Source organism: Tetrao urogallus (genome assembly GCF_951394365.1).
Source record: "Tetrao urogallus genome assembly, chromosome: 12".
NCBI lineage: Eukaryota > Metazoa > Chordata > Aves > Galliformes > Phasianidae > Tetrao > Tetrao urogallus.
The window spans coordinates 1,998,268-2,139,096 of NC_136825.1; the positions used below are offsets into that span (position 1 = coordinate 1,998,268).

Sequence of the window (140,829 nt, forward strand, 5' to 3'; positions counted from 1 at the left end):
CCACCACGTGCACCAGCTCCTGAGGCAGAACAAACCTAAGTGGGTGAAACAAATCTGCTTGGACTCACTCTCAGGGCAAGCAAAAGCCTTGCACTCAGCTCCTGCTGGAATTTGCTCCCTTTGCCATCTAATTTGTGACAACTGAAGAACAGTTTGGTGCTCTTCACCAAGCCTGAATCAGCAAGAACGGCAGCGACCCAAAGACAGATTTCCTGAGTGCACTGTGCTGCTTTCCTCCTTGCATCCTCAAGCCTGGCCCTGGGCTGCGTTGCCCATTTCCCAGCGGTGGGAGCCCTGCGCTTCCACAGATGATGCAACGCCGCCGCTGCTCTTGCAGCACTGCGTGGGGCGAGTGGCCCTTCGCTGCAGAGCTGACACCCGGCGGCACGCAGCAGCCATTGCAATCCAGTCTTAGCACATTCCACCCTGAGTTGCATCAGACTCAGAATTTGAATAACGGGAAAAAAAACGGGTTGCGTACGTAAGGGCCGGAGATTTGATGGTGGTTTTGGCTGCTTTGTTCTTACTGAGAGATAAGACCATCGCTGCCTGGAATTCACTGCTCAGCCCGAGCTCTGGGGTTTCCCTTCACTCGCTCCTTTCCCACTCATTTCACTAAATTATTTATCCTCCTCTTCAGAAATACAAGGGGGAATTGAAAAGTGCTGGGGTGCCACAGATGGAACTGAGCTCTGTACCAGGGTCTCCCTACCTACACTTGACCCTCAGGTGAAGTGAGCCAATGCACAGTGACACAGGCATTTCAGATGAACGTTCTGCATCATCTTTGTACGTAACAGAGCAGAGCAGTACCTGACCATGTTCATCAATACAGCAGGAATAAAGCAAAACAAGCCTGATGACAGGTGAGGAGAAAGGGGTCCAGCTGTTACCAGCCACACTCCATCCCTCATATTGTGAACCATATAGCCTTCCCCAGGGATGATTAAGCATCTCTAAAGAAGCTTAGGGAGCCTAATGAACAGCTTGCTAGCCTAATTAATTAAGATTCAGGTCAGACATATAGGCAGCCTAAGATTTCTGCCCTCTCAACCCCATTCCGGGAACCAGCACAGTGGCTTGAGCAGACTGATGGGGGGCAATGGCACAGAGAGATGTGATAACAGCCAGACAGACATCGCCTGTGCAGCTGCTGGAGCATTTTCATCAGAAGCAGCCTCCAGGCTGGGCTGCTAAATGCTGCCAGGCTCAGTGACGCTGCAGACACCTTGCACACTTGAAATGTCTGCTCTGATGAAATAGCAGAGGCAAAGATGTTGCAGTCTGCATGACAGGATGCTTGACAAAGGACGAGCAGAACAAAGCAGTGACACATGAGGAAGAGTTTTGCTTCTCTAGGAGGAAGCCTGAAGATTTGAGTGTACTGAAACATCACCTCCTACAAAAGTCCCGACGCCCTGTGCTTTCATACCTACAGCATGCACATGTGCTTAATGTTAAATAAGCAAAGTCTGGTGCTTATCAGCTTGGTGATAATTTTGAAAGTCACACTCAGCAAACAACACAAGAGGGCACTTCTCAGGTGGCAGCTGGTCAGGGTAAGCAGCTGACATAATTTAGCAGCCTTGAGCTGCTCACCAGGAGCAGAGGTGTGTACCTCAGGAACAGGATCCCTGGGCACTGCCAGGCAACCAGCACTCTCTTCTCATCCTTGCAGGAAGTCTCAGCTGCTCTACATACATCAGTATATAATCCTCATAGTACACAGCCACCCTTAAAGGCTCCTCTGTTCCATCCATCTTCATCTTCAAGTGCACAACGACCTCATTTGCAGCCCCAGAACTCTTTCCAAGCAAGCATGCCATGATGTTGAAGAGCAAAAGAACTGCAGCAAGAAATACATCTTAATGCTTCCTGCTCACTATCTACCACGCCTTTCATCCTGGCACTTTCACTGCAAGAACATTCTCTCATTAAAAACAGAGTGCAGCTGGGCTGGGCCAGCTTCACACACACAGGAATACAGTGTGAAGGGGCTCCTGTTGATCCTAAAAACAACCTTTTCGGTTTCAGGTGTTAGATATTCATTTTAGTGCTCAAATGGACACATCTGCATTTAAAAATTGGGCTCAGAGGTGGGACAGGCATATTCATTTGCCCTCACTGAGTCTGTGGGTTTGTCCCTTCAGTTTTTTCCTATACATCAGCTGGAGCTGCAGCCTTCAGTATTGCTGCTACTGCTGCTAATCGTTAGTGCTACAGAAATCATTCTCACCCTGAACTTGCAAGATTGCTGCATTGCTATTAATGATCAGAAATGTGAATTTCTGAACAACCCTCCGGCTCTGTCTCGCTTCAATTCTTTTTCTGCAGTTTTCTTTCCAAAACTGGGTTTTAACCCAGCCACGTCCCATTGGCACGGTGAGAGAAAGAGCCTTTTCAGATGCGCTGGGAAACCAGCTTCACGTGTGACAATCTGCTGATGGATTTAGATCGATATCCCTTGGGATCTGCACCTGAATAAAGCCATGCTTTGTACTCCACTCCAGGGAAAGCTCTGCTTTCCTCTGCTTCCTCTGTTTGCAAGATATGAAAGCACCGATTTCAAAAAAGAAAATACAGGAAGCCAATTGAATGGCTGTGAGATATTATCAGCCCCTGAATGGAGCAAAGCACCGTTGCTGACTCCGCAGCAGCTGCCTGCTTGGTTTGCATCCAGACTCAGGTGCTGCATGCATCTGCAGGGACCGAGGGGCCTCTGCTGGACTGTGAGCACAGCCAACATGAAACCCAGGCTGTGCAATAGCAGAGATTTGTAGCAAAGCAAGCATGGCACGGTTACATGTTCCCTTGCAGCTCACTCCTTTTGCTGTGCAGAGCTTATACTAAAATGCCCGTGTTGGATGCTGCCAGAGTGTTTGAAGTGGTGACCTCTCAACAGCCCCACGGTTCTCTGCAGCTGGGCTTAGCTTCATCCTCACCTTTCTATAAGGGCACTGTGGGAATACCAGCTTTTGCTAGCACTGCAACACATTTTGGTTGACTTAGTTACTGTGCTGTCAGCATGTCCTCCTATTTAATCTGTGCCATTAATTCTTGCCTTGCTACTGGCTTCCGAAAGCATTAACAAGGGAAAGATAAATCAAGTGTTACAGCACAAAGAAGACTTGTGGGAAAAAGCTTTTGAGTCTTTTCTGAGGCTTTCATGCCTGTTATTCCGAACTTTGCTGATACAGCTGGATTTGCCATCCTGTTGAATGAGCATATTGCAGACCATAAAAAAAATAACAAAGTAAAACCACGTGCTCTTTGTGTAGGTGGGAGTTGGAGACAGGCTGCCGGCTATAACAGCATGGGACACTTGGTAGCAGCAGAATTAAAAGTGCAAACGCTGGCATGGCATGGCTTATGCCATGTCCTTATCAGCACACAGTTCAAAACACCAAAACAAAGCGAAAACAAAACCTGAGGCTGGGATTAGAGTGCACAGACATCTGAATGCAGCAGCATGCGTGAGCCTGAGCTTGTCCATGTTCGGGAGCACACATCTGTCCTCCAGCTGCAAGAGGATGTTTGTGTGAAAGCGTAGGCAGACATCCGTGCAGGTCGTGTGGGAACATGCAATGGCCCTGGGTTTGTTCGGGGTGATGGAAGCTTGTGTAAAGAGCCCACCTAAGCCAGTTTTGGGGACATACTTTCAGGTTGCAGTCTTTCATCCCTGCTACTCAGCCGAGGTGTCCATCAGATCCATTCAAGACCTCTTAGCAGTTACCATCATTGCTACAGCAGGACTTCCACATCACGGTGGAGCAGGAGAATATTTATCCCTGAGAAGTTCGTGCCCCGATTCATGCGTATGTTGTGCTTTGAGTTTTCAAATAGCAGTACAAGGTTTTCTTTGTCCTTTTTTTCTTTGTCCTTTCATCCTCTTTTTTCCACATAGACCATGAGAAACCAGACTGCATAGTTCAAGAGTTCAGAGAACTCACACTGAGAATGTTCTGCCCCACGCAGTTCCCCACACAGTGGCTAGTTCCAAGTGACCCTGAGCATCTGAAACTACATTCAGATATAGAAAATATTCAAATGTAGAAAATAATGACTTGTGAGTGTAATTTGAGCTCACAGAGCTGAGGAGCACTGAGTTATGGAAACACTATGAGTGGTGAGGCACCAAAAAGGCTGATGCAAATGGAGACGGGAGACAGGACGCGAAAGGCTCGTTGTTTCTCCATTAACCTCATGCCTGATGAACACCTCAGGAGGATGTTTTGTGAAAAGGCAGACTTTTTCATGTCAAAGTCTCCCCCCCCAAAAAAAATTTGAAGATTTGGCCCCATGGGGACTCGGTGACCAAATTCCTGTAGACATCAGGAAGGGACATTTTTCACACGCTGGTTTCTTCTTGAGGTTCAACACCAAGAAGCAGCAGGGGAACTTCCTAGCCTATGTGTAGAGCCAGGGAACTCAGCAGAGCGCCTGTAACTTGTTGGCTGAGAAACTGCCCCGTTCACTTGACCCGGTCCCTTTGCAGCTTTCTGTTCTCTTCCTGGGCATAAACACTTTGCAGGTGGCAGCTTTAGTTGTAACCACAATGTTGTCAGAATGACCAGACAATCAAAATCCTGGTCAGGATGTACACTGTCCACAACCGTGAAGTATTTTCCCAGCGCTCCCCTTCTCCATGCTTTGGGGTCATGTTTCCAACATGCGAGGTTGGTGCGTAGGCAGGTTTTGAAAGGGTAGGAATTCCCCTGCAGTTTCCAAAGCACGTATTTGATGTTTGGGGCTAACCTGAGGGCACTGAGCTGCGCCTTCTGTGATATCCTCACTAATCTGAGGTAGGCATTGGGTTGGACAGGAATGAAAACCACCCTACCTCTAGGCAAGGCAGGCTTTGAGGGAATTCAGTGAAAAATACAATTGAATTCCCTCTAAAAGCAAGAAACAATCACAAAAGCAATTGTAAAGTGGGATGAAGGAAGCTTGCAGCTCAAAGATGCATTTGAACACAGGTGATGTTAACACTGTGCTCTGGTTATGTGTTCAAAGATGGTGTTTTCTCAGGAATTCTACCTGGGCTCAGCATCCACATGCAATACCTAAAAAGCCGAATTGTGGTTACTTTTCCCCCAGCGGAGGATTGCTGCCTGCCACCATCTTGCAGTACCCATCATCTCCTTCAGCTCTCCACGTTCAGCTACAACCTCAATTTCCAAAACCGCTGCTGCAAAGGTAAGCACTCACACAGCCCCCAGATTCCCAGCACTTCCACCCCACAGCTGGCTTTTATGTTTACTAGGGGAGAAGCCCAACTCGCGCTGTAGGGCAAACCGTAGGGCCTTTGCTTTGCTTCCATTTTGTGTGAGGGAAGGGGCCATTTTGTGGGCTCCTCAGGGGAGAAATAAACGGGAACACGAGGGCTCCAAATTCTGAGTGCGACGGCACGTGGCCGGTTAAAGGCACAGCGAGGCTCTCAGGGCTTCACAGGCACGCACGCCCTCAGCCTTAGCTAGGAGCTCAGCGAGGCGGAGCTGCGGGCCGGACTCGGGCGAGCTGAGCCCGCCGGGCCTGCAGAGGGCTCCCGCGGCCGCGCTGCTGGAGCAGGAGGCGGGCAGCGGCCTGCGGCACCGGGCTGGGGAACGGCCTCCATCCGGCCCGCGGTGCGCCCCGGGCGGGCAGGGCGGCGCGGACAGCGCGGTGCGTCCCGCGGCCTAGAGCGGCCTGCAGCCATGGGGAAGAAGGGGAAGAGGGAGAAGAAAGGGAAAGGGGCCGAGAAGACGGCAGCGAAGATGGAGAGGAAGGTGTCCCGCAGGGCCAGGAAGGAGGAGGTGAGGGGAGGCGACGGAGGGCTCCAGGAGAGCACGTGTTCTTCCGTATCCCCCGTGCTTTTCTTCTGGCCTTAATTAACAGCAAACGAAGGCCGGTCCCGCAGAGTTGGGGCATGCGTTTGGGACCTTTCCCTGGTTGCAGCGTGCTGCTGCCAGCCGTGTGTGCGGCTCCAGGAAGGGGAAGCGTGAGCAGGGAGAGCTGCTGCCACCGTGCATCTGCTGGGAGGGAGGATATAAACGGGGTGTTTGTGAGGGTGAATCGTGACAGGACAAGGGAATGGTTTTAAACTGAGACACGGGAGGTTTAGGTTGGGTATTAGGAGGAAGTTTTTCACCCAGAGGGTGGTGAGGCACTGGCACAGGTTGCCCAAGGAGGCTGTGGATGCCCCATCCCTGCAGGCATTCAAGGCCAGGCTGGATGTGGCTCTGGGCAGCCTGGGCTGCTGGTTGGAGACCTGCACACAGCAGGGGGTTGGAACTGGATGAGCACTGTGCTCCTTTTCGACCCAGGCCATTCTGCGATCCTATGAAGTGTTGGCTGATGGAGGAACGTGGTGAGCGTGGGGCTGCAGGAGGCACTGTGCAGCCTGGTATGTGTGCTCTGTGGAGGCAGACAGTAATTGACAGAACTTTGAGGGGGATAAAATTAGGTGCAGGTTTCCCTCCCGTTCAGTTTAGGTAGGACTCCATTGCAGGCAAAGGTCTGGTTGGGGCACAGCGTGTACCTGGTTATAATTGGGGCTTACGTGATCTCTGTTTCCTTGTTGGTTTGATCACTCTTTCTCCTGCAGGGGTTGCAGGTGTGCACGGAACAACACACTGTGTGTGCCATACTGTTAGGCCTTTTGTGAGCAAACTTGTCATGGTTTTAGTGGGGGGAACAAGTTTTAGAACATGTGGAAGTGCTCAGCATCCATCTCTTGTAGGTGGTATCTAAGCAGATTTTCTTTAACGTTTCTTTTAAAATGGGGAAATTCTGATTCTGAATGCTGGTTTCATGTGGTGTGCAGGTGGTTCTGTGCAGATCGAGGAACTCAGGTCTGTGTTTCTATTTTCAGGAGGACCTTGAAGCACTGATAGCTGAGTTTCAGACTTTAGATGCTAAAAAGACCCAAGTAATTGAGACGTCCTGCCCACCTCCCTCACCCAGGTAAGAGATTGTGCAAGGCTTTGGCTGTCACTTATACAGCTGTTGATGAGATTTATTTATACCAAGTTATTTCCTGAGAGTGGAAGGCATAATAATTGGCTTGACTGATATCTGGAGTTAGAAAATACCTGATACATTGAATCCCTGGGTTAAAAAAAAAGAACCAAAACCATTATTTTTTTTCCCCTTAAAATACCCCTTTTTATCATCCCACCAGCACAACTGTGAAGGGAGAGATTGGTTAAGTTAAAGAGCTTATTAAAAAAAAAAAAAAAGAAGTTAAGAGGAACCTTTGAACTTGGATGAGGAATCTGAAACAATCTGAAAGGTCTTGAGTCAAAAGGATGTGTCATGAGTCCAAGACATTTGGGGTCTACCTGCTGCTATGTTCTGTGCATCTCTTGACTGTGGCTTCTTAAAATCCTTTCTGTGTGATATGTTCTTCCTCTGTTTGGAGGGACAGGTCAGTGTACTACTGTTAATGTCACCAGGGTGCTGCAATGGTCAGTTTGTGCCCCTCCAGCAGCGCTAGGAATCTGTCTCCACATGATGCAGAGCACCTTGGTGGTACGTAGCTGAGTTGTGAATGTTGATGAGTGCAGAAGAATGACACAGATAAGTTGATATGAGGCAGCCTAGTTCTACCAATAGCTATGTGCTCTCATAAAACTAATTTCTGTTCTTGACACATCAGCATTAAAATTCAAGAGCTCACGTCAGAAGGCATGTTAAATGACAGTGTAACGTGTGTTCCTAAAATAGGAGAAGGTTTCAGACGGTGTCACATTAATCTTGCTGGAAGTTTTTCAGAAGTTAATTTCTTTGGGGAGCTTTTCACCCTGGGGTGAATATCAGAGCCTGGTAATTTGGCAGCTGATGGAGAGACCTTTGTGGCTAGAGGTCAAAATGCTAGTACTGGCTTAGTTAAAGGCTACCAGCCTCAGTGTCTGAAGTCTTTTAACATCTGCTGTTTTGGTCATCCCTCTCTTGTTTGCAGGCTGAATGGCTCCCTGTCTGCCCACCCTGAGAAAGATGAATTGATCCTTTTTGGAGGTGAATATTTCAATGGCCAAAAAGTAATGTATACTTCCATTTTTTTTCTTCTTTATTCTGCCCTTCCCCTGCCTTATGCTGTAATTTGCACGAGTCTCATTTGAAGTGAAGATTCAAAGCAGCAGTCATAAAATATGCATTTGTCCCCGAATGAGAGCAAAATAGCCTTTTAATTCTGCCACGATACTGTCTTATGCCTGATCGGTTGGCAGGAAGGAGACATGCTAGAACCCATTAAGAAGTCAGAGTGATTGTCTCAGCATCAATATTTCAGGGCTTCATAATTTCTCCAGACTTAACAGTAGCCATCTCTGCCCCTCATTTTTGATAGCTATTGAAGAATCTCTATTTTCCAACTTTCAAAACAAGATGTTTCTGCAGTTTTGCAGCTGGCAAGTCATTGCCTGCCTTGGAGATGCGTACAGTAGCAAATAAGTGGGCACTCTTTACTGAATTTCTGCAAGTTGCAAGTGTTTACAGTGCTGCTGGAGACAAATTGGGCATTCCAGCCTTGAGAAGTTGTGTGTACCGTAGCTTGAATGCTCAAGCCCAACGATGATATTTAATCTGAGGATCATCCTGTGTGATGTGCTAAACTAATTCTGCTTGTTTCACTACCTGATGTTATTCCTGTCTCCGCAGTTGAGCAGCATTTTGGGCAGCATTAATCTGTACATCTGTGTTAAGCTCCACTTAAGTGCTGAAATCTCAAGCTGTCACAGGGTTAAATGAGAGTTTGGGAGAGAACAGCTGAGTTGAGAGGCTCACACTGAAATAACTGTTGACTACCAGTCTAGTGGGAGAGGTTCTTTTTCTCCTTCCCTGTGTGATGGAGGCTGGTGAGCTGTTGCTTTGCAAGGCTGTCGCTTTTCAAGGCCAGGTTGGCTGTGGCTTTGAGTAACCTGATTTAGTGGAAGGCGTCCCTGCCCAGGAGGTGAGGGGTTGGTCTTTAAGTTCCCTTCAACCCCAACCATTCTGTGACTCCAAATGGAAAGCTGGTACCGTGCACCTTTAACACCAAACTCACAGCTAACCCTGAGTGGTGCTTGTGCTTGGGTAGACTAATCCTGTCCTGTGGAGAGCTGTGTTGATGTGTATCTTTCTTTTCCTCTATAACAGACGTACCTGTACAACGACCTGTATCTTTACAACATCCGGAAAAACAGCTGGACTAAAGTAGAGATTCCCAACCCACCCCCAAGGCGCTGTGCTCACCAGGTGAGGTGCAGGGTGCCAAAGAAGCAGCTGGAATTTTTCTGATGCTGTGCTAAAAATGAATGGGAGTTGACTTTTTTTTTTTTTTCTTTTTTTTTTTTTTTTTCCCTAAGAGTTTCTGGCTTCTCTGCATTTTCATTGTAATGGGCTGCCAATGGTGTCACCTTTCTTCTTGTGCTAATGGGGGTCTGCAGAAGCCTGTAAAAGGTGGTGGTGCTCTTTGATCCCTGAGTGATGTCTGGAAATGCTACAAGGGAAGTGAAATATTGGAGGTGCATCTGTTATGTCAGCAGGACTCATGGGGAAGCTGTTTTTGTCTAGATGGACTAGTCATCCTGAGGCATTATATGGGAACCAGCTCAACCATTCCAGGCTTGTTCTGGATTTTCATTAGAATGTGACCAGATAGCTCTGGGTGCCTGGGTTGCTGTGTGTGATCAGTGGCCGCAGGCCTTCCTCTATGGGTGTTACAGATCTCACTGCTCCAGCAACAACTCATCCCTGTAAGATACCCTTGCTAGCATGTAGGATTGTCCCAACTGTGCAGCCAGATGCACTTTGTGTGCCCTGCCTTTGGCCTGGGATTTCATTTATTTAATTTTCCTTGGTAGATGGACTGTTTTTCTTCAGCATTAGCAAAGACAGCAAAGTTGTGTGAACTTTCTCTGGGATATTTTGAAACTCCCTGTAGTGGCAGTGCTAAGTCACAGCTTGAAGCAGTGATTGAGCACCTGGTGGGAAGGCAGGGCCAACTGAGGGGAGCTCAGGTGTGTGCAGTGTACCTGAGTGACTGGAAGGGGTGGAGACATGATTTACCCCTTCCCAGCCCTCATGTAAGGGTTGGCAGTGGAGACAGGGGTATCTCTTGTTGGAGATCTTTGCTTAACTGAGGCCTTCTGAAGGTAAGCAGCTCTTTTCCTTCATTTCTGCACCTATGGCTGCTGCGTTTGGGCTCGTTCCCTTTTGCTGCAGCCAAAGACTTTGCCACCCTGCTATTATTATGATACTTTCCATCCCATCATAGCATTACACTTCCCTAGGCTTTGTATCTGTTGTTAACATCACTGACTGGTCATGATATTGAAGGGTTTGTTTCTGGTTACTTTGTGTGAATGCCTGAACGCAGAAACTGGGCCAGAGACTTGTATTTTTTTGCAGGTCTTTTGCCCTCACCAGCTGTCTGATAGATTATCTTACCTATTGCAGCAAATGGCTGGGTGACTGATGCATTTCAAAAGCTGCCATACAGGATGCGAATGTTATTTTCCTCCCTGTGGCCAAAGCCCTTTAGAGCTTCCTGGTAAGATCCAATGCTCTGGTTAGGTTCCTGTACCCTTGTTATGCTATTGCCTAAATGCCAGCCTTGCTCTGAGCTGTGTGTGTGCTATCTTGAATTGAAAAGCTTTGACTTGTAGTGCTTAAAATTGATTGTTGTTTCAGAGGCCAAATTCCATAAGGAGGCCAGCAATTCAAATACTCCTTCCATTGAGGTGATAAGGAGGTTGCTTTCTGGCTGTGGAGTTGAGAGGTGCTTGTTTGTGTGTTGGCAGCCAGCAGGTGGCTGTCTAACAGCTCAGTCTGAACTGAGCAAGCAGGCTGGATTATAGAGAAATAAAATGAGGAACATGCCAGGGGAACCGTGCCTTAACAACAAGTTTTCTGTCTTACAATTAATCACAGTCACACAGGAGGCAGTTCAGCCTCGTTAGCTGAATGGCTTGTTGTCTTCCCTGTGACTTTATTTTTAACACATTTTCCATGTTAGCTTAGAGGTGAATAGAAGTTTGTCTGTGGGTTCGTATGGGCGTGCTTTCCTTCTTGTCATCTGTAGTCTCTGATGTACGGCCCTCTGACTTATGCTGGCTTCACCACATCAGTTCAGTAGAACTGGAGTGAGAAAAGCCATGGATGGCTGTTGTCAGCTTTATTTGAGGAAAGATTTTGTCTGTGAGATGAGCTTGAAGCTTGAGCTTGAGCTCTTCACGAAGTTGCATGCAAGCATGGGCAGGCTGTTGTCTGTCCCTTCACTTAAACTTTTAATCACTTGATGCCCATGGAGAAATGGGGTGATTTTTTTTTTTATTTTATTTTTGTTCCTTTTGTTTGGGTAACCTGATGTTCCCACACTTCCTGCTTGTAAACACACCCAATATTTTCTGATGTATGTAATCACTGCGTGCATGGGCTGGTTTGGGTCAGAGTGCTGTCGTGTTTGGTGCTGGAAGTCTTTGCTGTTTGCTGGGAAAAACAGGCAGGTAGTGAAGCCCTTTTGAAGAGACTGTTAACTCAGTGTTTATCTGTGACAGGTATCTTAGGGGGGAAGAAGATGTGAAAGATTTTTTGTTTTGTAGTGTAACCACCCCAATAGCCAAGGAATAAAGTTGTATGTTCACTTGTTTTCATTTTTGGGATTCCTGTCTTTTGCTGCTTGGTCCTGGTGTTCTTCATTCCTTGCCTCTTAACAGTCTCTTGTGTTACAGCAGGGCGTTTCAATGCTGCTCCATGCAGAAACAGTAAAACAAATTCTTTAATGCTCTCTTTTCTGCTACTTGCTTTAAGACAGTAACAATTCTCTCTTGTTCAAATACTGCACACTTCCTTCTGTTGGTGATTGTTTCTTTTCTTTGTTTTTGTTTCCTTTTTTTTCTCATCACATAGAGCAGTAATGCTTTTCAGGTCGTGGAAATCTTCAGGTTTGGACTTGCACTCAGCTCATTGGTTTACTTTGCTGTAGGGAAGGTGTGCTACACAGCGACCAGCTTAGGTTTAAAATTCCCCTTCATTCAGCCCCACAGAGCTTCTTTTCCAAGCAGTGCAGCAGCAGCTGCTGCAATTTGTCTGCTTTGTGGTATTTGGAGGCAGCTGCACATCTGACTGATAAAGTTCTCCTTTTTCTGGCTTTTGCACTCTTGTTTGATCCTGTTCTTTCCTCTGGCAGGCAGCAGTGGTTCCCACAGCCGGTGGGCAGCTCTGGGTGTTTGGTGGAGAGTTTGCATCTCCCAGTGGGGAACAGTTTTACCATTACAAGGATCTCTGGGTCCTGCATTTGGCCACCAAGACCTGGGAGCAGATCAAGTAAGTGGTGCGTTCTCAAGTCAGTAACAATAACCTCATGAGGAACTGTGTCAGCATGGTCTGAACTCTGTTCCTGATGTGGTGCTGTGATTTCCCAGCTGTCTGCCCATCTCTCCCTTGGGTATGAAGATGCCCATGTAGAAATAGTGGAGAGGACAGCCTTCAGAAAAAAGAGGAAGCAAGAGATGTGTCCAAGACCATCGAGGCCAAAGCTATTTTGTATAATGCATGGCTATTAGAGCAGGGGTATTGGGTCTTAGTAACTGAAGAAACGAGCATGCTGAACACTACTGTGTCCTCCCAGCCAAGGCAGATGTAGGTATCCAACTTCAAAACACTTCTTGTTGCTCCATTTGTGTTCCATCTGAGCCTGGTATCATGGCTGTGCTGTACAAAAGATCTCATTCAGTTTTACCATTGCTTGAGAAGGCAATTGGTATCTATCCACAGAGATGACTTCTCTCCTGATAACTGGCATTTGCTGCTGCCTTAAGATTCCTTGGAATAAACAGGCCAGGAATTCTGATCTATCAAGGTAAGTAGGTGCCAAAAACCATGGAAGCTTTTGACTGGAGTAAAGGCACCTAAAAATATTCTGTGGGTCTGGCCTGAAGTCTTCTACTAATGTTTGGCTTCTGAGTTTTTTCTGCTCATCTTCATATTTGCATTAGGGAAGGAAAAAGTCTGGTGGGTCAGCTGGTAAACTGAGAGGTAGGAGATGTGGCTTCGGTTCTGACCGTGGCACAGGCTTTCTTTTGTACTTCAGGATTGTCTTGACCACAGCATTTAGCCAGAATACAGCCTTGGCTGTGCTGAAACTCCTCCACAGCTGACTCCTGAGGTGCTACTGGGAAAAGCATCAGCTTTTGAACGCTTGCTCATCTACTTTTTATCTGTCAAGCTCCTGAGCAGGAACTCTGTGTCCTTTCTTCAGGTGGGAAAGCCCTAAGTGTGCCCAGGCTAATCAATTTTTTGCCCTGCTTACAAAGTGCAGGTGCCTGTTGTTGCTGTCTGTCCTTTCTTGTGCGGTGATTGAGAGGCTGGTTTAGGGCTGAGCTGTGCAGAGATGGATACCTTGGCACATGCCTCAGGCCACACAGTGACTCACTGTGCCTGTCTGCCTTTTTTTCCCCCTTTTGCAAAATGGGAGCACTGATGTTGCCTGGTGAGAGGGAATTTGGAGGTTTAGTTTTGTTAATATAGCACTGAAAGGACTCTGGCATGGGTGTAGTGGGTCATACTGAGCCAAAGAGCAAATAGTCCCGATGAGTCCAGAGTGCACTGGGTAAAAAGGATGCTTCAAGGCACAGGATCCTGGCAGTCATCAGCCCTGCAAGAGTCCAGAGATGGTCCTTTTGAGTACTTCTGGGAGGCTGGGGGGAGAGCTGCTCAGTTCCTCAGTGACTGGTTCCCATCTGTCAGTGTGATCCTTGGCTCCAGACCTGGCAGCATTAGTCTAATAGCAGCTGCAACTGTTACAAGGAACTGAGTTTACTCTAGTAAGCCCTGCTTGTCTTTCAGCAGTGGGGGGGGGGGGGTGAGGGAATCTCTGCAAAATGATAGAGGGCTCTTTAAGAGGTGCAAGGATTAAAAAGACCTGTCACTGTGCAGGCAGATCTGCCTATTGTTGTTAGGCAGAAGCTGACGTAATGGCTGTGACTGTACCCCTCCCAGCTCCCCCAAAATAACTTCTGAATCCCTTGTTCCATCTCAGCCACGTAAAGGGGGTTAGAACTCAAATGCATTACATCCCTTCTAGTTCCGTGAGAGCAGGCGGGGGAGAGGAAGTGATGATACCCATGGAGGCTCTGCTGAGAGAAAGGGTTGACATTTCAACCAAACTCTTGGTTGGAAAAAATCCTCACCAGAGTGCAATGTTAATACCCAGCTGCAGGGAGAGCGAGGGCGGGAGATGGCTTTTTGTGAGCCATCAGAGAACCCAGATGAGGCTTCGTTAGTTCCACCAGTGATGGTGCAGATTGTTCTCTTGTGGGTTTGCAGATGTGTTGCTGCGAGCTGATTTAGGGTTTTCCACTCCCAAAACAAATGCTGCAATGTCGAACCTGCTTGGGAAGAGGAAATCTGGTCGTTAGAAGGCTTTACTCATCCTGCATCTTATCCCTCATGGTATGGGGATGCTGAGTCTTACTGGTACTGCAAGATCACCTGCTCCCACTCTGCAGCTGAGCATGGTGTTTGCATGTGCTGCAGTGTGCAGGGCAGCATCAGCAGTCCCAGGCCCCAGGTGGATTAAGCCATGGCGAGGGAACTTGTTGGAAGCCTGTGATGGGTTAATGTGGTTAGTGAGGAGGGAGAAATTGATCAGATGAGCTCCTGCTCTCAGGATAAGCAGAAGCACATTCCCGGTGCTTTGCTTTTCCAGCTGTCTGAAGCTGCTCACCACCCCTGGGTTATCCCGTGTCACTTCAGCAGCCATGACACAGTAGAAGGATGCATGGGGAGGCTGTGATGCTCTGTTGTTCTCTTCATAGCTAAATGGGTAAACGTTTCCAAAGTTTGCTCTGGGGAGGCTGTCGTTCCTCTTTCTCTATGCCATGCAGGATCAACTCCGTTTGAGTTTTGTGAGGTATTTGGGTGGACATCTGTCTTTTTGCCTTGCTGTATTTTGTAAACACCTGTGCCCTGGTCCCAGTGTTCAAATAAAACAAAGTGCATCTTCTCCTCATCCTTGGGCAGAGCTCCAAGAGCTACATTAATTAGGCGTCTGGAGTAGGAGGCTGTGAGGAGATGTCTTGGTTTTAATGCTAACTTGGCTGAGTGTGAAAATCAGGTTTCTGCTGCCTCTTTGTGTTTCCATATGGCATCACGATGACAGCCTGCTTGGAAGGGGAAGAAGAAAAGAAAGGACAGTGATGATTGTTGAGTTTTATGAGGAATGTTTTTGTACTTCTTTATGATTGTCACACATGCTGCATTGTGCTTCCTTCAGCAATTTGTTTTTATCAGCAAGGACTCCACTGCTGCCTCATACAGTTCCATACAAGCTTCTCGTGTCTGTCTGGAGCCAAATGCTACGTTTGGACTGGGGATGAGTGATGATAGTGGGTAGCTTGAAGGGTTACTGGTGTTGGGAAGGTAAATGTTTGGGAAGATGGAATGGGTGAGGCAACTTGTGTAGCCTTGTTGGCATAGAACAGGCTACCAAGTAGCAGGCAAAGCACTAATTACATGTGTCCAGTGTGGTAACAGCTACCTGAGTAAACCCTGTTGATAAACATTTGGGAGACAGAGTGTTATTGAGTAGACTTGGTTGGGTGTGGGAGATGTCACTTTAGTGCAGAAAAAGCAGTAATTTTGTTACTCTAATAAGAAATGCTTGGATGAGAGAGACAAGGTTTCCATCTCCATTCCACCTGGGATGGATCACCCAGCTTCAGTTGAGTTGGAATGAGTTTGTAGAATGGAATTAGTAGATTAAATGGCTAAAATGACCCTACTCTGACCTGAACTTGCAGTTCTAAGAAGTCTGGCTATTCCAGCCTCACAGCTTAGATTTCAGACAGCTGTGTTGTCCTTTCTGGCCTGCAGATTCTGTGAGAGACCATCTTGGTGCCATAAGAAGCTTGACTGTAAAATGCTTTGAAGAGAATCCCTTGAATAACTTAGCCTGTGCTGTGTCTGCAAAGGCTCCTGGGGAAATTGATCTCCATTACTGCTTAATGCAGAGCCACAGCGATGTCAGTCAGCTTGGCAGAGTTAAAAATTGACAGCAGCTCTATTTGGTTGCGTTTTGCCTGCACGGAGGTGGCTCAAATGCAACAAATCTCAGCTCGTTGGATGACGTGCCAGGAAGTGACTTTGACTTAGTGGGGCCACCTTATTATGTGTGAGATGTGTGAGGTTTCCCCAGTGTGTGAAGCGTTTGTTACTCTGCCTTGGAGCAAAGCAATATTTTAACCTAATTGCCTTGTTCCTTCCTAGAGAGAGCATTCCTCCTGTTCACCTCCGTGTGGCCCAGAATGCTCCCTCAAAGAGAAATGGGGGGTGTCACACATCAGGGCTGTACTTGGGAGCTGGCAGATCCCTCCGTGCAGTTCTCCGTCTTGCTTCTGAACCTATGTAACTCCCTTCCCTTTAATACTGGGATGCTAATGATGCTTCACAGTTTTGTGAGACGTGGGGCTATAAATACTTCAGGGCAATGCTTCACAAGTATACGTTGAGTGCTGTTTACGGGGAGAACTGGAGCAGTGGCTGCAGAGCAGGATGCCTTTCAGTGTAGGTTTGTTTCTGACCGATGGCTCTTGTTCATGTGCTCTCTGTCACCAGAAAGATCAGGTCCTGCAGCACAGGGTAAAAAGGTGTTTTGGTGCTTAAGGAAGGGAGTTTTGGTGTGCTGTTGAGCAGACTTCCTTTGACAGACCAAAAGGGATCCTTCTGAGCTTGTTCTCTCCTAGAGGAAGATCCAGACGTGTGACTGTTGATTGACTTTGCAAAGGATTTGATCTGGGGGTTTTGTCCCTCGTAGCAATTTTGTATTCACTTGTGTACCTCTGAATTAATTACACAAACACATGGGTGCTATATCTCTGTGTGCTGATGAACAGAACACTTGTCATTTGCATTTACAAGCGTAAGATACAAAACCAAACACCCAAGTCCTGGATTTCAGCTGCTTTGTGTACTGCAGAACAGTGTGTGTTATCCTGGAGTGCCCCTTTGGTGGGATGTTGCATGCATCATCACTTTTTTTCATAATGAGAGGTTGCAGAGATTCTTCTGAGCTTTCTCTGGGTGAAGGAAGGAATGAATGAAAGAGTAACTCACTCGTGCAGTCTGTAGATACTGCAGCATGGAAGTCATTAATTCTCAAAACTGGGGCTGAATTCAGATCTGCTGTATTACTCTAAGTCCCAGAGTAACTCCACAAGCAACAGCAAATTCCTTATGGAGCAGTTGAGATCAGACTCATGCTTCCATGTGTAGAGCCAGTTCTTATCCAGACTTATCTGTTAATCTATTTTTAAAAAAAGAGTCTGGAGAATTTACAGCTCCCTCCCACATGTCTGCTTTCTGGTGTCAACCCCACAAAGTAGTGTATTAATCATAACGTCTGTGAAACCATTTCCAGAATGTTTATTTTGGACCACGAGCAGCGATGCAGGTAAAGGGAGACAGTCTGCATCTGGGAAGCAAGGCTCTGGGCTAGCAGCAAATGCTTTCTGGAGCTGCTGCTACTTCTGCTTGTCTCTGCTGTGCATTCTTATGGGCTGGGGAGCAAGCCTTGGGCTGTATGAATTGCTCCCTGCAAAAATACCTTCTAAGGGCACTTACTGCATGCTTAAGAGGGCATCTCTTTCCATCAAAGGCTATGAAGTGCCCATTGCAGCTGATTCCTGGATGGTGAGTAATGCTTAAGTTGATAAAGCTGAGATGACACAACAGGGCACAGCATGAAGCCTCCTGCAGCTGTCTTTTAGCATCATCTCTTGTAGCTTGCATTCATATTCTAGAGAAAAGGGGAGAACAGCCTTGTAATTGGGAGCAATTGATGGTGGTGTGGTGGGACTCCTCTGAACTCAGATCAGGCCCTGTTTGGGATGGTGGTGGTTGTGACTTGGAGTTAATTGTACACTTGTGGGAGCGTGTTTATTAAAGCACACGCATCAGTGAATGAATGTCTTACCACTCAGAATTGGTTTTTGACTTGGAGATTGTTTGAGAAGCAAGGCAGAAAGTGTTCCCTGAGAACAAGATCTTATTGTTAACGTTGACATCTAATTCCTTCTTTTTTATTTTTTATTAAAAAAAGAAAAAAACCCAAGATTTTTAAAAGATGACATCCCCTGGAATAATGACATAAAAGTTTTGTTATAAAAGATTTCATCCACATCTGAAATCATTGTTAATATGAAAAGTGATGTTCTGCTGGGTGGTACTTAAAAATCCAGTAAGTGCCTAGAAAATTCTACTGTCTGTCCTCATGAGAAATCCAAGAAATCAATATTCATTCAGGCTTACCCAAACACTGCTGTTCTGCTTGGGGTTCTTCATTATGGCTGGTGTGATTGTTATTTCTGATGGTGAGGCCCCTCATTTTCTCTCTCTGCAGAAATCTATCGCTGCTCTTTGCAGCTACCCACTGCCACGTATAGCACAGAAGTGGGGTTGTGGGTTTAGATTTTGCTGTTTTTTCTCAGTGGTGAGCAAGTTTCTCATTTATTTAAGCCCTGATTCTGCAGCCTGCACCTCCTTGAGAAGCCTTACTGAGTTCAGTGCACTGTGGGAGACTCCTTAGCAAGACTGAAAACGTGAAAGATTAGTCCAAGGGGCAGAGAACGTGCAAAGCTCTTGTTTTCTCTGTGGTTTGCCCTGAACTAGCCTTTGTTTTGGGAGTTCTTCACGTTTTCTTTGTTCTCTCTCACATGAAGGCGTGACTGCAGGTGATGAAGAAGGAAAGTGCATCTTCATTGCCTCTCAGGAACGTTGTTGCCAGCGGCCTGGCTTTGCCCAAAGCTTTAGGATGTGACAGATGGGGCGTTGTTGCTTGTTCTTGGAGATGGAAGTGGCACATCTCACTGAAAGGCCATGCGGGCTTGAAAAGAGCAGAGCAGTGATGTGTAGCTGCTCCTTTAATAAGTCAGATAATAATGATAACTTGTTTTGCCACTGTGCCTTCTGTTCTTGAGGAAACCTGAGTAATTTGTCAAGTTTGGTGGTGTAGCCTAGCTGCAGGTTGTTGGGTGGGGATAGAGTGGATAGGGGTGATTTCCTATGACAGTGAAGGAGGGTAGATATCAGAGCCAGTTCCTGGCTTCTATCTGCTACTTAGGGTAAACATCTCTGTCTGGAGTGCTTTTCTTGAAATTGTGGGAGTTAACTGCTATTCATTAAACTCTCCTGAAGAATTACCTCCTGAGTCATAGCAGAAAAGACTTCAAGACTCGGGTGCTGTTAGACTGTATGGTTTATCACTAGGAATAAAACTGTTATTGCAAAATGCCTGTGGTGCAAATATCAAGCATTACAATACCAAGCGTTACAGGAAGAACACATGTACTGTTCTGGAAGAAAACATACATCTATGTTAAGGTGACAAAGTTCCCTATGATTTCCCATGCCTGTACCAGAAGCTAAGCTCAGCCAGTCCAGCTGCCTTATGACTTCAGTAAAAATGGGCTGACCCACTGGTAGGATGGGAAGCTTGCTGATGAGTGAAATTTCTTTGTCTTTCAGAGCATCAGGAGGTCCCTCAGGAAGAAGTGGGCATCGAATGGTTGCTTGCAAAAGACAACTGATGGTCTTTGGAGGTTTCCATGAGAGCACGAGGTGGGTTACTGCAGGATAGCTGGTGGTGTTGGATCCTGTGTAACTGAGACAACGTGATTTCACCAGCAACTGCAAGCTGGGCTATAAGGCAAGGATTTTATGTAGTGGTACTGTGAACAAATTATAGAATTCTATGTTAGAAAGATAAGTGATCTTGATTATTTTTTTTTCCAAGTCTTAACTGTTTGAGAAATAGTTTTGCCACTTACAGAATCACTGAAGTAGCTCCTCATCCTCATAGCTAAAGCTCAGTACATCAGTTTTGGATTCTGCCTCTCATCAAAGAGGCTTCTCTTCCTAGAAACATCTTCCCCAGTAGGCTCTCCTATGCCACATGAGGTCACAGCTTCTCTGTGATGAGGGCTGAAGAGAGCTGAGCTACATAATTTCTCAGAGGTGCTAAGCTGCGTAACTGCAGTCCCCAGGAGCACAGCACAGTTTGCAAAGCCTACCCTACACTTGGCTAACTGTTTGGCAGTTTCACTGGTGCAGAGCACTTTCTATAGCAGTGAGTTGGCTACCAGGAGGAGAGTGTGTGTATATATATGTGTATATATGCATTTTTCATTCCCACCCTCTAGACAGACGTTGCACTAATATGTTTTGATCGTTTGTGTTTTGGTTGAAGTCACCTTGGATTGTGTTTCTTGGAAGGAGTTGGTGAAAGCTCTGTTATAATAGGAAATGAGGTGGGAATAAAACAAAAAGAACCAGAGAGGTCATGCATATAGGAGCTTCATTAAATGCATAATTGTTGCTCTGAAGTAGTAACCTTCAACTGAACAAATCTCTACATTGCCAAGGCTACAGAGGGAGGAAAAATCAGAGATATGGGGAGTTGAATAAGGTACTGCACCTCTTCAGAGGTTCATGGTGCTCCTGCTGAAGTGGTGTTTTGTTCTGTCCTAAATGATGACCGTGACCAAAACCTGTCATGTTCCAATTTGCTCTCCTTAGAGATTACATCTATTACAACGATGTGTATGCATTCAATTTGGACTCCTTCACGTGGAGCAAGCTGGCTCCATCAGGAATTGGGCCTGCTCCAAGGTCAGGATGTCAAATGGCTACCACACCTGAGGGCAGCATAGTCATCTATGGAGGCTACTCGAAACAGGTAGGAGAGACTGTGATAAACCACTGCAACATTTCCCAAATGCCAAACAAAATAGTCGAGGGAAAAACTAAAGGGCTAAAATGGAAGTTAAATTTAATATTCAAATTACGTAAATAGCACCTTAGTGATTACCTTGACCTGTGTTGGTTGCAGGGTCCTGTGTCTTGTCTGCTTGGAGGAGGCAGTAGGAGAGCAGAATTCAAATGTGTAATCTGCCACTTCCCTTTGCTCAGTTTCACAAGTGCAGATCTCCAGTGCAGATCTGGTGATCTCATCGTGTAACTGCCCGCTGCTCTGATATTGCTGCATGCCAGGCAGCTGTCAGATGTCCAAAAAAGCACTAGCAATGGGAGTGCATGTCAGCCTGTGGTTGTGCTTGGAGTGACTGTGCAGTTGGTTCAGGCTGCTGGGAACCAGTATTGTTACCAAATCTATCTTCTTGTCTTCTGACTTTTTCCCTTTCTTCATGCGGTTGTGTCCTGATCAAGGGTCTGATTTCTGGTAAAACTAATGCTCTATTTTCCCTGCTAATCTAATCCAGCATAGGGAGGTGATGTTACGAAGGAAGGAATAAGCAACTGGGAGAAGTGACATTTCTGATAACAGCTGTCATTGCTGCCAACTTCAGGCATTCTTAGCACTCAGCCATGTTCCAGCACTTGTGGCTTAAAAGCAGCAGTTACCAGGGGCCTTGTATTTACTTGCATCAGGGAAAGGGTTAAGGCAGCTGTGCTTGGTAGCAGACTCAATAAGCCAAAGAAGACTTTTGATGAGTACCAGGCTTCATCTGCTTTGCTTCTTGCTATGTTAATCGTGGTAATTTATACTGGATAGGCCTTTAGACCGTATGTCCTTATTGACCAAGTATCCCTGTCTCCATGCTGGGTGGAAGTAAATATTTCATTGAGCAAAAGGCTCCTGCAAAAAAAGCTTTTAATGTTGTGAATGTAGACTGAAGACCCGGATCCTGCTGCTGCTGTCTCAGTGGAAAGGCATTGCTTCCAGGGGGAGGAGGGCGCATTGTTCTTGTGATGTGAATAAACGAACAAAGAAGAAAAGCATGGAAAGAGGAGAGAAAGTAGTCTGTATATTTAGAAGCATTTGTGCCTCCTCACGGCCTGCGCTGAGGGCTCTAACTCCTCAGATGTGCACTTGATTAAATAGCAGTAACAGTACAGAGGCATTTTCTGCCCAAAAGGGCTTTGTCTGCTTCCTGTTCCACCACTCCTGAGTGGGAGAAGCCTGCACGCTTTACTAGGTTTGGCTCTCTTAGGGCTACTGAAAGTAACTGGGTTTCAAGTGCGTGTGGAGTCCCTTGGAAATATAAAAGTTGACACGTTTTTGCAGTTAGGTCTATTCTGCTTTATGAGGATAGGCTTTGTTGCACTGCTCTGGGTTGTTTTGAGCTAATAAAAATGAAGTAGAAGGGATAGAGGAATGCAAAGCTGCCGTCAGCCTTCTGCTGTGATAAATGAGCGCTCAGCCTTTATGCAGAGTACTGAGCAAGAATAAGAGCTGGATGCAGTTCCTCTTTGGCTTGGCGAACAGCTCTTAGATTAAAACAAGCACTCTTGTTATTAATCTACTTCCTTTGTAGCACAGAGAGCTGAGTCTGCTGCTCTGACGTGCTGTTCCTGTCATAGGCCTTGCTTGCCTTCTGCAGCACAGGTGAACTTTTGGGCAGGGAGAATGAAGCCGAGCTACAAACTGAGCAAAGCACCAGGCAGTTTTCTTCTTCTTGGGATGCAAAGGCAACAGACTTCAGCATCATGCTGAAAATTAAGTTCAAGATTTAACACTTCTGGAATAAACACAGTTGATGTTTGGCTATCTAATTCTCTGTATGTCTTTGCTTATAACTGACTATGGAGCTGAATCTCTCTGGGTTTTCTTTGATGTGAAGAAAATGTTTGGCTTGTGTCCTCCCCACGGAGTCACTGGCAGGGATACTCTGGGGAGGAGTAAGAGGTGGAAGATGGAAGAAACAACCCTTAATTGGAAGTAGGCAGGTAGAGAAGACCTGTCCTTTGTCTCTGGTTAGAAGCAGATACTACATTCAGGAATATTCTGAATATGTTTTTGGGCTTCACGTGTGGATATGAAATCAGACAGGTGTCCAAATAAAGCGCCGTTTGCTAACTCCTGTAGACTCTTCTGATTTCCTTTCTAACAAAAAGCAGGATTGATTTCATGCGTGCTGTAGAAAAGTGCAGTTTTGCTTCCTACAGCTGCTGCTAAGCTTGTGTGTGCTTTGGAGAGAAGGGAAGAAGTCAGGACTGCTCCTGTGTTGGAGTACCAGAGCAGGATAGGCTGCCAGGTTGCTGGAGAAGAGTTACAGTGTGGTAGGGCTGCTTCCCTGCAGTGGGCAGTTCTGATGCGTTGGATCCTGTACAGCCCTGAGCCCTTGTAAATCTGCTTTGAGGCGTTATGTGGTGTGAAATACGCACGTTGTCAAAACAAAAAGGCTTGTAAGCCCAGGAGATTCATAGTAATGGGTGGAATTGTAGGCATTTGTGTACCAAGCTGGCTGTCAGGGCATTATGAAGCATGAGCAATGTTGTCAGCTTGCAGCCATGGGTGTTTCCATGCTCAGTCTGCCCATCCTCAGCCTCCAGCAGAGAGGTTTGCTTGGTACTTCGGTTTGCTTGATATGCATGCCGAGCTGAGCACCGAGGGTCAGTTTTCAGTGATGTTTGTCAGTCCAGGCTGTGTTGCTGAATTCCCTTGGTGTCACTTGGCTAAGAGTCTCTTTCATGGCTGGGGAAAAAAGCAGGAAAGATGAATGGCTTGTCTGAGGCATTCCAGTACTTGTGGATAGAGCCAGGGCTGTTACCTTGGGACCCAGGCATGCATTTGCCACTAGATTTTGCTGTTCTAGGATGTTAAGTTCAGGCAGTGAGCATCCAGGATGCAAACAGAGAAGATGGAAAACTTGAGCTTTACAACCCCAAGTGTGCAAATTGAACAAGAGCACGCTTGAAAATAGTGATCCTTAGCACGTTGGTGTCCTTATGTTCTTCTGCTTTATCTTCAACCCAGAAATGATAAAAGGCAACTTCTGTGGTTCCTTACAGGAGAGGTTGTTGTAGATTTTTGTCATCGCTCCCTAAATATGCCTCAGAAGCCTGTGAGACACTCAGACTTGCTTTCCTGCTGATCTTAAAGATGTCTTCACCCATTTTGCTTGCTTGGAATGGGGCTTACTGCAGCAAGCTGCATTTTTGGCTGTATGAAGCAATGAGACCTCTCTATTGCTAGGCAACGTGAGCACACTGTGCCTGGCTGGCACAGCGGATGCAGCCAGGATGTGTTGGAGGCTAACACTGCTCTACCTTGAGGGTGGAAGCAGTCCAGAGCCACGGGAGCTCTGGCACTATCTGTGTGCAGGGCTTTTGGATGCCAAAGTAAGCTAAGGTGTATTTTTTTTTTTTTTCTTTTTAATATTTTTTTTCTCATTTTAGCAGTGAGCTCTGCTTGTAGTGGATTCTGCTGGGAGATTGCTTGTGGGAGGGCTGAAGGCTGGTCTTGTGGGAAAGCTTCCCTCTGCAGTTCTGCTTGCTAAGGGCCTTCTGTCAGTTGGCTGTATTTTGCCACTGTTGGTCTCTTTTATTAGCTGTGTTTAGCAGGTTATATGCACTCTCTGTGCTTCAGTTGCCTTGCTCTTTGTAGGGCTATAACCATGCTTCTTGCTGCCTGTTGCTGGAGGTAGAGGATATCCAAGGCAGTTTTGTGCTTGAAAGCAGCCACCTGGGACTCGAGAGCAAGAGGGACGGTGAGGGGACAGGAGGCTCCTGTGGCTGATGGAGCAATTTCCTCAGGGCAGATGAGTGTCCTGGGCTGGGGGAGTTGGCCTCTCTAGTATCAGTGTGCTGCTTGCTACTGAAGTGCCTGCTTTTGAGCCAGTGCGAGTGGGGAAAACAAGCATCTCTGACAACAAATAACTAACTCTCACTCCAGCTCATTGGGCTTTCTTAGCCTGAGAAGCTTTGTCATGTTGTACACGTAATGTTTACTACAGGGAGCCTGTGTAGTTTTCAGGAGGAAAAATAAAGCAGTTATTCTGCCCAGCCTGCACGATGGTGAAGCCAACTGCTCTCTCAGTATATGATGTTTCCCTTCTTTCCATGCAGACAGTGCTCATCTCACTGTGCTTGACAGCTGTGCTTCTGCACCTTTCAGCCTGTGTGTCCCCTATGCATAAGAATGTGGTGTGCCTAACACTTAAGTACAAACTGCAGCCTACCTGGGATTGGAAACAAAATAAACCCCCTTTCCATTCTCATTATCAGATGTTCACTTTGCAGCCACTGCTCTGTGTTCAAGCCCTGTGCCCATCTCTCTCCCCATTCCTCTCCTCTGTCCATCCATCCCTGACAGCTCTTTGCTTAGTTGCAGCTTGGAGGGTGTTTGAAGCAAGGGAGAGACTAAAAAGGCTGCTGTAGCTCAGCCATCCATAGCTTGCAGCTTGCTGGAGAGTTCTGCTGCTCTAGACTTCTGTGACAGAGACAGCAAAGTGTGACATGGCTGCAGAATGTTATTTGCTCTGTGCAGTGACTCATAGCCCTTTAAACTTGAGAGCTGCTGCTGTATGTCCCACAATATGTGCTCTTCCAGTACCATGGAACTGCTGTACTCAGTACTTAGAGCTCTGTTCCTAGAAGGCATTTTTTGCCCTGGCAATCTGTTCTGCTCAAAGTGGGCAGCTCCCAGCCCCTCCAGCTGTGAGCTCCTCTAGCTATGTGTCAGAACTACTGACCAATGCAAAAACTTGACTTGCTTTTTTTTCCGTGCTAGAGAACTGGCAGTGGCAGAAGAAGCTGTTTCTGTGCCTGTTCTTCTTCAGAAGATAGGCCTATCACTGCTGCTTGTTCCTGCAGGCTTTCTGTCCCAGTGTGCCTGACGTTCTGCTGCTCAAGAACAGGGGGTAGAATAGTGGGGTTGCTGACTTCATTAAGGTTGTGCATTACAACACAAAAAGGATACTTCCAGCTTCAACAGCCTGCCTGGGAGAGAGTGTCTTCCAGTGTGCTGCTTGGAATGCCTAGATACAAGTGAAGAGCAAGAACACACAAGATCTACAGCCCCAGACTAACATTTCCTAGGGCAGACCCTGGTCTCTGAGTTGACTGAAGCTTCCCTTTCCTTTTTGCTGCTCTTTGAACAGCATTCTCCTGTTTCTTCTAGCACTTTATTGTCAGCTTTCCCTGGAGCTTCTCAACATCATCCAAGTTCAAGTCTTGTTGTGCAATGCCTCAAACATGCTTTATTCCCCTTCTCTGCCTTTCTAAGAATCGAGTACCATTCCTGAGAACTGAGTGCTGAGCCATGCAATAGCAAAACCTACTAAGCTCAAGGCACAGGGTTGAGTATGGATATGGAGCAAGAAGATGACACTGTGGCATGCACCCAAGCCCTGCTCCTTCCCAAGCACTGGGCTCAACCCTGCCAGCTCTTGCTCGGATCTGCTGCCTGGAGCAATGCCATTGCCCCCAGGAGGAAGGGAATTACAAGGAAGCCAGAGCATCTTCTTGGAGGATGGGTGGATTGTGGACATTACTAAAAGACCTCCTGTGGTGGTGTTGTATAGTGCTCCTTTCAAATACTGCGTGTTGCTGTGAGTACAGGGGCTTACAGCAAAAGGAGAAAGGGAAACTTGCATTTAAAAATAATGCATTTAATTCCTTCAGCTGAGACCTGCTGCTGCTTTTGCTGCTGTCTCGCAGTTGCCTGTAGCAGGGGGTTAAAGTGAGGCTTCTGTTTCTATCCGGGAGGGAAAACTGATTCTTAAGACTCTGTGGTGCCTCAAATGCTACTGATGACACCTGCAGCCAGGCTGTGGGGCAGAGAGGACTCTGCTTCTGTTGCGTTGGGGTGGATATTGGGGGTGGCAAGGATTGAGAGTCTGTGCTAGATGCAGATCTGTACTTAAACTTGTGCTGTGCAGATGATACAGCATAGTTGGAGTGCTCAACATTTAAGGACAGCATCCCAGAGGGCCTTGCCAGCACTGTTGGAAGTTACTGTGTGCCACTTTGAGTGGGTATCTGCTCTCTTTTACAGCTAGAGGAGCAGAGGCACAGATGTTAAATTGCTCCCTCGAGAGAACCTGATGCTGTCTGTGGCACAGTAAAAGGCAGAATCTTGGCTCTCCTGTTTCCTTGGTGCTGCCCATCCTTCCTTTCTTGTCAAATGATCAGTTTTAATCCCTTGTGCCAATTTATTTCTCCTCTGTAGTGCCCGGATCTCTGCCCTTGCATTGATTGCGTCCTGCAGTCTTCAGGAGCCCACCAGTCCCACGATCTGTGCTGCAGCCTGGAGAGCAGAGGGAGGCTCTGGTTGTTGCAGGCAGAAGTTGCTTGTGGTTTATTACGCGTCTCCCACTGCTCACTTGTAGGATGGGACTGAGTGAGGCGTGCTTGAGAATCACAAGACACCAGCCTCCATTTGTCCCTTCTGGCTGCCTCCATTCCCTCTGGATTTGCTGTTTGCTGTAGAAAATGGCCCTGGTTTCAGCACTGCAGTTGTGAAGTGCCTGGTGGTTTCTCCTTGCCCCTATCACAGTGTTTGCTTTTTCAGCATGGTGATGTACAGATTTAGGCTGTGATTAGGCTTATCTGTGGTGTTGAGAGTTCAGAATGGCATGTTTTGGTGTGAGTGACTTCCTAGGCCTTGAAGAGTTGGGCCTCCTGCGTTTTGGCCATTGAAAGTGTTTCACCAAGCATCCCTGTCTTTCCTTTCTTTGCAGAGAGTTAAGAAAGATGTTGACAAAGGCACCCTGCATACAGATATGTTCCTGCTGAAGACTGGAGGCTCAGGCAAAGAGGAAGGTAAGCCACTGCTGCAGCTAGGGGGCTGTGCTGGAAGCAGTGCTGCAAGGCTGTGAATCCTCTCTCTTCCTTTGAATAAGAAACCAAGAAAAAAATCCAAGCTCAGAACGAAATTTCCCTTTTAATGATGAGCACTGTGCCCCAGCTTTTGCTCTGGGGCTAAACACAGCAGATAAGTCAATTTAAATATTTCTTCTTTCCCAGGAGTAGTTAAGTGCATTTGTATACTGTGACTCTAGCTTGAAAAGAAAGGAGCTAGAGTGAAGGAATGGCAGCTGCTGAGAGATAGGAGAGAAGTTGTGTCCTCCTTTTTCACTTGGGAATTGGAGAAAGAAGGTGTTCTATCATGTATGCAAGCAACATTCCTGCTGCTGTGTTGTGTAGGAGAAAATGGGAACACAGTCTATAGGGCACTCACCTTTTCTTTTTCTCCCTGTCTATTTAAGGCCTGGAAAGATGAGGCCACATCATCTCTGCTAACCAAAGCTTAGTGGTTGGCTGAAGGGTGTTGGGAGTCATGGTTCCCATCTCAGGTGACTTGATTACAGAGCTGATGTCAGTAGCTCTGTGAACAGGCAAAGAACTGGAGCTATGTGAGGAGCTTCATGGAGAACTGACAGAGCTAATGGAGGAGGGCTGGGAGGAGCTTTCTGCTGGAGAATCAGCATTATTTACATTGATGTTTTCCAGTTGGCCTTGGAATGGTCTGAGTTGGACTGGAGGGTCTCCAGGCACCTTGCATAACTGTGAGAAGTTCTGACCTGCGCAAGCAGTTCCATAAGAATTACCAGAAAAGATGTTAGGGATTTTTTGGGGGTTTGTATGTAGGAGGGAATTAAAACAACATTTTGAAATTGCTGTTCCCTGGAACATTCTGATCATTGCTCTTCTGTTTCACAACAGAAAATTGTTGGGATTTCAGAACTTCCCACACTGGAAATTCCTGTTTTCAAGAAGCTGTTTTTAGTAGTGGTGGGTCATCTATAAACTATTAGGAGAGAAGGTGGGGGTGTGATCTCATGAGATTATTCAGTGCAGGGATATTACCAGGAATGGGTTTTGGTTGACTGGTTTTTGTTGGTTTTTTTTCCCCATCTATCTGTGAATACCCTCAGAAATAGGGATTCCATCACTTTCCTTAGGAGAGAGAATTTTGTCCTTGGCTTAAGGAGCAGGATAATCTTCCTTGAGCAGATTTTCCAAGATGTTGAAGTAGTGACAGATTTCTTTAAACCCAGCCGTCTTAAAATGGGATTTGGGGAGGAAGGTTGGCCAGGTATTGTCTGGATTGCAGACCCTGCTTGCATGATGTCCTATTTATAGCTTATCTTTTTGAATTTGTGGTTCCTTCAGAAACACAGTGCCTAGCCAGTGCACATGCTTCTGCCAGCCTGCATGTTAGGGATTTGCTCTAAATCCATAGTAAAGGAAAGGAAGGGAGTGAAAGCAGAGGGCTTGGAGCACAAGCTGTCTCCCTCTCCTGGGTATTTTATTATTATAATATATATATTTTTTTTAACATTTGGGGCTCCTTAAAATAAACTGTGGCTGTTCTTGGGGTTAAGGCAGCAGTGCAAAATGACAGAGAAGATACTGAAATAGGAAATTCACGTGGAGAGAATTGACACCGTATGAAACTGTGGGGTAACCAGACCACCTTCCCTTGGTGTCCTGGGCTATAATCAATCCTGGTTTGAACTCCAGCTTCCTGTAAAGGTTGTGTACCTTTCATGAGGCCCCTTGCTCCAGAAAGCACACCCTGCAGACAGCTTTCTTCATTTGCTTTTGTTGGAAACACAGCTGCTTTCTAAGGGTAGAAGGAAGTGTGTGGATTGCTTGGGTGATTGAAGTGGAAATGCGAGTGGTTCTGATTTACATGATTGCTGAACACGAGCAGTGCAGTTTTGAGTACGTCTAAAATGGGTTGTTGTGATGCTTGAAAAGATTGCTGGAGAACTGAAGGGTCTTGGAAGATGTAAAAATCATCATGATTCTCTTTTGCTGATAATTCTGTCTGTTTTTATCCATTACCAGATAAGTGGGTATGGACTCGACTCAACCCATCTGGTGTGAAACCCACTCCCAGGTCTGGCTTCTCCGTGGCAATTGGTCCCAATAACCGTTCCCTTCTGTTTGGAGGTGTGCACGATGAAGAAGAGGAAGAGAGCATTGAAGGGGACTTCTTCAATGATATTTATTTCTATGATATTGGGAAAAACCGTTGGTTTCCTGGACAGCTAAAGGTCTTGTTTAAGAACTACACAATTATCTTCACTTCATTCTCCTTGATCTCCTTTGTCTCAACCTTTTCTGGCCTCCTTTTGACAGTGTGGGCAAAGCCTCTATGTCAAGGCTGAGCCACCAGGTCTGTTTGCTGCTTTCATCTGTGTCTGATTGGCTGTGGAGATGGGAAAAGCTGTCAGGATGATGTTGGGGATGTGCAGCTCAGCAGGTTTTTGTTTCCACATTGAATTCTCTGACGTTATGCTGCCCTTCTCCTTCCTCTCCACATAGCCCCTTGTATTTTCCATACCCTGCTTTCACTGTGTGATGCAGACTGTCACCTGGGGAGAGAGGAAACCTCTGAGCCCCAATGGCTGCATATGCACTAAGGAAGAGCGGGTCAGGAAGCGGTCCTCTTCCTTTGAGAGTCAGTCTGCATGTGCCCTCTTGTTGTGTAATGCAAAATGAAGCAAAGCAGCATGAAAACAATTCTGGTGTTTTACTGGAGGTTGGCTCCAGTCTAAGTCTGATGTGAGCTAGTTCAGTAAAAGCCTATTGTGAAAAGGTCTTGTGTTGCATTGGGATAAAATAGCCTCCCTCTTTTCTCTGTTGTCAATGACCTGGCAGAAGGGATGAAGTATTGACCCTTGGCTCATGAGAAATTCAGAAATGCGGCCCTCAGATCTCTGGCTTTGTTTGAACCACTCTCAAGGAGGAAGCAAGGTGCAAATGACCTTCTTTCTTTTCATCCCTACTGTTTCTTGCTGCGTCCTCAAAAAAGAGATGTCAGTCACATAATAAGAGGCAAACATCCTCTCAGGTGTTTGCTTCTACCTTCCTAGCTGTCTGTTTCCTATCCTTTTTACACAATGCTTTGAAGACCTGGAGTGCTTCCTGATAATGCACTGTAATTTAGCACCCAGCAATTGTTTTGATTTCACAAGATGATGGGTTATTTACTTTTGCTCCTGTCAGAGACCAGTGGACTCTGTGTGTGTGTGTGTGTGTGTGTGTGTGTGTGTGTGTGTGTGTGTGTGTGTACACCTGCAAGATACAGAGCAAGAGAGCTGTCTTCCCTCTCCCCAGCAGTTCTGCCATGAATAGATGTGGCCACTCCATGCTGTAGGTTCTCCAGAGGTTTCACTGCTGCCTCTTTTATGGCTGGTAGAAGTTCATGCTTGGTAGGAGGTTGTAGCTATCATCCAAGACTTACAATTCTAGTGAAAAATAATTGAATTCTCCCCATTCCCTCACAGCAGCATCTGTAGTATTGTATTAACTGCTCTGTGCTATTAGCTACACATAGTCTGCCTCTGCTCCTTGTTCTTATTAACAGGGATCGAAGTCAGAGAAGAGGAAGCGAAGACGTGGCAGACGAGCTGAGACAGACGGTGGAGATGATGAGGTAGAGAAGCAAACCCAAACCCTGCAAGGCCCGGTGGAAATAGTCAAAGAGGTGGTGGCAGAAGATGGAACTGTCATGACGATCAAGCAGGTGATCTGTGGGCCTGCAGATGAGAAGGAGAGGTCTGAATCGGAGGAGGAGGAGGAAGGTGCAGCCTTGGGCCCGCAAGTGGAACCATGCCCACGTTCCAACGCCATGCTGGCAGTGAAGCATGGGGTTCTGTATGTGTATGGAGGGATGTTTGAGGTGGGCGATCGCCAGTTCACCCTCAGTGACCTCTACAGCATCGACCTGCACAAGATGGAAGAGTGGAAAGTGCTGGTGGAGATAGACCCGAGTAAGCTCTGGCGGCAGGGGGGCTGTGTGACTCTATTGCAATAAAGGCTGGGATGTTGTTTCCAGCAGTGCTTTATTTTATTCCTGGAAGGAAATAGCTTGAAAGTATGTGATATGCAGTGTCTTGTAGTCTATACCACCACAAAAGCCTGTCTTGTCCCGAGCTTTGTAATGGCTGTAGAGTATGAACTCTGGTCTGTCTGCTTCAAAAATCAAGGCACGTAAACCAGGCATCTTTGTTCACTGATGGCTGGTTCTAACCTTAGCTCTGCTGTGTAATCTCATGGGCTGCATGTGTGCAATGGATAAAGGGCAGAAAGGAAGGAGTTTTACTGGTAATTTTGGAGCTGGGAGGAGATTTGACTCTTACCAGCTTGTCTTCCATAGCTGTTCTGTGTTGTTCACTTCTTCCTGTCTGTGTTAGATCTCTCCCTGCTGTCCCCAACTTATTTCTTCTTTCTCACCTAAGAAACACAAGAATGGCTGGAGGAGTCAGAGTCAGATGAAGAGGAGGAGGATATGGAAGGTGCAGAAGGAGGAGAAGAAGAAGAAGAAGAGAGCTCTGAAGAGGATAGTGAGGATGAAGAAGGTAACAAGAAGAATGTTTCCTTCATACTAACATAAAATACAGCACTCATTGGTGTCACTGACCTCACTGGCATTCAGGTCAGTTTTTCAGCAAAAGCAAGGTTTGCATCGTGCGTGCTTCTTAAGGAGTAAAGGAGAAATTGCTTTGGCTCCTTATAGGTTTTTAGGCTATTCCATTTAAACACAAGCTGAAGCACAGCCATGGCTGAGTTGACACATGGGAGAGCAGATTGCCTTCATTAGCTGCATGTGACCTCTCTTTCTCTCTTCCTCCCGTTGTGTACCAGGAGAGGAGCAACACCCATCTGTTCAGCCTGATGAGAAGCATGCAGACTATCTGTCCAGGACGGAGCAGTACTGGATCAAAGTAGCCCGCAGCAACATGGGCCCGGATGCCAAGGAGAAGAAGGTGGTGAAAGTGGCTCACGCCATGGCAAAGACATTCTATGAAGATTCAACCTAGGGCTGTTCTGCGAGTGCAGAAACATGCTGGGAGCAGTGGTTAGCCCTGCTGAAATCAGCCTAATGTGCCAGGCGGTCAGTGTGTGCCCAGAAGGCTTCCTGGCACTCCAACCCTTGCATACTCCATATGAGTGCCTCTGGACTGACTAATCTCAATGTGCCTGCTGGGTTAATGCTCGGAATATACTGTTATTCCCCTGGCTGGTTGTGGGAGGGACTTGGAGAACAGGATTACTGCCCAAGCTCTGGTTCTTCTGAGAATGGAGCATACAAGACCATCATCATTTTGTTCAGAAGTTATTTTGAGTCTGTGAAGGCAAACTGCGTATCTCACAATGGTTCTCTAGTCCCAAATTCCTTATCCTAACTGGGGCCAGAACTTGTCTCCAAGGATTTCTGCAATAAACTTACTTGGTTACATGATGTCGGTTCTCTTAATTAATCCCATCCTTGCTTTACTTTTCATTTTAGCTCGTGCCTGTGGGGAAAAATGATTGCTGTCTCCTCTTTGAAATATGCAGGTAGTGGTCATAAGGTGCACCAGCAGCCCTGAGGTGCGGCTGCATTGGATGGGAGAAACTTGGTGATCTTTTGTATGAGAACCACTGTAACTCCTGATGCGTGCAGCAAGTCTTTCCCTTTTCAGTATTGGCCGTAGCAGATTTGCTTTTTGCATGTGGAATCCCCCACTTCATTTTCTCACAGTTTGGTCAAGAAAGCAGTAGTGCTGCAAAGGAACTCTTTACGACCAGTGAGAAGTCCTACCTTGAGACTTGACAGCCTGTTGAAGTCCACAACCAGCAGGCTCACACTCTCAAAAGGATGTTTTTTATCCCTTTTTTTTTTTTCTTGATTCAGCCCTTCTCAAAGCATTTCTTTCTTTGCAGCAGAGCAGTACTGTAGTCCATAGGGACAACAGATGGGATACAAGCGTGTCTGTTGCAGCAAACAATTGATGACTTGAGTTGACACCAGAAGGCACTGGCTGTTCTTGTGCAGAAGGATGCAGAGTGCTGTGGGTGTTGTCTTGGTGGGGGGCATTGCCAGGGAGCCAGCTTTCAGGTGAGCAGTGCTAGGCTCTCCAACACTAGGATGTAACAAAGATTAAGTAGAGCTGGCTTCCCACATGCTTTAATTGTCAAGATGGAAACCCATTTGACAGGGAGGAGCCCTGTGTGCAAAACAACAGGTGAGTGCTGCCTTCCCAATGCTCTTCTTGCTGTGCTGTGAGGTTGGGATGAGCCTGCATAGGCTGAGGTTGGTTGTGTGATCTGGTGCAGGTGGTGCTGATGGCCATTCTTAGGCTGTGTGATGAGGGGATGCTGCCATGAGCTCAAAACTGAGGCCTGGCTGTCAGCTCTGATGAAATGAGGCTGTAGTGCTGAATGGGGGCAGCCTGCCTGGGGACTGGAACGCACACAGTGTGCTCTCTGGAGCATTTGTAGCCGTTGGACTTGAGAGTGAAATCAATTCTAGTGCATCTACAGCTGCTGCTCAGCAGAACAAATGAGATGAGCGCAGTCAGCAACAGCCTCAAGGTCTGTCTGGGCCCATCTCGTGCTGGGCAAGGCTCAGGAGCTCTCACTTTTTGATTGAAAATTAAAACCTCTGAAAAATGTACTTTTTTGGTGTGTGATGGACACCAAAGCAGGGGTGCCTGATTATTACCATTATGCTAAGTGCTTGCAGAGGAGGCCAGAATGTGTGTTGGTATCTCAGTCTTCTGAACGTTGGCTGAAAGTCTACAGAAGCCTGCTGTTGGATCAGATAGCTGGTGTTTTTCCACGCTGTAGATCCAGAAGGACCTTAAAGAAGGAGGTGAGTGTTTCACAGGCACACATCAGTGCAGTGACTTACCTAAAATGGTACCCAGGGGAAGGGCTGGGGCTGGAGCTCGATGGAAAACTCGGAGCTGGGAAACTCCCACAATGTCTGTCATAACAAGAGTTGTTCCTGTCTGACGTGCACAAAGAACAGCTTGTGCTTTTTCAGTGTATGAGCAGAACACTCTGATAAAATCCAATTATTCCTTTGGCATCTATCAGATCGTTATGTTTGCCCATCTTATTGTAAAGGAGTGAACGTGTCAACATTTACATAGCAGAAAGCGACCTCAGTTTATTCTTATATCTGGAAATAGTCAAGCTGTTGTGTTGGGATTTTCCTTGAGTTTGTTTTGCTTGTTTTTCAGCTAAAAGGCAAATCTGAAAGCTAAGGACATCACCTGCTGTTTTTTCAGGAAACTCTTCAGGAATTCCTTTTCCTTTGGGCCACACACACATTGTAACCCCATTGCAAGCAGCATAGTGAAATGGGATTTTCTGTTGTGTTTACATGCAGAGCTGGGAGGAAAGAAAGGGCATGGGGGACTGCCAGCTGGAATGCCATCCACTTCAAAGGCTGCACAGAAAAGGCTGCAGGAGAAGGTATGTGGTATTGTCTGAGTGCAGCTTAGCTTGCAACACGTGGGATTACTTCTCCCATCAGTGTGATTGTTTCAGCATAACGGGAGCGTGGAAGCAAATGAGCTGTGGGTTATCAGAGAGCAGCCAGGGAAACTGGGCTGACCTCAACTAAGCTCAACGCTGTTTGAAGGTAGAAGGCCAGTTCTTCACGTCCCTGTTTTCATGGGGCTGTGCTAACAGCAAAAACAAAGTTTGGTCGTGCTGAGCTCCGTGGTTCTGTGCTCCTCATCTTCCCGCAAGCTGCTGCTCGTAGGTGTGCTGTACCTGCAACTGCCAGAGCAGCAGAGCCAGCTGGGGGGCTCAAGGAACTGACTTCTACTGCAGGATCACTAAAACACCCCTGACAGCCTCAAAACCTTCAGCTATTCGTGTGCACCTGATGGCGTGGACGTAAAACAGCAGGGATGGACAATTTATGTAGATTTATGAGCCTTGATGACGGATGTTTTCATGTGCCTTGGGTAGGTATGCATGAATCCATGGCTCGTAAGGCAGAGAAATGCTCTGAATTACCTCTCTCTGGGCTACTTCTCAAGAATATTTCTGGCCTTGGTCTAATGTGGAAAGCTCAGAACTAAGACAAATTGCTCAGCTCCCTATGATTAATAAAGGGATCGTTATTTTTAAGCACGTGGTGTGGGAGCCAATTAATATCAGTCTGTGGCTGTCTCTTGTGCTGAACCTCAGCTTGACCAAGGATTTGTACCCAGGAACAAAAGGATGGAAAATCAGAGTTGTGTTTGCTGTGCTGGGTTGGAAAATAAGGCGAAAGCAGGAACAAGTGGGTCTGCAGCCTGGAAAAGCTACTTGTGAAATGAGTGCTACCTCTGTGTGATGGGTAACGAGGCATTTTTGCACTGTTTCATGGCTATCTAAATATCAGGCTGTTTGCGGGGAAGCATTTGACCCACTTCAATGGGATCTTTGTGTCATGCACTCAACAGACATCCATAAAAAAAAACTTCTCCAGAGTCCTTAAGAAGAGCTGCATCCAGCATTACAAAACACAGCGCAGCACGGATGAGTGCCTGAGGCTGCATCCCAATACGTTGCTGTTGGGTTCATCTCGGGTAGGCAGCATCCAACCACAATATATCACTGTTGGGTTCATTTCAGGTAGGTGGTGACCACTGAAGGGTAAAAAGGATGACTGAGGAGCAAAGAGGAACCGCCAAAAAGTGACCAGGTGCCAAGAGGATGGAGAGTTATTGTGGAACACGCCTTGGGAGATGTGCTGGTGTCACCTGCCCTCTGCCTGAAAGGGAGCTGTGGAGGAAGGGAAGCTGCGACAGGGAGCGAGAAAGACCATGTAAGGAAAAGAACTGAATTTAACTGGCACATGCTCTAATCCTTAGTTTATTTCTGGTTAAAAATATAGCAATCCAGTGCAGTGTAATAAGAAATCTGCTGAAAAGGTAGCAGAGAAACAGCTAAAACAGAAGCGAAGCAAAGCGGAGTCCGCTGCTCCCCACAGCATTGCATGTGGCACGCAGAGCAGGGCCCCTGTGGGTCACATCCTGCCTCGGGGGCACAGGGTGATGTCCTTGGCCATGGCCAACCCAAATCGTGTCTGTGGGGGCTGGGAGGAGACCTGGTGGCGGGGCAGGACGGCGCGGGGAACCGGGCGTGGGGTCATCAGCCTTTACCAAGCCAGGACCACGCTCCTGTGATGGGGACCATAACAGCTCAGAACAGGGATACGGCATCTTTAATGAGTATGCATATTATCGGTGGGCAGAGGGGAGGGGAGAAAATCAAGGCAGGCATATTACAAAGATGGTATAAACAAACGAATCGAGTGACATAGAAAAGAAAGAAAAGAATACATCCTTAGAGGCTGCCATTGCCAATGATGTTGGTTTTTTCTTTTTTTTTTTTTCTTTTTCTTTTTTTTTTTTTTTTTTTTTACAGGGACATGTTGGAAGCTGGAATATACATCCTGCATTACAAAGTGCAAAATACTACATGCTCAGAGCCCAAGCATGATGTCTGAAACAGTCCACAGCAAGATGTAAGGGACAAACCCACCACCCTCTCCCTCCTTTCTGGCACATGCTCCAGTGCTCCTCCCCAGATGCCATGTGAAAAAAAAAACAAAACAAAACAAAACAAACAAAAAAAATACAACTTTTTATCTTATTTTGCTTAATTTTACTATATTACTTTTTTTTTATATATATTAGGTGGATCAGAATCGAGCCTCTCTTGCTGCCGATCTGCTCCCTGGCATCTCTGTGGTTGTGTTGGAATGCTCAGCTCCACTCGGGTCACTGGAGATGCCTGCACGTGTTTGGGGGCCCTGGGCACGACGCCGAGCCAGAAGGAAGAGCTGTGAGCAGCACTCAGCCTTGGGAGGTGCGCCAGCCCTGCTGCGTGGGGACGGGGCTGAGGGCAGGAGTGTTTTCCCCCCGATTTCCCCCAAAGGAATTCTGCAAGACACAGTTTGCAGCTTGGTTTTGACAACAAAGAACAGAATGGGGCTGGGTGCTGCTTCCCATCCTTCACATCCCGGCAGGGCTTGTGCCTTCCTGTGCTCCTCTCCTCCATTCACAACCGGCCACCTGCTTTGGTTTTTCTCTCCCATTTCCTCTCTCGTGAAAGCTGTTGGATCCCCCCAGGAAGCTCAGCCCGGAGCATCCCAGGATCCACACACCCTCACACCCATCCCCTCCTCTATCTCCACTTGGGGTTGCTCACCGTTGTTACAAAATACGTTTTCAGGGGTGAGGGGAAGAGGAAGGGAAATGAGGTTTTCTTTTCTCTTTTTTTTTTTTCTTTTTTTTTTTTTGTTGGGATTCCTTCTCATCCTTTCCAGTGTTGGGGGGGCAGAGTGTTGATAGCATTTTGCCATGCCACACAGCATAGTGTTATACAAGCAAAGAATTTTTGGCTAAAATCCAAAAAACATCACCCAGGAAAAAAAGGCAAACTGTGAGTGAGACTCGATCGTTTGTTGTTCTTCTGTGAAAAGACTTGGAAATTGTCGTAGGACAGTTCAAGTTATGATTTTCCCTTTTTGTTGTTTGTTTGTTTGTTTGTTTGTTTTTAACCCCCCATTCATACATGTAACTGTTATTTTTGCAAACAAGACAGTCTTGAATTAGATGAAAAAGTTAATAAACAAAATGGCGACTCCAATATTTAGTAAGATCACCATGACTACCAAGATGGGAGCTGAGCCCTGCAAGAGAAAGAGAAGGAAACGAGTTAGAAGGAGCCCAAAGCACTGCAGATCCTCACCCCTCCTGCTGGGACATCTTGTGGTGGTGACAATTCCATGTGGATCCCAGGGAGTGCACCCATCTACTGCAGTGTTATTTGCTTATGGGCTTTGCCTGGGTCATGTATGTAGGAAATCTGGCTCGAGCAGAGACTTGATAGCAGTTGAGGTGGCAACTGAAGTGAGAAACAGTTAAAAAATAAAAAAAATTGAGTTGGGTTTTAGAGTTGTTGGGGGCGGTTTGGAGGAGTCTCCAAGGGATGTTTTCCAATGATTGCAGTTGCTGTACAGACATCCTGTTGATAGCAAAGGCTGGCACGCTGCTCTGCGTCAAGGCAATGTTTTGGACAGCCCTGATGATCTGCTCTGGGCTCCACAGCAAATTCTATTGGGGGGCTGTTTGGGAAACATCCCAGCGTGGTTGCACCTGCCTGGGGTGGCACTTCTAGCCTGGGATGAGCATTGCATGAGCTGCTTCTCTGAGTCCCCTTTGCAGCTGCTAAGGGGGTTGAGTCTGCTGGACCCCAATGGGGCAATGGAAAGGGACTGCACGACATTCCCTGTCCTAAAGTGATAGCAGGGAGAGCTGTGTGCAGGTGGGTGGCAGCTATTTCTTGGTGTCGCTGCATCCTCATCTGTTCTCACTGCTGCAGAGCTATGCTGCCTCTAACAGCCTGCAATGGTGCAGGTGGTTCCTCTGTGCTGTACCAGAGCCCTTGTGCCCATCCAGGTGGCATGGGGCAGGGCTGTGGGCACAACTGTGGGGAAATCCTTGCACCAGTGCTGCTGGAAGAAACGCTCCGTGCCGGACACAGCGGGTTCCTCCTCTGAGCAGTCTGATTCAGTTTGCATTGGGAGTGGGTGGGAGCGAGGATGCTGGAGCTTGCTGGAAAGGCATAGCTGTAGCTTAGCAACAGGGTCAGAGGGAGCTGAGCAGAGGGAGGGATGGCAGGGAACGGCTGTTGGCAGCCAGGTACCCCCCCTGGCTGCTCCCAGCCACCTCCATCTGCACTGCCTGAGCTTGGGAGCCACAACCCGGCCCTGCTGCTGCCAGGTGCTGCAGTGCACGATTTAATTTTGGGGTTTTAGCTCCATTGCAGAAGATTACTGGGTTTTGTGATTTTTGAGCTCGTGTCAAATGCAATCACAGATTGTGAGCGATGATCGCTGCTGTTGTTTTTGTTGGCAGAGCAGTGTGGAGACACAAAAGGCATTTGGTTTCCTTCACCTCGCAGATCAGGGCTGCTCCCTGGCACACTGACATCAGCTGTGGTCCATGCACAGCTCCGTGTCCCTGCCAAAGGGCAGTGACCATTTCTGCCCTGCTCTGCCCATTGGATCGCCTCGATGACATGCAGACTTAGGATGCAAACTGACCCAGCAGTGCCATGAGCCCCTGCTGCTCTGGATGCTCTCTGCTCCCAGCTAAGGGCATGCATAGGATTCCTAATTCCGTGATATCTGAGCTTTATCCTCACCTGGGGATAGACCTGGTGCTCTGGCTCAGATTACAGCACTTTGGTACCTGAGGCCGGGGAGGGATTTATCTGGGTGAGCCCTCAGCCAGAGAACTGCAAGAGTCAACCACCCAAGCACACACCTGCTGGCACCAGCATCACCTGGGCCCCCCTTATATGAATGTTCTGCTCCGATCTGCACCTGTTTGCATCTTGCATTTCAGTGCAGAGCCAAGAGCCAACACTTGCTTTCCTGCTGTACAGCTGGACTCTTCTATGTTCTCCTCTCCCCTCCCAGCACTTCTCCCAGGGCTGGTACCCACTGGCCTTACAGTGCATTCCCTGGCAGGGGCTGGAGCCCTGCCTGCAGCAGCTGCCCCCATAAGCAGCTTTGGGACACTAAAGCTTCTGTTTTAGCTCCAATTACAAATCTGCACTTCTCAATGCTTACATCTGGCTTATTTCTAACTCGTGAGGTCTTTGTGCCTTTGTTCAGGGCAGGCACTTGCCCTTCTCCCTGTGGATGGCAGAGGTGTCCTGAGAGATGTCTCATCTGCTTCTAAGCCATGATTCCTTTTTTCCCATCGTGGGATGATGGGCAAATTTCATCAGCACTGCAGCTCTGGGGCACAGCTTTATAATAAGATCCCTGGGCTCCTTTGTGGGAGAAAGAAAACAGCTGCCAAGGTTATGAAAGGTAGGGGTACCAGCAGGTGCTGGGGCTCCTGGAAATGCAGGGATCAGCTGTGGAAACTCCAGGCTTTCCTCCCGAGTTGAACAAGCCAAAAAACAGATCCCAAGCCTTGGAAATGCCAAAAAGTGAAGAACCCCTCCTTATGGCACAGCAGTGATCTCTGTGAATGCTTCCATCACTTTGGGGTATCTTTTGGCATCTCCCACGGTGGCACCACCACTCCTCCCCCCATTGCTTTGTTTGTGTGTTCTGTTGGGGTTTTTTTCTCCTTTAACCGTTGTGTAGCAACTTGACTCTCACCAGGAACACATGGGACAGCTGGTTTACAAATTAATTATGCCACAACCGTATTTAAGTATTAACAATCCATTATTATCAGTTATCGCAGGGACACGAGCTTCATCTCTGCCATGGAAACCATCATGCAGGTTACCTAGGAATCCCTTTGGGATCTGTTAGGTGTAATTACTAAGGACTTGGATCAGCAAAAAGCATACGGGCGTTGTTTTCCAGCCTCAGCACTACAAGAAATGCTGAAAACTTCACAGCTGGGTGACATTAGTGCTGAATTGTCACCTCATTGCCAGGCATGGGATGCTGTGACACAGCTCAGGAGTGCTCAGCAAGGGGAGAAGGGGGGCTGGCTTTGGTAAGGGGGTGGCGGGTTCAGGATTTTGGTGTTGTTTCGGTCAGGAGGTGGCATTTGGTCTCAGCTTTCTCAGGAAGGGATGCAGAAGTGGGGGATGGCAAAGAGAGCTGAGCTCCTCAGCTCCATCTGAGGGCCCTGAGACGGAATGGATGGGGAAGGGACACCGCTGGGTTCAGCATCACGTCGTTTTTTGTCCCCAACGTTATTTGTGTTGTGCTGGTGTAAGTAAAGCCTGCGTGTGGAAGAGATCAGAGGAAGAACAGATTTAAGAAGCAAGAAGCCCAAAACTCGGTGCAGGCAGCAGCACGCACCGCAGTCCATCTCTGTGCCAGCAGCTGATCCCCAAAATTGGGGGGGGAGGGGGTTGGGTGGTCCTGGTGGAAAAGGGAGGAAAGAAAAGAAGAGAGAAAGGAAAGAAAGAAAAATCCGAGATAGAAAGCGGAGAGGACACAGCGCTCAGCCCCACGGGTGCCAACCAAAAAGCATCCTCGGGTGTTTTTTGCAGCACCCAGAGATGCAGGCAGAGCTTTGCCATCTGCTGCTTTAACCAAAATGCGGGGCTGGGGGCTGGGGGGGGGGGGCGGGGGGTGGTCCATGCGATCTGCCTTCCCCACGCCGCCGCGGTGCGGCTCCGGCAGAGCCGGCTGCACATTGGCTGCCTCCTCCCTGCTCTCCCCAGCGACAGGGAAACCTGCTCGGAATACATGGGTGGGAAATGCGCAGGCAGCGGGCGGGGGGATGCTGCAGCTCCTGCGTCCTCCTGCCTGGCACGGGGGGGGGGGGGGGGGGGGGGGGGGTTGTGCCATCCGTAACCCTGCAGACGGTTCGCAGACCCCTGCTCGCCCTTTGCCATAAGAAGCAACGCCATCAGCACGGGCTGCGACCGCGGAGATCGCATCTGACAATGGAGCGGGATGTCAGGAGCGGATGGGGCTCTTTTTTTTTTTTGGTTCCTGCCCCACTATCAGGCTTTCTCAGTGCGGGGATTTTAAAGGGCCAAGCACCCAGCCTGCTCGCATCCCGCTACCTTCTGCCGCTGAATGAGGACAGGCAGATGGGGGCTCCTTCCCACAGCTGTGCTGGGGACCCACGGCCCTGAAGTGTTCCTTTCTGGGGGCTGCAGATGTTCTTTTTTCCTTTCCCCCTCAGTCCTAAAAATACAGCCGATGGATAAAAGGAGCTGCTGGCCTCTTAGAAACCTTTCCCCTTCCAGCAGCTCAGCAATTCCTTTCCTCCTTTCCTTTCCTTTAGGCCATTTCAAAGGCTCCAGGAACCCGCTTGGACACAGGCTTGAGCTCTGTACCTTGTGGTTCTCAGGGCCAGAATGGACAGTGATGTCTATATAAGTTATATTAACCCGAGAATGCTGGTCCCAACGCACTGCTTTATGCTTTCATCCAGGTGATGACTGATACAGGCTCATTCTGTATGCACACACACACAGATCAGGCGGCTCCAAGCGCAATTTTTGGCTGTGACCCCCCTGATAGCAGAGCACCAAGCATGGAGCAGGGAACGGCCTTACAGGGGAATGGAAACCAAGGGAACCCAGCTCAGAAGGGCAGAGAGGAAGGGGCAGGCGAGGTCACAGCAGTGCTGGTAGGATGGGACGTGGGGTGGCACACGGCTGCCCCTGCTCACCACCCCACGCTGCTGCCCAGCCGCTGCAGCCGCCCATGCAAGCACACTGCTGTGTGCTAGAACAAATTGTTGCTGGCATTGTGGGTTATTTAAATCTGCATATTATCCCTTCCTCTGTATTACATTAGCTTCCTCCCAAACCTCCGCCATCTGTTCCACCCTCGGTTATGAATGTGAGAAAACTGAACATGCTGCTTCGCAGCTACAGCACTTCAAAGGACGACGTGCAGCCTAATGGCTGTTCTGGGCACCGCCTGGCGTTCACCCCGAATTGCCATCGCTGTGATGCTGCCTTGGGATCTGTGCATCCAAAGCTGCAGCTCGTACTGGGAGCACTGGTTTTGCTGGGCTGGCAGGCTGCATCCTGCAGTCTACCAGCAGACACGCTGCCTTCAGCTCCTCTGAAATGCTGTGTGGGTGCTTTGGAGCCTGCGCTGAAGCTTGCAGGATGGATAGGAAGGCAGAAAGCTACAGGGCTGCATGTGGGGGTGATTTATCATGGCAGGCCTGCAGCATCCCGGCTGCTCACGGGCTGAGATGCCACTGTTTCCTTCTCCCACCCATTTGCTCCCATCCTCTGGCAGCACAGGACCATCCAGCCCTGCCCAACTCAACAAGGGCCCACATCAGACCACCAGCACTTCACCCAGCACTGCAAAACACGGGGGAGAAGGGAGGCAGCTGTTCTTGGTGTGAGTCCTGCAATCCCCAAACACAAAGGCTGGGAAGGACCCAAGAAATCGCAGAGCTCAGCTTCATCCAAGCTGTACCCAAGCTGCAGATGCCCAAGCTGCTCTCGCACCACCTCCTCCCTCCCAGCCACCAGGGAATCGATCCCAGCTCTCAACTCACCAGCGGTTGCTAATGGCTCACCCCTGCCTCTTCTGCTCACATTTAAGCCCATTAATTCTGTTCAAGAACAGATTATTACTTCCTACTTTGCAGCAGCTGTTATACGCTTGAAGATTGCTTTGTCTCCTCTTCTCTAGCCTGAACAACTCCAGCTCTTCCCAGCAGCCATCTCCATTGAGCCCCTCTCATCCCGAAATGAGGAACCCATGGGTGTCCCATGGGCTGTTATCCAAATCCCACAGGCTGTGCTGCTGGAAGCAGGCTCATGCTCTTCTCCCTGACTTGTAGAGCTCCTGGCTAGCCCATCACCCTCATTGTAGTTGCCCATTGCTTTCCCTGCCTGAATTGCATCCAGCTGCCTGCACGGACTGAGCCCAACCCATTTGTGACATGCCCTGCTCCACCTGGTTCAGGTCCCCGGTACAACACGGTGACAAAGACATTGCTTTGGCATCACACAGCAGTGGAGAGGCGCTGCAGGTCAGTGCAATGCCCAACCACCACGAATTGAGCAGGAATGTCATGCTTTTGGGTCATATCATGCTCCTGGGTCATATCACACTCTTGGGTCATGTTGCAATCTAGAGTTGTGCATCACCCTTGGGTCACATCATGCTCTTGGGTCATGACACACCACTGGGTCAGTGTCACATCCTTGGGTCATGTCACAACCTGAGCCAGCATGAAGTTCTGTTGCTAAAACCCAACAAGGAAGCGTCACCAAAGCCCCGCCTGCCCTTGCACCTTTCCCCCAGGTGAATACTTCGTGCCCACCAGCTCGCCTGTTCTTATTGCTGGCCCCCAAGGATAGCTTACGAAGCTCAGACTTCCCTGCTTGCATCCTCCAGCGATAAAACCACTGTTCCCACCAAGAGAATCTGCAGAGGAAACCCTGCATCCCCTTCCAGCAGGTACTCCAATGCAGCAAGGGAGAACAGAGGGGAGATTCCAGACACAGACCCATAGCAATGCAGAACTCACTGCAGTCCCACGACAGCTCCATACCAGCTTTCTCATCCAGATCTGAACACACAACGTTGCCTACTTACCGTACTGGACTTGAGCGCATCCCCACTGTCCTCTTCAGATTCTAGTGCAACAGGTAAGGATTTCTGTGGCGGGGAGAAGGTTAAGTCCCACCTTAGTAGCCGGGGCTCAGCTTTGTCCCCAAATCTCAGGTTTTCCAGTTTCTGAACCGTAGGCTCGGCAGAGGAAGCTGGCCTGAAATTCTCTTTGTTCTGGGACTTAGACCTCAGTCTCTGAACCCCGAAGCCCCGCTCTTCCCCGCGGTGGTCGTCAGCCATGCTCCTGCAGGCTCCCCCTTTGCTGTAGTGTCTTTTTTGGGTGTGAATCTCTTGCATATACGAATCCATCCTCATGAGGGGCTTCATCTCCATCTCGTAATTGCTCATCTTCTCCTCATCTAGCTCAAGCAGCTTGGAGCTCCCTGAGCTGTGGTTGTGAGACCTGTGGTGGGAAGTCCAAGAAACCGTGGCTGGGGAATCTGTCCACCTCTCTCTTTGCTTGTGGTTGGAGGCCGAGTGTTTGTGCCCTCCGCTCCGCCCTCGGTAATCTTCGGGGACGTTGGCCGACCCGCTGCGCAGCGTCCCGCTTCTCACGCCGCGCGTCCCGCCCGCCTTCTCTTCACTCCAACTGTTGGGTCGCAGGTAATCCCCGCCTCGCCCCTCCAGCAACATCTGGATCTCCCCACCCCTCTCTTCGTCCACCGAGACCTGCCTGGAGAAGTGAGCGCTTTTGTTCCTGCAGGAAGGGCCCAGCGGCGGCGTGGAGGAGGGGCTGGCGGGGAAGCTCTGCAGAGGACTGTCCTCGGGGGTCAGGTCGGACGGCGTTGTCCCTTTCCTGTAGAGCTCAGGGCTCTCCTGCTGCAGCGGGGTGCCGGTGGAGAGGACCTCGATGTCGTCGCTCGAGTTCTGGCGTTTGGGTCTCTGGCATTCGAGCCCTTTTCAGGGAGTGGTTGAAGGGGGGAAAGAGAGGGAGGAAAGGAGACAGGGTTATTTCTGTTCATTTTTTAATGACAAAGAGGAGAGATGAGCGTTGGGTGGCCATGAAGCTACAGGATCGGGTCAGGACTGCAGCACAGAGGAGCCGTGCACAACTTGTGCCACCGGACCGAGAGCGAAGGCACCACACATCGAGCCCAAGGAGCACCAGGTGGCTTCTCCCTGGGGATGGGCAGCTCAGGAGCAGCTGAACGTCTTCTGCAGGTGGCGGGTGAGAAGCACGGCGCTTCTCCAAACAACTAAAAACTCTGGGTGGTATGAATCCTTCATGAGACACTACATAATTTTGGAGGGTTGCAAGCCACCAGTGGTTAAGTCTCATTTTACCCTCTCAAGGCATAGCTGTCCTCAGCTAAAGCCGTGCTAAATTACATGAATAATTTGATAAATATATTAACTACCTAATGCCCCTGAAATGCATCTAATTGCAATTGCTATGGCTAGACAAGAAATGAGTCTCAAAAAGAAGAACTCAATTTCTTACCGTGGTTTAAAAATAAATGCTCGGAAGCGCCTGCTCTAATCTCTATGCTTTCTCTGAGCCATTTGCTCTCGTGCAACTTCTTGGGGAGCCGTCCCTGTGCACCCCATGATGTGATCTGGATACGTATGGGAGGTGCTGATGGATGTCCCCACTGGAGGACTTGCAGGGGAGGCCAGCAGGAGCTTGGAATTTTCCTGCTGAAGTAATTTCTCAGTGGGAAATTGGGCTCCTAATATGTTTTCTTTTCTGTGTTGTTTGCCACAGGAAATTCTGCTTGTGTTTTGGGACAGTACTCAAACAGCTCGGTCTTAGTTGGTTCCCTGTGAATCTGTGGGAGAATGGGTTTCCCAGGGTTTATCTGGGGTCCCCGGGCGATCCTTGTACCGCTGGGAAATGGAATGAAGGAGAAAGATAGAGCTCACCACTCTGTTTTTGTGCAGAAAATCTCCCTGAGGGCTTTCTGGGGAAAATACAGGTAGGTGGGCTGCTGGCTGCTGGGGAGATGTTCCCAATTCACATCTTCCTGGCTCACACATGGGAAACTGAGGTGGGGAGGGAATAAAGAGCTACATATGGGAAAGCTACTTGTATGGCTCAGATGCAGCCAGCTGTTGGTGCAGGCTCATCTGATATTAAGGACTGTAGAATCATTCAGGATGGAAAAGACCATTAAGACCATCACATCCAACCAACCCCACCATCCCAGTGACCACGTTCCTCAGTGCCATTTCTCCATGGTTCTGGATCACCCCCCGAGTTGGTGACCCCACCACTCCCTGCTCAGCCTATGACAGAGCCTGACTGCTCATGCAGAGGAAGAAATTGTTCCTGATGTGCAACCTGAACCTCCCCTGGTGCAACTTAAGGCTGTTTTCTCCTGTCCTCTTGAGCATCCCTGCTCGTCTCAGGCTTTGAGCACTCTTCCCCTGTTCAGGTCTCCAGAGTTCTCAATGGAGATGCAAAGACTGGAAAGCTTCCACCAGCTCCAACCACCAAAGGCAGCCTCAGCCTGCTCACAACTCTGCTCCATCGCCTTCACACCAGCCCAAGGCTCTCACAGCCACCCCGAGCCCTGTGATAGAGGTGAGAAAGGCCCACCATGCTCCTGCATCCTCACCCTAGGATCATAGAACCGTTAAGGTTGGAAAAGATCGCTGTGACCATCGAATCCAACCGCTGACCCACCCCACCATGCCCACTAAGCAAGTCCCTGCATCCTCACCCCATCTCAAATTTTCCCCACCCAGACCCGTAATGGGCTGAACTATTTCTGCTTCTCCTTCCCTCTGTGTTTTCACCCCCTGCACTGTGCAGCCCTGGCTGGGGCTCGGGGTCGGGCAGCGATGCAGGGCTGCAGGCTGCTCTTTGCAGAGGAACACGACCGATGCATGGTGCCATCCTGCTGGCTTTCGGTACCAAAGGATGTTCAACAATTATTCTGCTCTAAAATTAGCTGGCAAGCACGTGATGTTCCTGGAAGAACCGTTGTGAGAGCGCTACGGAGGATGCAGAGCACCAAATCTGGATCTCCAGCAGGAGAATTAAGGCAGCCGTGCCTGGCCATGGCACCTTCAAGGAGAGCACGTGCCCCATGTTTTGGGTGGTGTGTTTGTTTTTTAATGTCCTCTAAATGCAAGGTTCTGCCCCCCTTCCCTCATGCATGACCCACCAAGGGGTGAGCACCAGAAGCACGAGCCCCACCACCAGCTGTGCACTGCGTCCCCATCCAGCAGCTAGTAAAAAATGTATTACCTAAAAACATCTTTCTGAGAGGTGGTTTAAAACAGCCAAGAGGAAATGGAGATGAGGAATATCTCAGGGCTGAGGAAGCCCCAGGGACCACACAGCCCTGAGAAAATGCTCAGATCTCCGACAGACAAACTAGAGGTCTACAGGTGGAGGAGAAGGGTGTTTAAGCAGGGCTGTGCTTTCTACCAGCAAAAATGGGGCTGTGTGGGGCTCTGCAGCAGACCCACTGCATGGGATGGTGGGGTTGAGAGATCCCCTCTGCCTGGCGAGCAGCACTCCGTGAGTCACCGGCACCAGCCCTCGAGCAATTAAAGGGAATGAGTAATCTCCAGTTAAAGAGCTGGAGAGGGGAGAAAATAATGACAGACGCCTCCTAATGAGGGTTTGGTGCAGGAAAAGTTTTGAATAAAGCCATTCATACACATTAATTACTATGTTAATTATGGCTGTGGGGACTTGGATAGCTCCCTCCTACCCCTCTACGCACAGCTTTGGTGGGGCAAATCCCCCCCGTGGGCTGAGCATCCTTGGCTTCCTCCTCCCAAAGCCCTTCCTGAGAGAAAACTGCTCAGATGGGCACTGCCTGCTCCCCCCACCCTTGATGGGCAGAATCTGGTAGAAACCATTGAGAAAAGCTGGAAATGCCAGAAGGACACCTGGCTCTGTGCACATGTAAATGCATACAAGTCCATTGGGCAAACCCTGAGTGCGTGTTCCTTGATACCTTTGCACTGAAGGAGCACATAACACACACTTACAAAGCCAAACTTCCCAAAGAAAGAAGAAACCAAGCTCTTGAAGCCATAGGGTAAAACAGTGAGTACTTTTGGGATCATCTGAATTTGCATGTTGCTTTTGGAGCCATCGGTTTTGTTTTCTGGGCAACCATTGGAGACTATGTGTTAAAAAGTGGAATTGTTTCAATGCAAGGAGACAAAGTCCCTGCTCTGATAGGGCTGCACGGGGTGGAGTGTTGTGTTGCATATGGGAAAATAAGGCTCCACAAGCTGATGCTATGGGCACCCAATGGTGCCAGGGAGCTGCGGGCACACAGAGGGTGTGCAGGGCTCATTTTTGCCTATTCTATTTGCAAATCCTGATATGAGATAAGTGCAATGTGGGCTGTCCAGAGAGGCATCACGCACTGACCGTTTTCCCTGTGCTGGAAGGAAGGAGAAAACTCTTTGGCAGTGATCCTGGCGATGCGCGCTTCCTCCTGGGCTTTCTGTGCTGCTGTCATGGCCGCCTCTGCCTTGGCCCGGGAATGGGAGGTCCTGCAAGGCAAGCAGAAAGACAAGGATGTGAGCAGAGGGTCACAGCACTGCTTGGGGTTTCCCTTGGTCCCCCCAAAGCCCAACCCAAAGGGTTTGGGCAGAGCTGTGCCCGGTGGTGTTAATGCGTTGCCACTTTGTGATCTCCAAGCGGTTGCAATAGCGGTGATCTTCAGTGGGGACTCAGCGCTGCAAAAAGGGCTGTGTTAAAGGCACGGTGAAGGCTTTGATCTGCAAAGCATCTCCACTCCTGCGTACCGCCTGCCAAAATCTCCGTCCCGCATCTCCAGGCCGAGCCCTAAAGCAAACCCTGCAGACTGAAGGCGAGGAAAGCAGCCAAAGCACAGCAGGGAGAAACCCAGAGAGCACCCAGCAAACCCTAAGGCTCCTGGGACACGATGGAGATCCTGGGGCTGCCCTGCACTCAGCCAACACCGCGTCAGATGGATCAGCATCCACACCCTATTGCACAGAGTGCATCCTCCAGAGGTGTCCCTTCCCCTTAGCGAAGCTCTCGAGGCACTTTAAAAATCCTCCTGTTCCTCCCCGCCCCGGTGCAGGCAGCGATATAAATAGCTCTGCTGATTCCTTTTCCCTCCAAAAGCAGGCCCTCCATCTCCTTTAATCACTTTTTTTTTTTCTTTTTTTTTTTTTTTTCCCTCCTGCTCTCTGAATTCCCTCTAATTTTTCGACATCTGCTTGGAGAGGAGTTGCCATTTCTGACAGGCTCCTATAAATGGAAAACAGGGCCAACAACGTGCCTCGCTCCGTGCCACGCGGTGCGAGTGGGAGCGCAGCTGTGCCCCATCACCTCTCTAAGCCCAGGCAGGATGTGAACATCCCCTGTCCCTTTTGTCCTTTGTTTTTAAGTGCCACAGACTTGCCTTTGCTCTAATCAGTGCTTTTTTAAAAATGCAAACCGACTGCTCTACAGTAATTATAGTATCATAGAATGGCTTGGCTCCGGTTCCAACCTGCCCACCATGGGCAGAGCTGCTGGCCACCACATCGTTTGCTCAGAGCCCCATCCGGCCTGGCCTTGGGCACCTCCAGGGGTGGGGTACCTACAGACAGTGCCAGCTGAGGCTTGAAATTAGGATGCTGCCTGCCTGACATTGTCCTATGGGCACTTCTACGGGAGCGGTCCATCCATCAGCTCGCTGTGCTCCTCCATCCTCCTCTGCCTCCTCTGCCTCCTTGACCCAGGAGCGGTCTGGAGAAGGGCCTGTCTCTGTCCTGCTGCAGTGCTCTCAGACAGCATGCTGCCGGTCCCTGCAGGCCTGGTACAAAGGATTAATAACGGCTGGTGGTGTCTGGACCGCACTCAGCAGGCAGGATTACACGCTGCCGCCAGATCTGCTCCCTGGAGAGGCAGCTGGAGGCAGATAGCTGGAGCTATCTGTCACTTCTTCCAGCACTGTGCCAGCAAAGGAGGCTGGGAGCAGCTTGTGCCGCTCACAAGCAGTCCTGGGGACAGACGAAGCTGTCTGCAGAATGGAAGGGCATGCTGGAGCAGCCTGCAGGGAGCATCTGTGCCACGCTCCTCTCTCATGGACCCATTGGCTCCCATTTCTTCATTGAGATGGTTCAAAACATCCATCCCCTTGGCGTGGATGACTTTTCATCCCTTTGGCTTCTTGGCTTCCCTTCCCTTTGGTGTCATTGACTTTCTGTCCCTTTGGGTTGATGGCTTTCCATCTCCCTGGGATGGGTATCTTTCCAACCTTTTGATGTTAATGGCTTTTCATCCCCTTGAATTGATGGCTTTCCGTCCCTTTGGGGTGATGATTTTCCATCCCTTTGGATTGATGGCTTTCCATCCCTGGGAAACTTACTCCAGCATCTTCTGGACCAGTTCTTCCCCATCAGATCAGCCCAGGAACAGCAGCTGCTTGGGGGTTCGACCCGGGCAGAGTTAAAATCAATTTCATTAATTAAGTCATCTCCAATCTAAAATATTTGCAATGCCCACAAAGCAGATAGAGCGCTGACTGCTGCACAGAGGCGCAGGCAGGCTTAATTGTTTGTAATGCTCTCTAAGATGCTTGCAGAGAGACGGCGTCGGAGTGAAAAGCAGAATTATGATGATCTATACGTTGCATAATAAAATACATAAGTATTCCCAAATAAATGCAAGTAATCCAGTTAGTGCTCGCATGACTTTGTCACATACTAAATTTAACAGCTGTCTCCTTTATACATGCTTGCTGCTCGTGGCGTGCACTAAATCTTAATTCCCCAGCTAATTGACTTTCTCTCCATGTAAAGCAGTTCTTCCTCCACAGGCACTGATCTACTCACCTTTCTCAGTCGCAGGTGGGGATTTTGCTGGGGTGTTGCCCAACTCTGAAACTGGACAGTAGGTCAGAGGGGCTAAATCCTAGAAACCACAGTCAAAATAAGCTTGAATTTGTCCCTTTGTTGCCTAATCCTGCAATGACCACGCTGGACTAATGCCGTTGTTTGCAAGGACTTGATGCCCCTTGCACCTCATTTCAGCCGTTAGAAGTTGTGCCTCTGCTGGAAGAAGCTCCATTAGGTTTCCTCTGCCATTGATGGATGAGTGTGGGAGAAGGATCAACACATCCCAACGTAATGGAAATGGGCTCAGTATCGATGCACGCAAATGCAAAGGGGCTTTGGAGGATGGCTACAGCTTCTAAGTCTCATCTTAGCCCACAGAGCATCCAAACAGGATGGTGTCAGAGACTGGGAAGAGCCAAAGGGGGATGCTGGGGTGGATTGGAGCTCCTGAGACCCACGGGTCTGTTCTGACCCACGAGCTGCTTTGGGCTATTGCATTTATTGGGTTTTGCCAAGCTGACTCACTGCTCTCCTAGACCGGGCGTGCGATCAAACTGGCAGGAGGCACTGGCAGGAGGCAGGGGGAACAGCAACCAAACATTGCTGCAAATCTTTGCAGATCTCTTGCGATTCGGCCAGAAGTGACAGGGGAAAGGATAATACCTGAGAGCGCCTCGTAATGCCAAGTTTATCGGCTCCGGCTAATCTATGAGAAACTGGAATAAACTGATCTGAAAGGAAGAATGTGGCTTTTCAGGAATGCCAACAGCGACTCCTGCTCGGCTCTGTATGCACTAAGAGCTGAGAGGGCTTTTGCTGCAAAACCAATGCTCAGGGCTGGGTTAGCCATAAAGGAGTGAGCTTTTGTTGGGAAGAAACAAAGGAAAGATGAGACCAGGCAAGGCTTGAGCGGTGTCTATGCTAACAGAAAGCTCTGGCAGGAGAACAAATTAGGCTGGAAATTTGTGGACCATTGGAAATATTTCTGGAACGGAGTCTGCTCAGGAGTGGTAAAGGTGATGCTCGGGTTCATCAAAGCGTGGGCTGACAAGAGAGCCATCCTCCGTGCTCCTTTTTCCCTGGTGTTCCTGTAAGGAAAGCAGACTCTCTTCTGAGAAAAAAAGAAGTAACAGACTTTTTGAGAAAAACCTGGCCGGGGCCAAAGGCAGTTGTGCGGAAACTGGGAAATCTGCATCGTTTGTGGCTTAAATGTGACGAAGAATCACATGGGCAACATTTCTGAGCAAGGAGGGCTCTTTCCCAAAATTCATATGGCAGCTGTTGCTGGGGAATTCCATTTCCTTAGCTAACAAAGCCGTCCCTTGCTCAGTGGGATCCTGGCACGCCAGGGAATCACAAAACTGCTGCTGTGCTGCTTCTGTGTGTTGGGGTGGAGACGGCCAGCAATTCCCCCATGGCAGAAAGCTTGGCTCTCATTGGCATCTCCATCACTGCCCCTCGAACTGCCTGATCCTACAGCAAAGCCGTGCTGCAACATCTGACAGTGCTCAGCTAATGATCAGAACTGTTCCTAAGGCCTTCTCCTGTGCAGTGTTTTGGGGCCTGATGAGGAGCTCTGCTTACCCATGGGCACACACAAGCAGTGCGGATGGAGTCACGCCGGCAGTGAGCTCATCCCAGGCCATAATGAGCAGCCTCAAGTTTTCCTAAGGGAGCAGGCTGGCTCCATTGGATTCACTTTGTCTCTCAGGTCAATATGTAATCAGGCAGCTTTTGTGTTTTGCTTTTTTTTTTTTTTTTTCCCCCTCCAAATGCATCTTTATCTTCCTATTGGAGGAACGTTTTCTCCCTCCATTACAGAGGGTCATGCATTTTTCAAATGGCAAAATTCAATTAACACACAGTAGCTGCTAGAAAATACTTTGGGGAAAATTCAGTGAGAGCGTTTCTTGGGGCACAGAAGTCTCAGGGCTCTGCTTTCCTGTTTGGTGGCTGCCTTGGGGCCGACCGCCCGCGTGCACAAAGCTTGCTTGGCTGCAGCATGCTCAGCTGCATTGAGTTGGCTGGGGTTGTTTCACACTCCCATTAGCACAGCTGAGAGCAGGATCTGGCCCTAATTGCAGCAAGCTGAGATGCACTGAGAGCTGTAAAGCAAAAGTCCCTGAGTGATCAATGCCAGTAAACCAACCCTAGAGCTGAGGGGAAGGGGGTGAACACCAACGCAGCCCCAGTCAGGGCAACCCAACCCCTGCCTGGGACCCACCTCCACCCCAGGGCTGCCTCAAACCCCGACGCTTGGCCACAATTCCCACTCTCCTCCATGGGACAAATGGGGACTGAATTATTAATAGCTGCTGCAGACTGTCTGGCTTCTACCTCTGCGGGAGCACGGCTGATTTAGGGCAGAGCGTGGCCATGTGGTGCTGCTGGGGAGGGCTTCAAACCCATCTTGCATGCCTGTGCCCACAGGGCTCCGGCTCAGCATCCTTTCCCATCCCACATCCAGCACCCTGCTGGCCCTATAAGACCAGCCCCATAGCTGGGGTGGCTGTGACCCGGGGCTGGGCTCTGTCTAGACGCTTCCTTCGGGGAGTTGAGAGATGGCAGCAATTAACAACCTGTTTGTTATTTTCACTATCTGGCATTTATTGCCCCGATAAAACCCACTCTTAATTCCAGCTTGACTCTTTTCACAGCTCTCCTGGTTGGGTTGTTATTGCACTAGGCTTGCCTTGAGTGATTTGTGAAGGCAGTAATACAGTGCCGGTGTTCAGGGGGTGGAATATTAGACTCACCAATTAGCTATCTGCACATAAATTCCCATTTACCTGCTTATCACAAGCATATCTGCCTTGCCTGCTTCCTCCATCTACTTTTTCCTTTACCATCCCTCTCCTGTTGCTGGAATGCTTAATCAAGGAGCAAAAAGCAGCTAATGTGACCCCCTGACACGACATAATGCAGCCAAAAGCTTCTGTAGCCAGACAAAGCAGGTGCTGTGCATAGCAAGGGGAGCACCTGGCTGCCCAGCTCCAGCCCAAGGTGGAGATTTGGGGTGGGGGACTGAAAGCCCATCCCCCAAACCTGAGCTCTGCGTGGGGCATTCCCAGTGATGGGGAGCTCTGCTGCTTCCATGCTGGGGTGAAGCAGGGAAATTCTCATCATCTTCCTTCTGTGGAGCTATTCAGCGTTGCCCAAGAAATACGGAGAAATGTGGAAAACGCCTTGGTCGAAAGCCCCAGTCTGATTTTCCTTGTGCCATTCCTAAGAACTGCAGGCAGCAGGCACCTGTGTCCCAGCCTGAGGCTCTCCTAAAGTCATGGAAACGTGGCAATGGGGCCAATTTCCATGGAGCTCCTTTGCTCCAGGCTCCCGTGCCAGTTCTCCTCCAGCTCTATGCTTTTCAAGCTTACAGATGAAGGAAGAACCCATCAAAGCTGCATGTGCAGCCCTCTGGACCCTGAGCCAGATCCTTCTCAGGGCAGGACCAAAAAGGCTTAACGCCTCCATCCTCTCCAGCTCACCTTATTGCCATCATCCCAATTCAGTCACAAGGATGCTTGTATTTTTTTTTTTGTTATCCCTCTCAGTGCTAAACAATAAGTGCCAGCCTGGCACAGCCAAATAGATTTCAGAGGGCTGGGGCATATGGAATCATATAATCATGAAGGTTGGAAAGGCCACTAAGATCATCTAGTCCAACCATCAACCCATATGGGGTGGGTGGACGGCTCTGGTACCCAAAATGGCAAATTTACCACTGTTGGCCAAGATGCTCTGCAGTATCCTTCCCAATGAAAGGACAAGCAGAACAGGCCGACCCATGCATCTCTCTCCTGGTGGATTTCCTTCTTTTTCTTTTTGCTCCTGGCAAGGGCAAAGTGAATGGATCTTTCACACCCAAGACTGTGTGCAAGCTGCTGTGAGACGTTATTTACAGCTCCTGAGATAATTAACATCTGGAGAGGGAGTCTCATCTCCTGCCATCTGTCACTTGTAATGAAACTACAGAGGATGGGGGTGAGTGATGAAGCTGGGCAGCACCTGCCTGTCCTGGCGTTTCGGTCCTACTGGCCCAGAGCTGTGTGCAGGAGTGGAGCTTTGCCTTGAAGGAAGGACAACATTGATGGAGAATGGAGACAGGTGGGAACAAATCCAGCTCCAGGTATGGAGTTTCCCATCTTCTTATAAGCTGGAAACATTTCAGATATGGTGTGGCTGTGGCAGAGGCTGCCCAAAGAAGCTGTGGGTGCCCCATACCCGGAGATGCTCAAGGCCAGGTGGATGGAGCTATGGGCAACCTGACCTGGTGCCTGGTTCAGTAGTTGGCAACCAGCCCACGGCAGGGAGTTGGAACTGGATCGTCTTTGATGTCCCTTCCAACCCAACCGTTCTGTGATTCTCTGCTTGCAGCAACGTTGGGAGGTTCATCAGCTGCTGGAAAATGATGGCAGGTGATGCAAGACCTGCAGGAACGCATTTGGAGCAGGGTGTGGGAAGAGTAGGCTTCAAGGAAAGGGAAGAAATGGGCAGAAGAGATGCGGAGATGTTCTCTTCTTCCAATCACTGGGTTGGATGGGGCAGGTTTCCACGTGTTGGTTTTTTTTTTTGTATAAGTACCCAGGTACATCATGGAAAAGGCCCATTTGAATGATGAGAGGAGAAATGGGAAACATTAAGCTCCCTCTGGTCCCTGCTCTTGTCGAGTGCCTGCAGACAGCCGTCCACGCACACATCCCAAAGGCACAAACACTCCTCTAACCCTGAGCAAAAATAGCACGTTACAAACGATCCTGCCACTTCCAGGCAGGAGGCAAAACAGGTTGGAAGAAATCACTAACAACCCTTGGCAAGAAAGAGAAGAAGAAAGAACCAAGAAAAAGCAAACGAAGGCACAAAATCTCAGAGGATCCTGGGCTCTGCTGGATCCTCTGCACACTGCAGATCTATACTGTCTGTATTAAATGCAAAAACAGAGCAGCAGAAAAGCCCGACATCGATGCCGCATTTGGGTGGAGATTTTTAAATGCACAGCAGGCCAAGTTAGAGCTCCCAGAGCAGCCATAACTCAGCCTGCTTGGACACGTGTAGCATTTAGTTTGGCTGTGCATGCTGCTGACTGTAATGACTCCAGGCTGGATCCAGCATTCCTATTGCATCTCTCTGTCTCCAGGCGAGCCGGCTCCAACATGGCACCGCTTGGGGCCTCCTCCATCCCTGTGCATAGGGGCAGCTGGTTATTTTGGGAGCCACCACGGATTCGATAGGCGGCACAGAATCATAGAATCACAGAATCAGAGAATCATTAAGGTTGGAAAAGACCACCGAGATCATTTAGGCCAACCATTGACCCACCCCACTATGTCCACTAACCGTGCCCCCAAGGCATGACCACGGTGGGGGCGTGCAGGGTGTGGATAGGGGGCTTGGTGTGATGCCAACCATCCACCTGCAGGTGGTCATGCCCTGCAGAGGTGGGATCAGGACTGGATCACCCCAGTCAATAATGAAAGCCAACCTTCTCGAGATAGATAAAAGGCTGGTAGAAAATCCTGGCTTAGTGGGGACCTGGAGGATGGCTGCCCCGTGCTGCAGGTTGAAAGGATTTGGTGGACCTTCAGCATTCCTCACGAGAAGGCTCCCTAAAACAGCCCATTCCTCCCCATCTTTCACACTGACCTCCTCAGCTGGCTGATGGCACACATGGGATGAAGAGTGGGGTAGAAACTCCAACGCCAGAGATGGAAAGGGCAGAACAGAGAGAGGAATTCAACCCCAGCATGGGCACAGGGAGCTGGGGGAGCCCCTGATTGGACTCCAGGAGAGCCCCAAAGCCCATCCATGAGCCATCGGCACAGCCTGGCCCCTTGGGACATGTTGGAGACTTTCCCTACAGCTGAAGGAAAAGCACTTGGAAGAAGAGAACGTGGGGAAGTCCAGCAAAAAGTTCCAGGTGAAGGAGAAGCTTACGGGCAGGAAAAGCAGATCCATCCGTTTAATTTCAGTTTCATTTTGATGCCCGGAAAAGAATGAGTCAACCCAAATTCTGAAGCAAAACAACAGAACCACGAGGAAAAAGCCTTTTTTTCTTTCCCTAACCCTTTTTACCCCTTTTGGGTTTTGGCTGAATTGCTTTGGCAGTTTCACAAGTTTTGGTCTCCTCAAGCAAAACAGACATTTGGCAAACAAGATTCCCAGGCAGTTTTTGTATTTATTTTGTATATATATGTTATTATATATATATATGTATTATACTATTTTTCTTTTCTGCTGTGGGAGCTCCTGAAGCCTGAAAGACACAGCATGATGTTGAGCTCAGGAGCCATCCTCTGCCTGTAGGATGTGATTGAGAGGGATGCTCTGTGACGTGCCTCTGGCCACGCAGCATTGCAACCAGCCAACACTCAGCAGAAACCCACCCACACCGCAAAGCAAACTGCAATAAAGCTTGTCCAGAGCCAGCAACAGACTTGTATCACTGAACTTCATATTGTAGTTCCAGCACAGGCTGGAGCTGGGCCAGGACATGGAGCTGACACGGCCCTGGCAGTGCTGACGGATGCTCTCCAGCTGCTGGAGGAGTGGTGTGAGATATCTGGCCTCACCCTCTGGGATTTCTCTGCTGCCTCCAGGTCTGTGGGGTGGGGAGAGCGGCTCGTTTGTGTGCAATAGGGCAGGGGACTGAGGGATGGACTGAGATGGTCCAGTACTTTGAGTGATGGGGTAGTAAGGCTGTAAGAGACGCTCAGAAAGCAAACAAGCTGTGATGGGCACAGCTCTTGGTACTTCACTGGGGTGGAGCTGGGGGTAATGGGAAGCCAGACAGTGCTGTGAGGGACGTGACAGCATCATCTCCATCTCCACAGCCACCTCCAGCTCCTGCATTGCTGACTGTGTAGCACATAGGAACCCCTTCCCCCAGCAGCATCCCATTAACCCCACTGCTTAATGCCACCCTGGAAGGTGCCGAAGGGGACAGGGACAGGGTGCCAACATCCCCCAGCACAGCTGAGCCCTGCACAGGGTTATGCTGAACGCAGATCCACAAAGCCCTACTAAATGCACACCAGACACTAAAACACTGCAAAATATGTTGCATCAGGATGCTGCCGGCAGTCCCCACAGCTCCGTTCCCTTTGGGGACGGGAGGAGGGATAAGGCTGTTGGGTGATATTTCCCATCCTTTATGTGCTGCCTGAAGCTGACCCATCCTTGTAGGTTCCCACAGCCTGGATGGGACAGGCAGGAAGGAGAGGGATCCATGCTCAGCCCTGTGCAGCTGCTTTGGGGCTGCCCAGACCCTGCTGCTGTGCGAGCGCTGCCGGCTGCAGCCCCAATGGCTGTTGGAGAGGAAAAAAAAGAATGAAATACACATCTTCTGTGTTGCCACAGCAACGAGCAGCTCCTGCCTGCCTCAAACTTCAGAGCCCACCCAGGAGATGCTTTACTCCACAGATGTGCACCCCACAGCATCCTCTGGTTGGGATGCAGCCCCTCGTCACGCCTTGAGGATGGCAGACAGCCCCAGATCTGCTCTTCCCCTAAGGCAGAGCCCGTGAAAATCTCCACTTAAGCAACTGACATACAACAGGGGAAGGGATTCAGAGCTCGGGGGAGAATCTGGGCTTTTAATTATTGATGCTTCACCTCTGTGCTGTGGTGATGAGAGACAGAGCAGACAGACGCAGGCTTATAGCAGAGAAAGCATTTCTAGGATCCAGGTGAGTTGCAGATCCCTGCCCCAATCCTGCCCCATGCCTCTGGCATTGGAAAAAGTGCCTTCCAGGGCTGGAGCATCCCCCAGAAGATGGGGAGAAAATGGGGAGAGGCAGAAACTGCTGGGGAATCCCAGCTTGGAGCCCAAGGTGGGTAAAAGAAGCTGACTGAGGAGGCTGTGTCATCACTAAAAGGGGATTTTAGGGTGCTCAGCACCCTGAAGAATTGGGACCTTGCTTAGTCACAACTTCAAGGGGATAATCGTTGGATCCATGGGTTAAATCCGCCAGGGATTTCCAAGGGGGGGAATTCACTTAGCGAGGTCCGTGGTCAAATCCTTTAATTTCCTGGATTAGGGAGGCAGGACGGTTTGTTGTTTGTCCTGCATGGACAAGGAGACACAAATCTCATTCCTTTAGGATTTCCAGATTTGGGGAATGGTCCCCCTGCTCCTCCCGAATTCACATCTTCGAATCTCTGCCAGTGGGGACAGCGATCCTTAACAACACCCACAAGGAAAACATTCAATGTTTTTGCCCAGCTCTGCGTTTTCATCTCAGCTGCACTCCTGATATTGCTTTTGCCTCACTCCAGAGAGGAAATAGGGCTCGGGGCTGGGGGGGCTGAGGAGCATAGGGGGTTGTGGGGGGGTTGCTGCAGGGATGCACAGGGGTGGGAGGCTGGGGTGGGAGCAGCACAGCCAGCAGGGATGTGTGCCAAGGAGCCAAAAACAAGAGCTGGGAGATGAAAAGCAAGCAGGCCTCTCTCACAGGATGGGAAGGCAGAATTGGGGCTTGCTGCAGCATAGGGACACCCTATAGCTTGCGTATGTGGCATCACTGGGGTGCACCACACAGCAGCTCCTGTGGATGGGGGGGTAAGGATGCCACAGCTATACGCCACACTTGAGCCTGCTGCAGGATGTCCTGTGGCCCTGCCAGCTGCTATGGTGAGGATGAGGAGGGAGGAAGGCTCGGGGGCTGTGAGCCAGGCAGCTGCGCAGGGCTGGGGGAGGGGGGAGGATCCTCCCAGAGATAGCTGAGAAAAGCAACCCTTTAATTTTTTTCTCATTGAACAGCGGCAGAAAGCAGAAACAGGGGATGGCTTTTGGTCCTCGCTGGCTTTTCTTCCCCCCTCCCTCTTATGAAGAAGTGCTGCTTCACCTGAAACTATGGGGTGGCAGCACCCTGTTCCCTTCCCGCTGCCATCAGCATGAAGAAGAGCCTTCCCCATCCTCCTCCTCCTCACCTCCTTCCATCACCCTGCACAGCAGAGGCAATGCCCTGCCCTGCTTGCCCTATGCCCCATGTCAGTGGGGACCCACATGGACTGGGAGGCTGCAATCATCCTGCACTGGGCTCATTCTGCCCCTCAGCTCAGCCCATGTACTAAGCTGGTAGAAGTGTTGGATTAAGAAGCAGGCAGGTGATCTGGGTGCCTGATGGGCTGCTGTGCACAGAGGAGGAGGAAGAGAGGGAGGAGAAAGAAGAGGAGGAGAAGGCAGGCACTGATTGAGCCCCCATGGGATCATTTCTTGGGATCACTGCACTCCTAATCCTTCATCTTCCCCCCTCTCCATGTGGTCCCATGGCAAAGTGCAGCCAGCTCTCCCATTCTGAGTCACTCCTTCATCCTGCATTCCCCAAAAGCCATTCCTGCTCCACTGCTGCTATGACAGCCCCTCCAGCTGCACTTTGCCAGGATCGTGGCTCCATCCTCGCCCTTCCTATGCTATTCCATCACCACCTGGCAATGTTGGAAAGGGTTACACAAACCCATCCCACACACCTGCATCTTGGATTTGGGTTGATTCAGCTCAGTGAGAAGAGAAAGTGGTAGGAACAGTGAAGAAGGGAGTCGGGTCATGGCTGAAGAGCAGCAAAGGAGAGCAAATGAGGGTTTGTTTGTTTGTTTGTTTGTTAAGAGGGATTACTTTGCAAAGCACTGCTCACCCAAAAGACAGCCAGCTCTTCCCATTCATACAGTGGGTGCTGCACTCAGCGTGGTGGCAGCTGGGGACACACTGCCTGTCCCTGTGTGAGCGTGCTGTCTGCTCCTGACTTCTGACATAGCTGCAGCAAGGTTTAATGCCTTAAGTCCTGTCTGAGCAGGAAGTTATTAGATTGCACTGCAGGAGGATTTAAGGCAGTCACGATGTGGACAGTAGGGGCTGCAAGAGCTGTGGTGGGTAAGGATGAGATGCCCTGGGGGTGTTTGGGGAAGAGGAAGGCAGGAAGAAAACAGACTGCTGCAAAGGGAATTACCCCTGCCTGAAAGGTCACCTCCGTCCCTCCCCTCTGCTTTCATCTCTGTCCTCTGTCCTCAAGGAAAGGATGGGGAGTGTGGACAGGGATGGAGGGTTCCCAATGGGCACCACACAGCACCACCATTGGCCCTGTTGATCCCAACGAAGGGGCAGTGGTGATGCTTTCTCCCAGTTCAGCTTTTCCCATTCCAGCTGCCAGCTCGTCCCACCATCCCAGCCAGAGGAAGGGGACGCACACAACCCTTTGCACCCCACATCCTCCCAGGCTCCATCCGCAGCGAATGGTGAGACAGGGCCGGGAGCCCCTGCAGGAGAGCCAGCACAACCCTGGGATCCAACACAGCCAAGCACAATCACAAAGCTGCAGGCACAGACCTGAGAGAGCATTAAGCAGCATCGTTACGGCTCGGCGTTCTGCCGGGGGTGACATTACTGCAACTTGAAATGTTTGGGATCGGAACTGCCGCGTCTATTCTTTTCTGTGGCTTTTGCCTGGGCTGCATTTCCATTTTCTAAAGAAAACACCTGCTTGGCTCAGACAACCTCCTGCACTTTGTTGCTTAGCACTCTGGGGCTTTTCTTGCCTTGCTGCTCCCCTCTGTGTGCCAGGTGTGGGGCACACGCAGAGCCCCAGCATCCTCCTTTACCCATCCTTCCTGGCTTCATTCACTTCTTTTTTTTTCCCCCTCCGCTTTTACTTTCTGAAGCTGAATGACACCATGCTAATTTGCAGCCCGATTCCTCCTGAGGACGTTGAGCTTAATTATATTTTTCTCATTGTTAGCGAATGGCTAGGCTATAATTACACCTGGAAGCACGTTATTTAGGACTAACCCGAGAGCAGCATCCCCTCCAGTGCTACGGGACCGTGAGTGCGGAGCTGAGCGCGTCCCAGCACTGCCCATCACACCAATGCCCATTTCTCTGATGGAAGTCCAACCTCTTCCTCCAAAACTCTTGAGATGGAAGAGCTTGCTGGCTCAATGGCTGGATGTTGTGTTTTAGCTGCCCGTGGCACACTGGTGCCTATGGACACGGTGGGTATCAGTGTGTTACTGGGGAGATGGGGTCCGGTGTCTTTAGTGCATCCTTCTTCCAAATGGGCTCATGCCTGGTGGGGTGGGGATGGAGCACAAAGTGGACACCCGACACATTCATTGTAATGGGGCAGAACGGGGCTCCCCGGATTGGAAAAAACCAATAGCTCATATTGGGGAATACTGGGGAAGAGGAAGGCAGGAAGAAAACAGACTGCTGCAAAGGGAATTACCCCTGCCCAAAAGTTCACCTCCATCCATCCCCTCTGCTTTCATCCCTGTCCTCTGTCCTCAAGGAAAGGATGGGGAGCGTGAGCAGGAAGGATGGGGAGAAACATTTTTTTTCCAGCCCTGAATGCTGACTCTTCTCACCCAATGACTTTACAGGAGCAGGAGGATAGAAAATGTTCTTTTCTTTTTAATTGCGTTAGGGAAAATTTAGGAGGATCATCTACGGAACCTGCAAACTGCTCCTGAAATGAGCTTACATTTCTGTGTCGCAGATCACATTGTGCTTTGTGCAGACTGAAACAACTTGAAGAATCCAATTTACTTGTCTTCAGCACACTATGTTTTTAGCCTACTTTCCTCAGGAAATGGGGCTCGCTTATGCGATTGTGCTGTTTATATATCTACACGCCATCACTCCCACACTAATAACTTCTGAACGTGTTGGCCAATTCCAACCAAATCTGACAGAGCGGCTGAGTTTTCAAAAATACTGAATCCTCACAAATTTAATGAAATCTGTGGGTGGCCACATATTTTTCCCCCACCGAGGGAAAGGCTGTGCAGCGAATTCAGCCACATTATTAGACAGGAGAGCATACACATTCACGTGCACACACGCACACAAAGCCTGTCCTGGAGGTTGGTGGTAAGCCAGTGGCTCTCGTTGGTTTTACATGTGGAATATTGCATCCGTCAGCCCCAAAGGGCCACAAACAACCCTTGGCCAATGTACCTACTGCCTATTTTGTGCTTTTATTTCAGCTCGGACAATGTAATTTGGTGTGGGCACTGCAGGGGAGTGTTGATCCATTTAGAAGCTTGAAAATGAATCATGTTAATTACGTGGAAGCCTTTCTAGCTGGTCGTAAAACCTTGCTGTCTTCTGCCTCTGCATGCTGGGGTGCAGCCGAGAGCATCCGTGCAAGAAACTATTACAATGGGAAAGAGCTCAACAAGAAAGCCTGTGCATTTCAGACAGAACAGGTTTCCTGCTTCCCACCTCCATTTGGCAAATTGCAAACACCACAGAGTCCCCAGCACCTTGAGTCTGCACAACACTGTGTCCCACTTCCTCTGTGCCTCCAGCAAATCCTAAGCCCCGCAGGCATGCTTGAATGCAGCCAGACAGCTTGGCTCTTTGCTGCTAAGTTTTGGGGCTTTGACATGAGCCATTAATGCAGGTGGAAGGATGGGCGTCATGCGCAGACGCTACCCCAGCACTAATGCACTGCACAAGTCACGTTGGAATCTGCCCATCCCCATCCCCATGTGCTGCACAGCAGAATCAATACAGGGCTTTTCAGCTCCCCCACACACCGGAGGCAATGTTTGTGCCATCAGAAGAGTAAATCCTGGTGTGGCCACGTTTTCTTGTGTCTGTTCTGGAGCAGGAAGGGTAAAGCTGGGAGGTGGCAGTGTGGGAGGAAGGGGTCACGATGCTCGTGAGCGATGCCAAACTTGGGCTGCATCTCTGCTGGGGTATCCTTGAAGCACTCCCGTTCATTTATTTCTTTGCAGCTTTACTAATGACTAACGGGGTCTGCTGAGTGGTCCTAAATCCTATTTGTCCTTTCTCTGGATGCACACATGGTCATGGGTTCCATGTTCCCCATCTGATATGGGGGGAGAAGGTGTTTGTGCCCCAGATGGATCTGATTATTTTTTCCTCCTGCTCCTCTCTCACAATTAGAGGTGGAACCTTACATGCCAGCAACTCATTAAAGCATTTCCAGCCTGTGGGGGTCACATCTCTCCCAGCTCCTGCTCTCATGGCGTTCCAGAACTGGAACCACCCGGGGATGCCCAGGCTCTCAGAAAGGAGATCTCCATTTCCAGGGTTCAGCCCACTGTCTCAAGACATTCACATCCTCTCATCACACAGAAAGATCTGGTCTTTCCTCTGCTCTGCAGTCTGTTCCCTACCTGGCATTCGAGTGGGATTTATTTTTTTTTAAAGCTTTGACAACAGCTTGGTCCAACATCAGCTAGAAAACATCAAGTCCAAATATGCTCCCCAAGCAGGCCTGGGAGTCTCATTCACATTGCAGATCAGTCATCAGCAGACGTGCTGATAAAGATTTCAAGTGTGACACTGAATACAAATGATCCAGATCCAACAATTAATCCAGCACAGGAGACTGAGGAGCTGCCTGATTTTTTTCCCCAACCACCTGGGTTCTACGTGTAGCATTTGGTCAGAAAACAGAAAGAAAACCCCGTGCTTTAATAAACCACTCCCCAAAGTGCTGCAGAGATCCCTGATCTCAGCTGAAGAGCCTTTCCTCTTCAGCTCACCTCTCTTCTGGTTGCTCACTGCAGCTCACCATGCTCTATGCACACTTTGGGAGCTGGCTACAAGGCACTTGAGTCGGACATGATTTTAAGCTAAACTAGATATCACCCTGTTGTTTTTTCTTTCCTCCTTTTCTGCTGTTTTTCAGCCATATCTGATCCCTGAAATGGCACAGACCATCCTTAGGGTGGTTTCTCTGGGCTGTGTCAGAGAGAGGATTTGGGGAAACAGCACTGCAGGAGCCCTTCTCCTATCAGGGTGTGGAGAAATGGGGAAGACAGCCCAGGACCTCCCAAGTGACAGCTGCCTGTCCCACCCAGGGACTCAGAACCCCAATCCTACCATGCTGCAGCCACCCTCACGTGGCTCTCAGTGAGTGCACTGCTCCGGTTGACCCTCTATTGATGTTTTGGGATAGTTGTGTGCCCTCAACAGTGAGCACGAGGGGGCAATTCAGCCTGGATCCATCCCATTTTTGAGAAGAATCCACAAAGTTTACCCATGCGTAAGCACGAAGGCTTGGCTTTGCACAGATCCAAGAAGCAAGCCCACAGACGCAGCCAAGGCTGCACCATCAACCAACACCCACCTCAACATCCCCCAAGCCTCCAGCACCACAACGCCTCCCCCAAGCAACGGCCCTTAGCCTCTATAAGACACAAACCTCCTCCCACGTCCCCCCGCTGCCGCTGGGGCCGAGGTGCCCCGATGCCTACCTGGAGGCGGCGATCTCCGCTTTCTGCTTGGCGATGGTGGCCGCTCTCTCGGCCGCCTCCACGGCCCGATCCACCTTCTCGCGGATCTTGCTGGCCCGCAGCGGGATGAGGTTCTTCCTCTTGCCACTGACCAGGACGTTCTGCTTGTACTTGCCCTCCTCCTTGGTGCCATCGGGGAAGGTCATGCAGCCGTAGCCGTGACGCTTGTTGTTGGCCCACTCGCCCTCGTACTTCAGGCCGTCGGAGCGCTGGCTCACCCCAAAACCCGACCGCTTGTCGTTCTTCCACTCTCCAACGTAGATCTCAGTGGTGGTGGCATCAATGTCGTCTTCGATGACAGACAGCTCAGCCTCGCCCTCGCCCAAGCTGATGGTGGAGTTGATGTCGCTGGCGGTGGAGCTGACCGTGCTCATCCCGGCCTCGCTGCGGAAGGAGCTCTGCTTGCTCCGCTGGCTGGCCAAGGAGCTCTTGGACTCGGACTTACGGAGCTTGAGCCCGCTCAGCAGCGACCGGCGGAAGATGCCTTTCTTCTTGCTCTTGAGGATCTCGGCATCGCTGTGGGCCATGAGGACAAAGCCACCTCGGGACACGGCGGGGCTGCCGGCCACCGCCGGCGAGGAGTCGGGGTGCAGGGCCGTGCCATTGGTGTGCTCGCTGCGCAGGGAGTTGATGGACGTCCTCAGGGGTGACCTGATGACCGCAGCCATGCCGTAGGGAACGCTCTGACGGACGCCATACCCCTGGCGCATCCCTCCGACCCACTGGCCCTGATACGTCCCTGGGGAGGCAAAAGCAAAGAGCGGGTTCAAATTTTTTCTCCAAAAGTGTGGTGACACGCTGGGACGGCTGCCCAGGGAGGTGGTGGAGTCACCGTGCCCGGAGGTGTCGCAGAACCGTGGAGATGTGGCACTGAGGGACACGGTCAGTGGGTATGGCAGGATGGACTTGGTGACTTTAGTGGTCTTTTTCAACCTGAATGATTCTGTGATGCATCCTGTGGGAAGGAGTAGCATCAGCCTGCTTGAGCTGCTATTGCTGCGACCTGTTATTATTGGGAACGTTTGGGCTCTGTAGTGGAAATGCTACTTTACAGTCTGAAGCAGTGATGGAGCACCTGGTGGGAAGGCAGGGCCAACCCAGGGCAGCTCAGGTGTAAGCAATGTACCCAAGTGATTGGAAGGGCTGAAGCTAGGATCCACCCCTTCCCAGAACTCATTTAAGGTTTGACAGTGGAGATGAGAGCATCTCTTGCTGGAGATCCCTGCCTACTTGAAGCTTTCAGAAGGTAAGCAGTTATTTTTCTTCATTTCTGTATCTGTTGCTGCTGCATTTGGGCTTGTTCTCAATTTGCAAGAGCCAATGGCTTTGCCACCCATTATAGATTCCCAATAGCAAAGTGCAGCTCTGGATCCCAACCCCATCTCTACATAGTATCCCAATGTGGGAAGAAAGTAAAATATCTGAGTCAATTTGCGGGTGTGCGCTTTAGCTGTTAGGAACCCGACAAGGCACTGGGGCAAACAGAGCCTTCTTCCCCTGGGCTGCCCTATAGATCCAGCCTGAATTTGGAAAAGGAAAGTGCAGGGAGGCTGGGATTGTCATCCAGGAGCAGACTCCATCCTGTCTGCTGCCAGCAGTGGTGAAAGCAATTGGTGTATTACCATGTATATTTTTTTTTTCTGTACATCATGCTTTCATCCAGTATGCAGCGGGAGGGAGAGGCTCTATAGAAATAAAAGCCTCATGGGGATATATCTGTGTGGTTATTATTCTCAGAAACGTGCCCCTGCTTGAACTCCTCCATTTGCGTGGGCACTTGCTGGAGTTACCTAACTGGCAGTTTGCTGGGATGCACGCTGCATCTTGCTGTGCCTCGGGTTAAAGCCATCCGTGCTGGAAAATGGAGCCACAAGAAACCAATCCAGGTAGGAAAACGCCACCCAAGCACAATCAGCATGCCCTGTGTACTGCAATGTGTAGTGGTAATCTGCTGCTTTCCTGCCCTGGGGTTGCAATCCCATCCCGTTGGCATGCTTTGTCATGTTATCCCTATCAGTTGAACTGCACAGCTTGTTTTTATTCTTAGGTCAGCTTTAATCTTTTTGGGGCTGTCTCACAATGCAGTGATTCACCACCTGGCTAAACCCTCGCTGGGTGGATTTGCAAGCCCTGGGCAGACTCTGAGCCCAGCCTGGGGCAATGCCAAAGTAGGGTCCAGCACTGTGTGGTATCGGGGCAAGGGAGACTTAAATAGTCTTAAAATAGTGCCCCTCATGTGAAACAGCCCTGATAACAACAGCCCAGCAGATCCCCTCTGGCTCAGACTGATAGAGGCTTTCCATCCTTGCTCTGCATGAAATGCTCTTTGCCCTTAGCCATCAGTACCCGTTGGATCCTCCTGAGCTGGGCAGTGGCTTGCCTTTCCCATCTGGATGACAATTTGCACCACCCTTCTGCAGGTTTAAAGGCATTTTATACACAGGGAAAAGCAGGAAGTGGTTAAGGCTGCTGTCTTTCCCCAGCACGGGCTGTGGTTCCCTGTGTACACCCCCAAAAAAATGCTTTCTCCAAGCAAAGATTGCCTTGGAGAAGGGACACTGGGAGGATTTGCTCAGGATTTATAGGATTAGAGCTGGGAGGGAGGCAGAGTGCTGGGATTAGGACTGGCACCTGCAGGGCAGGGTGAGGAGCAGAGCTTGGGCACAGGGCAAACAAGGGACAGACAGCAAGACAGACAGCAGGATGGACAGCAGGCATGTTGGGGGGGACATGGGACATGTCCTCTGGTTGGATTTGAGCTTGTGGGTGAGGGACAGGGAGAAAAGTCCTTGCGTATCGTCTGTCAGAGTCTTCAATCTGATCCCCAGCCCCAGGAAGCTCCCAAGGTTTTCCCCTCTCCTTGCAAGCCCATGGCTGAAAAACCAGGTTAAAATGAAGCACTGTAGAGCAAGCAAGGCCCTTTGCTGAAAGCCAGAGATGGTGGCAAGGAGCAGAACAAAGCAGGCTCAGGGCAGGCGTGACAGCACATCTCAGCTGGAGCAGAGGCAGCAAATTGGTCACAGCAGGTTCCTGCTGCAGCAAGGCAGAGGTGCCCAGGAAGCTGTCATCTCTGCATGGCCTTAAAACCTACTCCTAAAGCTGCACGACTGCCAGGAGCAATCGCTGCATCTGCTTGGCAAGGTTAAGTTTTCTAAGCAGAGGATGCAGGGATTTGAGGAGAGCTGCTCCATCGGCCAGCCCGTCCTGCTACTGCACTGCCAGCATCTCAGAGCTGCTCCCAGCACAGCAAAACCCAAACCTCACATCTGCCTCCCTCATAGGTGGAGGATTGCCAATGGGGATTGCCTCCCTGACGGCCTCTGGGACATCTGCATATCTTCGTGGACACCTCCAGATCATGGAGCTGAGTTCCCTCCCTCCTCCCTCTTTTGACTTTATTACCTCTTAAACCCCTCAATATCCCAGGATTTGGCCACGAAGGCTGGAAGCTCTCAGAGCCATCTGATCTGCATTGCTAAGCACTGTCACCTCCTCCCCTTGCACCACCTGGCTTAACCTCTGCCCTCTCACATTTGCAGATATGTGCACAGAGCTTAATCTCACAAGGAGCTGGGAGACTCTTTTTTTTTTCGCTGCAGAGGAAACAGGATTTTATTGCTTTCCGCTCTCTCTGCCAGGATGGACCAGCTATGGCTGTTTTGGAGCTGGGGTGCTGCAAAATGCAGTGGGACTAAGGATGTAGCAAGACAAGCACTTCTGATGAAAAAGGACCCAACCTGAGCTGCAGAGCACCTCCAACCTCAAGGATTGCAGAGGAAGCATAGGAGGCAAAGCATCTACTGCTTGCTGTGCTAACGCAACCAAAGTCACATCCATTTCTGTAGCTCTTCCCTTGCTATCAGCTCTTGCAAAGTGCTTCCTAAAGCACGAATTGCGTGAGATTAATGGGGTGATTACACAGGGGGAATGCAGCATCCCGAGGGCTGGGTGCAAGATATGGATGAGAGCAGATGCACAACATCTCAGTCACCGCTGCCCTGCTGAAAAGAGGGACAGATCCTGCGCTGCGAGTGAGAATTTTGTCATAATTTATCATAATGGCAGCAAAATAATGGCCCATGGGGATAAGCAGAGAGTTGTGTGCTGACTTGCAGTGGATTTACCCCAGGGAAGACTTCTTGACTCTCAGAGCAATTACTCTGGCAGGAGTTGGCCCAGAACCAGGCGATGCCAAGAAGAGTGGGGCTGCAGGCACGCACATGAACACACCCGGAGGGGATAACCTGAGGCTAGAAGAAAATAAATGAAGTCATCCCAAACAATGGCTCAGTGAGAATATTCCTCCACCAGAAAGAGAAGCTGGGTCGTGAAGAAGGAAACGGGATCACAGGGAAGATGGGGAAAGTTGGGAGGGGATGGAAACACGGAGAGAAGATGGGTGATGCTGTCATTGGCCACCGGCACGTGTGGTTTGGAGTCTGGTGGATTCTTGGCTCGCTCCCCTTGGAGAAAGGCTGGCTGCTTTCCAAATGGCTTTTCAAGCTCCCATGGGAATTTCCATCGCCCTCAGGACCGTGTGGAGCCACAAGGAATAAGTCCCATTGCTGAATCTCGAGCGGCTTGGATGTTGTAGAGAAATGACAAGCACCAAAGAGTAATCTAATTTGTTGCAGTTATTCAGCGCTTTCTCAGCACTTGGCTCAGGAAGTGGAAATTCATTCTGGGAAGAGCGCAGGAGTCTGCAGGTGGCTCCTGTTGTCCCCATAGAGCCACCAGACACTGGGGTTGGGCTACAGCAGGGCAGGGAACCTTGCACCTCACAGAAACAGGAACCCAGAGCAGAGCCCTCACATTCCCTGCTGTAAATGGGATCGTGCAGCAGCACTCCCGCAACGTGGATGGGAAGAGGGAAGACCAATTTGATGGTTTTTTTTTTGTTGTTGTTTTTTGGTTTTTTTTTTGGTTTTTCTTTTTTTTCAAAATGCTCTGGAAGGAGCTGAGGCACTGCAGACACCAGGAAGAATGATGTGTCTCATCATTTGCTTCTTCATTTGCCTCTTCATCTCTGCCAAAGAGTTCTGGGGGTTTTGGCTAAAGGAGAAGACTTGTCTCTGTCCCTGTCTCATTGGAAGTGGCAACAAACGCACAGCTTGGTGTTGCCATGCAGAGAATGCCACCAGAAACCTCACTTCATCAGTGCAAGTTGGTATCTCTTGCCAGATAATACCAGGGAAGGAGAGATGAATGCCCCCACTTGGCCTTTCTAACCCAGATACAATCTATGACATGAGATGATGGCAAGGAACCATCCCCCTGTTGGGGGGGAGAGCCTGTATTGCTGCCTGCTGCCCCAAGCCAGGGGGCCACCTGTGACCCACAACCTCATCTTGCTGCTGGGGAAAGCCATCAATATCTTGTGAAGGCCAGCAGCAATGTCCAAAGTATCCCAGACTTCAGACAAATAAGCAACGTTCAGACAAATCTGGGGTTTCCTTAGGATCCATCCGAGCAACAAGCAAATGATGGAGGGTGCCAGGGGTAAGATGGGCTGTCTGCATCCCTGTAGCGTTCACAGGGCTCCCCTGGGCCGAAGGTGGAACTGCCTGCTTGACCACAAACTTGGTCTGCCCACAGTGGTGTTGGAAGGGGACAGGACATGAAGACCTATGGGGCTGCAATGGCTGCATTTTCTTTCCTCCCTCCCTTCCTCCCTCCCCCATACCCAAGGAGCTGCCATGTTGCAGGCTGCTGAGTCCTTTGGCTCTGCTCCAGGAAAATCATTAAGTATGAGCTTTAGGGATTGCAGACTGCTCGCTTGCTTCCCCCAAACCAAGCCCGCCAGCTCGGTGTCAGCAGGACAAAGCCCTGGCAGGGGCAAAGCACAAGGGAGCTTTGTGTGCATCTGCCCTGCCTTGCTCCGCTTCACTTTCTCGCATTGAGAAATACAAATAGCTCAGCTTTGTGTATCAGTCTGAGGGATTTCCAGGTGAACTTAGCTGCCTGGGCTACCATACAACGCAGGGCCATGCCCAAAGCATGGCCAGAGCCACCTGGATTGGTGGCTGTGTTGGATGAAGGCTGTCACCCAAACCTGCCAGCCTGTTTCTGCAACTCAGTGCAGCTCTGAACTGTGGTCTGTGCTGTCCGAAGCGCCCGTCTGCTGTTCACAACCCAGCAGAAGCAATTAGGAATTGTAAATTGCTGGTTTATCTTGTGAAGGATCCTTCCTGGGATGCTCACCCTCCTCTCTTATCGCTGACTAACACCACGTATTAATTAAAGGCATCTGATGGCAATAATGAGGCCAATCTCTTGAATTCCGGCACAGAGAAAGTGGAGAGGAGAAAAGAAGGTAGGAATACTCCCCAAGGATGTCCAAAAACCATGGATATGTGGCACTGAGGGATGTGGTTATGGGCACGGTGGGGGTGGGGTGGGTTGGGGTTGGACTTGGGGATCTCAGAGGTCTTTTGCCATGATAGGAACATGGAGATGCTTCTGCTGTGGCAGCCTGGTGGGTTGTTTGCTGCAAATACGCTTGGGTAAGTGCTTATACAGAGGAGGATAGAAGGTATGGATTTTTGAGTATGTAAATATGATCTGCAGGCACAAACACGTGACAGATGTTAGTCATTGCTTAATGTGAGGCTGGGTACAGGCGTGCAGGATGGGCACAGGGAGGGGAGAAAGGAGAGATGAGATTGGATGGGAAGGGAGAAATGCTTCAAACTGTTGGAACTAAGACCAAACCCTGGCATTGCCAATGCTGATGGAGCTCACTGTGTGCATGGGACAGCCACCACCTTTCTTAAAGCAGCAGGTCCTGCAGCCAGGTGAAATATAGCTTTAGAGGAGTGGAGAACCCAAAAAATAGGTTTCCGGTTGTCCTAAAAGCACGGTCATCAGCCTTAGAGAACAAGCAAAGCAGCAGCACCCAGCCCCAGCTGGAGCAATACAATAATTTTAAGGAGGCCTGAGGCAGGACAGCTTTAGCAGGAGGGGTGGGAAACAAATTACCATACAGCTCAGCACCTTCGTTATGGCTAATGTGCTCCTCACACAAAGCAGAGTGAAACTGGGCTAATGCTAAGGCTGCTAATCCTCCCATCACGTAATCCTCCTCACAAACTCTCTGTTCTCACCCCATTTCTCAGCAGGGCTCACGGGACTCAGAGCTGCCTGCTGCAGGATGGGGTTTGGGTGAACCCAAGAGGGTTTGGTGGCACTACATCCACTTATCAGCCCCTCAGATCCCCGAATCCTTCCATTTACTGTGCAGTTCAGAGCACGATGAGGGTCTTTGGTACATCCCATCCCTTTGGGCAATCAATGCTCAGTCTTTGCAGCACCAATATCAACCCCCAGATATAAATATTTTCCATCCATCTGCTGGTTATAACTGATAGTTATTCAGCTGTCTCACAAGATATGCCCCAACCCAGCACTGTCCCCTCTGGGATCGTCACCAACGCTGTCCTGCCTGGCTTCTACATCATCATGTAGTGTCTATAGTAATGCAGGTCATCCATCTACATCAGCATTTCCTGATTCAAGACATTCAAGTTTAATCAGGTTAATTTTAAAACCATGGCTTTTTTTCTTTTTTTTTTCCCCCCTTCTCCCTAACAGAAGGCATTTTTAGCACTCAGCTGCTGGTTTCCAAGCCTGTAAGAATGACTTTTCTGCAATAGTCTGGGTGGGAACCTTGCTTCAAAAACGAAGCCGAAACATCTTACAAAAATCACATGATTCCACAAGCTGGAGCTTCTAGAGAGAATGTTCTGCTTCAGGAGCAGATGTCACACAGCCCCACGGGACACCGGATCCGCTCCCTCTTGGCACATGCAAATATCCCATCATTTGCCTTAAAAACGATGAGAAAACCCAACTCAACCCATCCTAATGACCCCACGGCGCTGCTCTGCCCCGCTTCTGCATTCTTCTGCAGACCTCAGTGTTGCAGGATGGGACCCTGAGTCGCCATAAAGGAAACAGTCCTTGTGTTTTGGAGTGGTCTGCTCTGGAGAGAGGAGCTGGGCTCAATGATGCTCATGGATCCCTTCCAACTTGGTGCGGTCTGTGTTTGTATGATTGCAGGGCGATGCGTCCCAGCCTAAAACGCTCGGATGGAGAACTGTCCGTGTTGCTCCTACAGGGTGATCCCAATGAAAAGGGTGAGGAGTGTCCATATGGCCATGAGTTAACAGAGATAATGAAGATGAAGTGGTGAAAGGGCAGCAACGCTGCGCATCAGAACTGGAGGGGTCCCTATTACGGTCGTGGGGAGGTGTGTTGTGGGGCAGATTGATCTGGAGGGTCCTGTGTTTTTCCCCTGAGGCGCTGCAGGCCAGACAAGGCACCAGAGCTGTCTGCCAGTTCCTGTGCCCTGTAATTTCTGTGCCCTGTACTTTCCCCTGGGGCCAAAATCCTTCTTCTGTCCTGAGCAGTACCTGAAACTAAGCAGTGTGTTCCAATGAGATCAGTAATTACCATCAGCCCGAGTCATTTATTTTTAACGAAGCTGGTCAGAATCTTCATTTTGTATTTTGGTTCATTTTTTTTACTTCCCAGCATTTCGATCACTGCTCTCCTATTGTCACCATTGTATCCCTTTGCAGGCACCCTCAGGTTGCCAAGCCCAGGTTGCAGGATGCTCTGCAAACCAGAATGAGCTCTGGGCTGAGGGCTGTGCCCCCGCCCTGGTCCTGCAGCATCCCCACTCCATCTCCGTGGTCCCTATGAGCCTCTTTTTGCTTTTGCACAGTAATTCCCATTTGCATCCATGGGAAAGTTCCCAAAGCATGTGCTGAGAGCACCTGGAAGTGTCAGCAATACCACTGCAGGGGTGAGATGGACGTGGAGTTGTGACATGGGACGCGGAGAGGCAGTGCATAGCAGGAAAATGTACCAGCCCGGGCCAAGAAATCCCACTTGCCTACTCACACGGCACTAACAATGAAAACACTAATTATATTTCACTTATCTATCAAAGGGATGATTCAAGGAGGTGAGTGGGCACGGAGCATTACACAAGATGAGCACCGAGGTGCGACTGCCCATCCCTTCAGGGTGGCCCTCTCAAAAAATGTGCATGGATCACACAGGTTGGGCTGGGGGAGACAACTAGAGGGATGGGGAACAGCTATGGGGCATGGGGGTGGGAACCTGGTGCCCAAGGACACTGGATGGGCTATGGAAGCCTCAGAGAGAGGTTCCCCCATCCAACCCCTGTCCCATTGGGGCAAACAGGGAAGGGAGAATGGCTTTGCCAGGGCTGAAATGGGCCCCGGCTGCTCCAGCAAAGGCGATGCAGTGGCACTGGATGACATTGCTGCTCACTCCAATGGATGCTTACCTTGATAGATGCTCACCCCACTGGGTGCTCACCCCAATCACCCTGATGCATGCAGCCCCTTCTACCCAGTACCCCTGCTCCTCAACCTGCTACTGGCTGGGCTGAACCAGGCCCAGCAAATGTGCTCTGCAACCCCAGCATCCAACAAAAGCAATTCTCAGCTCTTGGTTTATATAATATCATCCTGCTGCTGGATGGGACAGGAGGCATCGAGCAATTCTGGCAGTGGGACAAGGGCGCACGGATGGGAAAAGATGGTGCACACGTGTGCCACAGATGCACAGACATAGGCTGCGTGTGCAGCGATGCCAGGGAGCTTCAGCACGAAGTGGTCTCCCTGAGGGGGCTGTGTTTGCTTATTGGTGCCCCATGCAGTGTGTTTGCATCGCTGTGCATGCAACCGCTTGGCTCAGGGAAGCAAGTTTGCACGGGCATGGGGCAGAGAGTGGGGGGGCAGAGCATGTGAGTGGGGGTCTGTGCATGGAGTGGGGAAGCGGCGTGGGGAGCAGAGGCGTGTGTGCATGGTGCTGAGCGTGGCAGTGTGGGAGGTGTGAGCTCTGCAAGCTGCCTGCGGGGGCAGCTGGTGTGGGGGTTGGCAGCACCCGACGTGGGGGGACGGTGCCTGGGGCTGTGAGCTGGGGGTGCTGAGCAGGGAGGCACCGTTTGCCGTGCCTGAGCTGAATGCATCGATAGATGCGTGCATGGCAAGATGCTGCATCCCTAATAGCGCTGGTAATGGCTGGGGGAGTTTTGGGGTTGGTCCTTCACGCTATTGCACAAGGAGAAATTGGAGTGAAAGGCAGGGATCTGGTGGCACCTTGCTTCCTCAGCCTGGCTGTGCATTTAGGGGCCCATCCCCTAGGCCTGGTTGATGTGCTATAAAAAATAGCATGTAAGGGATGAATATTTATCTGTAGGTGGCAAGTGACAGATGCTGGGGCGAGGATTCTAGGATACTTCAGTTTGATGGAGGTAATAACTTGAATAGATTAATGAGAAACATCCTTCCTCAGAGCTGCCTCCCCTGTACCACAGCTACACGGTGCCCTTGGTGCAAACATTGGCTTCTTGCACCCAAGAGCACAGAGTTCACCAAGGTTTGGTTTCCAAAGGTCTGAAGGTGTCCAAATCCACCCAAAGTGGGGATGTGGGATTGGGAAAGACTCCCTGGCTGCTGGCAGCTGAATTCAGTAAAGTGCATCCTACCTGTGCCAAAATGGGATCAGAGAGCGTGGGCATTGGGGGTGTGCATGGGATATCCCCATTCCCAGCACCTGGCCATGAGCTCTGCAGCTCTGTATGGCCCCATGCAGCCATTCCCTTCTCCCAGCACTGTGTACAGTCCCCAGGGGACAGCGTTTTGCTCTTCCCCTGCCCATCTCACACCTCCTCCTAATACCAAAGATGTGCATGGAGAGGCTTTTGGTCCTGAGCACAGGGGAGCTGGGCTGGCCTGACAAGATGGAAGCAGCAGCTGTTGGCTTCTGGTAGCTTCTCAGAGCAGCGAGCAGCATGCAGCCTGGCTTGGGCATGCACCCTGTGCTGTCCTGCATGGGGTGGGGGGTGACAGAGGTGTGGGGCCAGAGCAGTCCCCAACACCATGGGCTCTCCATACAAATGCCCCCAGTGGGGTCAGAATGCTGGGGGGGTTGGTATGGGGGCAGCACTGGAGTTCAGATCATGCAGAACACCACCCCCACCCCCTGCTGACCCCTCACTGTGAGCACTGCCTGAGTTTTATTCCCAGCAGAAGGATGTCAGATGTAGGGATCGCTCCCAAACCCAAACCCAACCCCAACCAATCCCAGCATTATTCCAGGCATCTGAAACAAAAGGTGCAGCCGTATTTTCCTCTCAGAGAAAGCCCCCCCCCCGAGCAAATTATCTTTAAAAATAAAGCGATCTCTTCTCCCTCTCCCTCAGAGAGCACAAAGAGCTGCAGGTACCACGTCTGATCATAGGGCAGCACCAGGCTTGCTGGAGAAAGCTCTCGCAGCACCTGTCAGGAAGGCTGCGACGGAGCTCAGTTCCTGCAGTCCCCAGACCGTGGCCATCCTGGTAAACCATAATGCCATAAAATATAAGGAACCCGCTTGGGGTGGTGCACATCCAGCAGAAAACCAAAGCCCTGCTGCAGGGAGGTAGGCCTGGCTCTTATCATGGTGGCAATCCAGACGGAAGGACCCCGAAAGGCTACGGAGGATGATACAGCCACTTAAGGAGAGCACCAGCTGTTTTCCCTAGTTTGGCCCTAAAGCTCGTTAGCCCGGCGATTGCTGATCACTCCAATTGGGTTTTCTTGTTTTGTTTTGTGTTTTTTTTTCCCCATTTAATCCTGGTTTTCCCCTCCACATCTCGCTAAGCCGCGTTGACGGCAGAGAAGAGCTTCTGTGATCCCTCTGAGCCCCTACGCTAAGCATTAAGCCGTAAACTAGGAATGTAAGACTCTTGTCTGAATTAAATTCTTTTGCCTGGGCATTATTCATTAAGTGTGGGGCTGAAGGCAGGGTGTTCACGAAGCCCTCGGCCTTTCATATAAAGGGTTTGCTGCAATAGAGCTGTATGGATCTGCCCCAGACATCCCTGCATGCTCCGCTCCCCTCTGCCCTGCTTTGCTGCATCCACTCCAATGCAAATCCTACAGGTTACAGTGGTGCAGAACTGCCCTGTCCCATGTGCAACTCGGGCTGCTCCCACCAGCTGGGCCCACCCCATCCTCCCTGCTTTGTCCTCCACTGCTCAGGTACCAGCATCTCATCCCCTCTCCCAAAAAAGCCTTTGTAGGTGCAGGCCTGGTGCTGTGACCAGCTGAACATATGGGGCTACCTCTGGCAAAGAGGTGGCCTGGTGCCATGCTGGCTGCTGCCTTATCTCCTGTGGGGCAGTGAGCAGCAAGCAAGCAAGCAGGTTGCCATGTCCCAGACTTCAGCTCAAGCCTGGGGGCTGAACATATAGCTCACTGCTACCTACGCATCCATCAGTGGTACCCACACATTGCTGGTACCCAAATATCCCTCACGGTACCCACAGGCTGTTGGTACCCATATACCCATCATTGGTACCCATATATCCATCACTGGTACCCATGCATCCCTCACTGGTACACACAGATTGTTGGTACCCATGCACCCATCATTGGTACCCATACATCACTGATATCCACGCATCCCTCAGTGGTGCCCATCCATCTCTGGTACCCACGCATCGTTGATCCCCATACATCCCTCGCTGGTACCCACACACCCATTGCTGGTACCCACACTTCCTGCCCCAGCTTGGGAGATATCGAGACACCACCTACCTCCATCCGAGTAGGTCTCAGTCCCGTAGCCATCCTGTAATCCATTGCTCCAGGTGCCTTCATACTTGGCCCCATTTCCAGTGCATTCTCGGACCCCGTACCGTCCCTTAAATCCGTGGGTCCACTCTCCTTTGTACACCCACTTCCCCTTGCTCTCCATGCCAATGCCATGGCGCTTGCCCTGCGCCCAGGTGCCCTGGTAAGTGTTGCCGCTGGGCCAAGTGTAGACCCCCAACACCTCAAAGCCGTGACTCCAGGAGCCCGAATATTCACCTTGACCCTTGGGGCCGGTACAGATTCCGTGGCCATGAGCCTTTCCGTCCTCCCAGCCTCCACAGTACGACCCTCCATCGTCAAAATTAAACCTTCCCCCACTGGACATGCATGTAATTCGGTTTGCAAATCCCCCAAAAGGTGAAAAGAAAAAAAAAAATAATAATAAAAATTAGAATAAGAATTAAAAAATGATGCGGGAGAGAAAAGGAGAACGATGACTTGGAGGAAAAAAAAAAAAAAAAAAGATAGAAAAATCAGGTTGCAATCATGCACCAGATCCAGCCGCTGCTCAAGCCAGTTCCTCGTGATTATTCATTCTCTGGGAGTGTGTTCGGGATCGGTTGGCTCTTCCCCTGCTGTGGAAACAGTATCATTAAAAAAAAAAAAAAATAGCAGCAAGAACAGCGGCAGCTATTGGGTTTTGGTGCAAACGACTCCACCTAAAAACCATCCACGGCAGAAAACGGGGGTGGAGGGGGAGAGAGAGAGAGAGAGAGAGAAGAAGGGGTGGGGGGGAATAGAAGGAAAAAAAAAAAAAAAAAAAAAAAAAAAAAAAAGAGGCCAAACGCCAAGAGGATGGAAATAACGGGGCTGGGAGGGAGGGAGGCCCCCCCCCGCTCCCGGCTCAGGCCGCCCGGCCCCGGCGCATGGCTCAGCAGCAATGCGGTTCCCCCACCGCCTCCCGGCCTCGCCCTACGCACGTCCTAAAAAGCCTCTCCCGCAGCCGCCGCTCCCCTGCAGCTCTGCCCGCCGCGGGAGCCGCTGGCTGGGGCCGCCCGTGCCCGCATGCTGCTCTCCGCCAGGCCCCGAGGGGGGGGGGAGCGCGGCCCGACCCTCGCTCCCCCTCCTTCCCACGGGGCTAAATCCTGCTTATCAACGAGCGAGGATCCTGGGCTGCTGCTCTGCCTCAGCTCCGGGTGGATTTAAAGAGACAGCGGCTGCGGCTGCCCCCTCCCTCCCTTCTTCCCTCCCTCCTTCTCTCCCTCCCTCCCTCCAGAAGGATGCTGCCGGGGTTGGATTTCTCTCTCCATCCCTCCCCGCTCCTTCCGTTTGGGATCCGGCACGCCGCAACCCCGCTTATTGATTCGCATCGCTCCAGGCTGCGTCCCCTCCCTTCGGCATCCCGGGGCGCTCGGGATGGTGTGCAGGGCCTGAGATGCCGGGCCCGGGGGGAGGGGGAGGTTTACAGGATGGTGGGAGATGTGGGATCGTCCAGGAGCACGCAGTGTCCCCATCCTGCAATGCTTGTGCCAGGTGTTGGCAGCATCCGTGTGCCCGCTGCGTTTGCTTTCACACGCAAGTGAATGAGGGCCGAAGGGGAGCTCTGTTGAGAAGGATGATGAGGAAGGTGCTCCTAGAGTCAAATCTGGGAGCTGTGTGAAAAGAGAATCGCAGAATCCCTCAGGTTGGAAAAGACCCCCAAGATCCTCAGGTCCAACCCCAAACCCATCCCACCACGTCCCACAGTGCCACATCCCCACGGTTCTGGAGCACCCCCAGGGATGGTGACCCCACTTCTCCCTGTGCAGCCCGTGCCAATGCATCACCACTCTTCAGGAGAAGCAATTGCTCCTGACATCCCACCTGGCCTTCCCCAGGCACAAGGTGAAGCCGTTCCCTCTCATACGACCAAACACAACGTGGTGGTTGGATTAGACGATCGCGGAGCTCTTTTCCAACCTTCGTGATCATTCAACTCTGCAATTCCACCCTTCTCCCAATCCCTTTCCAACCATGGGATTTCAGTCCCGGCATCTCAGCTGCGTCCCCCCGAGTCCCTCCTGCCTCCATGCCCACCCAGTGCGAGCTTTGGGGCTGTGCTCCCCACTCTCCTTCTCTCTCGATGCATTTTGTGGTGTACAAAACCACCCTCATCTGGAGGAAGTCTTCCTCCTCGCAGGAGCTGGAGGGAAGAGAAGCAACCACAGTGGGTGGGAACTCTCCCACTTCAGCTTTTTTTCAGTGGAAAACGTATTTTCAAACCACGCTGAGTCCTTAATGTGATAACTGCACTCTTTATGCTTTCTTCTCCCCCAAAATTCCACGCTTCAGGTATTGCAGATTTTGGCAGCTGCCAACTCCCCCCTCTTTTTTTTTCATGAAAGAGAAAAGCCTTGGAGTGGAAACCTCCAAACTTGCCAAGGAAAACACTACCAATAAAGTGTTTAAATACAAGATCGGCTTCTAGGGTACTGCAGGCCTACCAGAATGGTTCCTGGTTTTTATCCAGGTTGGATATTAGGAATGATTTCTTCTCCCAGAGAGCAGTCAGGCACTCAAAGTGCACAGGGAGGTGGTGAAGGTGCTCCAGAACCATGAAGACGTGGCACTGAGGGACCTAATGGGCACGGTGAGATGGGTTGGGGTTGGATTTGATGGCCTTCGAGGTCTTTTCCTACCTTAGTGATTCTGTGATTCTAAAACCAGCCTTCATTTAGGAACTGCACATCTGTGTCTGAAGCGTGGGCAGTTTCTATGCTAAAAATACAGCCAGGTGTTGCATCTTTTTCTGTCCATGAGTGGGTTCTGGTTTTGCAGTGTGCCTGTTGTGCGTCCCACTGCCCTATGGCTGGAGGGGGAGTTGGCTGGGGAGGAGTGTGGTTGTTATCAAAGAATTTGTGATGAGCTTCGGGATGCTCAAGTAATGGCCAATGGCACGTTGGCAGTCTGGTTGGGTGATTGGGAATGCTGGGGCCATCATGGTGGGGAGGCCAAGTGCAACACAGCCACTCTGCTGCCTCCAACCCTTCCTACACCCCAAATAAATCTGTTTTTCCCAGACTTTACCCAAAGGCCAGGGTTTAGAATCGTCAAACTGTAGCATCATAGAATCACCAAGGTTGGAAAATACCTCTATGATCATCCTGCAGTGCCATTCCATGGCTCTGGAACACCTCCAGGGACGGTGACTCCATCACTTCCATGGGCAGCCTGTGCCAATGCATCCCCATTCCATCATCCACAGTTTTCCAGCCCTGGGAACTCCTTTCCAGACCAGTTAGGATCTCTTGGTTGGTGCTGAGAGGAAATTCAAGAGGCCAGGCTGCAGAAGGAATCCTCCAGCACCTCTGCTGAACTTTGCAGACGTTTCCCCGAAGGGCACAGACAGCATTAAGTAGAACTGCCAAGCTTTTTTAAATAAACCAGTGCATTTGCACACGAGGAGAAGTGATTTGATGTTTGGAATAAAAGAAGAAAGTTGGGGGGAAAAAAAGTACAAGAAAAAGCAAATCAGCTTATGGTAGTGGTAAGAACCCATCAGATCAAGGAACGGAGCGTAGAGGAGGGAGAAGAGAAAATGGGCGTTGAGAAGGATCAAAAATGCAGAGAATGAAATCAGCAGCTGCAGCTGCTGCGGACAAGATGCTGGTGGGAAGGTGGAGCTCTGGGTGGAGCTCAGGACCAGCTCTGTCCTGCAATGAAGGAAAAGCATTTTGGCTCATAAATCAAATACAGAACATCAGCGAGACTCAGCCTTCTCAGGAATGCCATCTCAGCAGGTCTGTGCTTTCATGGAGTTGTAGAATCATGACGATTGGAAAAAAACACTCAGATCATTGAGTCCAACCCCCAATCCATCACTGCCATCCTCACTGAGGATGCATCCCAGCCATGGAGCTGAGCTGAGCTCCTCAAAGGGAAAACTCATAGGGGCTGAGCTGGGAGCACGGCAGCCTGGTAACACGTAGGGGAGGAACGAAACGGTTCACATCCACTGGAAATCAATTCAATTTCAAAAATGAGTTGGGAAATGGAAGGATGTGAAGATCTCCAAGGATATCTCCATGCCTTGCCATCCTGTGAGCTGGGAGAGATGCTCCATGCCAGACCCAGAAGCAGCACCCAAAGGTGGCTTCAACTCATTGGTAACACAGAAAAAAAAAAATGATGTGGAGTGTTTCTGGGTGAATATCCCAGCAAATAAAACATGAGATCTCCCTGCTGCTGCAGGGCCTCAGCACCACCTGCTTCTTTCAGCAGTCACTTCCATGATACGTAATAAAGTCCCTGTGACCACCAGGGGCCGAGCGATGCACACCGGGGGTCTTAAGCTGCCAGTATTAAAATGCCCTCAGAATTTCTGAAAAAACAAAAAGAAAGAAAAGAATTTCCTAATGATAAAATATTGCCTCCAACGTGAGGGAATTCCCTGCTACACCTCGCCCCGACAGGTGAAGATGGATTTCTCCCTGAACGAGGCATGAGCAATCACGGCTTGATTACATTCGTTACGTGCAAATGAAGTAAAGCTTCAAAGCAGTTTTATATACATATACGTAGATATATATATAGTTGGCACTTTAAAAGGTCCTGTTTCACAAAGCAGAAAATAATTACAAGTCAAATCAATTTGGGGAAAGAATTTAGATGAAAAGTGTGCTGGAAAGGGAGAGGCCTTTAAGAATGTTTAACCCCCAAAGCAGTAATGCAGGCAGAAACCTTTGTTAGGAAACACAGCATGGCTTGGAAAGGAGCTGCCAAGACCAACACATAAAATATAAACAGAGAAAAAGAAGGAAAGGGAAACTGTTAGTAATTAATAGACCTCAGATGCAGCGGGAAATTAAAGGCAGAAGGAAAATTTCCAAGATTTTCAAGAATCTCACATCAACGTTGGGCCAATACTACAGAAATGGGGGATTTATCAGCGACGCAGAAATGCTCAGTGCAAGTTTCCTCCTGGTATCTGGTTGAGAACAGACAAGGTGCTGACAAATCGCTTTCCAAGGGCACAGAGGAGGCACGATGAGATCTGTGGACCTGTGGGTCTGAATAACCTGCATGAGTTGTGTGGGAGGTGGGCAAGGAGAGCCGTGTAGAGAACGAATGGGGATTTTGTTCCAAGCAGGTCTTGGAACAGTCACCAAAAGCAGCAGAGTGTTGGGAGGAGGTCAGAACTGCGCCCACCAAGGATGGTGTCACAATGGGCACCAAAGATCCCCAGGCTTTTATCGTGGCAGGGATCCCTGACAAGTGATGTGAGCCAGCACCCAACCTGACGGGTCAAGAACGAACGGAGGGCAATGCAATGAAAGGTGAGCAGCAGCTCAGGGCAAAACAACGGTGGTAAAGTCACTGAGGAGTCACAGGTTTGTCAGGGGGAGACGGTTGTACTGGTGCAATACTTTCAGCTTGCTGATGATTGGAATGTTGGCGGTCACACGAATGGCTCCTTGCCGACACCGAGCAGTGCCCTCGTGCCCCCAGTTCCATTGGCTTGGAATACACAGCCTTGGATACCTGCTTGATTTTCGTTTTTGCTTCCTGCTCGTTTCCTCCTCCTGTTGATTGAACTGCAGGAGTAAACCCTCACTTGATGTTGTCCCCAGGTTTTCTCCTGTCTGCTTGGTCTCTAGCTAAATTACCCCCGAACTGATTAAAGACCAGAATGATGTTGCAGCAAGCAGGACTGCTGCTAATCTTCCGGTACATGGCAGCTGATGAAAGTGATTGAAACGGTTGGAAATTACATTACTTGAAGGAGGTCAGCCTTCGAGTTGTAAGTAGCATTTTTCTTTTTTAGTACGTGGCTGCTTCAGTGCTAATAATCTCTCGCAGGTCAACAAAAGTCAAGACCTGGGTGAACCAGAAAGAGAAACTCCTGAGTGTCCTTGGGTTTAATACCGGTTCGCAAAGAGCTTAGGAGAAAATGACGGAAGGTTTTGCGTCCTGCAATAACTGTGCTGACTGTCTCACAGGGGAAATTGGTTTGCAGAGAGAGGAAGGACAGAGATGGCTAATGGGCATGTTACAGGCATGTGGGCAATAAATTACCTTGATTGTCTTCTTTGTGCTGGCCACGGCCTAAGTGCATTTACTGGTCACCGAATGTATCGCATTAACCTGCTGCATACAGTATGTGGCTGTTTATCCTGCCAATTACTGCAAATCTAATCAGCTTTAGCCGGGTAAAAATAGAGCCAGTTTCCGTGTGGAAATCAAGAGGCACAAAAACAGCAGCAAAGAAGCTGATCCTGATCAATGAGCACATGGGAGGAGAGAAGCCGAGTGCCGGCAGCACGGAGCGCGGCGCGATGCCTTCTCCCTGGGTGTCCGCTGTGTTCTTCCCGGGGCTGATATCCTCCTGCATCACCCACGGAAGGAGCTGGGGAGTGAAGGGAACTGTGGCCACAGCTTCTCCTCATGCTGGTGCTTTGCTTGCAGGAGCAGATCCCTGATTTGAGTGCAACGCCGTGCTGAAGGACGGAGATGGCTCTTGCCATCTCGGATGGCAAGTGGATGGCACTGCAATCTTGGAAGCTGAAAATAAACCCAATGGTAGACACTGTGGTTTGTCTTTAAACCTCAAAGTCTCACTTGCTCTTTTGTTTTACCAGATCACTATAAATGCGTGTGAGCTGCTCGCTCACCATCAAACCCAGCCCTTTGCCTTGCCCTTCTCATCCCAGAGGGCAAACCTCTGCCATGGGTGTCATAGCAGCAGCATCTACCCAAAGGGACTCAGCATCCCAGCCACTCACATCCCTCCCTATTTTCACAGATTGCAAGAGACCGACGAGGCTCACTGGGGCCAGCCCCCAGCTCCATACAGCACCACCCCAAATTCAAACCCCTGTTTTAGATTTCCATCCCAGTACTCTGCCTGGTGTCCACCTTGGCACAGCACAAAACCCAGGCTGACCAAAACCCAGGCTGACCAATTTTGTGTAGCTGAAAGCTCCTTGTAAACACAACCAAAGCAGCCAGCCTTAACCCAACGAAGCCCAGCCGTTTGTTTCAAAGCTTTGGATTCTCTGTCTGAGAGCAAGGAGTGGGAACGCTGCCGATAATTATGGGACATCTGTCACCCGTGTGTTCCTGCTGGTTTTGTCAGGAAATGCAGCTGACATAATGTGATGAGAAGAAACCTGCTTTGGGAAGCCATTCAGAATGCTGGTTTCCATCTCCATCACCACCCTGTGCCCTGGCTGCTCTGTGGAAAGGCGGGGGAACCCGAATCTGATGGGAAAACCATACCCACCAGTCCTGAGATGGGCTGTGGGTATGCATGAGATATTAAAAAAATACACAATTTGGGGAATTTCTGCAGTTGCTTGGGGACTGTTTGCTAGAAAGAATGGACACAAAAAGTTGTTGTTGTTTTTTTCTAATTTCTATTTCAATTCTGGCAGCTCTCATAAACTCCATGACGTTTTGCTCTCCATCACCTGCGCTGCCCCTTCAGCATCTGTCAGCACACAGATTGCCTGATTTTGGGGCAGGTTCTCCTCCCTTGCCACTTGCCATCCTCAGCAAAGCCCAGCATGAATCAAACCGTGGACACCTAGCAACCAACTCAGCTCTGAGGTAGTTTGGCACCAGATTAGACAGATGGGATTATGTTTTCAGTTTAATGGAGATGCTGATGTACTTATTTCTATGTGAATAATGAATGTTTGGAAACGCTTTGAGCGCTGCAAATTGTAAGGACAGTGTATTTTACTGTGCTCAGAAAGCCAGTGGCAGTAGTTTCCCAGAATTGTTTGGACCGTAGCAATAGAGATTTATAATTCATAACAAAGAAGAAATGTCTTTCACTGAAGCAAGAAGACACAGCAATGTAAAAGAGTTGACATTACTTTTACTCTATTCTTATGAAATACAGTCATGCAACAGTGAGGATAATTTTTTTTTCTGAGCAGACAAACAGCCACATTGGGATTTAGCCCATATTTGTGTAGGTTTTCAAAAAAGATTTCTTTTTCAAGTCCCTTTTTTTAGGGCATTTAAGCACTTTGCAATCTGGAGTAGCATATCTAGAGTGCCTGAACACACAGAACTCCTTTGCTGCCCAAAAGCTGGAGTGGAAAGCTATCCTACACGCTCGGTGCAAAACAATGAACCTCCAGGAAACTCAAAACTGGATTCATGGGGTTTCGAGATCTGCTTAAGGAACCAGTGAGCAGCACTCAGGAGTGGTTAACAAGCAGTATTACACCTACTAACATGGGATAATCCAGGAATGAAAGGGTGAGGGATAAAGGGACGTCGCCCTAGGATGGTGAGACACACAGAAATGAAGGCTTGAGAACCTGAAAGCACCAGATTAGCCCATCCATCACTGTCATGGTACAAAGGAGGCAGCAGGGTTGGAGCAGAAAAGGATGTTTCAGTTTTCACTGTGATGGAACCTTGGTCCTGCCAACACAGCGTCCCATCGCTACTGGCACTGGAAAATCCTCTGGCATGGGGGAAAACATGGCTTTGCTCATTGCAGACACAAGGGGAGGTGGGGAGCTCCCTAAAAGCTGTGGAGCTGAGGATTCACAGAATTACAGCACCAAATAAATACCAGCTTCAGTTTCTTTCTTATCTCCAGTGTCCCAACCAGGCACCTTCCATAGTGAGCTGAGCAGCACATTGAGAACTGGATTTTGAAAGTAAAAGTGTAGTGGCAGTGCTAAGTCACAGCTTGAAGCAGTGATTGAGCACCTGGTGGGAAGGCAGGGCCAGCCCAGGGGAGCTCAGGTGTGTGCAATGAACCTGAGTGATGGAAGGGCTGGAGCCAGGATCCCACACTTCCCAGCCCTCATTTAAGGGCTGGCAGTGGAGGTGAGGGCAACTTGTTGGAGATCCCTGTGAACCTGAGACCTTCTGAAGGTAAGTGATTTCTTTCCTGTATTTCTGTGCCCATAGTTCTTGTATTTGAGCATATTCTCAGCAGCTGCAGCCTGGATCTTTGCTACTATGCTGCGACTGCTGTGTTTCCGTAGCATTACAGAGGGGCTGAAGTCTAACTCTGGAGAGAAAGCCTCCAGGTTTTTCTTTAAGGTCAGCTGCAGGCACTCAGTTGATTACCAGTGCTACTGAGCCTTCAGTTTGAATCTTCAGCTCTGGGTTTACTGTCCCATCGTTCCACCCCTAGCACTGAACACAGTGGAGCATCGTCTGCTCCCCCTGCTGTGCTCTGTGCTAACAGGACTCATCTCTGCATCCGTGCATGAATCTCCCATGCTGCAATAATATTCAAGGAGGGTAGCAGTGGGACGTGTCCCAAACAACAGGGAAAATCACACCTGGGAATAATTGGAACCATCTGGAATGATGGGTTTGCACTGGGATCTCACTCTTGCTGTGCCTGCGATGGGTCCCAGTGTCCCAAAAAGCCTTCTGCGAAGCAGATCAGGCAGCTGTGCATTGCCCAGGTTTACTTCTACCTTGAGTATTTCCTACGTTTGCTTTCCTGACCAAGCCCCAGATTTGCCCATTGCTATGCAGCACGTGCTCCCCTTCCACTGCTGTGGGGATTTTCCCTTCCTGACCCAAAATGCTGCACTGAGCCATGCACCCTACACTCTTCCCTAAATACCCCTGGTTTATATTTACTCCACAAAATGCTTTGGGAAGGAAGATGTCCCTACAGCATAAGATGACACTATCCTAGTGTGCTTATTTCCACAAGTGGCCATTCCTATGAATTGCAGCCCAGCAATTTGCTATTCCAGTCCCATGAAATAGGAGAATTGCAGGGGTGTGGAAGGAGCCCTCAGCACAGCAGGAAGAGAGCAGTGAGAGCTCCCCGTGGGCCCCAGCCAAATGGTTCTCATCCTTGTAATACTGTGACCAGAACGATGGCCTCAGTGAAATGCAGCCCTTGGCCAAGTGTGCTTTTATTGCAGGATTGCTGTCCCAGACTGTCTCACTTGCTCTTCTGTGACCTATTGCATCATGTGTCAAACAGACATGATTCTTGGCATGGGATGCACCAGGAGGACCAGATCAGCCTGCTCCTGGAGCTCAGCCTTATGGTCAGTGCTAATAATTTAGCAACATCTTTGTTGAGAGGAGAAGACTGTGTTCTCTCAGTTATTTGGGAGTCACTCGACCCAAACATAACCACTGATAGCCATTCAACAGTTCTCCTGGAGCATCACCTACTAAGACTGCACCCATTTATTTTGTTTTTCACTTTTTGTGCTTAATGCTGTATTTTTCTTAATGATTATTTTCCCTTGATGTTCAAACAGCGCTCAGAATCCTAGACAGGGTGGAAAGCCCATGCCTGCTTGAGTTGATTCAAAGCACATCTTTACATGGGATGCAGGAGAGACCCCTGGTACTTCCCAGCAGCTGGGCTGGGCTGGAATCCTCCTTTCCTGGAGATCAATGATCCAAATCACAGCTGCCACATCAGCCTTTCCCCACCTGCGTTTCACTGCAGCCATCAGGTCGGTGTGGTTGGGCAACCTGAGGACTGGGTCCCAATAAGGATATGGATTTGGCCTGTCCCAAAATGTACAGGATAGAGTCACATTTCCCATAATTTCTGGGGTCTGCAGCAACAGTAGGTTCCTGGCACCCTCTAATGGAAAAGACAAGTCACTGACTTGCTGTTCTGCCAGCCTGCCTTTCTATTTTTAATTTAATATCCCAGTAATTGCTCCCAGCTGGGCAAGATACAGCTCACACCAGTGCAGACCCACAGCATGAGCTGAGCAAATGTCAGGGCTGTGCAGGGAAGGAGTGACAGCCCCGAGCCCGGAATTGCTGCTTTACTTATGGAAATGAGAGGCAAGAGCTAATCAGCTCTGACATTTGTGCCTTGGTTGTGAATTTAAGACGCGTGCTGCTGGGCTAGCAGTGTTGTATGGCCTCTCCTTCCCTTGGTGGCATTTTTGGGGGTTATTTTTCCAAGCTTGGCAGCTGAATCTTTGCCAGTGGGCTCTGGAGCTGAACAGAATTACTGCTTGGATCATATGTTGCTTATTTTATTTATTTATCTTTTAAAGCTTTGTGACACAGTCCCACGTGCAGCCTTATGGCAGAAGTCTTGCTGGCCATTTAGAGGCACGGAAAAAGCCACGTAGATGGCATTCCTGCATCCTCAGTGGAAGAACTTTGGGGTTTTGGGATCAGGATTATGCCTTCAGAATGCAAGTTGGGCCCTGTAGGGGTGGCAGTTCCTGGGGCTCTGTCCCACACGCTGCCCTGACACAGACACTGCCTTGCTAGGAGAGGGTGCAGGCTGTAGGTGGGAGCTGAGTGCCAGTCCCAAAGCTCTGGGTTTGCTGCTGTATGTGAACAGAGCAAAGGTGTTGTTTCCCTCTGGCAAAAAGCTCCAGGAAAACAACGACAGCAGAAGAAAACAGCAAAGTGCCCTGAGTTTGGCTGACGTGCCTTTGCTGAGAGAGCAAAACTGGGGCTGCCGAGTGACCAGAAACCCATGGAGAACTGCTGTCCCTTGGGATTGCTGAGCACAGGGGATGCGTTTTGTTGGGAAGTTTAAGGCAGAGCTCTGGAAGCAAAGGCTGCTGCCGGAATTGGGCAGCTTGCTTCTAAAATCCCGTTAAAATTCTTTTACTTTTAGACCCAGGGTTTCCACAGCAACAAGGCACACAGCTCTCTGCGGAGTTCGGGGCTATAAATAAACCCTGGATCTATAGTTGTGATATTAGCTATGAGGGCTTTGAGGAATCGCATGCGGTGACGAAGTGAAAGGCTCAGTGCTGAAAGGAAATGTGTTTAATGAGGAAATGATGGTTCCCAGCTCGGTTTGGATTGTGGCTTTCCTTTGTTCGAAGCCACCAAGCACAGCACCTGGTAAGGACCTGCCTTATCAGGGTGGCACTGATGTCTGTAGGGTGGTTGGAAATGGTGCCCCACAGTCTCTGCTTGACACAGCTGTGCCTTTCAATGGATTGCTGACAAACCAGAGGTAGCCTTCAGCTGCTGTTTCACAGCCCCAATCCTTCTGGGGAAGCAGTGAAGCAGCCAAGGCTGGGGCAGATCCTCATAACCCCGTTCTCATAGCACATTGCTGCCGTACGGTGACTCCATGGCTCTGCTGTGTGTGCCATCCCTATTTAGGGAAGGACTTTACATGTGCTAGCTTGGAGCACTGCTCTCAATCCTAATTGCTTCCTTGGAATGGGATTGAAGGAATTCAGAGGGCAGGAATTTGGTGTGCAGGACCTAAAGGAGGGCTGCCCTCACCTCTCCGCATCATCTCATAAACAGAGCTGCAGTCCCACAAGGAAGGGTAAATAGGAGCTGTGTCAGGAGCAGGGAGGAAATTAAATAGCTATCACATGGCATACAAACAAACTTGACAGGGAGAGGGAATTGGAGGCTTGGAGCTCGCAGAACAGATTTGTATATAGTAGTGAGGAGGAGGAGATGAGGAAGGAGAAGAAAGGAAACACAAATCAAAGAGTTATTTGGAGTTTCCTCTGTTGCAGACAGAAGGTCCGTGTTATTCAAACACATGTACTGCGTGTCACCAGTTTTCTTCTGTTTGTTATTTTAAGGATGGTCTTAAGAAAATAAATTCCTCTGGAAGGCTCTTTTATACCCATTTTAGGCAGTCTGTGGAGAGAAGCCCAAGGAGTGGGGCTGGGGAGATTCCTCCATGCTGAGCAGTGATGGAACCCACTGGCAGCAACCGCTGCTGCTGCTCCCCTGGCAGAGATATGGGAAGATGAGGTCTGTTGGTACAGAGGTGGACTTTGGTAAAACCCATGTAATGCTGACATGGGGCTGCTGATCTGTCAGCCTCTCCTCTGTGCCTGGGAAGATCATGGAGCAGATCCTCCTGGAACCATGGAGCAGATCTCCCACATGGAAGAGAGGGAGGTGATATGGGATAACCAAGCCAGCGTCATTCTACAATGGCTTGACTGTCAGTGGACAAGGAAGAGCCACCAATGATGACTATCTGGACTTCAATGGGGCCTTTGATGCAATCCCCTGCAACATCCTGCTCTCCAAATGGGAAAGATATGGATCTGATGAGCAGAATTGTTTGGTGGATGAGGAAATGGTTGTGAGACTGTGCTCAGCGAGTGGGGGTCAAGTAGGCTGGGGCTCTGGGCATCTGATAGAGCTGTAGGTGACCTTGTTCAGTGCTGGGGAGTTGGATCAGATGGCCTTTAAAGGTTCCTTCCAAGGCACAAGCTGTGGGTCAGCTGGTGCTTCTCTTTTCCTGCTGTTAACTGACCATCACACAGTGTAGAAGTAGCCCTTCTAATGTAAGACACAGACGAGTTGGAATCAATAAGTAACAGTGAAAAACAAGAGGCATTGCAGGGGAAGCAGGCATCGTGCCCATTCTCTGAGGGCTCTGTCCTGCTCCCTCTGAAATCAAAAGGAGTTTTGGAGTTGGCTGCAGTGGGAACAAGATCAGTCCTTAAGGCACTAATTAGTACAGCTGGCTGAATAATGCATAATGAGTAGTTCATTCAGCTAATTTCATCTCCTTTTTTTTTTTTCCTATTCATGAATTGCCTGTGAAGCAACCTCAGTTTTCTCATTCTGGTTGTGGTTCAGAAGTTATTTGTGGGCTTCTTCAGGGAATAACCCTGTGTGCCATTGCAGCAGGCATCTCGGCGTGTCAGGATTTGGTGTCTGCACAGAGGTGTTGGAAGCGCAGGGCAGGTAGCAGGGAGGGCACGTGGCATTATCTCTCACCGAGCTGATAGTTGTGGAGCTAGCAAGTGTAGCATGGGTTCTAAACATTGCAAAGAAAAACTGATTTATGTTTTTTTTTTTTTTTTGTAAGTATTTGTGCGTGTTTCTTTCTTCTTTGTGCTTTCTCGTTGAACAAATCGAGCTGGTAAGTGCAATTCCAACCCGAAGCCAAGAGGGGAGGGATGTGATATGAAAACACCCCAAGGAATGTCACTGGAATATTCAAGTAAACACTTCCAGACTTTATTTTCCAGATGTGGCCGCAGCAAAGACCAAATTAATGCTGTAGAAGGGCTGATTCCAACATCAGATGTGGGACACCAACTGCAGCCTGGGAGCTGTGCACCCATCCTGGGCTGTTGGGAGGGCACCCATGGGGGGTTGGATCCACGCAAGGAGCTGTGCCAGCTCTGGGACAAGGAAATGGTATCGTCCAAATGAGACTTTCCTGGATTGGGGGAGGAGAGGAATGTAGCAGGAGTCAAAGGGGAATAGCAGGGCTGCGATTGGGATGGTGGGAAGGGGGAGGCAGGGAAAACCAAGGATGTTTGTTTTGCAGCGGTTTCAGGGATGAATGCAAGGAGGAAGGAAGCCGGGGGCAGCGTTTTGGCAGCCTGGGGCTGTGGGTTTTCGTGCTGAGACAAAACCCTGTGGGGAACCAGGCGAAGCCAGAAAGCTGTGAGCATCTCCCGGGGCCGAGCAACCGCAACCCAAGGGGCAGCTTTACGTGGGGGGTGTGCAGCCCTATCGGTGATGCCTCCAGCAGGAAAAACACCCCGACAAACCCCAATGTCGGGTTGTGTGTGCCCGGCAGAGGGCAGTGCCACCCACCCGGCACATCGCTGCCATCTGCAGCCACCTCCGAGCCCCATCCCAGCCGCACACGCTCCTTTTATGATGTGAAAGATAAGAGATGCTGCCGGCCGGACATCTGGCTTTTTTTCATTACTTTTTCCTCACGTGATGTTTTTCTGTGCTCTTCAAAGCCGGGTTTGTTTGTTTGTTTTTCAAAAGCAAAAGTTCCAATCCCAGCATCTGTGAGAAACCTTAAAGGAAATAACGTATGTGCACAGAAGCACTCGAGTGCTCATGCCGTGGCAATATTTATCCTTCCCCTCTGTATAACCACACCGATGGCACGCAAGCCCGTTGCTTGCTTGTGTGTCCTGCCAGCAAAGATTGCTTTGGGATCAGAAATCTGCAGCCCTGTGGGGTTGGGTTCCCTGTGGGGAATGGGAGAAGTGGGCATCGGGCTGCTCAGGAGTGAGCAGTTTTGGGAAGGGGGAGTGAGGTTTTGGAAAGGGGCAGCACTGAGCCGTGCTTAGGATGCCTAGAAATGGCAAACTGGTAAGTAATTCTGCCTGTTTAATGACAAATGTTGAAGAGCTTCTGAAAGCAAGCAGAGAACTACGGAGAGCTCTGGGAAGAACCCCTGTGAGGAGACCTGCGGGCTGGAAGCTCTGGGCTGGGGGTAGAGCTGGGCAATTCAACAGGCCTTTAGCCAGCAACTTACATGGAGTTCTCCCTCTCATTTCAACAGAGATTCTCATCTTCTTTTCACCCCGTGGATGGATTATAATCTGAAATATCTCCTCTTCTGTAGGGCTACCCAATTCACACAGATCAATTTTCATATGCCTTTGGACATCCTAGCAATGTTGCATTGACTCCAATGCAAACAAAGATGAAATTATAGTGGTGGATGTGGCTGAGGTTGCTTTGTTGTGCTGCTAAAGGAAGAAGAAGCACTTCAGCTGTGCTCCTTGTGATGCAGCATCAAGGCAATGTGAGAACAGCCCAAACCTTTCAGCTGATGGGTGAGAACTGAAGTGGATGTGTCCAGCATTGGAAAAAAATGGGTCAGCACATTCAGTAACAGCTTCTCCATGTGCTGAAAGTATGAAAAGAGGAAAATAACTGCACTCTCAGTATTTACTAATTATTCCAGCAAGGAATGTTCCTCAGCTGTTTGTCTCCAGTGTGCAGAAGGGGAATTTATACAGAGAGACGATGGAGGGAACAGGGGTGGGTTTTGGTGTCCAAAAAGCTGCTCTCCTTCAGGCATGTGGCTGCACCCCAGCACGACCTTCACTCCTGGAGCAAGGAGTAACATGAGCTGCCACAAAGCTGATTTATTTTGCTGAGGGTGGTTCCTTGCTTTGGTTTGCAAGGGCTTCACGCAGAGCTATTTCTGATCAAAGGCTCCCAGTTCACGCGCTGGGCTTCAGGTTAGAGATTGCCTTGCTCAGCACGGTGCTTTCAGCATGGATTAATGCTGAGTTAAAGACACCAACATAGGCAATGGAGCCCCCAGAACTCGGTGTCTTCCTGCAGGCTGCCTGGCCCCCAATTCAACGCAATGTAAGCCTCTCCTAAGGGGCTGAGAGAGCTTCCTCTGCATCTCCCCTCCTCCAAGGGACAATACTGGGCACGGCAGGAAAAGGAAGTCCATCTGGTTTCCATTGCACGACGGATTGCTTGCAAGCAAAGCACGCTGAGGGGCTTCGGGCTTTTCAAGGACCCTCTCGCAGCAGGAGCCCTGCAGAAGCAGAGCTGTGCAGCTGCGCAATGTGGGACATCGTGCATCCCCAGCTCCTGTCGGATGCTCGCTCTTGCATTTGAACGGGACCTCAAGGAATGCAGTTCGATAGGCTGCGATATTCCAGAGGGAAACGAAAAAAAGGGATAAACGAGCAACGTTTGGAATTTTTGACCATCTGAAGTCAACTGCCAAAGCAACTCCGGTTGCAGACAACCCCGTTGCCACCACCACGGCCCCTCAGGGCGTACAGAACCCCAGCCCCAACCTGCCCGCCCGCCCGCGGCCCCACACAAAAGCCGCCCGCTCCCGCCCCTCCCCTATTCAATCAGCGGAAGGGGGCGGAGCTAAGCGGGCGCTTAACGGTAGCGATTGACAGAGGGAGGGAGGCGGGTGCAGCTCGCTAGCAGCCAATCTCCAGCCGCGAGTAGCCGGCCGGGCCAATGGGAAGGGCGGTGGGCGGGGCCTCGCCGCGGGGTCAGGCCGGGAGTGGAGGCGCTCGGTCGCTCCTTCTTTTCTCTCTCTCCCCCTCCCCGCTCCGCGCCGGCTGGGACGCCTCACCGCGGGATCCCTCCGCCGCGGGCCGTCCGCCTCCGCGCCGCCTTCAGCGAGGGATTCTTTCCCTCGGTCGCGTACGTCGCAACCGCTCCGGAGGAAGGCCCGGCTCTCCGGGACGGAGGATGGAAAGGCTGAAAGAAAGAACCGACCCGTGAGGGAGCGCCCGGGCCTGCTCGGGGCCTGCCGGGCGGGGACCCCGCGGCCAGGCCGCGCCTCAGCGCTCGGGCCTGCGCCCCCGGCGGCCGCCCTCGGGGGGCCTCGGCCGGGCCCTGCCCGCCGCGGGGGGCCGCTCCGTAACGCCGGTTCCCCTCGGCCCCCGGGGGAGCGGCCGGCAGCGCGGAGGGGGCGGTGCGAGGGGTCCCCGGGCGCGTTCCCTGAGGGCCGGGGGTCGGCGGAGCACCATGGTGGAGAAGCGCTGCCCGCGGTTGCAGCGGGACGGGGTGTACCGGTGGTTTTCGGAGCTGCCCTCGCCTCAGAGAGTGGAGTTTTTGTGCGGCCTGCTGGATCTGTGCATCCCGCTGGAGCTGCGTTTCCTGGGAGCCTGTTTGGAAGATCTGGCTCGGAAGGATTATCATTCGTTGAGAGATTCCGAGATCAAAGCCAACAACCCCGCCGATCTGGGCAGCCTCACCAACCTGACGGACGAAGTGGTACGCAGCAAACTGCTGGTTTCTCTCGCCTTGCTGGGTTCTGCCCACCGCGAGGCCGCCGGGGTCCTTTTCCGGACCCTCACCCACATCGATTCTGTCATCAACAACTACGGGCTGCAGCTCAACGAGGGCCGCACCGGGGATGAATTCCTGTTGCTTTTCACCATGGCGTCCAACCACCCCGCTTTCAGCTTCCACCAGAAGCAGGTGTTGAGGCAGGAGCTCACCCAGATCCAGAACATCATGGCCAGCACCAGCAAGAATCCCAGCAGCTCTGCCCTCAACTCCATGGCGACCTATCCGGGCTGCCATAAGGTGGGTCACTGCGGGGCGCCGTGCTGGGACTTTCAACCTAGGATCATAGAATGGCTTAGGTTGGGAGGGAGCTTAAAGATCATTGAGCTCCAACCTCCTGCCGTGGGTTGGCTGCCACCCACCAGATCAGGCTGTCCAGGTCCACATCCATTCTGTCCTTGGGCACCTCCAGGGATGAGGCACCCCCAGCTTGTCTGGACAGCCTGGTTGAGTTCCTCACTGCCCTCTGAGTAATCTGTATTTCCCCCTTTTTAGTTCAAAGCTATTCACGCTTGTTTTATCACTATTAGACCGTGCAAAAAGTTGCTCCCCCATAAGCTTCCTGCCAGTACCTCTCTTCTTTCAACCCCTTCTTTCTCTTACTGCAGGTTTTCTAGAAGTAAATGGCAGCCTGAGGGCTTGACGGGTCATTCCCCTGGTTGATGCTGGGGGTGAAAGGAGGGGGTGTGAGGAGCTCTTGTCTCACTCCATGAGAAGGAGTTCACAAGCTGATTAAGAGGCATCACTGTGAACTTCAGCTGGTTGTTCCTGGGGGTGCTTCTGCTTCCCTGCATCTGCCTGGTGCACAGAAGCCCTGTGATTTGGTAGGGGAGCATGTGTCATATCTTTAGATGTGGGGACAAACATCTGTCTGAAAGTGTTTTCCTGGAAGAGACATTGGAAGGGAAGATCAGCTTGGGGAGTAGCTGCTCAGTGGCAAAGGCATTGTGGTGAGTTTGGGTTTGGGGCAGGCAGACGTTTGGAGTTGCTGATGTTAAATGAATGTGTTTGTGCATCAACCCTGAACCACCTGGGCGTTGATCCTGGTGTCAGAGGTTCACCATCGTTAACTTGCTATGCGGCTTGGCAGCAATTAAGCTAGGCAGCGTCGTTTGAAAGCGTGCTGTTGGTAATGAGATCTAACGGTGAGCAGCAAAGCGCTCCCGGCTGCCTTCAACTCGGGAGTCAGGCTGCCCCACTGACTGCTTGTAACCTGCTTGGAAGTTCAACCCCGGGAGCAGGGAAGTGGGTGTGTGAGCAGTTAACAGCCTGCAGCTCCCGAGGCTGCACTGACTCAGCCAGCAAATAACCACCTTACCTTTCTGCTGGGAGAGACTGTGTATACCTGAGGGCTACAGAAATCTCTGCATTGGAATAGTATCCGGAATGAAGCTGTTGCTGAGGGCTCAGCATGGATTCCATTGAAGTTAAGCACTGATTCTCAATCTGAGACAGAAGTGTGTGCTTACTCTTCTGCTCAATTCTAATTTTGTGTTGGTTTGGGACACTGCTGCTTTTTTTTTCTTCTTTTTCAACTTCTGTTGAGAGTTCTGAAACTGATTTCTCTTTATCTTCCCTTTCTGTGTCTAAGCAGTGCTTATCCTTCATGTTTTATTTGCAGGGAAAGGAGCAGAGTAAGGCATTGCCTCTATTAACTTTGAACCTGTGTGTGAATAAAACAGACGTGGAAAGAGTATTTCATATAGAAGGTGTAACAGCAACCAGGATGAGCTTCCTGACAGACACTGAGCTGCTCACACCTTCCCTTATTCAAAAGATGTGTGGACCCTGAGATTGAAAGATTGCAGTTCATCCGTGAGTTTTCCCCAGAAGATGAGCAAAAAAGGATGTAATTACGTAGGCAGGGGTGTTTTTCTTGGGCTGTGCTTTCAAAGCTTCAGGAATAGTGCATATTTTATGTAGGTGAGAAGCTCTGCTGCTACTGAAGTTGATTTAAGGTGGACGGAGGATCCATCCCATTCTTCCTGCCAGCACTGAGGTGCTGCCACTTCTGCAGGCTCTGAAATGTGTGTTTTGCTTGACCAGATTTCCTTTTTTAAGATCCTTGAGCTCTTTGGATGTTGATAGCTCGGTCATTTTGCTACTTTTAGAGTGAGTAGTTGGCTTGGAACAGCAGTTGGATGAAGTAAGTGGAAAAAAAATGCCTTTCTTCATTCAGCCCCGTTTAAATATGCACAAATAAATTCCAGCACTGTGGACTTGAATCTTGTGATGTTACCAGGCTGTGTTGTGACAATGCTTGTGTTGTAACATCACCTAGGAAAAAAGAAAAACAGCAAGAGAAAGTGAGCCGGGCTGCTGCTCCTCATCCTCTTCAGACCTGGAGGAGAATTCCTTCTCCAGAGCCAGCACTTCTCATCACTGCTGCTTTACTGCAGCCCGAGTGACACTAAGCTGGTGCTTGGAGACACTGCTGTGTGATCAGCTTTCCCTGTGCAGTGAGAGATCTGTTCAGATCCCTGCTGATCTGCACGCCACTTTTTCAGGGGGACGTGAGAAGGTGAGGCTGTTGGGCAGCACTTTTTGCAGCCAGTTCTGTTAAAATATGGCCCAGCTTGGTACTGACTGCAACCATTTTTCCAAAGGCTTGGAGCTTGCAATCCATCTCCCGTCTTTTTCCCATCTCTTTCAACTCTCACAGTGAAATAGCTCCAAAATGGTTGCATGCGATAGGGTCAAAAATCTCTTCTGTGTGAACAGATGATACAAAGTTACAGTAGAAATAGTGATTCTTGGAGCTGCTTTGGGCTGGGTAATCCCACGTAGGCCTGGCTAGCCATGCAAGTCACTGCTTTTGTAGTTTGCTGCAGTTGCTGGCTGCAAGGAGGCACCAAATTGCTGCTGCTGCTAACTTTTTGCTTCAAAAGTTGTGCTTCAGGATTACTGGTTTATATCCATCTTAACAAGATGCAGAGAATCACAGAATTGTAGGGGTTGGAAGGGACCTCCAGAGATCATCGAGTCCAACCCCGAGAATCATAGACCCATAGAATGGCCTGGCTTGAAAAGGACCTCAAAGATCATCCAGTTTCAGCCTCCCTGCCACAGGCAGGATCTCCAACCACCAGACCAGGCTGCCCAGAGCCACATCCAGCCTGAGAAGGTGGCTGTGGCTGGCTCTAAGTAGGTCAGTGATTTTCAGATACGTTGTTTCTGCTTGATAGTACAAAGTGAGCGTTGAGTTTTGGTGCCCTGAGTAGGGAAGACCGTCCTCTTCTGTGGAGCAGGCTGTAGTTTTAGTCTGTAAGTAATTTCTGCTGTCCTGTCCTGCTTTCTCTGTTGCTTCGGAGCAATGTTAATGCTTCCAGGACTAGAAGCGTGGGTTCTACAAACTTCTTGTTTGTAGGTGTGCAGTCAAAGGTTGGGTGGCTCTTAGAAGTTGAAACAGCATAAATCGTCTTCAGCTGAAGCCCAGGCATCTACTTAGAGCCTCGCCTTTTAAAACTTCTGTTCCTACAGGGCTTGTATGTTTAGATGGAAGTGATGCACCAGAGTTTTCAGGCTGTTTCTGTACCTTGGGATGCCTTTATTCTGCTGTCTTTTTTTACCTTTGCCGTGAAGGAAGCAGGATGGTACCTGGAGGCTCATTGCTGTGCTGAGAGCTGAGGCTGTGGCTCTCCTCATAGCACAGCAGCTAGAAGCATCAAGACACAGCAAAACCATGGGAAAGAAGCATTTCAAAGCTGTCTCCAGGTGCCATGCAGATGTCTAACCTGTGTAACTTGCATCAGTGAGCATCACTTTTTACTGCAGGTGAAAATGGAGTGCTTTTCATTCATTCTTGGTTGTTTTAGGGGGGCTTTAGGGATGCTGTCCTTACAGAACCCCTTATGCTTATGTCTTGTACTTAATGAGTACAGGGGCTTACTCAGACACCAGCACTGCTCTAGGTGTAATGTCAGTCTCTGCACAGACTAATGTTTTCTATGAAGTCTTGTATCATCAGCACTGAGGATGTAACTCCTAGAACAAGAAGGGAAGTTGCCTGTGCTTCTGCCACCTTGTATTTCTGAAAGTTGCTTAATTAACTCACCAGGACCTTGCTGTGAAACAAGGGAAGTAAGTTGATGCTTTGGCTGCTTAGCACCTACTCTGCCTGCTGGCTGTGATGAGAGCTCTCCAGGGCAGCAATCTGGCTGGAGCTTCAGCTGCAGAAGCAGGGTCAGAAATAGGTGTGAGCACTGTTTGTTTGCAGCTGAATGGAAATAAGTTGGTGACAGTGCAGTTCTGTGGCTGTTCCAAGTTGATAGCTTGTGAATGGGGAAAGAGCTGCTGCCCAGTCAGCTTCCAAATAGAGCACCAATGTCTATTTCTAGTTTATAGCATAAGGTGCTATTTTTCAGCTGTGCTAATTCCATAGGCTTATCTAAAACTTAGAAATGACTGAAGGCTAGTGGACTTGTGTAGAGCTGATATCCTGAGGGGTCTCCTTCAGAGCCTTCTGTGTTAGTTTCTGCACCATTTGCTGCAGGTGGCTCAAAGTGCATACCCCGTCTTCAGCAATGCTCATGTTTTATATTCCAGCTGTGGAATGATGAGCTGGAGAAGTCACCTGCTTGGTAGGTTGAAACAGAGCCCCAGGGTAAGCAACCTAGCTGTGAGCTGTCAAGTGTTGCTGTGGCTTTTGCTAGCTTTGTAGGAATAGAACAGAAAATTGTGTGGGGAAAATTAAGTTTTGACTTCCCATACAGTGTAATAAAAGGTATTTTATAGCTTCAGTAGTTTGTTAATAGCAATTGCTGGCTGGAATCAGGTGCTTATTCATGGATATCAGTAGATCAGTAATTGCAATCTCAGGAATGATCTCATTTCCAAAACCACACCACGCTGAGCAGTGGGGCAGAGCTTTGGCTCCCAGCTGGGGCTGTGTGCCAGCCCTCAGGTGTGCATTGATTCCTCTGGGTGCCTGAGGCAGTGTGGCTTGCACACACCTGCTGGAGTTCTGGTTAAGAAATGTTGAGCTTCCAGTTCTGGTGAATTTCTTGCCAGCTCTCTTGTTTGGAAACTTTTGTCCAGCTGTAATAAAATGGTTCGGCCTTGAACCCGTGATGTTCTCAGAAATGAGCCTGAAATACAAAGGAATCCTTGGAAGGCAGTGGGTTTGTGCAGTAACAGGGTTCATCACCACCAAATTCACCTCTGCCTATTGGATGCTGCTACACAATGAACTTGAGCTTAAGAACCAAAATCAGGAGGCTGCACCTCCAAACTGGGGGGGAGAGCAGCCAAAAGGACACGTGTTGAACTTGTTTGTTCCATGAGCTGTCTTCCCTTTGTTTTTGTGCAGGCTGATAGAAGCTTCATTTTAGGGACACGTTCCACTTTATTTACTCTTTTATCTGCTGATGATCGATTAAGCATAAGATATTGAAGACCTCATCTCTTTTGGAATGGAATGCCTATCATGAAGTGCTGTGCATCTGTACCAGGTTTGTGTGCAGAGCCCACTTGAAGAGCAGAGCCAGCAGTAGGTAACCACACCTAACAGGATTCCAGTGTCTGACTTCAAAGGTACTGAACAGCATCCTTGTTTGGAAGCATTTAGCCATTTGGTTTGGTGTTGGTGTGTTTGAATTGCTAAAACTGAGATCCTGTCATTCTTCTGTGATTAGGTGTAGGCACTGCTTGCTGGCAGGCTGGAGCACTGATTTCCTCTTGGGTCTTCTCTTAAATAAGCAGTGGTACAGATGAGCCATTAGGGAAATGCTTAGGGTCTCCTGGCTTGAATTATACCAGCAGGCTTCAGAACTGGGTCTGTCCATTCTTTTACCTCCCAAACACATACGTGTGGTTTCTTATGCCTACAATGGCAATGTAAATACTGTAGCTCTAAAGTCAGTGTAGTGTTGGCATTTTAAAGACAGATGCTATTAAGGACAGAAGGCTTCTGGAGCAGAGTGGGTCGTGCTGTGCTTTGAATGCTTGAGAAGCTGAAGGTCCTCTTCCCTTCTGATATCTGTGTGGTTGGGAGCATTCCAAAGCACAAACAGGGACACAGATCTCAGAGCTGGGATGGACAGCAGGAATGATCCCGAGGGCTGCTTATAAGGAGTTGTGTTTTGGTGATGAGGGCTTTTTTTGGGGGGGGGGGCTTGTTTGGGTTATAGGATAAGGGCACATCTTTGCACTGAATGGTCACCAGGTCTCACAGTTGGCATTCATACCCAGCACAAAGCAATGAAAGCCCTGTTACTGTGCAGTTACTGTGTATTCCTAGTATTAATGAGGTATCTGCAATTCTTTAAAAGATTTTTAGTGGAACTTAGTACGATCCAGATTTCTTTGGTCTGTCCCAGTGAATTTGTGGTGGAGCCTTGTAGCAAGTGGGTGATTATCCTGAAGTATTTAAGTACTGCATGCCTCATTTCATCCCAGTAATGGCCTCACAGGACAAAAGCAACCGATTATCTATTATCCTGCTTTACTGTGAATTGCCTTCTCACCATCTTCTACAAGAGTTGCTGTTGAAAAACACGGACACATCCCACTTGTGTCTGGTGCTGCTTTTTTGATGGGCACCAAGTGTTGGAATTACAACGAGTTTCTGGCACGTGGCACCTTCAGCTGTGGTTAGGTCCAACAAAGCCTCCAGGTGCATGTAAGTGTGGAGCAGTGGCTATGAGAGAAGTTGGATGTGTCTGTGGGTGTTCCTTAAGCTTTCGGAGGGGGAAGATCAGTAAAACCCTTAATCTGCCGAAGGAGTGATTTTAGGCATTGGGAGTTAGAGGGATTTGCATCTGTAAGTGAAAGCAGGCTGGTTCTGAGGCTGTGGTTCTGGTGGTGGCTTGCTGCTGCCCCATCTTGCTCCTTCTGGGTTTCCAGCCCTATGAGCTTTTGGGCTTTCCTTTCTCGTTGTTCTTTCTGGCTCACACTTAACCTACTGAGCAGTGTTGTGCATCGGCAGGCTGACACTGGAGTGTTAGCAATGCATTTCTGCTAAAAGATTTGGGAACCTGAGCTAGCTATCTGTTGGCAAATAGCAGCTTATCTGCCTAAGCATGCAGGGGCTGTATCAGTGCCATCAAGCTGCAGCACTTCTGCAAACAGGATTGCACCATGTTAAAGACCTTGGTGTTAACCTCAAAATAAGCTGCTGTTAATGCTCACTAATATGAAACTGGCAGGAGCGAATGGAGTTGTCTGGTTTTTTTTCCCCTAGACTTCAGTGTTTTGATTCCTGAGTGCTCTGTTATGTGTTATCTGCATTGGCCTTAAGACAGGTCAGCTTAAAACTGTGAAAAACCTTTTGGAAGGGGGACTTCTGAAAGCAAGTAACAGCAGAAGTGCTTCTGTTGGGCTTTCCTGCAATATCAGCTCCCTTCAGCTGCAGCCATGGTGTCTCACTTAGCTGACTCCATTCTTAGATTGTGCTCACTTTTTTCCTGTGTAATTCATGCCTTAATAGGGATAGAAAACCATATTTTATCCCTCTTGATATGTATTTTCTTGAGCAAGTTCTTCCCTTAGATCTTACATCATTGTTTCCTTAAATTATAGGTCGTGCTACATTTTAGGTAGCAAGCATGTTGATTTGTTAGCATTGGCTCCATTTCAAGCTAAATCAGCAAATACTTTGTTATTAAGCCATATATTTTCCCTGTTCTGTTTAGTTATTCTTAAGGGAATGCATGATTGTTGTTTTTACTTATAAAAGGAAAATAACAATTCTTACCACATTGTTTGACCTCTATCAGTCCTGTTATTTTTCTGAAAGGGCTTTCCTGCATGAAATTGATGCTGTCCCTGGGGAGTGCAGCAAACAGTTCCTGCATCTGGCACCGTGGATTTGCCACCTTTTGCTCTGCCTTCAGCTGTCCTGCCTGGTGGCAGAGCTGTGTTGGGCAGCAGCTGTTGGGGTGCACTGCTCCTGGTGAGTTTGTGGCCTACTCCGTGATGGATGAAATCCAGAAAGCACTGCAAAATCCTAAACAAAGTAAAATAAAATCTGTGCCTGTTGGTACAGCTGATACTGAGAAGGAAATAATTGTGTTCTGCTGAACAAAAAGATGCTTGCTGGCAGTTAAAGAGGGAAAGATGTGATAATGGCTGACGTTCTGGCAGTGGCTGCATGGTGCACCTTGGTGCATTTGATGCCTGCAGTCAGCAGCAGGGCTTTTTCTCGGCCAGCTGCAGGGCTGGGGGCTGCAGGCTGGTGTCACCCAGGGACCCCTTGGGAAGGATGGAGTGGCTTTGCTACCATGGAGAACAGGCATAGGAGGATTCAAGCAGAATCTCAACCTGCCACTAGTTATGGTGAACGTTTTGCTCTTGATTGTGGCAACTGCTTTAACTTGAAGGTTCAAGAGGCAAGCCTGCTTTTCATTCGGAAAACCCAAAGTGTAGCTGTGAGCCAGCTGCTTCGGTATGGAGGGGAGTGGGCAGGAATTTAAAGTAAAAGCAATTTGACCATCTCTTCTGCACCCACATGAGCGTGCATCTTCTGGTGTTACACTGCCAGTATCTGAATGCAGCTCTGGGCGGTGCATCACAGGGCTCTCCTGCTCTCTGGCCCTCAACGGAATGCTGTGCCAAGGATGGAGCGAGGTACAGCAAAGAATCTTGTAGTGCTCTATCTCTCTAGGGTTGCTGTTGTATTAGTCAGTTTCCATGAACTCTTTCTGCTGGTGATCTCAAAAAAATAACGTTACTTGGAAATCCAGCCCTCAGTCTCATTCTGTGCCCTCTTAGGCCTTGAACGATCTGTGATTTTCTTTCTGCGTGCGTAAAGCACACATGAAATGACACTTCTGCAGCTTGTTGTGGTACATAGCCTGAATATTCCTGTTGTCTTCATAAGGTTATCACCTTTGCTGCAGACTCTTACAGCTTTAGAGAGCCAACCTTTGCCAGTTGTTCCTGCAGTTTGCTTCAGCCAAGTCCTCGCTGAGCAGCTACAGTTCATCTCTTCCCAGCGCTTCTCCCCGCCCTCCAAGGACAGTGTCCTCTGCAGCTCAGAGCTGATGGATTATTGCTCTGGTTTTTGCTCAGCCTCAAATAATTTTGGGAAAAATGCTGCTACATCTTTGGAAATAAAACCCATCCGTGAAATAGTTTCCCTTTTTCTACTTTTTGGAACCGCATCCAAGCCTTTGCGATATCGGTATGTTCAAGTGAGTGGAAAAACTGATCTGAAGTTTGGGACAAAAGTTTTGAGCAGGCAGAGATTCAGTGGTTTTACACCAATCAGCTCACTAATGAAGAGCCCCATTTGGAACTCTTCAGGGCTCTGTGGTTGTTCTGGGCCCATCTGAAGCTGCTTTGCTTTGAAGTGTGGCTGAATCGGGTTGCGCATGAGCTCAGGCAGACAGGACTGTGGGCTAGGTTATTCTTTACTGAGCCTATAAAAAGGAAATCTTTATGGAAAGAGCTGGAGGTTATTTATAAACAAAATGCAGATTTTAAATTGCACGTCACGCTTATAGTAGGAATGCTGGACAGAAGGGAGGACGAGATAGGAGCAAACACATTGTGGTGCAGGCTGCTTGCTTGGGGATTTTTTTGAATCCGTGTGACTGTGCTCTTATTCACTTTCAAGTATGATTTTTATTTGCTGATCTCAATCTTTGGAACCTGGCTGTTTTGGGTAAGGTGGTTTTGCCCTGAGTGTAATGCTGTAGCTGACTGTTATTTAGCTGCCCTTGGGAGTCCTTCCCCTGGCAGCAGGCTGCTGGGGCTGCTCAGCCCAGAGCGGCGAGAGCTTAATGAGCTCCAGGAGAGGCACAGCGCGAGGGAAGCTCACTGGGGAAGGCTGCCTTTGGCAGGGGGGTCTGAATCATCTCCTCCTTCCTTCAGGCTTCGTTTAATGGCTCGTGTTGACGACGCGGAGCTTGGTGCTACGTTTTTCTTATTGGTGAAAAGCTGTGCTGGGGAGGTAGGGAAGTAAACTTTTCAATCTGGAGGCAGAGCGCTGGTCTTGGGAGGAAGGCAGGGACTTGCAATCCTGCTTTCTTGTGACATTCCTCTGCCTTTCTGGGTTGGTTTCTTCGCACATGTAAGTTTTTCTGTGTCTGCAGCCATAGCAAATCTTCTGCTTGTGTTACTGCCTTAAAACGTGTCTAAGTGTCAGTAGTAGATGGGATCTGCAAGAGCTAACTGTGCAGCCAGGGGGGTGCTGGCTTTGCAGTTTGTGTTGTCTGGATCTCAGTGCAGGTTGTCCCAGCTCGTGGGGCTCTCATGCAGGCAGGGTGTGAGGGAGCCTTGCTGCAGGGAGCTGCTCTGTGCTACTGGTTATCCTGAGCAGAGGGAAGCTAATGTTGAGAGGAGCATCTTCTGCTTTGATTCATCAAAGCCTAAAATTGATGTTCAGTTCTAATTCCAGCTCTGCAGGATTTCACGTGAACTCGAGATGTGGAATTGAAATGGAAGCAGTGCATTATTAGGAGTGCTTTTGTTAGCCTTCACTACCTCTTCAAAACACATTTTCCTCTTTGAGATACTTACATCTTTGTGTTCAGTGCTGCTAATGTAACTGTTCATCCACTTCTGCTTCTCATTACCTACAGAACAAGAGAGTAATTGCCTTGCTTGGGAGGCAGGCGTTGACTGTGTTGCCCCAAGTAATAGATGTTTTTGTGTTGCTGCATACTTGTGAGTGGTCTTGTGGGCAGCAACTGAAGTGGGCAGTGTTTGGTTCTGCCTTTGCTAATAACTTCTATTTGCTTCTGTAATGTGAAGTGATGGTGGAAATTGGTTTCTTATGCTCAATGCAGTAGAGGAGGCACACGTTGAGCCACGGAGTCGGTTCTGATGGTGATGCAGCCTTTTGCTTGGGCATTCTCAGCGTGTTGTTTTTCGCTGAATTGGGCTTCCAAACAGCAGAGACAAGGATTAGTTTTTCCCTAACGTGGATTCTGTTCCTTGTAGTCCATGTGGAAATACTTGGAAATGCCTTCAAGTCTGCCTCTGCATAGGTAGGTGAAGTAGCATGAAGTGACTGATGTTTTCCAGGAGCCCTTTCTCTCTGTGTTCTCTCACTGAAAAGTTAAGGGCTGCAGTGTGGAGAGCTTAGTATCTCTACGATTGACTGCTGTGTGACTATTCTTTAAGAAAGAATTATATCTAAGTAGCTTTGTAGATTATCTTGGCTAATCTAGATTTATGAATAGCTGCTGACTACAACAACTTCCCTGGGCTGTTGCTTGTGGAATATTGATGGCGTTGCTGCTGGGTTTTGGAAGCATCCACCTCCTACCTGCCTTCGAAGCTGGAGCAAGGTGTGGTGTTTGAGCACCCGAGTTTATTACATCCATTTTTGTGTTTTTCTTTCCAGGTCACTGCAAGGTCCGAGACCCCCATAAACAGTGTCAGTAACAGTTTGGAAAATGTCCTACATACATCAACACATTCCATTGAGGAGTCATTACCCAAGAGGCCTTCAGGGAAACACTCCAAAGGTGTGTCCTTTTACTGCATGCCTACTTCCAGTGGGGGAAAGAACACTTGTATCTCTGTGGCAATTGGCATTATTTTCGTCCATTGGAGACTGGAGTTGTGCCACTTCAGTTCAGGGTTGGGATGAGCACAGGACGTCGTAGAGGTTATTGGTCATAATACTTCTTTTAGGAGTATTATTTTATCAGTGAGGTGTGGTCAGCAAGAGATGACCAGAGATGATGAGTGTGATCAGCATGGTTATTCTGCTGGGAAGTGAGAATGTTTTCTAGGGATTGAAAGGCACAGAGCTCTCACTACATGCTCTAGTGAGTGAATCTGATACTCTGCCTCTCATTCTCGTAATAGAGATGATGTAGATTCATCGTATCTATGGTCAGAATCATCATAGAGATTGATATCATTTGAGATTCATATCTTGAATGAAGTGTATGGTGATGAGTGTTACTTCACTGAGGAGAACACATCTGTAAGAGCAGCTGGGCTGCCGCTTGCTTCCACTTTCATTTCCCAGGAATGCTTAAGGAGCAGGTGGAAGAAGAGGGGAGCAGAGGAGAAGGAGCTGCAACTTTGTTAGCACTTGAACACCTTAGCTGCAACCTCAAAACACCAAATGTTGCTACAAAACAAGTGTTATTGTGTGCTGACCTGGCTGAAAACTGGGCTTGATGAATTGCAGTTAGTGTTTTCAGTTTGCACTCAGGGCTGTGATTACAAGCATTAAAACATCTAGGTTAAAGTGTGACTGAGGGTATTCTTGTTTAATGCACACAAAAGGCACTGTTAAGTGAGGAAGATCTTTGAACCACGAGCTGCTGTTCACATAGAACAGCTTTTGTGAACTCTTTATGGGGCTCCTAAATATACTTTAGTACAACATAAGTTGAGATCAAGGGTTTCCAAGCAAGTCTTCCACTTTGTGTGGAGGGGAAGGATCTGATGCAGCCTGGAAGTAGTTAACCATCCCCAGGATGTTTGCCTCCACTGACCCTCCTTTTCTGTGACATACCCAACTATAATCCCAATAGCTGTAAGTAGCAATCATTCTGTACAGCAGAATCGTGCTGTAAGGAGCTGTTTCTGCAGCTGTAAAAGCTATCAGGGTAGGAAAAAAAATGCAGCACTAAGCAGAAGCGTGGCTGGGTTTGTGGCTTTCATCTGATATAAATAGGCCAGGGTTCAACGCTGCTTTCAGTTGTTCCTGGTGATTGCTGCTCCAGTGCCATATATGCCAAGATTAGTCATGGTACACTGTGTAAATTGTCTTCCTCTGATCTGTTCTTCTTTATAGGGTACCTGCTTAGTTTTCAGAGACCATAACTTTTTAATTTAGAGCTTTCCTTACAAATACAATACAAAAGTAAAAATCCTTTACTAACTGATTCTCTGCTTTCTGGTTCACCAGCAGCAAAAATTACATTGAGTTCTCCTTTCCCTGTGATACCCTGTACGGTAGGGAGTTCTTCCTTCTAAGGTTGGAGTACAATTGGTTATTGGCCAGCCTCAGACCAATACCACACTGCATATTTCTGTCTCTCTTAGCAAACGCTCCTCTCAATTCAGGAAGATCTGGTAATTTTTTAATGTAGAGTGCAGGAAATTCGGTTTCAGGAGCAGAGGATGGATGAGTTGCTTGACCCATTGCGTAATTCTAGTCTGACACAAGACTTGCTAGAGACAATCAGCACATCTTGAGAGGACAACTTCTTGTTTGTGGTCAGAAGTATTGAGCTGCTCAAGTCTGCGTGTTTCTCTTGGCAAAAGACTGGAGCTGGAAGGGCCTCAGTTCAAAAAGACTGTAGCTGAAATGGAGGAAAAATGAGAGGACTCAGTGAAGATGTGGGATCCATTGTGTTTAGTTGGATTAGAGGCAGTGTGTCTCAAGCTGATGAGAGTTTTACTTCTGACTTGTAGAAATGTCAGGAGGAGTGCATGATGTGTGGTGGAACAGTGGCTGGATTTGTAGCGGGCTGGGCTATGAGAGCCCTTTGTGGCTGTATTTCCCCTGATCCACAGTTTGGAACTGCCTGTTATCTTCACATATTTCATGTTTCAGTATGAGAGAGAGCTGAAAAGAGTAGACTTGGTATTCCAGTGAGCTGTTGTAGGCCTGTATGCAAGCTTAGGAAAAATGCAGATGGCCTTTGGCATGCAGATCTCGTAGGAAGTCCAATAGCTGTGACATGCAGAAGTAAAATCGTGCTTTTCTTACCCTTGCTTTGTCAGTTATTTCACATCTGTTTTCACAGACATGGAGGTTGTCTTAAATGGAGGTAAACTTTGGGAAGTGGATCCTGCCCTCTCAGGGGCTTGCAGGGAGGCTGACTCACAGGCTTCAAGGTGTTGACAGATCTCAGTGATGAAGGAGAAGGGAGACAAATAGGCCAGATTCTTGTGTTCTGTGTAACTGAAATTTCAGCAGAGATGTGCTGCTAGATCTTGGTTTCTTTTCTGCTGTTTCTAGAGTGCAGTATGATTTTTAATGTGCCTTTAGCACCGATCCAAACAAAGCAATCCAATTCAAATGCAAGTTGAGCTTTTTTCAGCTTACTAGCCTGACTATTGCAGTGCTGTCCTTCCTCCTCGTGTTGCTCTGGGCTTTTTTCTACTAGAAAAAGAATTGAAGCACTGCAAATGTAATTGCAGTAGGTGTCGATGTCTGGTTGATTCCAATTTTGAAGGTGCAATTTTGTGCCTGGAATGGCATGCCTGGTAGGGAAATACTTCCAGCAGCAGCGTGGGGATGGTTCCTGCTACAGGCAGGTCTGTGTTTGTGAGCACAGTGCCTGTGCAGGAAGCAGTGTCACTTGGAGGAGCTCTGATGAAGGTACCAAAACTTGATTTAAGAAGCTCACTGGTTAAAGACAGTATATTAACCAGCAGCTGTTATTTGGAGCCAATCCTGCTGTGGTAGCTTAGGGAATTTCAGTCCTTATGCCAAAGTCCCGTTTGACCTATGGGAAGTCCCATTCACAAAGCTAATTAGTAACAAGCTGACGGAGCTTGAGTTGCTCTGACTTTCTGTGGCCATTCCCACAAGAGAGCAGTTACTGTAATCAAATCTGAATGGAAAATTCAACTCGGGGGGGGGGGGGGGGGGAAGGGGGGGAACCAAAGCAACCAACAGACACAAAATAGTGATTTCCTGTGCACCAGAGATGTTATTAATTACTTACTGTAACGTTCCAAGGAGGATGATTTGGCCATTATATGGATAGCACTGTAGGCAAGCAATACTTGGTGCATGTGACATTTCAGCCATGTATTAAACGTGGTCAGTGACCACAGCATATTTTCCAAAAGCACAGTGGAATAAAGTACATTATGCCAGATGCTGAAGTGCAGAACAAAAGAATCTTTATAATAAGGCAACGGAGACTGCAAACCGTTGCAGTATGATGACTGCTATCTAGGGATGCAGTTTCTCCTAAAGCTGGGTGAAATTTTGTTTGGTCACAGCCTGTTCTAAATTTTCTGCAGTGAAAGTTCAGTGCTGGTGTCTGTAAGATGCTCGTTGCTATTGTGAGGCTTTGCAGGTGGCAGTTAGCAGTGTTTTCTTCCACAAAGCAGTCTGGAAGATGGTCCAACTTCCTGCAAAGTGACAAAAATTCCCCTAGCCTTGCTTCCTGTGTACTTAAATCATCTTTCCTTTCTGCTATTGCTGCACAAAACCTCAGAGCTGCCTCCAAGCCAGGCTGTTTTCAGATGAAGCAACTGTTGAAATGTGATCCTCATGCAGGGAAGTTGAATCAAAATTCCTGCAACACATGCATCTAATGATAGGCACAAACTGTCTTCTGTGGACAGAGGAACAGAGCTTTTAGATGTCAGATGAGTACAGTAGGCCTCGTTCCACCATCTGGACTCCATTTAGTAGTTCTGCTGAGCACTGTAAAAAACAACTTGTGGCTTAATTGAAGTGACGCTCTCAGTCCCCATCAGGGATCCTGTGGATCCTCAGCGTGACCCAGGCTGGAATAATCACAGAGCAGCACATGGCTGTAAGGACAAAAGGAGCCACAGGCTGTGGGCGTGAGGGAAAACTTGAGGGAAGGCTTATCTCAGTAAGGTATTGATTTAATTTTGGGTAAGCTTTAGGATGTGAAGGACACCCTTGTTGGCTGTAGGCCCGCCGACCTCAGGTAAGGTTCAGGTTGCAGGGAGGTAAAGCTGAAAGTTGGCAGAGGTGCGTGGTGCAAGCAACCCTCAACTTCTAACCTCTGATTTGCCTCCCAGTTAGCTTTCCTCAGATTCACCCTTGAGATCCTTCGTGCTCAGGTGCAGACTTCACAGCACCCTGTTGTGCAGCTGGGTTGTTCTATTTCTGGGTGAATGCATCACCTCCCACAATATTGGGTCAACCACTGTTCGGGTAGGGCTTAAAGAAACATTTAGGCTATGGTGATCCTTTAGGAAAAAATCTCCCTGTACCAACTGTATGGGATTTTTCAGCTGTTTGTGTATGTCTCTGCTCTAGGATCTCTGAAGCAGAACAAACTCTATTTCTAAAGCACAGCAGTGTTGTTGAAGTGTTAAATTTAAAGTGTTCAATCACACAAGGCATTGCATACCCGACTTACTGTCTCTAATACACAAGTTTGTGAGCATCAGCTATTTGGAGTTAATTCCAGCAATCAAATCCGAGGATTAGTGTACTAAAAAAAAAAGAAAATAAAAAAGCAAGATGTTTTGATGTTGCATATTTTCCTCATTGCCTGAAGATGACTGAATCTTAAGAAGGTCTTGAAGCCTGGGTGCTGCATAAATCAGGGAGCCTGCGCTTCTGCTGCTGGCGTTCAGTTAAGGTTAGAGGTCTGGCTTTGGAATAAAGCAAACACTGATGTTTGAATTTTGAATAGCAGTACCCTAGGTTATGCTGGTTGTATTCTGCCTCGTGTGGGCAGGCACACAGAGCCACGCTGTGTCCTCAAAGCAGGGGCTGAGTTGCAGAGCTCCCTCCATGGCAGCTCCTGGGGACAGCCTGCTGTGCTTCCTGGGTGCATCAGCACAGAGCACCCCTGTGGCACTGGTCTGCTTTGAAAATGAGGAGGCGGGGGGAGAGGAAGGACGAGAAGATCTCACAAAGCAGTTTACCTTGCCAGCAATCTTCTCTGCTTCCCTGCTATTACCACAAATATTTCTCTGCTCTGCTTCCCTTCTTTCTAATACGAAAGTGACCTTATTTTGTAAATGACAACACTTGATTTCCGTGGAAGCGACGATGATTTCTCACGTTCGGTGCTTGGCTTGAAGGGAACAGATGGGCTACAGAAAAGAAACAGCAAATGGAATAATACTTAAACTGGTGAGAGACCTTTTGCAAATAGTAGCTCATTATTCTGACTGAAGGGCATCCATGTGCAGGGAGGGGGAGGAAATTGGCAGTATTTTTTAATTTTTTTTTTTTAAGAGTGTTCTGCACTTTGCCTACCAGCTGATGCCAGGCCTGATTCATAGGTCAGAAGGCAGTGGGGGGCTCTCAGACTGGAGAGAGGCTGGTGGTTTGGGGCTTTGGGGGATCCTGTGCAAGAGCTGTGAGTCCTTGTGCTGCAGATAGGGCTTTGCTGGTGATTTGCCTTGGTCTTGTTGTACCTATCTATCAAGCTGGGGTGATCCCTGTTTCACATCAGGGCTGGCTTAGTGCTTGCTTAGTGCTTACAGCTCTCTAGGAGGTACTGCTTGGCTTTGTCACAATGTTCAGGGTTTTCCTGATGAGAGATCCAAAAAGTTCTCTGGGATGTGTTTTACGGGCAGAAACAAGTTCTCCCCTTTGTTTTACTTGAGTACTTCAAGATTCCTTTCTTAAATGTGCCTCCAACTCTTATCTTCCTTTGCTGATAACCAAATGAAAAAACTGTGACGTTAACGTTTGGGTGGCTGTCCATAGAAACAGAGCTGAGAATAATCAAAGGGAAATCAAGTGGGGTTGTCTAAAGAAAGCCGAGCTCTTCAGTTTAATGCAGACACAATTCTTAAAGCTCATCTGTTGAAAAGTGCCAGGACAGAGCCAGATGTTGAGGCCTGGGTTAAGAGATTTGGCAGCTGAATGGGTGAGGGCAGCATCTAGAGACATTTGGGGGTGGATGCTGACAGGTAACTGGAGAATAACATCTTGTGTAGGGATTGTAGGTGGTGGAAATTGGGGCAACTTCCAGGAGCCCCAGCATCCTGCGCCTGTGTCCTGCACTTCCCTTGGACACCAAGCAGTGCTGGCACTGCAAGCTGCATTCCTGCAATGGGAGGAGCTGTGGCTCCCATCCCTATGATGTGTCTGTTTCTGTGCCATGCGAGGAGTGGAGGAGACAAATGGTCAGCATTGGCATTGTTGGGATGCTTTGTCAGGCTTCGCTTCTGATTTCATCTTTCTTGTTGCATGCAGGGCAATCACAGGCTGTAACTACTCCAAGCAGTGATTTTTGCTTAAAGTCACTGTGCTTTCTCAGATATGAGGGAACACAGAGCTAAAAGGTCGATGCTTCATTCCTGATTTATTCTTTTATCTCCCTGGAAGAAAAGCAGTGGACTTGGTGCATTTCTTCAGTGCCTGGAGTGGATGCGTTTCATCAGCGGATGGTGCAGATGCTGTTTTTAACAGTAACTCAGAGGGGGTAGCCCTGCTAAAATTACATCATTAATATACACAGCTGAAAGGAAGTGGCACAACAGTGCCTTGGAAAGCTCTCTATTGTGTTTTCCACTCCTGTGGATGAATTATTCAATGGGCATCATTCAAGCAGAGATGCAGTTGGGCTGCCGTGCTTGCAAAGCGAGCAGAGTTCTTCTTATAAACAGTCTATGGAGGAGTAGCAAGTAAATTACCTGCAAAAACATGGGTATGATGCAGGTATGAGTGGCTTGGATTGCTGCAAGTTTGTGCTTCTTCCTTTTTCTGCTCTGAAATAATTGAGGAGCTTGGTAGATATCCTGCTGTCACAAAGGACGACAAGCAGCTGTACAGAAGGAGACAAAACCCACTGTGCTGCACATGGGAGAATGCAGTGACCAGTGTGGAGAATCAGAGCTTCAAGATGTTGAGGTTTTAGTGGTTGAGAGCTTTGGGTTTTCTTGTTCTTTCAGTTCCCGTGTGTTCTCTCTGGCTTGGCAAACACTAATGAAATCTGCTTTGGTCTTCCCTTCCCTTTTATGTTTGCTTCATAGATGTGTTACAGAAACAATTGTGTAATAGTTGTATGGTATCTCAAAATAAGCTTAAGCCCTGAATGAGAACTTTATTCTGTTTCTTTGAATTCCTGGTCAAATCTTGTCCGGGCTCCAAAGCAAAGGAACAATGTTTCATACAGAAGCGTGGAAGGGAAGCAGAATATTAAAGCCTAAGAGCAGAGACCTGAAAACGTACAAGGATGTAATTGCCAACAAAAGGAGCCCCTCACAAAGGTGGCTGTGCAGGGGAGAGTTTGTTTCTCACTGAGCTGAGCACTTGAATGCATTTGTGGCTCTTGGCAAGACTGTTTGTACTGAAGGCTTTGCCTATTCCAGATTAGTCCCTGGGTCTGATGTTTGTACGTAGCATGCTTGTGGTATTTCTTTTGCCATTAAGCTTTCATGCTATAATTCATTGGAAAAAATTGAAGCTGATACCAAATGCTGCTCGCGCTTTTTTCTCATTGCAGCCTTAGTCAGGAGCTTCAGATGCTGATACTGCCTTCAGAAATGCAGAAGAGAGCACGTGCTGATGAGCCTGAGCACTGAGCCGTGCAGTGTGGAACAGCTGTTTCACATAAGATATGCTGCATGTATTTGCCCGGGTTTGAGATGCACGTTTGTGCAGTGCACAGGCAGCCAAAATCTCTGGGCAGAGTTGGAGCAGCAGCCATCTGATCTTGGTGCTGTTTTATCACCACGCTGCCCTTCAAGGCAGAGCGTGCTGGGCTGAGCAGCTGGGATCTCACTGACTGCCCTCCATCTATGTCGGATATATGGTTACATGCTGCAGCCCACGAAAGCTGTGTTCAGCTGTTGTGCAGGGGGGAAAGAAAACATTTATATATGCCGCGTAATTTTCTTCAATAACGTTTTTTTCCCATTCTCCCCGTCCCCAAAAAAAGATTTGTCATTAGCTCAGTTGCACTCAGCTGGCATCTTGGGTTGGTTCAGTGGCTGAGCTATGGGCCCGCTCCATATGTCTATCTGTATTTTAGGGCATTGCTCCACACTTGAAAGCAAATGCCAGCTCTGAAAGCCGTGTCGGCTACCTGAATGTGCCGTGGTTCTCCCCATCTGCTTTCCTTTCTCTCCCTAAGCTGGGTCTGTATCTGTTCCATGTAGGCACAGGGACTTTGCAGGCTTTGGCTGTGTTGGTGCTGTTTCCCCGGTGATGTCTGGGATCTGCTGAAGCATGGATTTTGGTACTTGGGTACAAAACTGTGCAGGGAAAGGGGTCTGCATTACCAAAGATGTTTTGCACGGGGAAAAAAAAGACTTTGCACCCTCAGTTTGATGGGCGAATATAACATTCAGATTCAAAATGCTACCTGAAGAAAATCCTTTCTAGGGGAGACCAAACCAGCGCCACGACTGTCTAGGATGGGTGAAACTCCTCCTAAAAAGTACAAAACAAAGCCAAGATTTTGTTTAAAAGCCATCTATTGGGAACAGTAAGGAAAATAATCACTCAGTCAGATAAAACTAGACTAAATATACAAGTGCAGATTATTTATCCAGTAAGTAAAAATATTTAGATACCAAGCTGAACGTGTCTCTTGATTGCAGAGATATTTTTACTAGGGTGGATGACATAATTAGATCTGGACAGCTTGTTTATTTTAATTGCTTATGGTAGGATGTATGCTCGTGGTTACCGAAGCTGCCTTCAGTGTTTGTGCTTATGGTCATTTTTGCAGATGTTCTTCTCAGAATGAGCTGCACGTTCCTCTGTCTGCTCCCAGTAAATCACAGAAGGAAGACGAGTCAGGGGGCCAGGCTTTAAGCAACTGAAGTGCAAAGCTGCATCAATCGGGAGACGCAGCTTCGCTTTCGGAGCTGCTCATTAAAACTGAGTTATGGTGTATGTTTTACCTGTTGCAAAATTGCCCTTAATTAACATTGCTTTTACAGCCTACCTTGGCATTGCATCGTAGCTCTCTTCCTGCCCTGAGCATTATTATGTATAATTCAACAGCAGATCCCTGGTAAGTGTGTGCTTCAAGGAACAGCTCCTGCTTGGTGCTGTGCGTTGGTGTTCAGGCTTAGCACGACAGCAGAGCTGTTACACAAGTATGTCCAGCACAGCAGCCCTTCCTGAGTCATTCTATAGAAGCTTTATCTGGCATTAGAAAAGAAGAAAGGCCACTTGTAAGGCAGTGGTGCCTATTCAGTGCTGTGGAAGGCAGTTCAGCGGCGTGAAGGCAAAAGTGAGTACATCTGGCTTGAAGTACTCGGTAAGAAAAGCCTTCAGATTGGTGTTTGAGGCTGTATCTTGCTTTTGAAAGCAGCTGGCTGATTCTTCTGGGCTTTGTGTCTTCCTGTCCAGATGGAAGTCCTCTTCAGGCTGTGGTGCAGACAGCGTTTTGTTTTGTTTAGGCCTTTGAACGCAGTGAAGTTACAAAAGTGTTCTGTAGGTTGACAGGCTTTTGTGGTTGGCTGAAGTGCTGACGGTGCCCTTCAGCACTACCCAAAACAATGCAAAATTGAGCTAAAATTCTACAAGCTAAGATGCACAGGCTTATTTTTCTCTCTCCCTTTTTTGGAGGACATAAGGTCGCTTAGTTGGTAAGTTGGATAAGCCCAGCTGAGGAAATAGCAGGCAGATGAAAACTACTGGTCAGGGGTGAGCTATGCAGTCCCAGTGCAGTACGTTTCCACGGTGCTGCCAAGTGTAAGCTCATGTTCTTGATTTCTAAAAAAGCTGTGTGATTATTTCCTGTGGAACACTGCAGCTCCCAGTCATCAGCCTGCAAAGTAACTCCTCGCCTAAACTCAGTGCGTTGCTTTTGATTTCAGATGTTCTCTGTGCTGGAAGATCCCTTGTTTCTTACAGTTCTAAGGGCACTTCTTCTGCTGGCCTTCCCTGTGTGTCATGGGTGCTGCTGACAAAGTTTGTTAGGCTCAATTCCAATCTTTTCCTGCCTATTATGGTATGGTTCTGAGTTTCCTTTGCAGCGGGGACCGTGATCAGAGCAAAGTCTGCCCTGGTGCCCAGTGCTGAGGACTCTCTTTGGAGCCCTTAATACTCAGGTCATCCCAACCAGGCTTGTTCCTGCTGCTCTGGGGGGAGTGGGGTCCTTATAGCTGCTTGTCCTGATAAGAAATGAGCACAGGTTCACAAGACATCATCATATAAAGTGAGCTAGGGATGTCTGTTGCCACTTCATGCTCATCAGCTTACTGTGAGGTGGCTTAGATAAAATGCTCTTGATGAAACTGTTTATTCCAAATCCCACTTGAAGGAAGTATTGTATTTATCTGCTCAAGTAGTTCTCCCAGTTAACGATAACCAGGAAAAGCCTTCAAATAGAGTTCTCAGGTAAATGTGTCACTCTCAAGAGGGTTTCAGCAGTGTTTGTGTTGCTGCGGTCGTTGCTAAGTGTCAGTGATGCTGTAAATGTGCAAATCTTCTGCTGGAACAGTGTGATTTCCTGCACAGCTCGGTGATTTACACATACAGGGAGAACAGAGAAAGATCTTACTGCATTTGGTACCAGCTACAACTTTGTGCTTCTTCTGGGGGAGGAATACAGAAATTCTATGGAACTTATGGCTCAGTTTATACACTTCTTGGCAAAAAGCAGCTTTATATTTGCATAAAGGCTTTGGGATCACTGAAGCAATTATCTCTTGACACATTTACTTAGTCTATAACCACTGGACTATGCGAGAACAGGTTGACCTCTCCCTAAATCGCCCTCTCATGTGTTCAGAGGATCAGATGCCCTGTTTCCCTCCTTGCTTATACAATAACGACAGGTCCATCATACATGACAAATCAATGTAGTTAACTGTAGCTGCTGCATCCCCTTCCAGATTTGATTTATTTTTTTTTTTCCCTAGAAATAATAAAACAAGAAACTAGAAGGAGTAAAACAAGACCATTCTTCAGAAAGAAGCCCTAAATTCCTTATCCATCCTCCCTCTCTTCTAAAGAATCCTCACCCCAACTCTCATTCCTCTCGAATGGAGCAGTTTTCCCCTCTGGAACAGCTATAAATAGATGAGTTTGTAGCTGTATGTGTACTTGTCACTTAGGCTAAACTCAACTCTGACACTTCTTAATTGCTTAATACATTTGCACGTTGCATGTGACATTTGCTACACAGCAGGCCTGTGTGTGTGCAGAAAGCAAAGCATCTGTAAGGACAAGCACTCCTAGAGCATCTCCAGTTATTGTTTATACTCTGCCCTGTCAATATTTGGACGTGCGTTGGATACCTTACAAGGATTAGTTAATGTGTCATGAATGACTCCACGGTGTGCTGTTTTGCTGGCTGTTGGGCAGAGGGAAATGCAAGCAGAATGCTTTCTGGGTTGTCCTGTTAGTGCCTGCTGGGCCCGGGCTGCAAGTTCAGCTCAGGTTTGTGGGTGTGAGGCCTCAGGGATGCCAGCTTTTTCTTGGCCTTCATGGCAAAGCTGTCGCAAGTATTGTGGTGCTGCGACTTGCTGGAAGGAGCTGTAGGAAACACATGAGTCTGATCCTGCCTGAGGTCCTCAGGTGTACTGATGTGAAGCTCTCAGCATCCTGAAGGATGCTGATCAATACCAGAGATACTGAGCTCTGTTCCCACTGCTTCCAGGTGAATGGGCAACCATTTCTCATTGTGCTGTGAGAGTCTGGTGCTTCACTCTGCAGGTTCCCTCCAGGCCTCCAGCATTGCATTTAATAAGTGCTGAGAGGTGGGAGGCTGGTGAGATGTAATGAGAGAGGTGATCAGGAAACACATTCTTGTATGCTTGTGGCAGAAGAGGATATATTGCTTATGAGAGGGAGAATGCATCTTGCTTCCTTCATTCTCCATCACAGCTTAGATAAAAAGCTTTGCAAAAGATGAGATACGCCAAAGCACAACGCTGACAGAACTCCCTCAAAGTTTCTCAGCTCAGTTGAGCAGTTGCTATTTGTCACCTTGTAATTTCCTGTGCTTTGCTGCTGTAATTGTTTTGAAACTACCAGATAAATTGTTTTTCTCCTGTGATTTTTTTTTTTGTCTCTTTGCCTGTGTTTCAGCGTAAATCCTGATGGGTTTGGGTTGGGTGGAGAAGCTTTGTGGTTCAGGTTTTGTGGAGTCACTCAAGATTACCGTATGTCTAATGGACAGCAGTAATTGAGTAACTCTGGCTTTTGAGACGTTGCTTTCCTTTAGAAAAACAAGAGATGGAATGAGAGCGCTGCGTTTTTGGTTACCGCTTGTGTCCACACGAGGATGTGGAAGTATTTTACCAGTTGCTTTTTGGTGGATGTTTTCAGCAAAAATCCAATTGCTGTTTGTTTGCTTCTTTCCGTAGATCTTCATTAATAAGTCTGTAGAAGCATCAGCTGGGGCTCTGCACTTGGCCACCTATAGAACACAACATAGTTTTTTGTAGGCTTTTTTTTTTCCCCTTGTTTAAATTGTAGCCCTTCTCCTTTCTGTCAGGAGCTGCCTGGATTCAGCCCAATCTCTTGACAGTCACATTCTTACCGCCTGAATTCCAAAGAAAATACTGATCTTCACACCCGCAGGAGTTGAACCACGTTCAGTGGCCTAAGAGAAGGAAAACAGCTGCTCACATATGGAGCAGCACTTTCAGACGTCGTGGTAGGCTTGCTGGAAGTTGCAATGCCTTCCACCTGAACCCAGTTATGCAGCTCTGTGTTGTGCTGCTGCCCTGCAGCGCCTGTGCTTTCATCCCTTGGTACAAAACAACCTGCAGACCTGTGTATGTTTCCTTCTGGCGAGGGAAGCTGCTGGAGGGAGTGAAACTCTGTGAAACCAGAGGGAAAACAGTGGCAGAAATGATGTTGACACACACTGTTGAAGGATGGAGGTGTTTGGTTCGGTTCTGCGCAGTTGGTGTTAGCGCTGAAGTCCTGGGTAGCATTAAAAGTAAATCAACACCTGGTTCTCCTGATTGTGTTTTTTTTCTGGTTCTTTGGAGAGGAACGCAAGTTCTTAATGCAGGCTGAGACATTCATCCCTTTAGTCCTCCTGCCAGTTCACAGTAGCTCTCTCCAGAAGTTGAAGAGGAGTTACAGATACACCACCTGCAGGGCCGTATGAAGGTGCCTTCTGAAATGAATCTTTTCCTCTGTTGCCCACATAGCTGCATGCTGCACCCTGCCCTTGACCCACGAGGAGTGGCTGGCTCATCCTGAGGCATGAATCACTTGGTGTGGCTGCGGATGTCAGGGAGGAGAAGGTCCAAGATCCCTTGGTGCAGAGGCAGAGGCTGGTGGGGGACCTGTCACAAAGGCCAGAGGGTTTCACACCTTGTCTGGAGCAGGAAGGAGCTGTTTGGCTTTTTACCTTCGCAGGAACGATGAACCAATCAGATGACAAATGCACTGAACAGCAGCCCAATGGGTAAAGATTTTGGGCTAGAACAGAGGTAACTAAAGGGCTTCAACTTGCTGAATCTGTCTCACCTGGAGCATTTGAAATAGAAGGAAAAAGGCACCATGCAGGAAGGAGGGAAGATGGCTTTAAAACCATGCCGTTAGAGAAGCTTCCACTAAGATCCAATTGAGCCTAGTTTGTAGAGTGGTCTCTAATCAAACTCATTTTGTCTGTTTTCTTACATCAGCCTTCTATACAGATGCACATATACCTACACTAAGAGCCTGAGAACTGGTGGAGTATGGAGACCCAAAGCTGCAAGTTGTCCTGGAACGTAATGGGAAGGAAAGGAGGAGACTGTATGGGCAGAGAAGGCCTCCAGCTAGCAGATCTGGGCTCATTGAGCAAAGCTGGTGGGGGAGGAGGACAGTGTACTTACCTTGGAGGCTGCTTTGGGATGTAAAGCAAAACATGCCAAAATGCTGAGTTCCAGGATTCCAGTGTGCTGCTGCTGTGACCTGCTCTGTTAGCCCTGATGCTCAGTGCCATACAGCATTGAGCAAATGCACAGGATTCTGGAAACATCACGGTTAATGTGAGGTAGTGGCAGAGAGGGCTTTGCCTTAGAGGGTGTATTGGGGTAGAAACTGGAGGATGGAGATGGAACTTCTCCTTGTGTCTTGTGTTTCAAGTTCTGTGACTGCTGTACAAAGCCTCGTGACCTGAGAAGCTGCTGCCTGATCTTACTGCCTGCTAAAGCTACGCTGGCAGGACATCTTGGAATGTGATCCCTATTGTATTGTAACAAACAGTAAAGGATGTGGATTTCATCATGTAGCAACATTTGCTTTGACCTCTGTCTGATAGTGCCTCAATGTGAACTTCCATACTTGATGCAGACACACAGAGTCAATAACTGCATGAAGACTTCTCATTTGTGTCTAAAGGAAAGCAGCAAATAAAGGAAAGCAAACATTTCCCCCAGTAAACATCTTGGAAAGCTTGATTGCAAAAGTGGGGTCACTTTACATATTAGGAATTATCTGGTTAATTGTGGAGCTGTATGATGTTTCTAGGGCCAATGGAGTTTATTTGTGCTGTAGAGCAGACTTGATCTTAAAAGATTTGGTGCAGGGTCGCTGTGGTCAGTGCAGAGCTGTATACCTAATGCTTCACTTGCCTCATGGCAATCATTTTCCAGAGGATAAACCCCTTGCAGCAGGTTATATTAACCAGATCTAGATCTTTAGCCTGGAAAGGTCATGTAACTGTCAGCACAGCAACATCCCTATGTAACTGTAAGTTGGTTATTAACCCAGAAATAGTGGTACAGCAGAAATAACATTTTGATATTCATAGGTGAATCCTGTGTTGCTTAAACAGCAGTGTTGCTGCAGTTGGCCCTGGTCTGCACAAGTTCCATATTTGCTCCTCGCTGAGCTGTGTGTCACAGCACGGTGATACCCTGCACTGCATCCATCCCACCACTCCTTTCCAATTCTAATCCTCAAGTACGTATTCCAGTCAGCATTTGCTGCATTTCAACTGTGAGCACGATTAAGGGTGTCCTGAAATTCTCTTAAGTATCCTGAGGTACACTTATTTTCTGAAATGGTCAGGAAAACCTCTGAACCATGTGCATGCTTCAGTCTCCATGCTGTTGGGCAGCTTGCTGAGATCTGGCATGCAGACAGGCTCTTCCTATGGTGCTCAGCATGCAGCGTGGTGGCACCAAGGTCATTCCAGAACATTTCAGAAGAGAGCTCTGAAGGCTTGAAATGGAGCAAGTCTCTGCTCCAAAGATAAGAGATAGGAAGCAGAAAGTTGGGAATTGACGTTATTGATGAGCCTAGGCATTTGGGTTATTGTAACTGGGGGCTGCGTGAAGAATGAAGGGTTGAGGATCATAAAGGGAATGTTAATTCTGTATTTAATGGCTAGCACAAATATCTACTGCTCTATTTAAAACTCGATAGTTCTAAAAATGTTGGCTGCAAACAAATACAACTGCAAGAGGAGTTTTGTAAAACAGCCAAATCCAAGGCTGTAATGGTTTTAAATGACAGGGCACAACAACAACAAAAAACATTAAAATGGAAAAGATAACGGCTTCAAGTCATGGTGGTTTTGTGTGGGAGAGATCAAGCTCCATCCTGGTGAGGGATGCTTTGGCTGTGGGGAATGGGAGCTGTGGGGCTGATGGAGCAGGTTGTGTGATGGACTGTTACAGGACTTGTGCCCCTGTTCTGCTGAGCAGCTTGTGATAGCAGCAATGAGAAGGATGTATGTGATGAATGCATCGAGGTGGTGTAACATACAAATAGTGTTGAACATGTGTAAAAACGTTGAGAATCATCATAGAGTCATTAAGGTTGGAAAAGACCACTGTCATAGGGTCCAACTGTCAGCCCATCGTGCCCACAAAGTGCAGCTCCCCAGAATCCAAACATCAGGACTCTGGGTTTTGCTTGTTTGAGCTGCTCTGTGAGCATCCCTCCAAGCACCTGTCGTGTGCTGCTCAAATTCCAGTGCCTTTCTTTTGGTGTAATTGCCTTTGAGTTTATAAGCCAGTGCAAACTGGCATTTTATAGACAAAATGCTGCGTATCCCCATGGGTGCAGTCAAGAGGTGGGAGAAACTGCAGGAGAAATGGGAAGTCAATAAACAGTCATGGTGAAGTTTGGTATGGTGGGGTTTCTGATCTATGTGGGAAATGAGGGTGGGATTCGGGCTGCCTGATGTGTCAGATTGTGTCCTTGAAGGCTGCAGATCACCTGCAGAGATCTGCTCTTAGCCCTTTCCCTGTGAGATACCTGTAGGAGGAAAGGACACATAAGGATCATCGAGCCCAGCATCTTGGGTTTGCTTACAGCTTACCTAATAGCAATCATTGAAGCTGACATTTCCCATCAGCCTGCAGCCAAGGAGTGGTGATGTGAAGACAAAGCACCAGACCCCTCTCAGAAGCACACCCCAAAGAGGTGGAGGTTTTTGCAGGCCGTAGACTTGGCGTGCCTGTGCAATGTTCTTACTATGCCAGTGGGTGCCACGATAAGGCCAGGAAGAAACACAGAACTTTGCATTTAGCTTCTGGTCCAGGGATGGTTGGGATGAAGCCTTTCCATTCTGGACAACTATGAGGATCCCTTCCCCACCCACCAAGTGTGGCAGGGTGCTCCTGTGGCTGATGGCTGTCGGGCACACACTGAGCAAAGGAGTAACCCCTTTTGCATGCACTTAGGAACATCCTCCTCATTCCTCTTATCTCTGCTTTCTCACAGTGAGCGTTGAAAAAGTGGAACTAAAGGGACTGGCACACAAGAAGAACGAAAGAAACGTTGAATATTCCTTTGAGGTAAGTAGTGGTGCTGGGCTGGCTTTTTCCTTTGAAAGAAGAGAGGATAATACTTGAGAAGGAGTCAAAGAAAGGTGCTGGCATTGTTAGGTCCCAGGAATTGGTCTGGGGAGCTCCCTGGGGATAGATGTTAGCCCTTTTTTAAAACAATGGTTTGTAAATAGGCCTAAATTGCTGTTGATTAATGTATGTAGGTGATACAGAGATTGTCTGCTAAGTGGGACCCAGGCAAAAAGATGACATTCCAGCACAGCCAGAAGTGGCAAAGTGGGTGTTTATGGGGAAAAGAGTCATGCCACGATTACAGGAAATTGTGTCTGTGGATGGAGTGCAGAAGTTAAAAAGAATTTGAGGCTTAATGTGGACGAATGTGAATTTGGACTCTTAGGGCAGTGCTGTATATGGGAAAAGATCAGAATGGTCATTTCTCGCTGTGTTTGTGGTCCTTGATGTCTGTATTCAGCAGTGAGGGAGTGTGAGACTGTGGCATATGGTTCTGGCTTTGCTGGTTTTAAAAGGGAGCTGAAGAGTACAGAAAATAGCTGTGGAAATTACTCAAGGCTTGAGGAAAATGCCATGCAGTGGGAGACTTAAAGTGCTCTGCTGCAAGATGACTCCAGCATCCTCGGAAAGTATTCTCCAAGGGAAGAAAATATTTGTTGGTGAAGGAGTCGCTAGTATGGCAGGAAAAAAAAAAGGCCTAACAGGAACTGTTGACTGCAAATTGAAGCCAGACAGAGTGGAAATGAGAGCAGTTCCTTGGCAGGAGGGTGGTTAGCCACAGGCTGCTGGGGGGGCTGCCCCAATTGGATGCCCAGTTTGGAGGCTGGGTGCTCACTGTGCTGCCGACGTGGGATTTTGTTCAGCGTGAGCAGCAGGGGTGGATGCTGGAGCTGGTGAGAGGAATGACAGAGTGCCTTTCTCCCATCCAGTTCAAAGGGTGTATTCCAACCCTCAGAATGCAGAGCCCAGAAAACGTCTTTGGTTTGCTTAATGAGGCAGCGGAGCCAAAGAGTTGGTGAGAAAAGGAAACCCTGAAGGAGAACAGACAGGAGAATTTCAATTATCTTACCACTTATACTAAAGAAGAAAAGGTTTTCTTTGTAACTGCCACCCGAGAGTGAGCACCAACATCTTGTGATGTAGGCAGCATTAACCTCTGCATGTCATCCAGGCTGGATGTGGCTCTGGGCAGCCAGGTCTGGTGGCTGGTGACCCTGCACACAGCAATGTGTGCTCACAATGATTATTGGCATCCTTTTCAACCCAGGCTATTGTGTGATTCTACGTCTTGGTTCTAAATATCATCAATATGAGAAAAGTTATGGACGTTTCCTTAAATCCTAATGAGCCATGCCATCGTCTGGACTCCAGTTTACTTACGAGCCTCTCGTGAGGCATCTTTCCCTAGTATAAATTCTTCCATAAACACAACAAGATTTCTTTTATCGGTGAAAACATTTCGCTTCACAGCTTATAACTAAAAGAGCAGCCCCTCGTTGGGCTGAGCTCATAAATTGCTGCTTGCTTGGTTAGAAACCTCACGGTTAAGTGTTTAGTTTGGCAGCTTGGAAAGAGCAGATCAATAGATAGAACAGTTTTCAGTGTGGCATTGCTGTTTCCCCCAGATTTATGGTTTGTGTTATTGTTTTATAAGCATTGAGGATGATGACATGTTAGCAAAGCGTATGCCATAACAGATATCAGGTCACTGCAAATCTAGAAAGAAAGAGAAGGCTGAAACTTCTCCCGAGTCCCCAAAAGGTGACAATTTATTACAAAGTCTAAAAAGGGGAGGAAGAAAGAAAAGGTTCAGTAAGACCAAAAACTCTGTCAGTTTTCTTTCTTCTTTTCTTTTTTTTCCCCCTCCTTACTTGTCTGTGTAACAGCTCTGCTGAGAGGAAATTCCTCCGTTATGTCATCTGTTTTGAAATCCTCTCCCCTCACTTTGGCTGCCTTGGGATGGCTGGAAAAAACTGTGTGTATGTTTTCAGTTGTCATTGAGACTGGTGTCATGTGAGAGGATGGCTTCCTGGTTGGAAACCCCACAAACCCAACTTCTTCCCTGCTGAAGGTTCCCCCAGCGCCAGGCACGTTGAGTAGAAGGGAGCTGCCATTTGCTGGTAGCCAACATCTGAGCCTCTCTGAGCCAAACCCCCCAACTTTTGGCTTGTTTTAACTGATCATCCACCAACCCATAAATACCTCTGGATGTGAAGATGTGAACACTTAATGCAGAAGGCGTACAGGAAGAGACAGTGAGCTGTTCCCTTTTCTAGGGCATAGACAAGATGCTGGGCTCTAGTGGGGATAGCAGCAACCTCAACTATACATCTAGTGCGGCAGTTTTTGGGTTTGGGGCAGTTGGAGTGGTTCACTGCCATCTCTGCATGGCATGTGGAGCTGATTAATTCTAAACAGGCACTCGTGGGCTGTGATGAGTTGTTGGTATTGTGCATCAGATTCCACAAACCAGCTGTTTTCTTTAACAATAACGAGAAGAAGAAGTTTCCATTCGTTAGCAGGCTGTCTCTCTGTCTGCAGCGTGCCGTGGCTGTGTAAACCATGAAGTGCTGTTTTAAGAATGCAGAGTCTTTGTTAAGTACAATAACAGCCAGAGCTGGGCTGCAGGGAGGACTGGCTAGGAGTTACTTGGGCTCAGAAAGTTTTTCCTTCTTGATGTCATGCATTACAGTGTTTCTTGCAATCCGTGGGAGTTATTTGATACCTGCGAGTGAGTTTTTGATACCAGACTTAAACCCCTGGCTGCTCCTTACTGAACTGGGTGCCTTTTATTTCTGCAGGTTCTGTGGTCTGATTCTTCAGTGACGTTGGTAACTAAATCTTCCGTGGAAGTGACTGAATTTATTTCAAAGGTAAAGGCATCCTTTGAAAAGGGTGAGATGTGTTGTCCATTCATGTAATATCATTCAGTGACCTTTCTGAGATGAGAGACTGAACTCCTTCAAATGTTCAACCTATAGTTCACCGTGCCTTGAATTACGTATGAGTAACGAGTCTGCTTTCCAATTCCTGTTTGTCATCCTCCCCCTCCAGCTGTCTCAGCTGTATCCAGAAGAAAACTTGGAGAAATTCATTCCTTGCCTAGCTGGTCCAGATTCATTTTACCTAGAACGGAACCACATGGACCTGGAATCGGACCTTAGGTATGCTGCTTTGCTTTGCTTCGATCCTTAACTGCTAAACTCTATTTCCCCAAAGTCAAGACTGAAATCCACCACTGACAGAGCCACGGTGGATATTTTTCCATAGCCAGAGCCAGCAGGTGCATGCCTAGATTATTTTTCATGGCAGACAGCGTTAACATTTGGAGCAGTGCTCTCTGTGCTTCGGGAATCACAGCGTACCGACAGGAATTCGGTAGGGTAAGAGAGAAAGCATGCTGCTGCTGCTGCTGCTGTTTAGCTAGCAACAGTCTCCACAAATCTAGGTTAATAGAGCAGCAGTCTGCGTTCACACAGCAACGGCTGTATCTCTGGGAGAGGAGAATAACTGTTCCTCTGTGTGCTGCGTATCTGACAAATGCAGAATCAAATTGGGGGTTTTCAAGGCAGAAAAGACATCCTGTGTGTAGCTGCTCTCATCTGTTACTCACAGACTTGAGAAGTGACCGTTACAAAGATATGGTCAAAACGATCTCTGTTTTGATGACTGTTTGTACATCTTCAAATCTACGACAGATTTGGTTAGACAAAACACAGCAAAGCTTCTGTGACCATGAGGAGTCTGGTGCTGCTGGATGAAGGCACTGCAGTCACAGAGTTTTAGGAGATTGCTTTATTTTCTCCCCAGAAGTTGGATGTGGTCCTGAGTTCTCCTTGACTGAAACATTAAACAGTGGAAAAAAACCCCACAAGGCAGTTACATGAGGTTAAGAAGTTTTAAGGATAAGTGTAAATGTGTTTCACCTCTTCTTTGACTGAGAATTTCAGGGTGTTGTTAACTTGAAAGGGTTTTTATGTTTCTTAGCATCGCTTTCAAGATGTCATGTAGGGTTTACCATGGCAATGGGACAGACAGCTGCAACTTAGTGACAATCAAATGGGACTTCTGTTTGTTTCTGTTCCACCTGCAGGTATTTGGCACCATTGCCTTCCCATGTGGTGAAAAACGACCACGTTAGAAAGTTCTTCAGCACTTCATCCCCTTCACAGCAACTTCAGAGTTCAAGTAAGTTTCAGTGAAGTTATAAATTACTTAATTAATTTGTAACCAATATGCATTTTTTTTAACCCAATGCTATTTCTAACTTCCATTCCTTGTTTTCAGATCCTGGCAACCCCTCCCTTTATAAAGTAGGAACTACGCTGGGCACATCTGGAAGGTGAAGTGTTTATTTTGTTTGCATCTGTTCTGGTTGTAAAACCCCATTCTGTAGGCAGCTGCCTGTCTTCCCTAGGAGATTGATTTGAATCTATACCATTGTAAGGAAGAGAAAAATGCCAGGAGTTCTATCTTTAGTGTGTGGTCTGCCCAGAACAGACAGTGCCAGTAAGGTACTGGCATTTCCAGTGCTGTCGTCTGTTCATTTCTGAAGTGCTTCTAGAAGACACGTCTCTGCAGCATGCTTAAATGTTTCCTTGTACTGCAGTTTTCCTTCCAGTGGGAGGAAGGAAAAAAGTGACCTCCTCTCATTCAGCCCTGGAAAAAGAAGGGAGGAGATACTCTTGCCTTTTGTTAGGGTTTAAACTCAGAGCTCTAACCTTTCTCTTAAGAGACAGTTTTCATTTTGTGTGCAGAACTCTTCAAGGAGCCAACGTTGTGAGTTATTTTACCACTTCCACCTGTACAAAAACCATCCGTTCCACAAATTACACTGGGGCAATTTTTAATAATGCAAATTAAAAAGGCTATTTTCACTTAGCCTTTTTTTTTTTTTTTAATATGTTTTGTCACAGAGAGGTTGTAGAACATATATATATTTTCTATGATTATGGAAGGAAATCAGGGGGAAGTTCTTTACTCAGAGAGTGGTGAGGTGCTGGAACAGCTGCCCAGAGAGGCTGTGATGCCCCGTCCATCCCTGGAGGTGTTCAAGGCCAGGTTGGATGGGGCCCTGGGCAGCCTGGGCTGCTGTTAAATGGGGAGGTTGGTGGCCCTGCCTGTGGCAGGGGGTTGGAGCTTCGTGATCCTTGAGGTCCCTTCCAACCCAAGCCATGGTATGATTCTATTCTGTGATTCTATGAAATCCCTTCTTAAGTTACAGTTCATTTGCCCTGATACAGCACGGATACAGGCGTGTGAGTTGGGTCAAACAGTGCAGGTTCCCCCTGCAACTGACATCACTGCAGTGGCAGAACTCAACGTGACGTAGATGCGGTGTGCTAACTCGGCCCTTGTTCTGTTTTGCAGGCCTGTATGTGGAGTGGCAGGCATTCAGTCTTCTCAGAACCACGTCCAGCACTCAGCTGCTGCTCCCGTAGCGCTGCCCCACTGCTCCCATGCAGGAGGCACCGGTTCATCCCTGGCTTACCGCAGCCAGATGGATGCTGCATCGCCCATGTTGATGTCTTCCAGCCCACAGACCCCTCAGACACAGGAGCAAAATGGGATCTTAGACTGGCTCAGGAAACTGCGGTTGCACAAATACTATCCTGTCTTCAAGCAACTCACCATGGAGAAGGTAGGGCAGCGTGCTGAGTTGGGAACGGAGTCTGCAGAGGGAGGAGTTGCACACATCTGCGTTTAGAATTGTGGCAGTCGCTGGTTCAGCAGTCACATTTTGATGAAATCCCTCTTCTTAGAATCGCAGAATGGTTTGGGTTGGAAGGGACCTTTGAGATCCTTTGGTTCCAACCCCCCTGCTGCAGGCAGGGACACCGCCCGCTAGGCCAGGCTGCTCACAGCCCCATCCAGCCTTCTTATTTTCAATGGCCTTGCACCCAGGCCAGGGCTACAAGGCAGCTGCTGCTTCAGATTCCTTCCTGAATTCTTAGAGATCCGATTGCATGCTGACTTTGAGAGCTGTGCTCTGGCCCCCTGGTCGTCCCTTTCATGTTCAGTAACTCACATCTGTGGGATATATATATATATATATATATATTTGTTTCTGCTTTGTGGCTGATTTTTCCCCCCAAAACATTTGGTTATCCCTTTTTGTCAGAATAGATTCACAGAGACTTTTTCCAATCAGTGTGCAGACAAACAGTACTGACGCATGCTGCGTTTTCACTGAATAGATGTCAGCACTTCTACAGCATTTCTCCAGCTCCGTCTGTAGAGCTGCTAAATGAAATCCACGTCCTGTTGCTGTGTTTTGGCTTTGAACGCCCTCCGGTGGACGAAGGGCTTCGGTTGAGTCAGCTCTAAAGCAGGAGAGTTTTGTGATGGTTGCACATGGGGCACATGTTTAACTGTTAGCAGCCTTCTGGGTTGATGTTCTTTGGCAGGAGAGGAAAATAGAGTGGATCTTTCCTTTAACAAAGAAACAAAACTCTGCATATTCTGATGTGTTGGTATTTTCCTGTTTTAAAAATAGGCATGTGGACCTATGCATGCTTTATTTAAACTGTACTATTGAGTTTATATTCTGTGTATTTCACTATACAGCTTAATGGCAGAGTGTGTTTTCAAGCCAGCGGCTGGGACGACTGCTTGTTGATTTCTGCATTAAATGACATAACCAGGAAAACTGAAGTTGTTTTCTTTACAAGAACCCGATCCTGAAACTCACTTACAGCACAGAGTTCTATTTTCATAACTACAGAGATCACTTTGTCTTTACTGTGAATAGTTAATCTGAGCACGTACCAGTTAAATTTAATCTACAGCAGTCCTTTCATTCAAGGCCCCCACGCTTCTGATTGACACCACAGATTCTATAATAAGACCAGATTTGAATTTCTTTGAATTAACATATGTTAAAAACGACTTTAAAGTTACCTTTGAGGATGCATCTTGACTGAAAATGTAAATGAGAGCATTGAAGGCTGTAAAACCCCCCCTGTGTTTTCTCTTTACAAGTTCCTGAGTCTAACGGAGGAAGATCTGAATAAGTTTGAATCCCTCACCATGGGAGCAAAGAAGAAACTCAAGACCCAACTGGAGCTGGAGAAGTAAGTGGAGAGGAAGGCTTTTGTTAAGGTTCTAAGGGACTTAGTGCAAGTTCATAGCATCATAAAATGGCCTGGGTTGAAAAGGACCACAGCGACCATCTCATTTCAACCCCTGCTGTGTGCAGGGTCACCAACCTGCAGACCAGGCTGCCCAGAGCCACATCCAGCCTGGCCTTGTTTGTTCTCTCACACAGTAAGCCTACCAGATTCCCACCTGTAGATAAGGAGGACACTTACCTCTCTCGCTCTCCAGCACTATCAGTTGCTTGGGAAAGCTTCTGAAGATGCAGAGCATTCTGTGCATACTGCTTTACTGCTGCCTGCTCAGGGTTGTATGAGGATAACCACATGCAAAGGGCCTGTGAGCAACCCAGTTGCAGCATGAATGCACCATGACAGCTCTTCTGAGGAGGGGAACACTTCTGCAGTAAATTGCAAAAGACACATACTGATGCATGGGACTTTTTTTAACTGGTATAACAGATTCAGCAAAGCAGCTGTACAAAGTACGCTTCATATTTAGGCAAGTTCCATTTGAACTGTGCCTTAGACAACCTGGATGATCTTTTAGGTCTTTTCCAACCTTGGTGATTCTATGATTCTATGAACCTTAGCATCATTTCAGTGGAAGGTGGAGGGTTGTGCGTAGCCTCAGCTGGACTCAGCATTACTGAACAAGCAGACACCCTCTCACCTGCAGGGATATCATAGAGTCGTAGAGCAGTGGTATTTCTGTTCTGCTTCTTTCCCTTCCCTTCTGTTTCTCTGCCTGATTGCTTTCTCTGACATATCTTGCTGTCTGAGTAATGAACCAGTCTTTATGCCCATGAAACTTGCTCTTGTTTTGTCAGATTAAGTAATTTGTGTGTAAATAATTCCTCGTGCTGCAGCCATGATGGTACACACAAAGGCTGTGTGTGGGAGGGAGGCACCTCTAATGGGCTGCTGATATTAGAGAGGAAAACAGACAAGCTTGCTGGGTACATAAACCTTCCTTCAATACTTTTTGGGCTTCTGACATCGTGAAGTGTCCTCATTTAGTTTTTGGACTTACCACCTTAGATTTCATTTGGCTTTGCTTTGATGTTGGTGTGCATGGCTGTGTCTGGGCTGTGCCTACAGAGTGTGTGATAGAATGTAGTCACCATTTGATCGTGTTTTTTCCTCAAATAAATGCAATCGTGATGGCAGCAAGGACGAAGTAAGTGCTGGTAAGAAGCTGAGGTCAGGGCTGAAGTCATTGCCAGATGTTTCCCTTTGCAAAAGGCTAACTTTCTCAGATTATTTAGTGAGCTTTGTCTGCTTCAGTTTCATTCAGAAATCGATTTATCTGTTGATGTGCTTTAGCCAGTTTTTGTGTCTTCACATATTTCTCCATCATCCCATAGAGAAAAATCAGAAAAACGGTGCCTCAACCCCACAACAGCTTCTTCAGTTACCAGCAGTGGTGTGGCAAGGGTTCCCCCCACTACACATGTGGGGCCTCTCCAGAGTATTCGTGGCAACCATGCTGCAGGTAAGAAAGAGGAGCAGAGGACGGAGCTGTGCTCCCAGGTCTGAACACGTCCATTCTTTCACTGCTTTTCCCCCAATCTGTCGTGAACTTCACCTTCCAAAATGCCATCAGCTTAACAGGAAGCAATCAGTCTGATTCCTGTGTATGTGGAGTGTAGTAGAAAGCGGTTGCCTCTCTGTCTTCAGTGGCTAGCTGCACTAGTCGGTAACCGCTGTGCCTCCAGAGTGCTGCTGCTTAGTCAGTGCCTGTCTCTGTAAAGCTCTGTATTGCGTTGCTGTAAGTCAGCTGGTTTTGGCAGCTGTAAGAACTGGTGTCAATGAGGTGCTACCATTGTTGTCCTCTGCAGAGCTGCGGGTGGACGTAGATCAGCCAGCCCACCCTCTGCCCCGGGAGGGCAGCTCCTCCGAGTACTCCAGCTCTTCTTCCAGCCCCATGGGGATCCAGACGAGGGAGGAGAGCTCAGACAGCGCCGAGGAGAATGAGAGACGTAAGCAGACGCAGCCAGGGAGGGGACTGGTGTGGAGCTGCTCTGTCTTGTGAAGCTGCTGTGCTTATGGATATTTCTGTCCCTAGGTTTGGAGATTCACTTGGACGGTTCTGAAAAGGAGAAGCCGGTGATGTTACTGAACCATTTCACTTCGAGCTCTGCCAGACCCACTGCTCAGGTCCTACCAGTGCAAAATGATGCAGGCTCCAATCCGTCCGGCCACCATACTTTGCCAATGCAAATGATGTCAGCGGCCTCTACTCATATCACCCCCATTCGGATGCTAAATTCAGTGCATAAATCAGAGCGTGGCAACGCAGACATGAAGCTGCTTTCGTCGTCTATGCATTCACTTTTATCTTTAGAAGAAAGAAATAAAGTCTCTCCTGGACCTCGAGGCAGCATAAAAATGGAAAAGAGTTTTGGGAATGCAGTAGTGGACGTCATGTCTGCACCTTCCCCCCATCAGCCCTTGCAAGTGCTTTCGGGGGCTGCCGAGAACAGCTCGCCCACATCTACTATTAACTTTGGGCCTCGAACCAAAGTCGTCCACGCTTCAACTCTGGACAGAGTGATGAAAACAGCTCAGCAGCCAGGACTGATAGTAGAGACGAGTACTGCTGCCACTGTCACATCCAGCACGGTCTTCCACGTGGCTCGCCCGCCCATCAAGCTCCTGGTATCATCCTCTGTTCCTACTGATCCTGCCATTGCTGGGCAGACTTCCTGCTCCAGTAATATGCAAATAACGGTATCCCCTGCAATAATAAACCCCCGGACTGCTCTGTATACAGCCAACACCAAAGTTGCCTTTTCTGCAATGAGCAGCGTGCCCGTGGCACCCATGCAAGGCAGCTTCTGCGCAAACAGCAACGCGGCCTCATCCAGCAGCCACCCTTCCACGTCCTTTGCAACCATGGCCAACCTGCCCAGCTGCCCCGCGCCCAGCTCCAGCCCCACGCTCTCATCCGTCGCCGAGAACAACTTCTACAGCAACAGCAGCAGCAGCAGCAGCAGCAGCAGTAGCAGCAGCAGCAGCGGGTCTGCGGGGAGCATCCCCGTGCCCAACCAGAACCACCATCACCACCACCACCAGCAGCAGCAGCCGCAGCCGCCCGGCTGCATGGTGTGCAGCTCCTGCGGGTGCAGCGGGAACTGCGGCTCCAGCGGGATGACCGTCAGCTACGCCAACTATTTCCAGCACCCGTTTTCAGGACCTTCCATGTTTACTTTCCCATTTCTGCCCTTCAACCCCCTGTGCAGCAACGGCTACATCAACACGCAGCAGTACAACAGCAGCACCACCTTCCCCGTGGTGCACACCGCCTACAACAGCGGCATCGCTCCGGACTCCGTGATGACGGGGCAGTCGACGTTTGCGGTACCGCCGATGCAGAACTTTATGGCAGGGACAGCAGGGGTTTATCAGGCACAGGGAATGATGGGAAACGGCAACGGTTCGAGTCACAAAAAAAATGGCAATCTCTCCTGTTACAACTGTGGGGCCAGTGGGCACAGAGCTCAGGACTGCAAACAGCCTCCGATGGATTTCAATCGACAAGGTAACGGTGGGCGCGGGGCCCGGCTCAGCACAGAGGAGGAGTCCCCCAAAGAGGGAAGGTGTTGGGTTGGAGCTCTGTGTGACGTGGTGAAACACACGGGTGGGGAGGGAGGTTCTGTTGGCAGATTGCAGCAGGAACGTGGCTGCTTATCCCTGTAATCCTGGCTGCAGATTCAGGTTCCCCTGGAAGTCGGGGTTCTAAACGTATCTGCTGCCTCCTTCCCTTCTTCCCAAGCCAGATACATAAATGGAGGATTACTGCTCAGATCCTCTTCAAGGCCCCACCTTGGAGTTTGCTGCTCTGCTCCTTCTTTAGGACACACTGCTTACATGGTACAGCTCTGGGAGAGGCCTTAAATCCTTAATTCTGGGCAGGAAACAACTAAGAGAAATGTCACTTTACCGAGAACAATCTGCAGCCCCATTTTTCTTTGTTTTTTTTTAATCAGCTTCTTGTTTTGGAATCATCTGCACATGACACAAGCTTAAAAATTTCATAGGGACATATGACTGGAGCAAGCAGCATTGAAGTGCTGTGTTTTACATCCTGTCTTGCCTATAGCATGTGCCTGCAGTTGTTTTCGTACAGTGCAGATGAGACCTCAAATATTTACAAATTAACAAGTGCCTGATTTTGAGGCAGCAATTTTCAGCAGTGCTAACATGTAAATGAGTGGGGTTCTTGCATCTCCTCTTCTGGTAATGGCTGATGGGACAGAAGTGGCACTGGCTCCAGCAGCGCTCATTCAGAAGTGCGTTCTGCTGCCTTCCAAGGCTGAATTTCATTAACCAGATACCCACTGAAACTCTCCCAGTCTAATCTTTGCCAGCCCTAAAGCTACATCTGAGGCAGCGAGTCTGGCTGTGTGAAGCCGGGCTTTGGTTTGGGCTTCTGTCAGCCATAGGCACGTGCTTGTTAGGCTTTTCTGCAGCTGGAGTGCAGTGCTGTGGGCTGTGTCAGGCTGCAGTGTGCGTTAGATGGCCCAGGAGACGTGGTTTGGGAAAGTTCTGAGGTGTAAGCACTGTGAAAAGCTTTGTGTTGTCTAATTCTTCTGTTTCCTTTCCCCCAGGTACTTTCAGGCTGAAATACGCTCCTCCCTCCGAAAGCCTTGACTCCACAGACTGATCTTATACCTGGCAAGACAAATACCGTAAGCCATGGAGATAGAAGGAGACTGAACTACAAAACTGAGACGTCCAGTTGCTGTTAAGCTTAATGTATTTTTTAATCCAAAGGTGCTTTACTTTATTAGACTAGGTAGGAAATCTAGCTTAGGGGTGCATCGAACCCATTTTTGATTGCCAAATTCGAGCTTGGATCTCGCTGTTGGAACTTCTGACCCCGTGTCATAGGACGATGCGTACTGGATGGATGGTGGAGCTGGCCAGCTGCGTTTTCTGTTGCAAGTACAACTCCCTGCGTGCTATTTTTGCTGGAGAGTGTTGCCATGCGTGGACTTTTGAAGGTAAAGGTCTGACTCCAGGGCAGCTACACGGTGAGGTGGAAGCTGGAGGCGGAGGTGGGAGCGGCCGTTTGCCAGAAGGACTTTGGCACCCCTGGGCTAGGTAAAATGTCTACTTTTTTTTCAAAAGTGATCAGGCACTAATCTCTGGGATTTTTAAGGATTGCACTACAGAAGAATGTAAAACTCTTTGAGCTTTCTGCACTTCTAGCAGACGATGTCACTCTGAGACCAGTGCAAGAGGCAAAGAAGTTCCGACCTTTACCGATTGGCACCAGCAGGCTACGAGACTTAACGACACAGTAACGATCTTCAGTCAGTCTCTCCTTTCCCTTCCAAAAGAACACATGCAGCAGTTTGGGTTCCTTCTGGAAACAAACTTGTGCTTCGTCGTCTTACCTGTCAGCGCTGGGTTCCCAGCGGTGGAATTTCATTCGTTTCCAAGGGTCCAAGTCCCAGAGACTGCAGAGTCATAAAGGCTTCGAGGACATGTTCCTGTAGTACACGAAACAACCTTTACGTCCTGTTACTGTACATAGGTCTCTTTCAAAGAAACCTTATTATTCTGCTTTTGTAAATGAATTTTAAACCATCCTAAAGAAGAACTCTGGTGGCAGAGTTTGTAAGCTTTTGCTTTACTTTATATTGAAAAGAAACAAACGAACCCAACCACCCAACCCTGTGACTCCTACCCCATGGCTTTTGCTACGGGATTCAGAAGTGGTAGAAGTCAAAACGTGTAAGAGGTAGTAAAACTTCATTATTCTCAAGACTTGGAAGGATTTACTGTCAGCCTCCTTCGTTGCAATAGATTGTAGATGACTAGCTTTGGTGTTCACTACTTAGCGTACATAATTTGTGGGTGATAAATCTAAATTAGGGCTTGAGAGGAAGCCGAACAAATCCTGAACTGCTCATTTGAAACAGTTTGGTCCCGTCTCACTGAAGGGAGCTACAAACCTCGTGGCTCACCCCAGCAATTCGGCGCTGTTCAGCGGCTGACGCGTCTGACAGAGAGATGTTTTTTGCACACCGTAATGTGGAAGATCTTAGAGCCTTGTTTACACTTGGAGGCATTTCTCACACCCAGGACGTGTTGTAGCGGCGCAGCCGACTTTGGCTGGGGTCACAATCAACGTTGGGTTGCAAAAGAAAAGCAAAGGCGATGTCTTCTTCCTATGCAATGACAACTCATGGGAGGGGTTGCTCTCCGCCCGGCTCTCGCCGCTGAAACGCTCCTGTTGGCTCTTCCTGCATTCTGAGCTCACCTGCGTTCAGTCAACAACCTTCAGACCTACAACACTAAAAAAGTGATGAAAACTGACAATGCAATTTACTTTGCCTTAATGAGCTTGAGACAGCGGTAGGAGCGATCTGCCGCACCGCGTTACGCCGAAGGGAACGGTTTTTTTTTTGCTGACGATGTTTACTATTCACAGCTTTGGGGGTCCCTCCTGGAACATGTGCTGAAAGCCAAACCTTCACCTATTTTTCACTTTTTTTTTTTTTTTTAAACAGTATTTTAAACCGGAATGGTGTTTAAATAAACTGTCTCCACACCCATACAAGTGTTCAACACCTCAAAACAGCAAAAATCGACAGGAGAAGCGTATCTGTTTTCTGTACTGGTTGTGTTTTGTTTCAACGCCCAAGGCTGGGAAATGTAGTCTTGTCTGATCTCATCGCCGACTCGAAACCATAACAGAAGGACTGTAGGACTGAACTCCTGTCCAGCAAACTGTTCCATTCCTACCTTCAGAGCTTTCGTTGGGGTTGTTTCCTTTGTGTGAAGTTAAGTTTCTTCGAGTGGCTTCCGTGTACTTTTAGGTAACGTTTTGAAATGGTGAAGTCTGATCTTAGAGTAAGTTCAAATTCAGAAGTCTCGAGTACCTTAAAGCAACGTGAGCGTGATAGAGAAGCGTCAGATGGAGCGGCACCAATGATAGAGCCTTCCCTACACCAGCGCCAGCTGTGGCTGCAGATCTGCTCGTCAGCGCTGCCCGCTTTGGACCAAGAGCAGCCAAAGCTGGTAAGTCTGAGCAGAGCACTTCAATTCCATAAAACAACCCTTCGTCTGCTTTTCAAAGGCCCAAACCCATCTCCCCACCCCCTGAGAAGTAAGGCAGCTCATTTTAGAATAGTAGTTCCAGCTTCACTGGCTGAAAGAAACCCGTTCTTCAAACCTATTTTTGTACATGGAGAGATTTCAAAGTACGCTATTTATTCCTATCTTTGTCCTGAAAGGATGACAACAGTTAGTTCTCAACATGGATTTCACAGCGGAATAGAAATGAGTTGGATGTGTGAGGCAGAGGGGAGCCCCAAGCCGAGCCCTGTGGGGTGCAGGGAGGCTGGATGTGTGGTGGGGAATGCGTTTCCAGGAGTGTTTTCCTTTTGATGGGAATACCAGAAGCAGGGTGGGATTTCCAGCCAGCTCCTCAGCCTGCAGGCTCTGAGGGAAGCACGAACAGATGCCCTGCTTGGTGCTGAGCAGTAGGAGAGCGAGCAAGGAAGGCTCATTGCAGCAAGCAAGGTATGGATCACAGGTTTCCTTCATCTTTTTCCTTCGAACGACGTCACGCTTTACTTCTTGTGAAGCCTTTTCAGTAGCCTGCACACCATGGTCCTTAAATCTTAGCACAGTAAGCAACAGACCTCCAGAAATGATGGTCTAACACTAGGCTCTCACCATTACCCCGCATTGGGTTTAACGCTGCTCCCGGCAGGCAGGCTTTGAGGGGAATGGACCCAGAGCTGCTCGGTGCTGTATTTGGCATAGCAGCGCTCCTCCCCACAATGTGCCATCAGCCAAAAGCCCTGCGTGTGGGCTAGCTGTCCGTCTGTGGCGTCATCACATCCAGGAAGGTTTGCTGGAGGCCAGGGATGCACAGAGCTGTGGATTTGGAGCAGTGTGGAATGCCTGTGTGCAGGCACATCTGGGCTGAAACCGACCTAACGGCGCCAGCAGAAGAGTCTGGGAACCCTGAGCACCCCCAGCGCCCTCCATCAGTTGTCAGAACCCCTTGGAAGTACCTGGATGCTCTCAAACAAACGAGGGACGTGGTGGTACTGATGCAGAAAGTGAATCCTGCGTGTTTTCAAGTGCAGATTAACAGCTTCTCTTGGACATAACTTTCCATGAGGAATGAAGGAAACTCCTGCTCCCATTTGAGCCATTTCTTTTACTTCGGTCAATTCTAGTATTACAAATTGTGCATGTAACTTTATAAATATTTTAAATAGTTTTGTAAATATTTAATATTCAGCTAATTTGATTTTGAACTGTAAATGTCAAGTATTCTGGTATTGGGATTTTTATGTTTTATTATACTTTGTTAAAAAGTAAAAAAAATTGTACATTTTTAGAATGTTTTTATCTGAGTAAATTTAATGTATGGAAAATAAAGAGTTAAACAGAATCCTTTTTTTTTTTTTTTTTGGCTTTTTTTTTTGGTTTTTTTTTTGCTCTTTCAAGGTCTGGTTGTATCCCTGCTATTCATTTGGCTGTCCCTCCCCCCTCCCCAATGCAGGTTGTGAATCACAGCTATCACTGTCCCAGCATCGGCCTTTCCCTGCAGGCAGACACGGGAGGAAGCTGCCCACAAATAACCACAGGAGCCGTCGTTTCAGTCGGGATGAAATCCACCCCTACCAGCACTGTATTGATTTTAAAAAAGCAACATTTGTACAGGAGTTATCAGTCGATCGTTGTAATTACAGGTCTGGTTTGTCAGTCATGAGTTAAACAACTCCTCACACAAACGGAACGAAACGGAGAACGAAGCCGCATCGAAAAGTTTACGCCGGAGTAAAAACACAACATTAAAAAATCATGAAGTAAGCCTTGTGAACGAGATGCATGCAAAGAGGTGCAGGGAGGTACAAACTGTACACCTTACTGAGCTAGAGTGCCAAGACGCAGTAGTATTGCTTCTTCTCCCCCCATTATAGTAAGTTAGCTTCCAGTAACAGATGGAGTTAGGTCACAGACACGTAATATACAAGAGGAATCTCATCCTGCTACACTTCACTTGACAACGAGTCTAGAGGAAAAACACGGGGCTCAGCAGAAGCCTTCCCTGCTCGGGCCAGCAGTCACAGCAAGCTCCAGCCCCGTGCAGGAGGCTTCGGCGATGGAAAAACGCTTTGTTCATCACCTCCCACAGCAGCTCCTGGACGCGAGGAGCTGTTAGGAAGCGGTTCTGCCTGACCCCGCCAGCGGTAACATGCAAACCAAACGACACAGTGGGGTCTTAATGCCAGCAGCATGTCTGAGCCCGATGCTCAGGACGGAGGTGCGTTAACAAAGCTGTTCCTGCTCCTGTCACGGGGCTTACACACACCGGCTCGCTTTCCTCCAGCCAACCCTGCTGGCAGTGATGGCCTTCACCTCCTCTCAGGCCAGGGCTGCAGCTCGGAGGGAGGATCTTTTTGGAAGCAAGCCCCTATAAACAACAGTGTTTCACTGAACACGCAGGCATTGTAAATTCTCGACAGACTGGAGTTTATTTCAGTGTTACCTGTCCAGGTGCTTACAGTTAATGCTTCCTAAAACTATAATAAAGCTGTGGTGTTTGGTATGAGTTATTTCAGAAAATGGCACTACGTCAGCAGTGCCAAAAGAAGAGGAGATGAAGAGCTGCAGTTGCACTCCCCCAGCTCACCCCAAACGCTCACCTTGACGGCTGCAGCCCCGACACAGATCTCAGCGAGCTGCAGAAGGCAAAGCTCTGCTTTGGAACATTAAAACA

The 140,829-nt window shown here is 48.8% G+C and overlaps 3 protein-coding genes across 3 annotated transcripts; 2 read left to right on the forward strand and 1 right to left on the reverse strand.

The window, feature by feature from the left end:
- Nucleotides 1-5,693: 5,693 nt before the first annotated feature.
- Nucleotides 5,694-32,534, forward strand: KLHDC4 (kelch domain containing 4; the record flags this gene model as incomplete). Its single annotated transcript, XM_079541272.1, has 12 exons — nt 5,694-5,792; nt 6,851-6,942; nt 7,940-8,018; nt 9,115-9,213; nt 12,149-12,285; nt 19,483-19,575; nt 20,533-20,692; nt 27,438-27,519; nt 29,554-29,762; nt 31,079-31,484; nt 31,953-32,072; nt 32,359-32,534. 12 exons carry the CDS (start codon nt 5,694-5,696, stop codon nt 32,532-32,534), a joined length of 1,752 nt encoding a protein of 583 aa, XP_079397398.1.
- Nucleotides 32,535-38,098: 5,564 nt separating this feature from the next.
- On the reverse strand, nt 38,099-78,598 carry JPH3 (junctophilin 3; the record flags this gene model as incomplete). The annotated part of the gene is made up of 5 exons (XM_079541514.1): nt 38,099-38,179; nt 44,561-45,471; nt 48,915-49,039; nt 65,561-66,338; nt 78,217-78,598. The coding sequence occupies 5 exons, from the start codon at nt 78,596-78,598 to the stop codon at nt 38,099-38,101; spliced, it is 2,277 nt and encodes a 758-aa protein (XP_079397640.1).
- A 16,799-nt stretch (nt 78,599-95,397) lies between these two features.
- Nucleotides 95,398-135,741, forward strand: ZCCHC14 (zinc finger CCHC-type containing 14; the record flags this gene model as incomplete). Its single annotated transcript, XM_079541519.1, has 13 exons — nt 95,398-95,961; nt 107,012-107,135; nt 123,902-123,975; nt 126,780-126,851; nt 127,033-127,142; nt 128,072-128,166; nt 128,266-128,320; nt 129,349-129,619; nt 130,960-131,051; nt 132,440-132,567; nt 132,914-133,054; nt 133,141-134,616; nt 135,686-135,741. The coding sequence occupies 13 exons, from the start codon at nt 95,398-95,400 to the stop codon at nt 135,739-135,741; spliced, it is 3,258 nt and encodes a 1,085-aa protein (XP_079397645.1).
- Nucleotides 135,742-140,829: the final 5,088 nt, after the last annotated feature.